This window comes from Rhinatrema bivittatum, chromosome 17 (assembly GCF_901001135.1).
Source record: "Rhinatrema bivittatum chromosome 17, aRhiBiv1.1, whole genome shotgun sequence".
Taxonomy (NCBI): Eukaryota; Metazoa; Chordata; class Amphibia; order Gymnophiona; family Rhinatrematidae; genus Rhinatrema; species Rhinatrema bivittatum.
In genome coordinates, this window is record NC_042631.1 from 15,785,091 (window position 1) to 15,905,972 (window position 120,882).

General features: G+C 41.0%; 2 protein-coding genes across 3 annotated transcripts; one reads left to right on the forward strand and one right to left on the reverse strand.

The window, feature by feature from the left end:
* Positions 1-4,843: 4,843 nt before the first annotated feature.
* EIF3M (eukaryotic translation initiation factor 3 subunit M) lies at positions 4,844-33,945 on the forward strand. 2 transcript variants are annotated; one of them, XM_029582374.1, is made up of 11 exons: positions 4,844-4,969; positions 6,362-6,494; positions 10,304-10,442; positions 10,757-10,880; positions 18,250-18,344; positions 22,848-22,931; positions 24,847-24,946; positions 27,044-27,125; positions 32,163-32,306; positions 33,206-33,266; positions 33,637-33,945. In XM_029582374.1, exons 1-11 carry the CDS (start codon positions 4,928-4,930, stop codon positions 33,755-33,757), a joined length of 1,125 nt encoding a protein of 374 aa, XP_029438234.1. In that variant the 5' UTR covers positions 4,844-4,927; the 3' UTR covers positions 33,758-33,945. The 2 variants fall into 2 exon arrangements, with proteins under 2 accessions (XP_029438234.1, XP_029438235.1); XM_029582375.1 differs by lacking the exon at positions 4,844-4,969 and adding an exon at positions 5,002-5,121.
* A 40-nt stretch (positions 33,946-33,985) lies between these two features.
* On the reverse strand, positions 33,986-102,251 carry CCDC73 (coiled-coil domain containing 73). Its single transcript, XM_029583085.1, has 18 exons — positions 102,125-102,251; positions 100,546-100,681; positions 92,413-92,484; positions 90,127-90,198; positions 89,225-89,260; positions 87,540-87,614; positions 86,086-86,124; positions 83,809-83,944; positions 82,756-82,835; positions 71,280-71,408; positions 67,738-67,797; positions 61,817-61,921; positions 59,940-60,050; positions 54,561-54,701; positions 51,326-51,539; positions 43,573-45,012; positions 38,111-38,244; positions 33,986-34,243 (listed from the first exon to the last, which is right to left on the reverse strand). Exons 1-18 carry the CDS (start codon positions 102,136-102,138, stop codon positions 33,986-33,988), a joined length of 3,252 nt encoding a protein of 1,083 aa, XP_029438945.1. The 5' UTR covers positions 102,139-102,251.
* Between the last annotated feature and the right edge of the window lie 18,631 nt (positions 102,252-120,882).

The following is a 120,882-nucleotide window of genomic DNA, read 5'->3' on the forward strand; positions in this document are numbered from 1 at the left end:
ATTTCTGGCTGTATTTTACTGTATTTTATTGGGTCTTGTTCCCACCAAGAATGTAGAACTGTGCGAGCTAGTCATTTTTAGAAAATAAATAAATATAACGGTAAAGTCCATCTACTCTGCCCAGTTTCATTCCAGTTACAACATCATAGAACCCACTTGATCTACAGCTTTATCTTTGGGGTTATGGTAATGTGGATCTGGTTTATTCTTTTGAGGGAGAATCACAAGGGGGAGATTCGTTGGAGTCAATGTAAGATAGTGCTCAGAGCGGGAAAGGGTCTTTGTCTTTTTTCTCTCTACTTAGTAGGGATGTACAGGCAATTTGTTTTGTTTTTGGTTCATTTTTTTTATTTTTTTTTCAGCATTTTTGATTTTTTTTTTTCAGCAAATAGCTTGCACTATTTGCAAACAGCGCATGCTATTTGCTAATATTGTGCAATATTTACCAAAAATTAAAAATATATGAAATTTTTTATATTTTTTATTTTTCAGTTTTTTTGAAACAAAACAAAAATGGGCTAATTCGTCCCATTTTACACTTACATTTCAAATGGAAGTGTATTGCTACTACTCAGTCCAGCAAGGCTAAGCCATTAGAGGCCAGTGAACCATTACTAAGCTCCTAGGATGTACCCAGTGGCAGCTAGGAAGTTTATGGACCACAACAGCCTTGTGGAATTCCTTGGGAAAGTGAGTAAACTGTTCTGATAGAACTATGACAGAAGAATTCTGTGTGGGGATGTGAGTACAGAGTATTGTCTTAATGATCATAAATCTCATGTTCAAATTGCCAACAAATCTTATGATGCTAAGCAAATAAAAAAACTCTTAATAAACCTCATGAGGTTTTTTTTATATAGTTAAAACATTACTAAAAAAATAAACCTGAAGTGGGCATTAGCTGTGAAGTTCTTGCAATGTATTTTCAAGATAAGGTAATGCAATTACAAACTGAGCTAAAGACTGAATGCTTGCATTGGCAGAGCTCTCCTTTAGAAGAGGCACCACCATTGTGAACCCAGTTTCAATTACAGATATACCAAAGCTAATAGGTTAGCTAAAGTCTTCTTTTTGTCAGCTAAACCCATACCCATGCTAGGTAATGCAAAGTTTTAAATCTACATCTTACCAACAACTTGGGAACATTATAAATGCCTCTCTTATTGGGGGGTTTGTTCTGGTAAATCTATAAAGGATAGTGGTTCACCCAGTGCCAAACAATCTGGCGGTTTCATTAAAGTTAGCAAATCTTACTGTTCTTAGTAAGTTTATAGGAAAATGGGGCTTATTACAGTTGTAAGATTTTTTTTTAGAAGATTATAATGTATTGGGATCCCTTTCAGTTTGGATTTCGAGCAATGCACAGCACTGAAGCATTATTGATGTCTTTAATGGACTCAGTTTGGTACGCATTAGATAGTGGTCATGCTGCTTTATCTGTGCTGTTGGCTTTCTCCTTCGCATTTGATACTTTTTGTCACAATCTTAATGGGGCAGCTTTGTGCAATTGGATTAGGCGGTATAGTTTCAGCATTGTTTGTTTTGTTTTTATCAGACAAGGTTAAGCGGGTGCAAATGGGGATAAATATTCTGCTTAGAAATCTTTGCAAACAAGTGTCCCTAAAGATGCAATGTTGTTTGTCGATTGAAAACAAAATGAACAGACCTAGTCAGTGCATTTTTATATTTCTGAATTGGTACCACAGCTGAGGAACTTAGCCAGAAATTTCTCCAGTGATATCCTTGCACAGAACCTCTCCAATTGACTTACATTCATACGAGTACCTGAAGCTTTTAAATGTTAAACCTATTTCCTGGGGAATAAAGTAGAAACATAAGTAAAAAGAAGTTTGATTTAACAGCAGATTATCACTGCTGCTTCCCACTTACAGATGCAGGCAGAAATCCCTTCACTTACTGTTTATATGTCAGCAATCAGCAGGCAAGAATTTATTTTGTACAAATCCTATCTAGGGGTTTTCTCCCAATGTATTTTGTCATCATATCACCAGTAAAGAGAAAGAACTTTTAATTTTGACAGACCTTGTTTAGAGCACATTAAATTCTCCCTTTTCTAACTTTCTGACTTCTTGTTTCCGCAGAGGCTTCTACTGATTTACTGTTATGCCTCACTTAAAAGCGCTGCCTTCTCTTTAACTCTGGAATAACAGCCTGGTCATTTCCTTTAAACTTGTCATTTTGCCTTTCAGTGTTTAATTCTCTACAAAAAAACTCTGTAGAACAGGCTGTATGTCTCAAATCAACTAAAGCAGACTCCACTGCCCCTTTCATGGAAAAAAATGTACATCAAGGGCTAAAATTCTCTTTGCAGTCCTAAGCATTTTAAACTACTCCAACAGCTATACAATAAATATTCCTAAAGTCAGCTCTGTATATTTTACAGTGCAGTAAATACTGACACTTTTACATACTGTTTCTTGATTTCAGTGATGGTCCGACAAAGTAATTCACATCCATGAGATCAAACAACTGTGAAACCTACAGACTGGGTTCAGCTTCCATCTCTATTGCTTACCTAAACAAGTCATTTAGGCTCCCTATGCATAACAAAGTTCAAAGGCTGACAGATACAGAAGGTATCTAGAACTAGTGTATTCAGCAATATCAATTAACTGGATGGTAATGGATATTGGGTGAAAAGGCAGGCAACAAACGTGAATAAAAAATAAATATTGGCAATTCCTGTTTCTTGATGGAATTCCACTTACCAGACTTTCAGTGTTCTGCCCGATTTGACTATTTTTACATTGCTGACCCGTAACAAGATGTCTTCACCAAAGAGAGCACTTGGTGATAACACGTATCTTGCCTCTAATTCCCTCTGTGCACTTCTTAAAGGGGCACTTCATTCAAAAACTATCTGAAAATGACTATTTAAAAAATTCATAACTAAGGAGTATGTGGGGATCAACAGTTGCCAATCAGAAACTGCAGCCTGTCCCCACTTCCAGCATGGTATATTTACTTCCTGTTTTTCTCAAGCATTAATAAGGGGAAGCTGACAAAGTGTAATGTGATTATTTGCTAAGGCAGGGGCCACATTGATAATTTTGCACATCACACCATCTTCGCCCCCTGCAAACAAATAATTTGTTAAAAAGGCTGCCAACTGCTTTTTTTTTTTTAAACAAAACTGTTTCAATGCTCATTTAAACCAGAAAGCTAAAGTACATAATTTGGCTTAGTGCACTGGGAAGGGGGGGGGGGGGGGGCACAGAGGGTGATTTTCTGTAGGTGAGCAGGAAGGGCACAATCAGCTTCCTGCCAGAGGCAAAAAATGTCCCCTACATAAACACTAGAAACTACAAGAAAATGGAGTTTATTACACCTATTTTATGAAATAAAAAGCCCTTTAATCTGTACACTGCTCTTTGAAAAGATATGTAGAATCAGAACATCATTTATTTTTTCCCAGCATTGTGATTTACAAAATTGACTAATATCCCTAAAAGAATGGGATATTAGTTTTATCCAGAAGAAACTGAATTAAGAGTCACTGCTCTTAAACTTACATCCCCCTCTGGAATGCCTTTTACAGTACACTTATGGCAGCAACTCTTCTTTATATTTTCTATGTCATCCTTTCCTCATTTTAATTCTGATCTGAAGAAGAGAGTATTGTCTCCCTAAAGCTGGCCAAGAAATGTATTTTTAGTCCAATAAAAGATATACATAGTTTTTATTTATGAATCTTTATTTCTGTGCATTCAAGGGGAAGAACACAGCAACAAAACTATTTTAAAGCTAAGAGAAGTCATTTTCCAAAACAGGAACACAGCAGGGCCTTATATGAAAAGGATTTTTTCCATTCTGTACTTATGGAAAATATCTTTATTGAATAAAGGCCAGTATCTACAAAATAGATACTACAAAATAATAGGATTGCTCAGCTCAAAACTATATTTCACTCATGTTTCTCAGAAAAAGGTGATAACAGCAGAAAAATAAGGAAATTATCATAACCTCAATGTTAAGAGACCAACTTAATTTCACTGTGCTATCTCAAGCACATTACTTGTTGTTAACATTTATTAACACCTGCAGAATCTGCATTAACCAATGTACGTGGTTGTGTTAATGGGTGCCAGAGCACCCCCAATACTGAATGAACTCCTTCACTGTGTCCAGGGAAGTATCATATGTGTTGAGTATGACATCCCCAATCATTTTTTTTTAAAGTTAAGTCCTGTGGATGTGATGTGTGCCCCATTTAAAATTAAGGGCATCCATCCCCCATGGGGCTGGTCCTATGGTTCAGCCATGCAGAGGGACTTGGGTTTAGGCCTTCTGTTTTCCGGGGTGACCAGGGCTGTTCATAGCTACTGTGGGAAGGGAGTCATTGCTCAATGATGAAAGCCATGGACTGCTCCTGCAACGACTGGACTCATCTGCCCTGGAAAGCTGAGAACTGCAGACACGGCAACCCAAAGGACCTTGGGGGCAGAAGCTGCAGCCAGTAACCCTACTGTCCAGACTTGTTTTTCCCCAACCCTCCTTCTCTCAGTGACTGAGCCCCTCTCCTCCCCAGCTCTCAATTTAGGGACTATGCCCGTCCTTCCCTCCTCTCAGCCTGCACCCAGGATAAAGCTGGGTTGCTCTATTAGTCACTTAAATGACTGGAAATAAATGCTAACAAAAATAAAGCTGATAACATAAGTTAGTCCAATAGAAAGGAAACATTATACTATTTTCCATTTGTTAGCCTTCATCTCCTACCCAAAGTCAAAACATTTCCCGCCCCCAAATCCCCGGCAACACAGCCCCGCTGCCCACATTTCCGTCCCTTTTAAACGCCGAGCGCGCCACGCGCACGCATGCGTCGCTTCCGGGCTAGCCGCCGACCCGGAAGTAGTGATGACGCGCTTTCTCTTCCGCTGGGCGCGTGGTCCTTCCCAGGAGCTGCAGCATGAGTGTCCCGGCTTTCATTGACGTGACGGAGGAGGACCAGGTAAAGTGGGCGCCGGTACCGGAGGAGGAGGTCTTCGCTTCATGCTCCGGGAAGCTCTTGGACGCTGCTGCTCTGTCCCTCCTGGGTACAGCATCTGCATAGCGCGACTCCAAACGGTGGCCGCCGCCGCAGCAGCTTAATATGAGCAAAATGTAAATAATACCAGGAGGTGCTGATAGCAGAACGTGCATCCTTAGCTGTGCCTTAATTGTGGGGAGTAAGAGATACAGCCTGGAATATGCACAGATGATCCTTAATCTGTGGAGGAGAGGGGTAAGGGGTAAAGTCTGAGATAAGCACAGAGGATCCTTAGCTGTGGGGGAGTGAGGGGTAAAGCCTGGGATAAGCACAGAGGATCCTTAGCTGTGGGGGAGTGAGGGGTAAAGCCTGGGATAAGCACAGAGGATCCTTAGCTGTGGGGGGTAAAGCCTGGGATAAGCACAGAGGATCCTTAATCTGTGGAGGAGAGGAGTAAGGGGTAAAGTCTGAGATAAGCACAGAGGATCCTTAGCTGTCAGGGAGTGAGGGGTAAAGCCTGGGATAAGCACAGAGGATCCTTAGCTATGGGGGAGTGAGGGGTAAAGCCTGGGATCAGCACAGAATTGATGTTCAAGTAAGCACTTGAATCACAGTCCTAAAATCCCATCCAAACAAAATATATTTTAAATGGCGAGCTTTCCTTAATTTAAAAAACCCAGTCCTAATCACTCACCTAATCTGAGGTTCCAAAGAAAATCAATAGTCTGTACCTCCAAGTCCTTAAATGAGCTGGAAAAAGAAATAATAATGCTCTCATCAGATCTGAACAGGAGGAGAGATGTATCCACACTGCCTCAGTTTTAGGGATATTTAACGCCAAACCATTTCCCCCATCCAGACATTTACTGCCTTAATAGAAGTACTTACGTAAGCTAACATATCCACTGAATCGTTGGTGTAAACCTTATTTTAAAAAAAACCCCAAATTGGACAATACATCATACAAAGGTTATAAGGAAATATTAAACTAGGAGAAAGGGCAGATCCCTGAGGAATCCGTGATGTAATCCTTGTCCAACCTGGAGCTGCCTATTAGTTAAAACTCACTCCAACCACGCAAGTGTCCTCCAACCCCTAACCCCGCCAATCTATTCAACAGTCTGTCATGATTTCCTTATCAAGTGCTGATAAAACACCAAGCAAAAGTAACACTTTGGTGGCCACTCTAATTTCAACTTCAGGTTGAGTCTGGTGACATACCTTGAAAAGTCTTCTAGATGAAGACAGACTATAAATTTATTTCTGGGTGAGAACTTTTCTTTCTGCTGTTTTTTGTTAGATTTGCTTTAGACTTGTGGCAATTCACTTTCCTGAAAAATGGACCTGCTTGTTTGATTTTGTTTCCCGTGAAAGGCTGCAGAACTTCGCGCTTACCTTAAATCTAAAGGTGCTGAGATTTCAGAAGAGAACTCTGAGGGGGGACTTCACATCGATCTGGCTCACATTATCGAAGCCTGCGATGTCTGTCTAAAGGAAGACGATAAAGGTTTGTGTGCCAGGGCCGTTCTGTTTGTAGAATGTTTACGGTTCTGAAACGTGAATCTGGCTGTCCAGATCGTGGTGCTGACCAGCCGAGTCGTGCATGGGTGCAAGCCTCCAAGCTATACTGACAGCAGAGCTACTTCAGACTGGAGTAGCTGGGAGATCTCCTACTTAATTGTGGCATGTAGTGTGTAGACTAATAGAGTGAATACAAATGTAAAAACCTGTTAATGTTTGCCCTAGCAGTGCAGATCTGTTTGGTGTTTTATAGCTTTGTTCATTTCCAAGCTTTCATATTCCACATGTCCAGAATGAAAACTCTAAGCCGATCACAACCACTCAAACATGAAGAAATGTGCAGCAAACAATTACAGTAAAGAAAGTCCAAGAAAAGGAGTGGCCACCAAACACTATTATTACACCAGGGTCAGGCCAAAAATATGCATTTCCTCAGACCTCATTCCCGCTAATGAAACGGCACTCATTCAACAATTTGACAGACGGTGCCAATGTTTTCTGTGTGATTGTGGGTTTAAACGTGATTTTTAAAAAAAATAAATATTAAAAGGTGAATTGTAAAAGCCCGATGTGCGCGTTAATTAGGGGATGTGTGACTGTGTCGGGCTCGCGCTGAGCAGACTTTAAAAGCCGCTGAGATACATACATATCTCCTGGAGCGTGTACATCTCAGGAGTTTTCAAAAAGGGGCAAGGCGAGGGCATTTCGGAGCGTGACCCTGAGATGTGCTTGTAAATACTTATGCAGTCCGGCATTGTGCCAAGGCACCCCTGCTGTGTAGCTTTACTTCTGCTATGAATGACATATAAGCTAATAAATAAATAAAATGAAGAAAACCAGGCATATCTGTGGGGTTTTAAGGGTCGGGGCTTACTGGGGGGAAATAAAGGCTATTAAACTAAGGGGTTTGGATTACTTATCTCTTAACTGGGCAAACTGGGGATGAACTAGTAATACTGGGAATACTGTTGGCGCATGCCACTTAAAAAACAAAACCCCAATTTGTGGTAGAAGCAGCATTTGCGTGCACGTGCACATGGAGCCATTCTATTTTATAATATACGCACGTGTGTGATAAAATGGCCACGTGTCTGGGTGTGGAATGATGTATAAGAACATAAGGCTTGCTGTACTGGCTCAGAGCGAGGGTCCATCAAGCCCAGTATTCTGTTTCCCACAGTGGCCAATCCAGGCCACAAGTACCTGGCAGGACCCCAAGGGGTAGATAAATTGTACTGTTTGAAAGAGTAAACAGCCCTCCACTCATGATTTTATAGACCTCTATCATATCCCCCCTCAGCCGTCTCTTCTCCAAGCTGAAGAGTCCTAACCTCTTCAGCCTTTCCTCATAGGGGAGCTGTTCCATCCCTTTATCATTTTGGATGCCCTTCTCTGTATCTTTTCTAATTTTTAAGATGTGGTGACCAGAACTGCACACGATACTCAAGATGAGGTTGCACCATGGAGCGATACAGAGACATTATGATGTTCTCTGTTTTATTCTCCGTTCCTTTCCTAATAATCCCTAGCATTCTGTTTGCTTTCTTGGTAGCTGCTGCTGTACACTGAGCAGAAGATTTTAATGTATTTTCAATGATGATACCTAGATCCTTTTCCTGAGTGGTGACCTTGCATCGTGTAACTAGAATTTGGGTTTCTCTTCCCTAAGTGTATCACTTTGCACTTGTCCACATTAAATTTCATTTGCATGCCCGGTCTCCCCAGTTTTGCAATTTCTCATAGTCATCTTGTGATTTAACAACTTTGATAATTTGGTGTCAGCAGCACATTTGCACACACATGCCAGGTTTGAAAGTTACCGTCCCTGTGTTGTGCTCCCAAATTAATCCCATTGAAGTACAGAAAAGGCTTGCACATTACACAAATGGGAGATGTGCATGCTCCTGAGAAATTGATTGCATAGCAAACTTGTCCGATAACAGAACTGCATTTCATAAATTAATCCACCATCTCCAAAACTCACTTGTGTGCTCATCTGTACCAAGTGAGGTTTCATCGCTAACATCCAGGACACAAGTTTCTTCCGGTCCCAGAGCCATCTGTCTGACTCCTCAGCCAGAACCAGGCTGGGAGCAGTAACCCCTAAGGATTGTTATCCCGGCTCAACCAGGTCATGGCCGAACCTAGGCTCTGGGAGCTAACTTCCTCTTCACATGTCCATAGCTGTCAGAGACAGACACTACTGATATTGGCCAGGACCACACCTCTTTTATAGCCCAGAGAGAGGTCGTAAAAGAGGTGCCCTCTGTCAGCTGTGGAGGAGGGAAATCCTATACGTAATGACTTGTCTAGAAGGAAAGGAACGAAAACTTTATCAAGTACATCAAAAGCAAGAAGTCTCTGAGGGAGTCAGTTGGGACCACTAAATGACCAGAGGAAAGGGATCAGGGAGGCCAGGACCAGAGCAGAAAAACTAAATGAGTTCTTTGCTTTGGGTTTACAGAGGATGTTAGGGGGACACCACACCAGTAATTATCTTTGAAGGTGATGATTCACAGAAACAAAAGCAAACAACGGTGAAACTGGAATATATAAATATAGCAATTTGACAAACTAAAGATTAACAAATCATCAGGACTGGATGGTATTCACCCTAGAGTTCTAAAAGAAAAATATGTTACTATCAAGCTATAATCTATCGATAAAATCAACCACTGTGCCTGAAGACTGGAGGGTGGTCAACGTAATGCTAAATTTTAAAAACGGCTTGGAGGTGAGCCAGTAAACTGTAGACCAGTCAGCCTGACAGCGGTACCAGGAAAAACAGTAGAAGCTATTCTTAAGAATAGAATTACTGGCCATACAGGTAGGTAAGGCTTAATGAGCAAGAGCCAATATGGATTTTGCAAAGGAAAGTGTTCCTTTACCAATCTATTCAAATTTTTTGAATGTGTAACTAAACATGTTGATTAGGGCAAACTGGACTATATGGTATATCTGGATTTTTACCAGGTATTTGATAGTTCCCGATGAGAGACTCATCGTGGGGATAGGAGGCAGTGCCCTACTGTACTTAGTAACTGATTAAAAGACAGGAAACTGAGGGCAGGACCGGTACTGTTTAACGATTTCCTAAATGATCTAGAAAATAATGAGATGGTCAGATTTACAGGTGACAAAAAAGTATTGAAAGTTGTTAAAACAAGAACAGACTGTGAAGAAATGCAGAAAGATCATGCCGGACTGGGGAGCTAGGCACCTAAGTGGCAGAGGAAATGTAAAGTGGACAAGTGCACAGTAAGGTAGGTAGGGGAAAATCATCCTAACGATAGGTACCCAATGCTGGGGGCTGTATTAGGGGTAACCCAGAGAAAGGATCTTGGAATCATTGTGGAAATCCTCAACTCGATGTGTGTGGTTGGGGAACGGTCTGGAAAGCAAACAGAATACCCTAAAAACCTCCTTATAAGTAACGTGAATCAAGGAAATGAATATAAAAATCCTCCAAAGGCCGTAGCTTTATTAATCCTATGTCACTGTTGTTATTACACCAAATAATTTTTGATACATTACCACAGACCTCATAGTCGATAAAGAAACTCAGCACCCGTTCAACAATTTGGCAAATGGTACCAAGGTTTTCTGTATAATCGTGGGTCTAACTGTCCACCATGTCAAATGGAAACAGCAGCGTTAGGAAGAAATGAATCAGTTTCTCAGGAGCATGCACATCTCCCATGTGTGTAATGTGCAAGCCTTCTCTGACCCCCCAACCCCTTCGTATTTCCTGTTAAAGACCCGCTGCTGATTTCTTTGTAAATCTGCTTTGTTCAGATGTTGAGAGTGTGATGAATAGTGTGATCTCTCTGCTTCTTATCTTGGAGCCTGATAAACAAGAAGCTCTGATAGAAAGTCTGTGTGAGAAGTTGGTCAAGTTTCGGGAGGGGGAACGTCCATCTCTCAGGTTGCAGCTGTAAGTATTTGATTTGAAATTATATATCTATGCTTCTGATATGGATTATTTAACCCGAACTATTGGGTGTCCAGTTTAGAGCTGCATGGAAATTCCTTTACGTCTGTTGCACATGTCCAGTAATGTGAGATTCTCCATTGCTATGTACATTTTCATAGTATTTATAACCTCTGTTTTCAAATTTATATATACCATTTATTTTGCTTTTGGGATAAATGCAGAATTATCGCTTATTGTTCCGTCGCTAAGTACTGATCCTAACATGTAGATGAAAAGAATTTATAACAAAGCAAGCGGCTTTTGTTTTGTTTTAGGCTAAGCAATCTTTTCCATGGAATGGACAAAAATACCCCTGTGAGGTATACAGTTTACTGTGGCCTTATTAAAGTTGCAGCCACGTGCAGCGCTATCCAGTACATTCCGACGGATCTGGACCAGGTGAGACCATTCTTAGGATCACGTTTTTTTTTTCTATTATCTTCCTTTATACTCTATATACAGTAGGGCATAATTTCCATGACTAAAGGTGTAAATATTTCAGAGAGACATCTTTTTCACTGTTTGCCTGCCAGGTGATGAACACTGAACTAAACAGAACTGTAATGGCATACGCCTGAGTCCTTGCCAAAATCCACTTTACCTATTAGTGACAGCGGACCACACTCACTGACCTTCAAGATTTCATAGAAAAACTGGGACGTAAGGGCAGGGCCTAAAACATCATTTGTAATCCTGCGAACTTAAAAAAAGGGAACACACACACAGCTATTTTTGGAAATGTTTTTTATCTCTTTTTGGCTGTAAGCCTACACCTTCACCGCTGCGTGCTAAGTTTTCTCACCTGATAGGGGAACCCTCTTCCTCAGTACTGAATGACAGATGCACAGGCTGCTCTAAATAAACTAACATGAACTTGATAGCAGGGTGGCACTTTATTTTCAGGATGGCATAGAGTCCACAGGATAAAGATCCTGCAAGAGACTAAATGCACAATTGAATCTTTATGAGTAGAAATCCCTTGTGTGTTGGGGAAGAGAATAGTGATAGGGGTATACTACCATCGATCTGGTCAAGATGGTGAGACGGACAGTGAATTGGTAAGAGAAATTATGGAATCTAACCAAAATGATAGTGCGTAATAATGGGAGATCTCATTTACCCCAGTATTGATTGGGTAAATGTAACATAGGACATGCAAGAAAGATAAAGTTCCTGGATAGAATAAATGACAGTTTTATGGAGCAATTGATTCAGGATCCGATGAGAGAGGGAGCAATTTTAGATCTAATTCTCAATGGAGCACAGGATTTGGTGAGAGAGGTAACAGTGGTGGGGCCGCTTGGCAATAGTGATCATAATATGATCAAATTTGAATTAATGACTGGAAGGGGACAGTAAATAAATCCACGGCTGTAGCACTCAACTTTCAAAAGGGAAACTTTGATAAGATGAGAAAAATAGTTAGGAAAAACTGAAAGGAACAGCAACAAAGCTAAAAAGTGTGCAAGAGGCGAGGTCATTGTAAAAAAAATATCATCCTAGAAGCAAAGTCCAGATGTATTCCACACATTGTGAAAGGAAGGCCAAACGATTGCCAACATGGTTAAAAAGTGAGGTGAAAGAGGCTATTTTAGCCAAAGATCGTTGTTCAAAAATTGGAAGAAGGGTCCATCAGAAGAAAATAAGATAAAAGCATAAGCATTTACAAATTAAATAAGAACATAACATGCCATACTGGGTCAGACCAAGGGTCCATCAAGCCCAGCATCCTGTTTTCAACAGTGGCCAATCCAGGCCATAAGAACCTGGCAAGTACCCAGAAACTAAGTCTATTCCATGTTACTGTTGCTAGTACTAGCAGTGGCTATTTTCTAAGTCGACTTAATTAATAGGTAATGGACTTCTCCAAGAACTTATCCAATCCTTTTTTAAACACAGCTATACTAACTGCACGAACCACATCCTCTGGTAACAAATTCCAGAGTTTAATTGTGCGTTGAGTAAAAAGGAACTTTCTCCAATTAGTTTTAAATGTGCCACATGATAACTTCATGGAGTGCCCCCTAGTCTTTCTATTATCCGAAAGAGTAAATAACCGATTCACATCTTCCCATTCTAGACCTCTCATGATTTTAAACACCTCTATCATATCCCCTCTCAGCCGTCTCTTCTCCAAGCTGAAAAGTCCTAACCTCTTTAGTCTTTCCTCATAGGGGAGCTGTTCCATTCCCCTTATCATTTTGGTAGCCCTTCTCTGTACCTTCTCTATCGCATTTATATCTTTTTTGAGATGGGCGACCAGAATTGTACACAGTATTCAAGGTGCGGTCTCACCATGGAGTGATACAGAGGCATTATGACATTTTCCGTTTTATTCACCATTCCCTTTCTAATAATTCCCAACATTGTTGGTTCAGTGTGCTGCAGCAGTCAAAAAAGCAAACAATTTCAATGTGTTATCCACTATGACGCCTAGATCTCTTTCTTGGGTTGTGGAACCTAATATTGTGTAACTATAGCATGGGTTATTTTTCCCTATAAGCATCATCTTGCACTTATCCACATTAAATTTCATCTGCCATTTTGATGCCCAATTTTCCAGTCTCACAAGGTCTTCCTGCAATTTATCACAAACTGCTTGTGATTTAACTACTCTGAACAATTTTGTATCATCTGCAAATTTGATTATCTCACTCGTCGTATTTCTTTAAAAATATATCCGAAGCAGAAAGGCTGTGAAGGGAGTTGGACTGTTAGGTGATCGAGGGGTTAAAGGGGCACTTAGGGAGATAAGGCCATCGTGGAAAGACTAAACAAATTCTTTGCTTCGGTGTTTACTGAAGAGGATGTTGAGGAGATACCTGTTCTGGAGAAGGTTTTCAAGGGTGACAATTCAGATGAACTGAACAAAATCATGGTGAACCTGGAAGATGTAGTAGGCCAGATTGACAAACTGAAGAGTAGTAAATCACCTGGACTGGATGGTATATACCCCAGGGTTCTGAAAGAACTCAACAATTTCAGACACATTACAATTAATTTGTAACCTATCATTACAATCATCCGTTGTACCTGAAGATTGGAAGATGGCCAATGTATCCCCAATATTTAAAAAGGGCTCCAGGGGTGATCCAGGAAACTATAGACCAGTGAGCCTGACTTCAGTGCCGGGAAAAATTGTGGAAACCAATATAAAGAATAATATCACAAATCATTTAGACAGATATGGTTTAATGGGTCACAGCCCGCATGGATTTACCCAAGGGAAGTCTTGCCTCACAATTCTCATATTTTTTTGAAGGGATGAATAAACATGTGGACAAAGGTGAACCAGTAGATGTGGTGCATTTGGATTTTCAGAAGGCGTTCGACAAAGTCCCTCATGAGAGGCTTCTAAGAAAACTAAAAAGTCATGGGATAGGAGGCAATGTCCTTTTGTGGATTACAAACTGGTTAAAAGACAGGAAACAGAGAGTAGGATTAAATGGTCAATTTTCACAGTGGAGTGCCTCAGGGATCTGTGCTTGGACCGGTGCTTTTTAATATATTTATAAATGATCTGAAAAGAGGTACGACAAGTGAGATGTTCATATCTGCTGATGACACAAAATTATACAGAGTAGTTTAAATCTCAAGTGGATTGTGATAAACTGCAGGAGTACCTTGCGAGACTGGAAGATTGGGCATCAAATGGCAGGTGAACTTTAATGTAGAAAATTGCAAGGTGATGCATATAGAGAAAAATAACTTTTGCTATAGTTTCACTATTTTAGATTCCATATTAGGAGTTACCACCCATCTAGGCATCATAGTGGACATTACATTGAAATTGCCAGCTCAGTGTGCTGTGGCGGGGCAGTCAAAAAAGCAAACAGGAATTATTAGGAAAGGAATGACGAATAAAACAATGGCTGTCATAATGCCTCTGTATCGCTCCATGGTGAGACTGCACATTGCAAACTGTGTGCAATTCTGGTCGCCACATCTCAAAAAAGATATAGTTGTACTGGAGAAAGTACAGGGAAGGGAAATCAGAATGATAAAGGGGATGGAACAGCTCCCCTATGAGGAAAGGCTGAAGAGATTAGGGCTGTTCAGCTTGGAGAAAAGACGACTAAGACGGGATATAATGTAAATCGGTTATTTATTCTCTCAGACAATGGAAGGTCTAGGGGGCACTCCATGAAGTTAGCAAGCAGCTTATTTAAAACAAATCGTAGAAACTTCTTTTTCACTCAGCGCATAGTTAAGTTCTGGAAGTCATTGCCATCGGATGTGGTTACAGCAGTTAGTGTAACTGGGTTTGGATAAGTTCCTAGAGGAGAAGTCCATAAACTGCTATTAATAATAAGGAAGAGTAGCTTGGGATGTGTTCTAATGTTTGGGTACTTGAGACGTGGATTGGCCAGTGCTGGGCACAGGATCCTTTGGTCTGACCCAGCGTGGCGTGTCTTACGTTCAAACAGTTTGTCTGTCCTTGCTAGAATAGTGCTGCCCGACATCTAAAGAGAGGACAGCAGGCAACGCACGATAATGCTGTCAAGCCCCCTTCCCCCAAAGTTGTGCAGACGTTCCCATGACAACAGATGTAATTGCCCATGAGGAGACGCGGAAATCTCGTGTACTAGGATGGGCAGAGGAGAAACAGACGCCCTGGAAGACTGTAAATCACCTCTGTTCCCAATGAGGATACTCTCGCAGACCCGAGACCTGCGATTGTGGATGGAGCAGGCCACGTAGCACCTTTTTTGGATGGCCCTGCATGGTGCAGGATCTGGTCGAGATCAGCTCATGCGTGCTGAAATGGGTTCGTGGCTGGAAAGAAATGTGACTTTGTTGGATGTGAATACAAGACAAATAAAGAGAGCTGAGGGAAAATCTTGCCAAGCACACTTTTCTGTAGCTGGGTCAGAGGTGGACTGACCTTTCATAATGACTAACTGTGTGACCGTGTTTGAATATAAACCAAATTCTGCAGAGAATATGCTTTACATATCCTTGTGATAAAAATAACTTGAAAAAAAAGTTTTTGCGTTTTTCCCCTGTACAGAATTTTATTTATTGGTTGCTTTATATTTTGTCTTTCTGGTTACACTGAAAGCAGTTCGGTGCAGTAACAGTGCTACAAAATCATGAAATGCACATCCTAACATTGCACCAGGCTGAGTACTGAAACCACTTCACATACAAATGAAACCTCTCAGCCTAAAATTCCCAGAGCCCTCCTTCCAAAAGTAAAATGACATCTAGAATACCCAGACTCCCCTTTCTTAGCAAATGCCTCAGGCTCGCCCAAACACTCCTTAGCCACCTTCACATTAGAATATTCTCTCCAAACACAATTTAAAAAGTCAGCTTTCATCTGAAAACTAGCAAATTCTCCGAGGCAGATTTCCCATGCCACAACTGTGGAGGGCTCATTTCTCAGAATTCTACCCTGGCAGAAATTCAAGTCCCCTGTGGTTGTCTGACTGCCCCTTTGTCCCTTGCTGTGCACTCGTATGCCTGTGCTAACACACAGTACAACTGCCCATCCAGTCTACCCACCTAGGTTTGTTTGTTTGAGATAAAATTATGAACGTAGGATGCTGGGCTTGATGGGCCCTTGGTCTGACCCAGTATGGCATGTTCTTATGTTCTTAACGTCAGTTTGTAAACCGTTGTGATCTACCCATGGAACGAGCCTATATAAAATGTCTAAATAAATAAAGGTTCACATTGCCAAGGATGCATTCCAGCTGCTATCTATAGAGTCTCGCCGCCTACAAGATGTCACCTTATGCAGGACAAGCTTTTGTGTCTTGCTCCTTTGTGCGCTACCATCTTGGATAGAGGAGAATACAAGGTCACCTCCAGCTTCAATCCAGCACCCACCTGTTCCCATGACTCTGTAATACTGTAAATAGTGAGCAGTACTAATGTGGCTTTATCCTGAACATCCAGCCTCCCAGATCCCCTGCAAGGCCAGCCAGCTAGGTGTTTCTGCTAGGACTTCTCTAACATTTCATGTTAACCACTTTGCCATTTTATTCTGGCAACACCAACACTCAGTGTTGAATCAGGGAATTATAGTCCTACAAACACTTAAAAGCTAATCAAAATTAAAAATACAGGAATAGTGTACCTTCAGTATAACTTGGAATGCCAAGAGGATGAGGAGGAGATTTGAATTTCTAGAATTGCCTTTCCAAATCAAGCTGGTTTACATTTTTCCAGGCATGACGAGCCCCTTCCCCAAAGAACATGACATCTAAATGGGTGCCAAAGCCACGGGAGATAGTTATTTGCCCACGGTCCCAAGGACTGGCACGGGTAGAAGCCCGGTTTGAACCAGACGCATAGCCGGTTTCTTTAACCATGACACCGTTCCTTTCCTTCAGGCTGGGGCCTGTGGTTCCGGCTCCACCGTGCAGTCCCCCAGGCCACTGCTACAGCTCTTCTGTGGGGGGCCTGAGCAGAATTTAAATATTTCTAAGGGCTACGCATACAAAATGGGTGGTAGTACTTTTAGAAATACCAATTCTTTCTTAATGCCCCGTTTTTAAATGTTCAGATTCATTGCTACAAACGTGTGCTGCTAGGCTGTGCTTTCTGCTCGCCGCCTTTAGCATATTCCAGGCCCTCTTAAACTCGGTTACTGTTTTGGCCATCAGCATCTACCCTGGGCTACACTATTGCCACCCTTCCCGGGTAAAATTTATTTCCCTCTGAGCCTCAGAGCATGAGCCCTTGTTCTGGAACTTCCTTTAATTTCTTGTGTATTATTAATGCCTGTTAAGTATTTGAATTGCTCTTTCATACCTGCCTTGTTGAGTTGGTTTCTTAAAAAGACCAGCAGTAGTGTCAAAGGTCAGGTGAAAGCTCGAGGGCAGAAAATAGATTCCTCTCTTACCTTGACATGAACTGAAGGTTGGGTGCGTAACGGGAAGAAAGCTTCGGACCTTCCTGTAACGATGTAGCCTCATCTTCCAGTTACAGTCGTGCGGATAAGAGACATTGGCCTGTACTGCGCAGATAAATTTAGTATCTCGAAACAAATTGTTCCAGTCCCACGCCAATACAGTACTTAAGATCTTTAGTGAAATATCAAAGTTCTAATAAATAGTGCAGAAAATGTTTTTCTTATTTTTTTAAATCTAGTTTATAAGTCATATAGGCACCAGGTGAGAAAAATGTTACCAGGCCTGAGAGGAGCTGCCACTGGGTTCTTAAACCCCACCCCGAGCGGAGAGAGCACAGGGGAGCCGGAGCAGTGGTCCCTGCCGCTGAGGCACATGGGGGATGCTGAGGCTGGCAAGAAAAGTAGGCAGAGGCAAAGCGATGGTTACGACTTCAACTTCACTGACCGCCTCTCTAAAGAGGCTACAAAGCAGTGTACAAAAGGAACATAAACAGAATGCAAAGCAGCAACATCAATCAATAAGCACAATTGTACAATCAATCACTCAGAGGCTACGAGTATGGGCGAGGGTAGGAAAAGGCTACAGGAAGGGAAGAAGCAAAAAAACAGGACCAATAGCTTAAAAAAAAATACCAGTGACAATTTAAGAAGAAAAGTAAAATTTATTAGAGGAGAATATTTTTTCTTGACTCCTAAAAGTGTTAGCTGCCATCTACATTTTTAAGATATTTTTCCAGCCCTGAAGAATAAATTCTGGGTGCAGCCTGTGTGGGTGACCTTATTTATATGTTGGCTTACAGTGCTCACAGCCTTCTTATTTTCAGGGAATTAATAGTTTGAAATTAGGCTGTTTTTTTTCATCCTGTTTAGGTGCGGGACCTATTTTTTTGCATTGTCTCCTTTTAGGTTCGAAAATGGATTTCTGACTGGAAGCTGAGTACGGACAAAAAACATACACTCTTGAGATTGCTCTATGAAGCGCTTGTGGACTGCAAAAAAAGGCAAGTTTATCACACCTCAGTACACTTTGGGGAAAACAGATCAGCTAAACAACAGCTTCTGCACAGCCGTTGTCGGAGGTCTCTGGATGTTGCCTTTTCTCTGAGCTGGCGTTTGCAGTTGAGTGTCGTGACGTGACTGATATTTTAGTCTCGCTTCCGATCAGGAACCTGAGTGTTCCTTCGTTGAGTTCTTAGGTAAATAATCCTCAGCCAGACAACGTGGTGGTAAGTTTTTAATAGGGGATAGTTCTCAATCTGTAAAAGTCTGATTTGTACTTTTTGCTCTGGCCATGATATAAATGCTAATCCTAAAGCTATGTAAAATAATGCCAGGTTTCTTATTTAATGGCACTTTGATGTTCTAGTGCATGGTAGTGCTATCTGTGTATTTAAAGAGGGTCTAAGGGAGTCTATCAATCACAGTTAGCACAACGTGTCTTGTATAAACAAACCTTTCTGCTGCTTGTGGCAGCCAGGAGTTTGCAGAATGCTTACTGACGTTTCCCAAAATATTTCTCAGCAGAATGTATAGGTGAAAAGAATGTGGTGTATGTTACATTGTTTATGTTCCAGTATTTGGCTCATATTAATTCTTCATACACTGAAAAATGAGGCCTGATGATTAATCGGAGTCTGTAACAAGATGCTTTGCACCCCTGGTAAGGGTTCCACCAGCACTGCAGCCCTATTTATCTGACCAGGGACCTTGGAATTTGAACTTGTAACCTCACGACTCTATCACAGCTTTCCTAGGAAAGCAAGAAGTGCCTGCCTAGCATAGCTGTTCGTTTCCCTCTCCTGTTACTTCCCTCCCTTACTCACTGTCAGAAATATTTGTTCTGTAAATATTTTGTTGAAATTTGCCTCCTTGCCCACAATTTCAGACGTCAACGAAATGTCATTTATTGACTTGGGTGCTTTATATTTTGTGGTAGAGCAGGAACGGTCTTTGCCACTGTCTCTGATATTCAGGTTCTCAGCCTAGCCCCCTGCAGCGAGCACGCCAGGCAATCCTTGACGACGGAGAGGCATCCTAATTGGCCTCGGTTAAACTCCACAAATTACTGCTATTGGGAAATGTTTCTGCCATTTTTTTTTTTTGAGTGTCTGAGCAGAAGGGTTAATGCCGGCTTATTTTCAGCTGTTGTAAATGTGGTTTGTGTTTTCAGAAAGTAGTATTCAGTCTGAAGAGGAAAATAGACATGCTCTTTACAGTGCAAGGTGGCAACAGACCTTTCCTCTTGGAAATTCATGCTTAATTGCTCAAAATCTCGTACTAGAAACAGAATTGTAAATAATCAAATGCAGTATATTCTAAGTAAAATGCATCACCCAGCTAGGTCTCACTAGGAAATAAAACAGCAGAGTCCATAAGAGTTCAGTCAATTTATACTAATTAATATGATTACAAGAACAGCTACGATCTATACATTCCCACCAAAACCATCCCAAAATCCAGTGCAACTGCTGTATCTAAGCCTCCCCAAATAGCGGTGACTATAGAAAAATGCTAAATTTGCATTTTAGTTTCTGTGAAAATGGGAATGTTTCAGAGGTGTTCCTGTATAGGGCAAGGAAAATAAGGCTCGTGACCTTCCACCTTTGACTTAAGTCGTTAGGCATGACCTTCCACTTTTGGAAAAGTCACAGCAGCAGACCTGTCTTCTTACAACCAAAGAATGTGAGTCCTCACAGACTGATGAATGTGGGGAAAAAATAATGTAAAAAAAAAAAAAAAAAGCCCCTCAATTAATCATTTGCACACACGCTTTTGGGGTTAAACCTAAACCCTCCAATGTTCTTCATTTGGATTTTTCAAGACTTAACCCCCCCTCAAATCCACTTGTGTGACACCAGAGAAGGAGCGGCACAGCCAAGGAGGGGGGAGGTCTAGGAATGGAATACAGAGGTGGATTGTGAGAGGGAGTGCGGAGCAGGGGAGATGAGGTACCTAGGGGAGGGGGAGGCAGGTGGTGGTTAAAGAGTAGAGGAAGAAGAGAGCGGAAAAGAAAAACGTATGCGAGAGAGAGAAAGAAAGAGTAGTCTAAATGCACACAAAGTTTGGAAATCAATTTTCATTTAAAACATTGAAGGTTTTTCACTAAAAATTGTCATCTATATTCCCAAATGCACTATGGCATCTATGGATAGAAACTGAATGTGTGATGGGAACAGTATAGGGTCGGGAGTATACTACGGTCGGCCTGGCCAGAATGAAGAGAGAGACAGAGAAATGAGGAAGCTAAAAAATTTGGCAACAGTAGTGTCACATCAGGAAGTAACGTTTCTAGATGAAATAAATGACTGCTTCATGGAGCAGCTGGTCTGACAAAAGGGGGAGCTATTTTAGATCAAATCCTCAGTAAAAGGCAGGATTTGGTGCAAGAAATAATAGTAGTGGGGCTGCTTGGCAATAGTGATCAAATTTGATTTAATAACCGGAGGGAGGATATTAAGGAAAATTAGTACTCTAGCGTTTAAATTTCAAACCAGAGTCTATGATAAAATGAGGAAAACAGAAAAAGCTAAAAGGTGTAGCTGCAAAGGTTAAAAGTTTACATCAGGCATGGACATTGTTTAAAAATGTTATTTTGGAAGTTCAGACCAAATATATTCCACACGTTAAAAAAAGACAGAAGGATGACCATATGACCGCTGGCATGGTTAAAAGGTGAGGTGAAAAAGGCTATTATAACCAAAAGAGCTTCTTTGAAAAAATGGAAAGAGGATCCAAATAAAATAGGAAGAAGTATAAGCATAATTTGAAATATATTTTTATGAACGTCACTTATATTTGCTTCTCCAGGGCAAGTTTCAGTAATGAAGGGAAAGTACAGCAATATAGTTTGACTAGCTAAGAAAAATCTTAAGGAATATTTGTGTGTTGTTTCTTGTTGGACTGTATTGAACTCCATTTTATGGTCTAATTAAGATTATGAGAAAGACATTGAATTTCTTGGATAACGGTTTTTTTTTTTTCTTTTGTGGTCTGGTCTTGAGATCTCCTCTGTAACTCTGCTGTTTCCTTAAGAAACTTTATGTATTTATATAAATTCATAAATAAACTTTCTCAAATATTTGTGAAGCAGGAAGCCTGTGAAGAAGTTGATTGGACCCATTAGATGATTGAGAGGTAAAAGGGGCACTTAGGGAAGACAAAGTCATAGCAAAATGATTTGCTTCAGTGTTTACAGAAGAGGTTGAGCTACCCATGCCAGAAATGGTATTTAATGGTGATGATTTGAATGTACTGAAATAAATCATGATGAAACTAGAAGATATAACAGGCAAAATTGACAAGCTAAAGAGTAGCAAATCACTTGGACCAGATGGTATATACCTAAAGTTCTGAAAACAATTTAAAAAACTAAATTGCAGACCTATTACTACTAATTTGCAACCTATCATTCAAATCATCTGTTTGGTCATCCTCTGATCTTGAGGTACAATCTTTAGAAAAGGCTTCATGGGTGATCTGAGAAACTATAGACCAGTGAGCCTGATTTCAGTACTGGGAAAAATCATAGAAATTATTTTAAAGAACAAAATCACAGAATATATAAAAAGACATGGATTTACCCAAGGGAAGTCTTGCCTCACCAATCTGCTACATTTTTTTGAAGGGGTTAATAAACATGTGGATAATGGTGATCTGGTGGATAATAGTGTATTTGGATTTTCAGAAGGCATTTGACAAAGTTCCTCATGAGAGACTCCTGAGAAAAGTAAAAAGTCATGGGATAGGAGGGAATTTTGTGTTGTCTGCAGATTTGAACACCTCACTCATACCCTTTTTCCAGATCATTTATAAATATATTAAAAAGCAACGGTCCCAGTACAAATCCCTGAGGCTGTGCCATAAAGTAAATTTAGCTGGGCACTTCATTTTTTGATTTGACTAGGTACTCTGGTGCCTCCATCGTTTGTGTTGGGCGTACAAAATAAAAATTCATAAAAACCGTATATATGAAATACACAGAACAGATAGACGCGTGTATCAAAGCCATTTCAGCATCGTCCTGAATGACTTGGTGCAGGTAACCAGGTGCAGCCACCGAGAAGGCGCACATGTCGAATAGATGGAACATCCTCCAACCCTCTCTGTGCGGATCCAAATGCACGCGTGGGATTGTGTAATCGCAGAATTGAGCTCATCACTCAACACTTTGTGAACTAGCATTGCACTCTTATACTGGCATGCACATTGTTAACATATATTGTGATATAATAGTAGCATATAACTGGATTTGTGGAACAGGAAAAGGTGATGCACGCTTCTTAAAACGTACCTGTCGGACTGCCTGCCAGGTCTGGTTCAACAACCGAAGCAGCAAAGATAAAACGCTGTGTAAAACCAAATGAATGAATATGAATGCAGTGTAGAAGCGATTTACCCTTTTCACTTAGCATCCAGATCCTTTCGGGTACAATTGCATTTGAACATGAGATGTATGCGTTCCAGTTGGCAGACATGAGCAGTGCTTATTTTGGTCTGTGTTACAGTGATGCCGCTGCAAAGGTCATGGTGGAGCTCCTGGGGAGTTACACGGAGGACAATGCATCCCAAGCCAGAGTTGATGCTCACAGGTAACATGAAGCCATTTTCATTTCATGTATTAGAATGTATTTACTGCTTAACACCAATGGCCTAAGTGATGTACAAATGAAATAAAACATTCATAATAAAAAATATATAAAAAACATAAAAAATGACATCATAAGATCTCGAGCAACCACATTACATAGGAGAGTCCATACTGAAGTTCTTAATCAAATGCATTTTTTAATAAGAAACATTTTAAAAGGAGTCGAAACTTTTTTATGCAACCTGACATTCTGAGTTCCATAGGCAAGAAATTCTGTGACTGTAAGTCTAACTGAAGGCACATCAAGCAATCCTTGCTAAGAAGATCTCGGTGGACAGGGTTCCTGTTTCAAGAACTTCTTATAAGTGTCTTAACATTTCTTAGTTCATTTTCTATTTGGTTTTATTTTGCCAGATGTTGAAATTTGAAAGGGTTTATTCTTTGTAAAATGACTTGATCAATAATTTTAAATCGGACATTTTAAAGAAATGAAGCTGAACTTGCTTGAACAATCAGGTAGCTGGAAATTTTCCTTTACTGGGGACAGATTTGAGTCTGAGTCCGTTTTGATGACTGCTCTTGGAGGAAGGCACAGTTTTGCAGAAAAGAGTTCTAATGTTGTCATCTTAGGGGAATTGAAAAGTTGGGTAGGCTGAAGTGCTACCTAAGGGTGCGTGGTACTAAATTACGCTATGCAAAACCCACTTAGTACAATGAAAATAATCTCGACAATGATTTACTAGCAATAAAATATGAGATCTATTATTATTGAATGGAAGCAAACAATTGAAAATATATATATATATATATAAGAGCGGGGGATTTATCTCCTAACTAGTTCACAAACTTAGAGCTTGCAGGTGAACATCTGCATCATCATCATTGAAACCCCACTCATATAAAACATGTTTCTTCCCACTTTGAACATTGATAAGTGCAAATAAAAACGCTTATTGACTTCTCTGCATTTTTTTTTTTTTTTTTTTAAGAGGAGAGAATCTCCACGATGTTGACAATATTAAATGCTCAGTGCTTGCTCAACACAGTCCACGTTTCGAGAAGTTTATCTTCCTCAGGGGCTACAGTTTAACCAGAGCAAAAAATGAATAACTAGAAAAATGCTGAAATCCTCGTTAAACCATCTTCCTACATCATATTTGTGGCCTGTGTTAGCAAGCACCAACATCGTGGAGATGAGTGAATCCACTGTCAAGACTAAATAGTGCTGTACGTCCTCAGAAAGACGAGTTATTCTTCTGAGCTCTGGGGATTTTTTTCTGGGTGCCCTTTGATCCAGTGGCGTGGGCAGGTCTCTCTGATGGACACCATTGAAGACAGAACAAATGTTTTGGCATTCTAAACCTCAAAATTAAAGAAAACATCTTGTAGTATGTTAATTATTTACTAGTCCTGAAGATGCATATCGCTACACCCCTTCAAGTCGTAAGAGACTCTCGGCACTTATCTGCTGAAGTCAGGTGAAACTGCCGAAGTTAGCTGCTCACTCAAGCACGGCCTGACAGAGTAAACGTTTGGTTCTAAGGAGGGAAAAGGTCATCATTGGCCCCGTAAATCCTTTGTGCACATTCAGCCGGTCACTATGGGATGTGTAGTTAAGGTTCACGGGAGTGACTGACGAAATACCACAGTGTAAAATGATTCAGTGCACAATTTAACGATGGCCGTATCCAGGGCATTATGTTAAATGTGATAAATGTCTACGAATAAGAGTTGGGTGCTGTTTCTGATTGTAGGGCGGAAAGCCATTACTATCCCTGGATCTGTCGGGTACTCGCCGGTGGTTCTGGGAATGACTCTGCCTGTCACCTCTTGTGTTCCTCCGTACGGGATGCTGGCCTTGACGGGCCTTGCTTTGACCCCACATGGCCCTTCTTATGCACTACTTCTTGTTGCAGATGTATTGTACGAGCTTTAAAGGACCCCAAGACTTTTCTCATTGACCATCTTCTTGCCTTGAAGCCAGTCAAATTTTTGGAAGGAGAACTTATCCATGATGTAAGTAGCATAGGTGGATTTCAATTTATTTTAAAACATGCAGCCCACTGTTTCTGACTTGTCACCAACTTGTAATCTTCTTATGGTAATAAATTCTGTAGTTTACCGGATTTCTGTGTGAAACATGATAGTAAAAAGTCATCTTAAATGCAATGCAGCTTTACCGTATTGTGCACCTGACTTCAGTCCAATGACTTCTCTCCCCCCATGCTTTGTTTTATAAAATTGAATTTATTTCATTCACTCCAATTATCTAATCCTCCTCACTGCAAGGAATGAAACGTAGATAAAATTTAAAAACGTCTGATTACTCTCTCCGGTGGTAGAGGGGCGGGGGGTGAGTCTCCCCTCTCCGGTGGCGGAGGGGCGGGGGGTGAGTCTCCCCTCTCCGGTGTTGGAAAGGCAGGGGGTGTCTCTCCCCTCTCCGGTGTTGGAGGGGCAGGGGGGGTCTCTCCTATCTTGGGTGATGGAGAGGCAGGGGGGGGGGTGTCTCCTCTCTCCGGTGATGGAGAGGCAGGGGGGGGGTGTCTCCTCTCTCCGGTGGTGGAGGGGCAGGGGGTGTCTCTCCCTTCTCTGGTGATGGAGAGGCAGGGGGTGTCTCTAGTGACTGTCCTTCAATGTCCCTATTTATTTATTTTATATTCTGGCTTTCAGGCACTGCAAAGTGGATTGTGTTTGGGTACTGGAGTTCTTTTGAGGTGGAAGAAAAGAAACCTTGCTTCTCTAACCTTCTCTGGGCCCGGGGGTGGTGGGGAGAGAGGACCCCAGCAGATTTGGAGGAGGGGGAGAATGGAGAAAGATGGCTGTGACTCCTTTCTATAGGGGATGGGATAGAGGAGGCCTTGCTTAGCCCCAGCTCTTCCTCCTCTGGGGCGAATTGACTTGAGTGGAGGAAGACAGTGCCAGCCTGTGGGCGGATTGAGAGGTTGGGCCCCCCTATCCTACCCAACCTCCCTCAGTGCTGTCCTCAAGTTGAGAGCCACTGCTATAAAGAAAAGTGGCAAGTTTATGTTTTATAAATAAATAAGAACGTATGTCAAAAGGAGGAAGAAATTCATCATCTACAAAGCGTAAATGGCAGCAGAGGAAGACTAATCATGCCATGCATTCTGCCCAGTTCTCCTCTGTGGTTTTCTACCCCTTTGGGTATTGTGAATAGATAAATTCCCAGACCTCATCCAGCAGCATTTCCCCTGGCTCTTTTACACTTCTGCTACTTAACATTTCTCTAGCATTAGAGACAGGCCCTGCTCCATGGATCTAGTAAAAAAAAGAAACACAAACCGTAGGCCTAGGTTCTTAATTTCAGTCCTTCATGGTCAGGAGGGAGGGTACCTGACCTGTCAAACCTCTTCCCAGCAGAACCTTTTATAATCTGTCACAAAAATGCTGGTTGGAATCCTAAAGCAGTCCACTGCCACTCTCGGCCCATTGACTTATAGTTTCCTCTCGTTGGCCCTCTAAAATTCCACGTGACTGAACAAACTCAACCCTCTTAATTTCTTCTACCTGTCTCACTTAAAACACTTCACATTTGGTCATGTGGCATTTTGTTGTTGTAAAACTGTAACATCTTTATTCAGGGTCATTGCAGCTAAGGTAACTTAACTCCAGTGGTTCAGCGCTGCTGTTGCTAGATTGTAATGTATGCTCTAATAGCACTGAAGATGAGGGAAATCCTGACAGCCAATAGGCGAGTTACTTTCTCGCCTATTACCGGTTTTGGCATGTTGAGTAGTTTATTAATGCATGCCCAACACGAGTTAGCCAAGGACCAAGGGGCTGGTGTTTCCCTTCTGCAGAGAGAGAGAATAATTCTGAGGCAAGCGGGATCAAGTGCATTGATCATGGCACCTTTGAGTCTAGAGTAGAGTAGGCCTTGATGGAGATTCTGCACATACAGCAGTGTTCAGGGAGGCTGGAGCCGTAGACGACAAGGCACAGAGATAGAAGAGGTGGGAGATGTTTATCAGGATGGGGTGAGAAGGGTGTGTTTCAGGTACAATTCATATGTTTGCTTTCTGCGTCCTATTGTTTTATGGTCTCAAGACTATTGGGAATTAAAATAATGTTTTCATTGTTCTTGTGTCTGTTTAGCTTTTGACCATTTTCGTGAGTGGTAAATTATCATCGTATGTCAAGTTTTACCAAAACAACAAGGACTTCATTGACTCCCTTGGTAAGCAGTGTAATTACGATAATTCAATTTTGTGCAACGGGCTACTCTTACTTGGCGTCTGTGTCGCACCAAGAATGACTAAAGCTCAAAAAGTAAGTGTGAATCTAGAAATAACCGATACATAGATACATGAAGGCAGAAAAAGACTGTATGGCCCATCTAGTGTGCCCACCCTCCCAGTTAATTTAGTTTTATAATTCCTGTTACTCCCTTGGAGATCCCTTGTATTTATCCCATGCTTTCTTAAATTCAGATACTGTTTTTATCTCGGCCACCTCCACTGGGAGGCTGTGCCACACATCCACCACCCTCTCTGTAAAGACATATTTCCTGAGATTATTCCCCAGTCTACTCCCTCTCACCCTCATCCCATGACTTCTCGTTCTAGAGCCTCCTTTCTCCTCTAAGTGGCCCACCTCCTGTGCATGGAATCTTTGGAGGTATTCGAATGTCTCTCTCATATCTCCCCCATCTCGCCTTCCCTCCAGGGTGTATGTGTTTCGATCTTTGTCCTCATATGCTTTAGAACGAAAACCACTGACCATTTTAGTAGCCACCCTCTGGACTGACTCCATCCTGTTTATATCCTTTTGAAGGTGCGGTCTCCAGTATTCCAAGTGAGGTCTCACCAGGGACCTATATAGGGGCAGTGTCACCTCCCTTTATCTGCTGACCCTTCCTCTCCCTGTGCAGCCAAGCAGCTTTCTGGCTTTTACCATTGCTTTATCCACCTTTTAGCCACCTTAAGATCATCAGCTACGATCACCCCCAGATCCCAATCTTGTTTTGTGCTTTGAAGAATTGTATCCCCTATCTTGAATCCCACCTTGGGTTGTTGCAGCCCCAATGCGTGACACTGCATAGTTTTAGCATTAAATCTTAGCTGCCAATCTTCAGACCTTCCCCAAGCTTCGCTAGCCCCCCCCCCCCCCCCCCCTTCTTTATGGTTTCCACATCTTCCTCTTGCAGATTTTTAATGTGTGTTAAGAACTAAAACACTTCTCAGTTTTACTTGTTTGGCTCTCGGAACAAAAGTTTGTTCGATCTAGCGAAGCAAATTGAGATTTCCAGCCTAGAGATGCAAAACGTTCACGTGAAGGCTTCGGAGATCATGGAAAGAAGGTTTCCATTTACGCCAAACTTTAAAATCTCTCCCTGGTGTGGATGGGAATATAGTGGAATAGTATGTATTCTATTTTATGCTTTGTCTGTGCAATGGCCTCCCCAAGCCAGGCCTGTCCCAGACAATTTGTCTCATGACATGAAAGCTGTGTGATGGAATGTTAATGTCAGCAACCTCTTTATTTACACACTGTGAGGAAAAAGAGAAGTAATTAACACTGCGACACTCCCCCATTGATGTGTAATTGACTGTTACAAAGGAGCAGTAGTTCATAAGCTATTGCGTGCATTAAAATTCCGTTTTCTATATGGCAGCTTTTTAGGACAGGGGTCAGTGACAATGCTGGAGGAGTTCAATGATGCAGATTTTTTTATGAGTGCATTAAGATTTTGACATAGTGGTAATGAATAAATGTTTCCATAAAATATAAGCTGTGTTTTATATCTTTGAATTGAAATATCACAGTTCACTATAGCCTGACTTCCCCTGGAAAAATAAACCCCGTTTTGTGAATCATAACTCAGTTTAGGGTAACCTTTAATCCATGCATCATTGAATTAATGGATTGTGAGAATAATTGTACTGCATCCAGGGCTGTAAGAGTCCTAGCACACCATATGTAGTAAAAGTGAAAGCGGTCATAGCTAGGGATATTCGGAGAGTTGTGTTTCACAGGGAGGAGATGGGGAGGCAGAGCACATATGTACTTCGTGACTCTTAAACGAATTGATCATATTCCCCTCCCCCACTCCCAGATCTGCTTTTCATATCCCTCTTATAATCTGGCTTGCTAATGTTTCGTCATTTAGACTGTGTAGACATCTCCATCCGATTATTTGTCCGCCTTTGTTCTTGAGAAGGGTCATTCACGTTACTGTTTCTGTACTTTTCTGATTTTCATTCCGTAAAGTGCTGGCAACTCTTCCGCTTACGACTAACCACGGAAAATGTAAAACCAAAAATCAGTAGTTTTTGTTTTTTAATTTATATTCCGCCTATTGTGACACTTCAAAGCAGATTACATTCAAGCACAGTAGGTATTCTTCTTTCCCAAGAGGACTTACAATCTAAGGGGGCCTGTGTACTGAGCATTTTTCCCATAGACACAGGATGGGAGAAAACCTTCAGTAAATAAGCCCCTACGTTTGTGCCTGAGGTAGTAGAGAGGGACGTGACTTGCCCGAGATCACAAGGAGTGTCCATGGGATTTATATTTGCATCTCAAACTTATTGATCTCATTTTCTTGATTCTTTGGAGTTCAGGATCCATAGTTACCGAATGATAAAAGGTTCATTGATGCTGTGTCCCAGCTTTCCAGTTATAATAAGGAATTAATACGTATAAAAGTTTCAAAACATGTAAACGTTGTTGTCATTTGCTGTCAGCCTGTACAGTACGGGAATTGTGAGACTGAGGAAATATCCGTAATTAAAGTTAAGCTGGCGCAGCCTTGTCGTTTCATCTTTTATCATATAATAATAATTGCCTTCACAGTCTCGAGTTCCAGAGGATAGCCGTGTTGTGGAAAGATGAGCCTGCCAGTGTTTGTTCTAAACCTGATGCCTGGCTCGGCTGAAATTAGGAGAGAAAATGAATCCTACTTTAACTTGTCAACATCTTTCCTAGGGCATCCCATTTCCATTCCTAGCTTTGATTCTCTTCTTGTAATGGTTAATGATATTTCTTGCCGATCTCTATACCAAGACGCATGGGCACCCTGAATTTGTATAATAATGTGACACAAATTCAACCTTGATGACAGTCACTCTGCTTTGGTTGATTTTAAATAGCTGCAGACTCCAAGCTCTCCTCCTTTTTGAATGGGAACAATCCACCAGAGCTCATCATTGGGTACTTCTGTTAGTTCTTATGCCAGCCTGGATCCTACGGGTACCAGCGTTCGCATGCAGGCTGAAAGTTTCTTATAACCAAAAATGAAGATGGTGCTCTCATCTTTGCTCTTGTTTTTCTTTTCTCCTAACTCCTGGGATGATTTTGCAGCTGAGCAATCCCCCTTAATGTGTTTGTTCATTATGCAAGTGTTATCATTTTCACAGTTTCCAAAGAAGGAGCAATACCTGTCAGAGTGAATGCTGACATTCATAAAGCAACCCAGCAGCTATGGCAGAGCTGGCCTCGTGCTTGTGCTAAAAGTTTTATTAGAGGAGTGGAAGATGGTTGGGAGGGCCTGTTGCACAGCTCAGGAACGAGACACTCGTATTTATGCTGGAAGAATTGTGGAGAGCAAAGGACTGCTTCTCACATGTCATGGAGCTGTCTTGTACTCCAGTGTATTGAAAGAAGTGTGTTAGATTTCTCAACTGGCCTTTTCTCTTCCTCCTGTATCTATGGCATAAGGATCTGAAAGCCTTCATTAAATTAAAGAACTTGAATTCAGCTGCATTGGAAGCAGCCACAACCACCAAGTAAAAATAAATGATTCCATAAAAACAGAGATCACTTTCTCATGGGACCAGAGATTTGGATCTGGATGCTGTCAGACTGCATGGGCTGGAACACAAGCAGCAGTAGACACTTGTTGTGCTTTTGTTTCATTCTGTGGTGAATATCCCATAGCTTTCAGGTCTTTGTCTTACTGCGTGAGCTCCCGTTATGCAGTGGTTGGCTTGCAGTTGAGCTCTGGGTTCAAATTGCTTATTGCGATTCCTTTCCCAGTCTTTTCTGTATTTGATTACAATAACATAACTACAGGTGGATATAGAAATCGTGCTTTGTTGAACTGCTGTCGTATACTTCTAGCGGCATTCATCTCAGAAATATGTAGAAAGGGAATAGCAGTTGTATAGTAATATATTTTATAAGTCTTTATTTATACATATTTTTGAAGACAAAATAATCACAGTTAATTCTGTTCTAAGGAATGTTTATCTCCTTGTTTGGAGAAAGAGAAAACAAGATGTCTTTGAACAGTCAGTAATAGACTCCTGCAGGTGACGTAATTTTATGTGTAGTAATTTATTTTATTAAGCCTGACAGTCTAGGCCAACAGTAGCATTATCTGGTCTCATCTTAGTCGCCCTAACATGTCCACATTTTAATCTGGCATTACCAGCAACCTTTTTGCTTCAGAAAGCTAATCAGCAATCTCATCTGCATTTGTTAATTAGGGTTAATGTGCACTAATTGATTTTTTGAGGCTTGTAGACTTCCATTAAGTCCAGTTAGGCATTGTTGCTGGTGTCCCTCATTCATGTGAGTTATGATCATTTCTTGTTGAATCTGTGCCAGATAAGGACCCTGCATCATAATTACTGCTAATTAACACAACGGGCTGCCTCTTAGTGATTCCTTATCTTCACTGAATGTTTGAATGTAGTAAATTCTAAACCTAAGTATTAATTCACCAATCTCAAATAGAGAATAGGGGGTTCGTGTTCTGTAAGTAGTTAAACCAGATGGAACTTGGGGTGTCAGATGCCTTCAAAACCGATCTCATCTATGGGGCTTCCACACAAATACAGCAAGCACATGCCCTACGCTTTCTGCATAGATTAGATCTTAAAAGATATTTCTTATGGTGAGGAAGTGACTTATCTGCGTAAGGCTCTGTCTGATACCTCTGAGAATGTCCCAGCACAGCACTTGCTGCTGACGATTGTTTGGTTTTGTTAAATTGATTCCTGTGAGGTTGACCAGTTTTACCAAAAGGTGCTATGCTGAAAGAGTGAATGCAGAATGTCCGTTTCTCTTTCCTGTATGTCTGACGATGAATCAAGGGGTGAATGCTTCCGCGCTGAAACTTAACATATTAGTTCAGTAAAAGGCACTGCATGTGGCTTTAAAGCAGCCACGTGCAAATATTCTGTACATTCAGTCTTTGGATGGGCTCTCGGCAAAGTAGGAAGTCTGCATTTTTGGCCCTGTCCTGTTTTAATTACTTTTTATTTCACAGGTCTGTCACATGAGCAGAATATGGCAAAAATGAGACTGCTTACCTTTATGGGTATGGCCGTGGAAAACAAAGAGATTTTATTTGATACTATCCAGCAGGAGCTTCAGATCGGGGCCGAGGATGTGGAAGCCTTTGTGATTGATGGTAATTACGTCCACTCTTTACTTTCTAATGCAATAGATTCTCTTGTTGGATTTGTTCTCATTGTTCACGGCTCACAAATGGATCCTATAAATCTGCCTAGCGTTGTTTCTGTATCTTTCACAGCTTAATAAAAATTGTTTCCATCATGTAATCCAGCAGATCCGTTATAAGATGGCTGAGAATTCGCATTGGGACAGATTCTGCTGGTCCTTCTTACCCTCAGCCTTTCCACCAGTGGACGTATGCTTTAGCTTGAAACTTGGCCTGGGTACAAAAGATTTGCAGGCACAGCAAATCAAAGCAGAATCTGCATCCTTTAAGCCGGCCCTGGTTGTGGGTTATCACCCATGTAACAGGGTATCTTAGCCATGGTTGGGAAAGAGAGAAATTCACCTCAAAGAAGTTCCCGTTGGACATTCAGTGACGTTTCTTTAAAATGACTAGAATTTTGTATTTCAAATAATGATTTGTAGGACTGCGGGATTCAAGTTAAATTTGTCATTAGGAAGGGGCATTATAGGGAGAGGAGTTCATAAAAAGACAGGAAATTGCATGAATACTTTTGGCATCGAACGATAAGCTTCGTGTGTCGGCTTCCTTCATTCTTACATCAAAGAATTTTAGCTCTACCAAACAGGTTCCTAGGCGGGGACTGTGCTTACACTGTTTCTGGAGGATGAAGATTTTACGAATGGTATAGTTGTGGGGGTTCATTACCTCTAGGCACTCTGGCAGCCTGAAGGGCTATCACTTTTGTGGTGCATCTTTCGTGCTACTTGGTGGCTGGCAATAGTCATCCCTTCCCCACAAAGCCAGACTATACCACCTCTCTGGCATGCCCAAGATACGTACGTGTCCACTCTAGTTTTTGCTGAAGAGAAATAATATTTTTGTTGCAGCTGTAAGAACAAAGATGGTCTACTGCAAAATTGATCAGACACTGAGAAAAGTGGTTGTCAGGTAAGACTGCATTTTTTTTTTTTTTTTTTTTGGAGTAGTTTACTAAGTTCAAATTATTTTGCCTAATATCTGTTTGATATTTTAACTAGAAGCAAGGTATTATTCTTGTCAGCTGCCTGTGGTTAAATAGTTGCTATTTATCATAATTTTATTAAAGCTCAGACTGAATGTGATTAGCTGCTGTAATGAAAGGATCCTGTTTTCCAGCACATTTCATTTAATGGCCTTTTCATGGCTGGAATACTAATAGCATTTCCAGTCTTGCTGTAGAGACTTGGAGAAGGAAGCTTGTGCTAATTTCAGGTGGTCCTGTTGGTTTAGAAACTCACGCTAGCTGCAACGTGCACTGAAACCCTCTCTTTCTTTTTAGCCACAGTACCCATCGCACTTTTGGAAAACAGCAGTGGCAGCAACTGTCCGATATACTTAACGGCTGGAAACAGAATCTAAACAAAGTGAAAACCAGTCTGCACAGTATTTCTGAGGCTTAACTTTTATTTTATTACTGCTTTCAGGAAACTCAAACATTCAGAACTTTCTTTTGTAATCCTAACTTACAACTGCATTAAGTTAAGCCCGGTGTTACTTTAAACTTAATTCGCATCAGTGTCTAGAATATCTGTTCCGGAATCTTACAGAACCTCTCCTAGAAATAAAATCTGAATACTAATGAATATGAGATTTTAGCTGTGTTTACTTTGACATTTTATATGTTATCTTTACAAATTCTGCTTTGCCTTCAAACTACTTTCAAGACTTTCTTCAGCCTTTCTTTTTCTGTGTTGCCTCATTCTTTGTGAATCCAGAAGCCTGTCAGCTTGATGGGTTGCAGGGGTCTGAGAATCCCCCTCCACCTTAAAGGAATCATCAGATGCGGATGAAGCTTCAGCTGGAGCTAGTTCTTGATGCGGTGCAGAATGAGCACGTGCAACAGCTTTGCAGGGACTCTTCTCTTCTTCAGAAATCTCGATGCTGAGCTAGGAATGAAAACAAAAGAAATGCAAAAGATGGTCCCAACAACTTTGTGTATTTCTTTCCCCTAATACAATTTAATTCTACCTCTATAGCATGACCAAGCCATGAAGTTAGAAGAAGCGTGGATTATACTAAACTTTTTTATGAAGCAAATACTGATGTAAAAATAATAATCTGCTCAGAAGCAGACTTCTACTGACTGTGTTTGTATTTCCTGTTCACAACATCAGTGTGATTAAAATATTCTAATTATTTCAACCTCTATGGTACATTATGCTATTCTGATGAACCATAAAATCTTACGAAAACCTCACAGAGATGAATTCTGATGCCACAGGAAGAAGCACTTAATGCCTACTTCTGTTTTGAGGCTCTGTGCCCAAAACTGAACCTCGCATTTCAAATGTGGTCTGAAGACAGATAATGATCTAGGTTTGGCTGCTATTATAGAATGGTTATTGTTAGTAAGTATTGGCCCTATTCAAAATCTATAACATCTAGACAAAAGCATTCTGCGTTAAGACACAACATACTCTGCAGTGCTAGGATCTGAAAACAGACAGCAAGCCTTAGAGTTCAAAAGTCCAAGAAGCCCCAGCATCGAGCTGCCTGAATATTTAAACTTAAGTCACATGTTGCCTCCTCCAATAAATTCATGATGTACCTCTCTAATAAAGCTGTATAAATTGTGCTCAAAAGATGTTAAAAAAAAAAAAAAAATGCAAAAGAATTGTATTCAGACAGCAACCAGCAAGGGCCGTGGCTTTCACAGTCTTAAGGGTGTAACCTGCACGGAGCAGCAGTTACTCCCCTTAACAGAAGACATGGGATTACTACCCTTAACCAATAAGCCTTGATGCTTTTGCTGCAACAACGCTCTCTGCTTTGACGAAAGGTGGGAGGAATGGCAGGAAAGAGGTCTTGGATTCAGAGACGAGTCCTGACTTTCTTTTACAGACTGGGGTACTGTTGTACAGACATAAGGGAAAAAAACACAGGAATGCTATAAGCAAGTCTGAATTTTCAAGAAGGCTCATCACCCAGTAAAATCCTTAAGGGTAACTTGCATGGCCGATACTACCATAAGAAGCTTGCTGGGCAGACTAGACCATTTGGTCCTTTTCTGCCGTCATTACTATGTTACTGCTATTACTGGCATCAGTAGAATGAGATCTACTTAGTGTCTGGGTAATTGCCAGGTACTTGCAGGCTGGATTGGCCACTGTTGGAAACAGGATGCTGGGCTTGATGGACCCTTGGTCGGACCCAGTATGGCAATTTCTTATGTTCTTAGTAGATGGTGTGGTTCAGCATTAAAAACAAGCGGTGATGGTTTATTCTATGGCAAAGGTCCTAGGTTTCAGGAAAACTAACTTTGTTATAATGGGGAAGCACCACGAGGAGTCATTAGCTGGATGGGAGCTGCTATGGGAAGTAGAACAGTGAGCTAAACTAAAAGGAGATATTGTAAGGGCCACTAACCTTTTTGTTAAGACAGTAAATAAAGAAAAAAGAGGCCATTATGGTTTTCTAAAGAAGTAGCTGAAAAGGTAAGGGAAGAAATGTTCCCATTGAAAAGCCAAGCAATTGCAGAGAGGAGAATGGATAACAATACCAAATAACAAAAGCTGAGAGAGTAATCAGGAGAGCAAAGATTTAAATAAAAAAATAAAACATAAATCGGGGGGACAGAACCTTTTTAAAGATATGACAGGAGGAAGTGCAAAGGTGGCATTATGAAGGTCGAAGGTGTAGAGGCTGACCAGGAAATAGGAATATTTAGTTTTCTATTTGGTATTCAGTGAGGAAGGGCCACAACTGGAACCACAGAAAACAAAGTGATGGGGCTGGACAGGATCCATCTCAGGGTATTAAGGAAACAGAGCAGTTCCAAAAATGTAAAAAAAAAAAAAAAAAGGAAGAATATAAACTTAAATCAAATCAAAAATAAGTTCTGGCTGATCTTTTCAATGCTTCTTTAGAGTCTACAGTAGATCCGAAGGACTGAAGATAGGCAGTTGATGGTCCTATTCACAAAAATGGAAATAAAGAGGAGGCTGGGGACCACAGCCTTATCAGCCTGACCTCGATGTTAAGTAAATTAATGGAATCACTGCTAAAACCAAGGCTAGTGCATTTTCTGGAATCTAGTGAGTTACACGATCCAAGGCAGACACATCTGATCAATTTCTTTGCCTGGGTGACCATTCTGATTTTGGCCTACAAAATCCCTCAAAGAGCTGACTTTACCTTACCTACAAGCCAGCCTACCCATTACGCTCACTGTTTCAAGCCTACCTTATGCCTCCATTCCCCAAAACTATGTGCTTCACAACCCCACGGAAAAGGATCGTTGCAGGCTCTGCCCCATACCTCAGGGCAACCCCAGATCTCCTAACATTTAGGAAATCAGTGAAAACTTGGATCTTCAAAGCAGCTTTCGGCCCTAGCCAACCCTGAATTCATTAAAACCCACCTGCAGACCCCCCGAAACCACCTCTAGCCCATAGAAGATTGCAAGTGAATTGTACCACTTCTTGAGTTCTTGCTATAGGGTCCTCCCTCCCCGCGTGTAGCAATGCTGCCATGCCTACTGGAGCATCGCCAAGCAAAAGGCCAAGCCACGGCTGCTATTGCCTTTCTGTGCTGTAGCAGAACCTTGCCTACACATTGTAACTGCACCTGATTACTGAGTTTATTATTATAACTCACTTTGAACTTTTTCTGTTGGAAAAGCATGACCTAAATAAGCAAGGATTATGGTGAGAGTTGGACCAAGGGAGATAGTTAGATGCAGAGTACTAGGATTTCAGTTTGGCCTTTGACATAGTTCTGCATAGGCAACATAACTAAACTGAGCACCCTTGCTAAGGGCCCTGAAGTGACTGACTTTGGGTAGAAATTAGTTGCGTGGGAGGCGACAGTAGTGGAAAAATGGAGTTCACTCTGAGAAAGGTGTTACTAGGGATGTGATGCAGGGACTATCAGGAAAGGCTTGTCTTTTTTGTGGTTAATACCAAACTCTGCAACTGAGGAAGGTGTGGAAAACATGAGGAGGGTTCTAGCAAAGCTTGAGGCATTGCCTAGAGTCTGGAAGCTAATATTTAATTCTAAGAAACACAAGGTCCTACCTTTGGGATACAAACACCCAAGGGAGCAGTACATTATAGGGGATGAAATTCTCCTAAGCGTAAAATGAGCAAGATCGGGAGGTGGCCAAACAGATAGATAAGGCAAAATGTCTTTTTTTTCCCATTGACTTTTTTTCTTATAATACTAAAATTCCCAGGCGAAATAAAACTACAATATAATTAGGACCTTCGTTTTCAGTTTTTATTTTAAGGGAACAATGCAAGTAAGAACTGAACTGGTGACCTAAGGTATAGCATATCAAGGACTTTAAGCTACTTTTAGAAGAACAGTGACATTTATTATATTTGTTTACCTCTCACCCAATAAGGTCAAAAGGATGAAAAAAAATACAAACTTGGTATTTAAGTTGAAAATGTAGCATGCATTTTAATAGGTTCTACCATTCATCTAGACAGCCAGATGAAAAGTAAATGTTCCATATAGAAATATAAAGTGTCATTATCTTAAATATTCTGGACAGCCCTTTTTCCTGAGGAACAAAACTAGTGCCCTTCCTTCTCCCAAAAGAAACCAGATCGCATCTGCTTGATTTATATGCTGTGACTTTTTCCTGCTGTTTTCTATCAACCTTAATTGTGAAAAATGGTGCCATGTTGCTCCTTTTATATTATTTTGGAGATCAACTCGGTCTTAAAGCAAGCAGATGTGTACAGTGCTGCATCTATCTGGAACTGGCTCACCCAAGGTCTGCTCTGCAATATTTTTAATTGACTTACATGTTCTGTGGGACAAGAAGAATCAGAAACTGTCTGTGCACTTGCATTCCACTCTTCACTGCAATCTCTCCTGGGGTCCCGATGCATACTTGAGCTATTCCAAATGTCAGCAAGTCGTCTAATACTAGGAGAATCTGATTGACAAAGAGGAAATGGTAACAACTGCAATTTATTCTCTCAGCACTCATTTCAGAGGGAATGAACTTCGGGTTGAGCTTAAGAATCCCATACTTTTGCTTCAATTCTTGAGGATTTCTGTTTATTTTTACCTCATTTGTATTTTATAGTTGAATTACACATTGAGCCTATCTTTTGAAATATCTTGTGACATTATGATCTGCCTATCTGGATTTAATGATGCCAGTATTTGATAGTCACTAAAATGTAACATTTATGAATATAATACCTCTGGGAATTAATGGTTATTTATTTATTTAATTGGTTTTTATATACCGGTGTCGGCACACACCTTCACACCAGTTAACAGTATCTCTTAAAATAAAAAACAAAGTACATAAAAAGAATAAAAAATACAAGTTTCATAAAAAGTTTTCAATTTCTATATATACACAAACCTTAGAAACCAAAAGCATCATTCTAAAATGAAAATTCGGTGCATACATATACTACCCATTAAGGAAAAAGCTATAAAATGTCAGTAAGATTAGAGGTTAAAATGCTATCTGTGTAATGTTCTTAATGTTTCACTCTACACTATTTATGATTTATATTTTTTAATCGCTTCCATCAGGTCCTTAGTGATTTGCAATAATAATAAAATGCACCATAATCATCCAAATATAATACAAATCAAACAAAATGTTGGGTAAAGCCATTCACCTCATACAAATAACCCCGACACTCAAACATTGTATCGCCAACTCCCTTTGGTTGCCTCTGAACAAACATCCTCTGCTCTAATCAATAGCTTGGATGTCTGTACGATCATGAAGCAGACCTAACGAGTTCTGTGATTCTGGGTATATTAATATCAATCCATGGTCACAGGGAATGAGTGTCTGTCTCTCTCCTATCCAGTGCCAGTGACCCTGAAATCCAGTGCTGCCTTCTGAGCCATTTTACATGGTCACATACAAGTGAAAAAGGTTATTTACTGAAAATGCTCATTTTTCCTGTAGGACTGGCCAGTGGATCCTTTTCCAGTGCATATGCCTCTTACATGTGACTGTAAAAGGTTGACATGGCATAAAAGATTTTTGCCATATGTCAATTACCTGTCAAATATGAATATCAAAAGTAAGAGGAAATCCTGTTCACTCACCTGATTACAAAAGGCTGGGAATTCTGTCTGAGTTTTTGGGGAATTTAATAGCACAATAGAAAGGAAGTTGGCACAAGAATGTGACTGGGAGTAGGTGCAGATAAGGAGCTAAAGGGAAAGCACTGTTTGAAAGTAGTTAGGACGCTGATTGGAGAGAATGATGCTAAAACACAAAAATAAAAGAATCATATTGCTAGCGATCCTGTCACAAGAAAAGAGCCTACGGATACAACGCAGCCGCCACCCGCCTGGCCCAGGCTACCCCCCTGGTTTTTGTCTGGGGCAGGTATTATCGGTGGATGGGGAGCTGGGCCGGGCGGTGGGTGGTGGTGGAGCCAGTGGCAGGCGGTAAGGCCTGAGACAGTGTAGGGCTTGGCCTCTTTCCCCTTGCTGTCTGCCTGCAAACATTCCCACCCTTAGATAGAATAATGGGCTTATGTGGGATTTACAGGGGGGGTTGAGAGGCTAAAAATTGGAGTGAGGTTTAGTTAAGCTCGTCAGGCAGGAGATTTTTGTTGCAACTTGGCCGAGAAAACCAGGGGCTTCACGCAGGTTCATAAGTTTAAGTTTTAATAAAAGTTCATTTATGATTACATTGAGCAGGGGTCAGCCTGCTTGCTTGCTTTTACAACAATAGTGGGCCCTCCGAGTACCACATAAATGAACAAAACTAATGCTAAATGATGGGGGGGGGAGTCTGGCCATCTCCTGCTTTTACGATAGGTTGGGGGTCATCTCACAACTTTTAAAATTAGAATCTCAGTGATACTCAAATGGGTGAGGAGGAGGAGGAGGAGCATTCCTGGCTGAACCATAAAATGCTACCATTACTCCATCTGTGAAGGGAAAGGCCACACTACACTTTGTTCCTGGGTGCCTCTCCATAGTATGGCGGTGATAAGCAAAAGTAATATAAAAAAGAGAGTCTGGGTGACTCATTTATAAATAAATGAAGAAAACAAGCTGTGTCCATGTTCTACCCAACTGCAAGCCTCTGAGTTATTATTCAGCAGTGTGTGGGGGACTGGAGTGGGGAGGTAGACATAGGAAGAGGGAGAGTTATGTGGCCCCCTTGGGCAGGCTGGTGTGGCTGGATGAGATTCTCTCTAAACTTGGCTAATTCTGTTCAGGCTTTTAGTTAAAAGTACACTTTTCAGGCAGCAAAATGATGATAGTTTGAGAGGGGATTTTCTGTCTGGAAATATATTTGTAACTACACTTAAAGATGACAAAGTACAATTCCTAGCTAGAATATTGCAATTCTGGTCTTCCAGTTACCTAGCTCATCTTCTCCAACCCTTGGAAAACTCTGCTGCTAGACTGTTATCTCCCATATCCTCTGTTCCGCTCTCCCTAGGACCCTCACCTTTGAATGAACCTTCATGTTCTCCCTCAGCCAGCAGGAATAGCATTAAAGATTCCTGAAAAGGCGAGGGTCCTAGACTTCAGGAAGACTGTTAAAATGGGGGGAGTACCGCAAGCGGTTGTTAGGATGGGAAAATCCAGGGGAAGTAGAAGAGCAAGGACAAAACTAAAAGGAGATATTATAAAGGCAACGGAAAGTAAATAAAGAAGAGAGAAAAAAGAAGAGACCACTATGGTTTTCTAACGAAGGGGTTGGAAATGTAAGGGAGAAAAGAAAACTACAAGAAATAACAGAAAGAGGAAGATGTGTGACAATATCTGGAAGAGCTAAGAGAAGCTGAGAAAGCAGACAGGAATGCAAAAATTCAAATGGAAGAGCAAATAGCAAATTCAGTAAAATGGGGAGGGCAAGACTTTTTTTTTTTTTAGGTATGTTAGTGATAGAAGGAAGTGCAAAAGTGTCAGTATAACACTCAGAGTTGAAGGGGAGGAAGATGAGGAGGAAAAAGTGAAATTGTTTAACAAATATTTCTGTTTTGTGTTCACTGTAAAAGGGCCCGGAGCAGGACCACACAAAATGAATACAAATACAATTGGAAGCGAGGTAAACCTTAATCGATTTTCAGGGGAAAAAAGTAGGTATGTGAGAAGCTAAGTAAACTTAGAGTAGATAAGGCGATGGGGTTGGGTGGGAGATATGTGAGAGAAGTCCTGGCCGCTCCGCTGGTGACCTTTTCAATGCTCCTTCAGAGTCGGGAGTAGTTCCAGAGGACTGGAGACAGGCGAGTGAAAGTAGAAGTTAAGATCCGAGGCAGCATGGTAGGACTAGAGGTAGATCTTGGGTGATCAGAGAGTTAGAGCAAGAGAAAGCGCTAGATGTAGTGCACTTGACCTTTAGTAATGCCTTTGTAACTGTTCCCTATAGGTGACTTATAAATACATTGAGCGCCCTTGGGATGGGACCTAGAGTGACTGACTGGATTAGAAATTGGTTAAGTGGGAGGTGACAATGGGTAGTGCTAAATGTAGCTTATTCTGAGGAGGCGGCACTACTATTGGTGTGCCTTAGGGATCGGTCCTTGGGCCAGTTCTTTTCAACATTTTTGTGAGCAACATAATATGGAAGGATTGATGGAAAAGCTTTGTCTTTTGCCGATTATACAAAAATCTGCAACAGGGTACATAAGGCTTGCCCTACTGGGTCAGACCAAGGGTCCATCAAGCCCAGTATCTTGTTTCCAACAGTGGCCAAGCTTGGTCACAAGTATTTGGCAGGGTCCCAAGGGGTAGATAGGTTCCAAGCTGCTTATCCCAAGAATAAGGAGTGATTTCTGCAACTCTACCTTAAAAATGGTTAATGGATTTTTCCTCCAGGACCTGGTCCAAATATTTTAAACACAGCTACACTAATAGCTTTCATCACATCCTCTGGCAATGAATTTCAGGGCTTAATTATGCACTGAGTAAAAACATATTTTCTCTTAGTTTTTAATGTATTACCTGGTAACTAACGTTTACTCGTTCCATTCCACTCATTATTTTATAGGCCTCTATCATATTATAGACAGCCAGGAATGCATGGAAAACATGAAGAAGAGATCTAGTAAAGCTTGAGGAATTGTCTGGGGTCTGGCAGGTAAGATTTAATGCTAAAAAATGCAGAGAGTGTATGTAGGCTGCAACAACCCATGGGAAAGGTACAGTAATTGGAAGTGAAATTCTTCTAAGCACGAAAGAAGGGTGGGATCTGGGGATGAGTGTAACTGATGATCTTAAGGTAGCCAAACATGTGGATAAAGCAATGGTAAAAGCCAGAAAGATGCTAGCTGCAAAGGGAGAGAAATGTCAGCAGAAAAAGGGAGGTGAATTTGCCCCTGTGTAGGTCCCTGAAGAGACCTCACTTGGAATACTGAGTACAATTCTGGAGACCTCACCTTCAAAAGGATATATACAGGATGGAGTCAGTCCAGAAGGTTGCTACTCAAATAGTCAGTGTTCTTTGTTGTAAAGCATATGGAGATAGACTTAAGGATCTAAACATGTACTGTATAGACTAGAGGAAAGGCAAGATAGGGGAAATATGATACAGACATGTAAATGCCTTGAAGCTTTCCATGCACAGAAGGTGAGCCACTTTCAAAAGAAAGGAGGGTCTAGAATAAGGGGGGGTCAAGGGAGACTCTAGAGTAATCTTAGAAATATTTCTTTATAGAGAGGGTAGTGGATGTATGGAACTGCCACCCCATGGAGATGGTGGAGACAAAAAGAGTATGTGAATTCAAGAAAGCTTGGAATAAACACGGGATCTCTTAAGTAATGATGGGAATTGTAAAGCTAAATTAATTGGGCAGATGGGCAGACTAGATAGGCTATATGGTCTTTTTCTGCCAGCATGTTTCTAAGAAAAATACAGATCTATGATGAAGCAAATGCATTTGTCTCACTCCCAACAACCTCTTATAATTAGCTTACATCCCAAACACATACTCTGCACCCTTCACCCATTTCAGGGCCTTCTTTCAGCCTCATTCTGTGGAACTGAGCTTCTTGTGGATGTCCAAGGTTCCTCTATTCATTGCTTAACAGTCTAAACTTAAACCTTTCTTTTTAGACTAGCATATCCCACTTCTTAAATATCTGCTTTGATCCGTGCATCTGCTATGAAATTGTTCAAGCCAAGCATATTTTAACTTTGTACTGTCTGTACACCATGGTCAAGGTATCATACAAGAACCAAAATGCATAGTTTTTCTCAAAAATTACTCCAATAATGTCTCATTTAACTATTAATTACTAAGTAAAACTTTGTTCTTACCAGACATTGTTTCTTTCGTGACTGCATTAATGACTGGATTTTGATACAAAGTGTTAGAAAAGCTTTCTTTGTTTTCTACTGGATATGTTATTTTTTCATCAAAAAGGAAGGGTGCTTTGGAAGTTGATGTATTCATGGTTTGACTTTCATCTTGATTTACTCTTGGAAAAACACTGAGATCTGAAAAAATTAAGTATACTGGAGTTTTCTCAGTTTTTTTGCCTGAAGTTTTAAGATCAAAGGCTGACCTTGCCCTTCTGTTTACTAAATCTCCAGATGGCTTCATGTCTGTCGAGTACGACTCTTCCTGCCATCCTTCAGAACCTCTTCTTTCTGGAAGTGCATTACTCAGTGACTCTCTTATGTTGTTTAGCAATGCATTTTCTCTTGCAATCTGTTCATCTTTCTTTAGACTTTGTCCTGTTTCAGACAAGAGGAGTATATCCATGCTCACTTTGTTTCTGATGGTACTGACAGTTTCAGAAGTTGCATCCTGAGATATAAATATGTTTGTTTTCTTTCCAAGTATGCTGCTAATACCAGGAGCAGGCAGAGTTGCATTATGTTCTCTCTCTTCAGCACTCCCTTGCTCGGGTGGGCTGCTCTGCACATCTTTCCAGTTTGCCCCTGTTTTGGATTCTTCATTATTCTGACCGGAACTGTTTAAAGGTAAAGAGATCTCTTGCACAGTCTTAGTGTTGATGTCTTTTTCCATTGCAATGTCAATCTTTGCAGTTACAAATGGAGCAATCTTGATGGAATCTGAAGCACTGTTGAGATTAGAGCATTCATCCATTCTATCACTGCCGTTTATTTCTTGTTGATCGGTAAAAGCCTGTTTAGATGGAAGTGACTCAGAGGGTGGAAGAACAGCTCTTTCATTTGACTTCTGTACTTGTTCTGTTTTACCCAGCTTAGTAACTAAACAAGTGAGACTACACTCCTGCAAACTAGATTTGTAACCATGTGTGTGATTAATTTTTGAAGAATTATATTCACTCTTGTTATTATCCGGAATTTCTTTGTTGGGTGGCTCATTGATAAAGACACCTATGTCATTTTGTGCGGTATCTGTCTTATCATTTATATTATTAATTACTTTACTTGTAGTAGTGCCAAATATATGCTTGCTGGAGTCTGTCTGCTGACCTGCATCTGCACTGCCGACACCTAATGCTTCAGTATCGTCTACGAGCACCTTTCCTTTTTCCGCTGGGGGTTTTGCTAACAAACAAGGACTGCACTGAGACTTGAGTTCTGCACTAGCAGTGTCTTTCTCCAAGCAAGGGGTTTTTGTTAAATCTGGGATGGCTGAGTCGCTGCACTCAGATAGAAGTGCTTCTGCTTCTGGAAGCCTGGCCACACAGAGGGCTGTGCTCTGAGGAGTCTTTGTTTGCTGCTGTTTAGTTTCTTTTACTTGATCTTTAAATGCTTGAAAATCTGCATCAGAAGAGCATTTTCTAATTAGTGATAAATTACTGCACCAAAATCATCCATATTTTTAAAACTGTAAGTTGCTCTAATTATGTAATCTCCAAAACAGTTAAATATTAAAAAAAAAGAAAATCAAATTAGAGTTTAAGAAACTCATTTTTTTTTTTAAGTTGTTGTCAAATCCTGTTGGCCACTAGACAAAATATTATGCTGAAGGTAAGAGAGAGGATGGAAGAGAGAGAGAAGACATAGACTTTGCAAAAGTTGCCCCATGTAGCATACATAGTAATGATGGCAGAAAACCACCGCTCCATGCAGGTTACCCCAGGCCTTATGTTAAAGTAGCAAATATTTACAATCAAAATGAAGCAGCTGTCAAACCCATCACAAAATTATTGTTAGCAACATTTTTACGGGGTGAGCAGCCTTCTTGATAATTCAGACAAGGCTGCTTGAACGTGCGTTGCTTTTGGATTTGGCTGTAGAAGCCGTCCTGTGCTTTCTCTAATGTCTATGTATTAGTACCCTGGACAATCACAGATGGATGGCAGAAAGAGACCAATTGGCACCTACTCTGCCCACTTATTACTGTCCATACTGCAAGTTACTACTACAGCTGCCAGCCATAGGGGCCGATGAAATAAGATCCGCACTGATTTTTCTGAGCAGATCTTTAGGGTGTGCACAGCAAAAACCAGCAGAAGCGCAGAATGTAATAATGGCTGCATATGCTAATTAGATACGCTCCTAAAATCTGCGCACACCAAACATACGCACGCTAACGGCCCTACGTACTAGTAAAACACGCACAACCATCGGCGTGTGAATGCCTGCTATTGATTCTTGGGGTGAAAGCCTTTGTTTTTCAAAAAAATGAATAAATTAGTGGTCCAGAAGTTGATGTGAAAGTTGGTAGAGCAATATCTAACCCCTTCATGATCAGACTGACCGTCAGCGAGAGTGTGAAATGCTGATCGGTGATTCTGCCTCACTGAGAAGCTGCCTTCTCTCTATCCATTCCGTCCGCCACTTGGCCAACCCACCAAAGCATCAATAAACTGATCTCCACACCTGCGCTCTCACTTATTCCTGCCCTGTTCCAGGTGCAAAAACCTGCACTAACCTGATCTCCCTGCTAGCGCGACTCCCTGCATTACCTGTAAATAGATAATCACCTCTTTTGCATGCTATTAGCATGCACTTGCGCAGAAAAACTGCAGGTTTGTAAGTGCGCTTGTATGCGCTTTTTTCCTTTGCACAAAACCCTTATTGCATACCTGTATGGAGCTTTGCACGGAAAAATGTACGTACAAACCCGTGGCAGCTTCAGCACACCTTATTACATCATTCCCATAGAGCCTTATCCAAGTCAACTTTTATCATCTTCCTCTCTTGTACTGTAGCATCTTGAGCAGATAAGCTTACAGAATTCCTCTATTCAGTTTACATCCAACACCCCTCCCTTCCTATTTCTAACCACAAAGCTCTGTAATCTAAATAGCTACAAATAAATACTAGCCTTCTAGGTCCTTATGGCCTTTTTGGATGGTATCCCACCACCACTAGCCTAGTTTCTGGAAATTTAAGTTTTATTTGCATGATTGCAAATTTAACAATTGGCAATAATCATCCTATCGCATATCATTACATTTCTATATGATGGTCAGTACCCCACTTTTATAGTTCATTGTTGATTCTACACAGTTTAAGGCCAGCTGAGTACCACTAGCTCTAGGCAGCCTACCAGTCAGACCCAGTTGATACCTCATCTTCCCCCCCCATCTTAATTTGTAGTCTGCTAGACCAACTCAGCTCCCATCCTTTTCTTTTCATCCGCGTTCTCGAGTTATAGGCTGTTGGTACCAGCCCTACTAACCCCATGGCCTATGGTGCTGTTAGGTCACGCTTCCACTATTGTTTCACTTTTTCCCCAACTAAGGATCATCTGCATTTAGCCTGAGATTTTTTGAAGTCTGTTATTTTAGCCTCCTCTACCTCCTCTGGATTAGTGCTCCAGGCATCCACTACCCTTTCCATGAAAAAATGATTTCCTGAGTTTGGAATTCCATACAGTGACCTCCTGTTCTCGATCTTCCTTTCAACTGAGAAAAGCTTACGTTTTATGCATATTATCTTACTTCATACGACTTTTGGAGCAGACCCTGCAGCAGTTTGGTAGCCCTTCTCTGGACCATTTCTACTCTGCCTCTTATCTTTCCAGAAGTGTGACCTCCAGAACTGGGCACCAATAACTTTATCTTTTATTTTTATTTAAAATTTGTATACCGCCATATACCAAAGTCTGAAGTAGTTCATAACAAAGCACATATACCATAAAATAAGATGCCACAACATATAAAAACAAATAATAAACCAATAAGACCATAAAATCAACACGGCATCATTTTGCCGCAACAACTGCCATCTGAGATATTAATGAGAAGCGTACTCAAATAAATGTCTTCAGCATTTCTTTAAAAGTTTTAGTTCAACTTATAAGATGCAACGTCATGGGTGGGGAATTGCAGAGGTCCAGGGCAGTGATTGAGAACGCCCGCTCACGCGTCTCAGCTAGGTGAGCCTGATGAACCGAGGGCACCTCCAACAACTCTCTCTCAGAGGATCGTAGAGCTCGGCAAGGGTTATAGATACATAAAAGTGCATTGACCCAGGGAAAGGAATCTAACACAAGGAGACTGTGAACAAGCAACAAAACTTTGTACATAACCCGTGAGGAAACTGGTAACCAGTGTAACTCCCGGAGCACAGGGGAAATAGCGGCTTACATTGACCAGCCTGAAATCAATCTGGCAGCAGCGTTTTGTAACATCTGCAAGGCTTTAAGAGATGATGCTGGGAGACCAACGTACAAAGCATTGCAATAATCTTGTATAATGGCATAATTATGTTCTTTTTTCCTACTAGTTATACCTCTCCGTTTGCATTCTAGCATCCCTCTGGCTCCTGCTAAAGACCTGCCATACAATTTTTCTACTTTGAAATCAGTGGATACTATCATCATCTGCATCTGGACCTCAAATTCCCTCTCAATCTCCATATCACCAACAGACCGACCAGAGAAGTATATAAAGGAACCCTTCAAGCCCCACCTACAAAAGCCACACGCCTCACCTCGACCAAAGACCAATCCTTTTCTACAGCAGGCCCAGCTATCTGGAACAATATCCCATCCGACCTTAGACTGGAACCCTGCCTCTTAACGTTTAGAAAAAAACTCAAGACCTGGCTTTTCCGCCAGGCCTACTCAGATCCCTTAGACACACATTAGACGACCGAAAATCCATTATGAACAAGGGATCTCCTGACTATCCCAAAGTTATGTATAAGAGCCTACCCTGACTCTCCAACTGTTATTTTTATCCTAAGCACTATGTTCCTCTAGACCTTTCTTTCTAGCAGTCTTGCTTCCAAGTTTACCACCCTTGTTGAATGTAACTTTGTTCTTCCTGTTTTATCTACGGTTTTGTTACAGTTCCCCCTTTTTGATGTAAACCGATCTGATATGGTCCCTACCATGAAGGTCGGTATAGAAAAGTGTTAAATAAATAAATAAATATCATCCTGGGTTTTCTTTGCCTGCTTTGTGATGAGCAAGCCCCTCTACATACACGCACATGGTACACTTCTGCCTTGAATTTCTGCACTCACATACACATAACTGAGTTTTTGGGAAAGGAAAAGAGAAGAAACTGAGAATATTATAGTGTTATCTGAAATGATAAATAACTGTTCCTTATTTACCTATTCCAGCCCACTCATGATTTATAAAGCCCAATCATATCATCTGTTTAGCCTTTCTCCATAAAGGAGCTTTATCATTTTTAGTGCCCTTCCATACCTTTTCCATGACCAGAACTACACACAGAACTTCCCCTGCCTCTTGCAGCGTTACCATAGTCTTCTCTATGCTCCACTTTCTGAGATCCCTTGTAGGTTTAAATGCTATCTTTTTGCCTTTACATTTTCAGCCTCTTCTTTTGAAAACCTTCAGCCTTTTCTCTCTTATTTTTATTTGCTTTCTTCAGATAAAGATCTGTTGCTCTTTCAATTGCTCCTCTTAGTTTATCTCAGTGTCAATTCTCTTCTCCTACATTCTCCCACCTTGCTAGCACCTCCTTAAGATACTTCCCCATTTTACCAGTGTTCGTATATTTGAAATCTAGCTCAGACTTTTGGGTGACACCCAGGGCCATTGCAAGGGTATTACGCCCTCTAGGCGAATCTTTTGCTCATGGCCCCATATGGCTGCTCTTTGCTGCCCCCTAATGGCTGGTGCCCTAGGCAACCGCCTAATTCGCCTATTGAGACTGTGCGTCTCAATAGGCGATAGGTCCTGGTGACAGCCTCTCTTCTTTGGCTTCATATAATCAAACCTTAACATCTGATGATCACTGCTGCTCAGATGGCTGCCTACCCGGACATTAGAAATGCTTTCTCTGTTCATAAGTACCATCTCCCTCATACGTTCCCTTACCATCTGTCTGAGGAATGTCCTTTGAAGGGAGTTCAGTATCTCTCTACTTCTAACCAATTCTGTACATGGGATATTCCAGTTCACATCTGGCACATTAACATTTCCCAACAACCCTTCCCCTTTTCATTCCCATCTTATGAATGTCTTTGATCACACCTCTGTCTAATTCTTCTACCTGTGTCATGGGTCTGTAGACCACACCAATACAGATGAAACTGCCATCTCCCTTTTGCAAGATAATCCTTTCTCCATGTCTCCTCCAGTTTAGTTGCTTTGATATATATATATATATATATATATATATATTAGAGATGTGAATCGGAATCGGTTCGGATTTCAGTTCTGAGTCACATCTCTAATATATATATATATATATATATATTTTTTTTTTTATTTTTTTTTTTAAATTTTTGCTTAAAAAGCTACTTCTCCCACTTCTCTGCCATTCCTATCTTAGTAAGACCATATCCCTTTCATGGAAGTCACTGAACCATATCTCTGTAATAGCAACAGTATCAAGGTCTGCCTCTGCCATTATGTTTTGTATTTACTTCTATGCACAGCCCAAAGCAATTTACAGCATAAATATAATACAATATAAAACTAAGTCCTTAGGACTTTAAACAATACTATACATATTTTACAATATAGTCATCATAAAGCCATAGATTGATTAAATCTAAAATCTCATAAATACTTTTCAATCCTCCCCTAAATAAGTTACATAGCAAATACATGTATTTATTTATTTTAAAACTTTATAGTCCGTTAATCCATGAATCTTGGCGGATCACAATACACACACATAATCAGTTAAGCCTAGAAAGCCAAAAAAACAAAAAGGCTAAATACCCGATACTCAGGCCACATCTTATTGAACAGGGAAAGCTTGGGTGAAAAAAATAGGCTTTAAGAAGCTTTCTGAACTAAAGCAAGCCACCTTCATATCTGATTCCATCCAAAATCATTTGAGCTTTAGCACCCTACTCCAACAACATGGTCATATCTTCCAGTCGCAAAAGCATAATTATATCTAACCTCTGAAGTAACATGCTTAAGCTGAAACATGCTGTGCTGACACAAGACCTTAAATTCCTACTCTCCAATAAGTAGTTGAAAAAGCAGCAGAAGCACAAAATATGTGGCGGTACAATATGAAGAAAGCAGAAATAAAAATGAAACATTTAGACAGAACCCTAGAACAGAACATTAGTGCAATTAAAACACCACTAACCAAAGCCAAAACAGAACATTCTGGAAAAATGTATATGCGGAGCATATGGAGTACAAGGAAGCAGAACAGCCACCGGGTCTATAGGAGACCATGGAAAAGGTAAACATTGTTAACAACTGTTAAACAAGCAATTATGTAAATAGAGTGACAGCTCCCCAGAAACTGGCTGCAGGATAACATCCCGTCGCAGTGACCTAGGATGCCAGATTGGTACCTATTTAGATGATTACAAAGCTTGGTGGTTAGATGCCGTTAGGGAGGAGTGCTGGGGCGTGAACTAAGTGAGGGATCTTGTATGCTTATCTGCCTGAGATGACAAGCACTCGCCTGCTATGGCTGGCAGCTGGGCCAGTTGTCTTCTCGCTGTCATGCTCTATGGTGCAAGCCAGACGTATTTTTCTTACACAGTTCCAGTTTCTGTGTATAAATAATATAGTTGAATGTCATCACACAATTGAAATCAGTTATACTTTACACTTTGTTATAATTTTCTCTATTTAGATTGTGTTGTGTTTAAAAGTTACACTTAAGTCAGTCACTATTGAAAATACAGTTTAGGATGTGTGAGACTTATTAAACACTTACTGTACCTTTAGCAACTATTTCAGTCCTGTGTTCTTTATATATGTTATGTGTCCGTTCTCTCTGGCCTTCCTTGCATTCTGAAGTGCACTTTTCCATGCTTTGTATCTCGCTGGTTTCTTCTTCTCTACAAGTCTTTACATCTCCAGCTGTGACTGCTGTACATCCGTTTTCTGGTTGCTTGCTTTCTGTTTCATTTAGCTGATCTGGTTCTAGCACGTTCTGGCAGAACATAGAAGTTGTAGTTCAAATACACTTGAGGGTGCAGAAACCATGCCAGTTCATATTCTCCACTAGATTTGCTATAGTTTGGCCAAGGCAATTCAATATTGGTCTCCTGAATCAATGGCGCTGATCAGGTTGTTGCCCTGGCAGTGGGTGGGACACCCCCCATTGCCAAACATTTTGAACAGTTATAGATAAAACCCCCTCCTGCCCCCAGGTGCATCCTAAAATCTGAGAAGGGATTTTAAGATTTCAGATGCGATTGCCTTACTGTCAAGTTGATACTCTTCTTGTTCACATTGATGTGGTTATTGTCACTATGTAACCCTGTGAGACATTTTAATTTTCTTAGAAAGAGAGCATCTAATTGCATTTCAATAAGTAAATTAAATAATTAAAACATGGTCTAAACATGTTCCTTCTCACATCCAGATCACGAGTTAGCACAGGGGTAGGCAACACCAGTCCTGGAGTTCCACAATGAATACGCATGAGATAACTTTCCTTACAATGGAGGCAGTGCATGCAATTCTCATGCATATTCTTTGTGGATATCTTGTTTGTGGCACTTCAGGACTGGAGTTTTCTACCCCTGCGTTAGTCTATCAGCATTCCACTCAATAACAAATGACAGGGATGGCCAACTCCTGTCCTCAAAAGCCACAAACAGGTTTGGTCTATAGGATATCCACAGTGAATATGCATGAGATAGATTTGCATGTACTGCCTCCATTATATGCAAATATGTCCCATGCATATTCATTGTGGATATCCTGAAAACCAGGCCCGTTTATGGCTCTTAAGGACCGGAGGCCACCCCTGGCATATGACCATGCATGAATTCTTCAATGCAGCATCAAGACAATAAGACCACTGGCAAGACAACTTTAATAATGCTTGATTCCATCATAATGCACTCTAGTTTGCTCAGATTGCAACTGAGAAACTGGATAAGCAATAAAAGAATGAAGAGTAACTTATTTTAAAAATCAAGCCTTGCTTATTTTTCTTTATCCAAGCAGATTTTGTAAGTTTAATAACACAATTCAAAACATCCATCAACATACTTGCCAATTGCCAAAGACACTCAGCTTTTGCTCTCGTGGTTCATAAATGCACTCAGAACAGGAGTTAAAACTCTTGCTGATTGTTGAATAAACAATAAATTACAAGGTTTTATTTTTGCTTACATATGTCACAAACCCTGGAGTGTATTATTACACATAACTAGAGAAGAAAAATCAAACAATTAAAATAACTGGTGCTGAAAGGTGAGTTTCGTTGACATTAGACTGGTTTGTTAATGTTCATTTGTCCAGCCCGTTTTACAAATTTAGAACTAACATCCTTTTCTGATTTTCTGGGGGAGTGCTGAGAACAGAAGCTGCATCTGCTGGAGAGTAAGCAGGACATGCTGGGAAAGTGTGCTTAACATAGGGAATGTGGAGGACTGAATTATTACTGTGTGAGTATTTGTGTGCTGGGAAGCAGACGGAGCTTGATGTAATCCGGTGTACATTTAACTCTGAGTGTATAATTGCGTACACCCAGAATTCCCCACCAGCACAGAATTTTGTTTTGGGCAGAGAATTTGGTGGGGGACCAGGAGGCAGAAGAACATCCACTATAGGAGCTGGAAGAGGAAGGAGAGCGTCACCTTCAAATCTCCATTGTGTTTGTTCATCTGCTGTCTGCTTCTTCTCCATGGTGCAGGTGCCTTCTCCCTCGGAAGCAAACTGCTGATCAGTCTGGCAACAGCCTTCCCACTCAGTGCTACCACTTCCCCTGATGCTGCCAACACCATGTTGGTACTTCTGTGCTCCTGAGCTGTCCAACTCTCACTCATCACTGGAGCCTGGGGGACAAAGCTGGGGATGGTGGTTTGATCTGGGAGGGATGGAGAGGGAGGCAGGCAGAGAGAGAGAGAGAGAGAGCTAGCTGGGGGGATTTGAGCCTGGGATAGGGGGAGTGACTGAGGTGGCAGTGGAGGGAGGCAGAGAAAAGTACTCAGGAGAGAGAACAAGGAGAGAGAGATGAAGTTGGTGATCCTTATAGATTTGTAAGGCAAGCCTTCCCTTTGCTAAGACCACGTTGTCTAACTATCTGACCAGTGATTTTGATTTTTTTTATAACTCGTCTTTATTGGGTCATTGACAGACCAGTCGATAGATTGATTTTTGCACAGAATTCCTCCAGGAGTCAAAGGTATACCCAAAGCATGGCAAGTCTGAGCAGACAGTGCGCTTTTTCATACTTTCCTACTTTTCAGATGCTACTTTTCCCTGGCTGAAGCCTTTGTGAGCTGTCAGACCGTCAGCTGTGCCTCCTTTACCCTATCCCAAAGGTTGCAGATGAAGCAAGCAGACTACGGGAAATTCCTAAAAATCCACGTAAAGGGGGTTTGTTTGGGGTGATTTGATATTTGCCTTAGAGGTCGGATCTTAACAGCTGGCTATAGCTACTGAAATTCCTTCTTTAAGGACCTGAATTTCAAAAGCATTTCCGTGCATAAATCATTTTCCACATGTAAATGAGCTTTTAGAGAACTGCCACACGGGGTGTGTGCGTAGAAGTATGCTTACTTTTACACATGCTGGAAAGAGGCATTCCCCGGGGAGGGGAGGGGCGGGGAGAGCAGAGTTAGGGCGGGCAATCATTCATGTGCATGCCTTTCATTTTCAAGAGCATGCATGTAAATGTAAGTGGACATATTTAGACTTGCTCCCAAGCAGGCATCAATGCCGAGTTCCGCGGACATGACCATGTGCTTTGTACACGAGGACTTCAGCCCTCTGCAAGCTGTTATAAAATGACCCTCCCTCTCTCTGTCCAAGTAAGGCAGATTCCGTGTAGTGGTCTCCGCTCCTGATCTCTCAGTCGTTCACATATATGACATTTCATCTGCTTTCAATGTGATGTACAGAATGCACATATTATCAAACACATGAAGAATATCCAAAAGGAAAAACACCTTGTTTTCTTTTTTAAGAATGCATCCCGTCCCATTACTAATTTTACCTGCAAAGTCACAACTTGTTGAGCAAGTTCAGCTTTCGGAGAAGATAACTTGCTGCGACTCTCATGGAGGGCAATACAGGATTCCTTAACTGATGCCAGTTCTTTTTTCATCATTACAATTTCTGCTTTGAAATTCTCTTCCTGCAGAGAGAGAACAGACTTACAAGTAAAGATATTAATAGCGCAAGGAAGCTGTTGTTGATATACTTACTACTTTTCACTAAAAATTCATGTCAAGAAATTAAAATATGAAGGTGACAGTATGATAAGCTATAGTAAACAATGGTTTTTTTAAACAGTATAGGATAACCAACTCAGTCTTCTGGCCCCAAATTTATTTAAATGGACATTTTTGAAATCTGATTACAATTAACAATTTCAGCCTTAACATTCTGAAAATCTTCTTTTAAAGGCAAAAACTTTTTGGTCTCATTTTTGATAAATCAGAAAAAAGATAATCCATGACTAAAGTAGTTGTTTCTGAATAAATTAAAAACCAATTAGTATCAGTATTGAAAAACCAACAAAATTGATCCCATTTTTGGATCTTTAATCATAAACATGGGGTGGGGGGAACTGGTGGGCTTTCCCTTATGATGTACTTTTATAATTCTCCTGGGGAAATTCTGCATAAAAATGATAAAATTCTTTATCTTTGAATACTATTTTTCTGTATTCCATTTTAAATTATTGTTCAGACATTATGGGGTAGATTTTAAGAGGCGCGCGAACAGCCTACTTTTGCTTGCGCATCAGACTCAAGCAAAAGTACGCTGGATTTTAGTAGATACGCGCGGAGCCGCGCGTATCCACTAAAATCCTGGATCGGCGCGCGCAAGACTATCGATTTTGTATAGCCTGCGCGCGCCGAGCCGCGCTGCCTCCCCCCGTTCCCTCCAAGGCCGCTCCGAAATCGGAGCGGCCTTGGAGGGAACTTTCCTTTGCCCTCCCCTCACCTTCCCCTCCCTTCCCCTACCTAACCCACCCGCCCGGCCCTGTCTACACCCCCCCCTTACCTTTGTCGGGGGATTTACGCCTCCCGGAGGGAGACGTAAATCCCCGCGCGCCAGCGGGCCTGCTGCGCGCCGGGCCGCGACCTGGGGGCGGGTACGGAGGGCGCGGCCACGCCCCCGGGCCGTAGCCACGCCCCGTACCCGCCCCCAAAACGCTGCCGACACGCCCCCGGAACGCCGCGACGACCGGGCCCGCCCCCCGACACGCCCCCGACACGCCCCCCCTCCGAGAACCCCGGGACTTACGCGAGTCCCGGGGCTCTGCGCGCGCCGGGAGGCCTATGTAAAATAGGCTTCCCGGCGCGCAGGGCCCTGCTCGCCTAAATCCGCCCGGTTTTGGGCGGATTTAGGCGAGCAGGGCTCTGAAAATCTACCCCTATATTATTATTAATTTTACCTGCAAATTCACAACTGGTTGAGCAAGTTCAGCTTTCTGAGAAGATAACTTAAAAATATTCAAAAAAGAAATTAAAACTTGGATTTTCAGGCAGGCATTTGATGAAAGTCAGTAGTCTCTTATTTTACTATCTCTTTTTCACAATTTTACTCTCATGAATTTTGTAAATTGATTTTATTATATTAGTTTATCTGTGTTTTAGGAAGGTTGTTGTTTTATTCTATATTTTATTTTTGATGATGTACTGATAATAGATGGTGATGCTATTTTAACTATGCTTAATTTTGTAGATGATAAGTTATATGTTTTAAGATTTGACATTGTATTAGTCTTTTAAAAACTGTTGTAAACTGTTATGATGGAACCCTTTCCGAATGACGGTATAATAATAATAATAATTATAATAATAATATTGTGCTATTTTGACAAATGTATGCAGAATTTTAAAATATTGCATGCATAAGTTTTAATTTTGTTGCACACAATATTTAATATTAGAACTGAAGAATATAAGAAATGCCAAGCTGGGTCAGCATCCTATCTCTGACCAGGATCCTGTCTCTGCTAGTAGGCAGCATGAGTCACAACAAGTACTCAGCAAATCCCATAAATCAGATCTATTTCCTGTTACTCATGCCCAGGGATAGCAATAGCTTTCTTTAGTCTACCTGGCTACATGTTTATTTATACCTTAAAAAAAAGAAATCTAATAGTTTTGTAAGTCAAGCCTTCCCTTTGCTAAAACCATGTCGATTCTTCCCCATCTAGCTATTAGACCAGTAATTTTGTTTGTATTTTATTTACTTTTTTTTAAATCTTGTATTCCACAAATCCACAAACTGTCCAATGCAGACCTCAACAATAGTTTCTACCATTTTGCCCAGCACCAACATCAGATTCCTGTATCACCCCAGAACCCTATTTAAAGTCTGATGTTACATTGACAACACTCAACTAACTGTGGCTGTTTTAAATGTAACAGGTTACAGGTTATTAATAGTAATAGTTCTGCAATTTCATGTCTGGGTTCTTGCAGAACTCTGGGGTGAACTCCATCCAGTCCTGTTTATACTGCACCTTCCATGTTATCACAGAGATTTGCTTTAGTTGCGCACAATCACCACCAAAGAATTCTTTTCAACATCCCCATCAGTAAAGACAGAAGCAAGGAATTCCCTCAGTTTTTCTGCTGATTTCTTGTTCTTCCTGAGCACTCCTTTCATCCCTTGGTCTAGTAACCCAACTGACTCCTTCATAGGCATTTTATTCCAAATATACCTATACTTTTATTATTAATGTATGTCTCTATGGCAAGCTTCTTCCCAAATCCTCTCTTGGCCTGTCTCACTACTGTTTGACATCTAACTTGCCAGTACTTATCCTCTTGCCTGGTTCCATTTTTTGAAAGATGCCCTTTTGGCTTTAACTGCCTCTTCCATCTTACCATGCTGGCAGTTATTTGATGTTTCTTCAATCTTTTTTGATGCATGAAATACAAGGACAGTGTATCGTCCATGGTTGTTGAGCATTTGCCTGCCTAGTCCCTCCCAAGGCAGCCTTCAGGAGAAATACGGTGTCTGTGTTGGGGGTGCATATTAACCTTTTGAATCAATATATTTTGTAGATTAGGAGCTTCTTCACAATAAAGAATGTATGACTGATTTAAACTGACCTTCATAATTATTCAAAGACAACAACGACGACGACATATATACCATGCTCTTTATTTTTCAATATAGAAATGGGGTTTGGTCCTAAAGACTGCAGCACATCATGCTTTGTATCATGTTAAGCCATTGTTAACATTTGCCTTCATTACTAACTGTTTAAAGCACATGACTGCTGACGTCTTCCCCGTTGATTTCTGTGGAGGTGAGGTGAATAAGCATTGGAGAGAGCATGCAAAGAGAGGGCTGTGGTTGGAATGTGGGTATGCATTTTGGGCTCTTTCTCCGCCTTTTTCTCTAGGAGGCTTATGTCAGACAAGGGGTAATGAGTTTCATATAGATTTATTTATTTATCTATCAGGTTTTATATACCGTCATTCGGCTTCATTATAAAGCCATCATAACGGTTTACAATAATGTAATAATGATAATGCATTCCACAGCTCAGAGCTTCCCAGCTCCAAGTGCCTCATTATGTGATGATTATTGCCCAAATTGTTGCTACTTGAGCTACTGCTCAAACTCTGAATCCCATTTTTGCATTTGCCTGACCTTCCTAAAGTGCTTTTCATCACAGCCTCCCTTCTCTCCTCAAAAGAGGAAACATTTCTCAGGATGATCCTATCTGCCATTCTAAAGGTTACAAAACAGTCTGACAAGGCAGTAGCCAGAGCCAAAGGGATGCTAGAGTCAGGGAGAGATATAATTAACCAGCAGAAAAAGAAATGCCTCTCTTCAGGACATGAGTACGGTCTCATCTGGACTATTGTGTCCAGTTCTGGAGGCCATATCGTTCAAAGGATATACACAGAATAAAGGCAGTTAAGAGCAGGGGCAGATTGGCCTATCGGGGGATCGGACATCCCCCGGTGGGCCGATCGCTCCAGTCACGTGGTCTGCCGTGTGCGGCCGTGACAGAGCCACGCTCGGCAGACCACGTGATGTGTCCTGGGCCGGCCTGGGTGGCGAATACCCGGGCCAGTCCGACATCGTGAATTCACCGCTGGTTAAGAGAAGAGCTAACAAAACTGTACCAAAGGCCCTATGAAATGAAATTTAAGGACCTAAACGTATATCTGAGAGGGCAGAGACTAGTAATATGGTAGAGACATTGAAATACCTGAAAGATGAGGTCTGCAGAGCTTGCTATCATTGTTACATCTTGTAATCCTAATGAATACTATGTTATGTCAAATTTTATATTGTTTTAGTAATGCGATAGATAAATAATTTGAAATAAATAAATGAAGGCATTAATAATGAAGAAAAGGCAAACTTTCAGTGAAAAGGAAGTGCTAGAACCAAAAATCATGATATGAGGTTAAAAAGGGGCAGACTCAGGAGTAATATTAAGAAATGTTTCTTCACAAAAAAGATGATGGATGCATGCAACACATGGAGGTAGTGGGGATAAAAACAATAATGAAATTCAAGAAAGCCTGGAATAAGCACAGGGGATTGTTAGCAGGGATTGTTAACTGGACAGAGGTTAAAGGAGCCCCATTATCCTTATCTGCCACCATTTTCTGCTTCTATGAATCCGCTTCATTGAGCACCAAAATATAATCACCTTTATCAAAACCAAAAATCCTTATGTGACTTCACACAACTGCAAATTATTACTTAATAAGAGTTCTTTGAATAGATTTGTTTTCTGAGCTATATCTGACTCCTCTCATAGCACTTTGCCAATTTGTGCTGATCATTTACAGTTTGCTTTATTTGGATTTCTTACCCATCTTTCTACATGTCCTCAAGATCGGGTATAACCAAAGCACAGAATACAACAAAAACATAAAATGACACACACAGAACCCATTAGATATAAAGTAACAGTGACTATCATCTGGAATACAAAAGGAAGTAATGGATAGAAAACAGTGAAAATTTTAGTCAAAGGATAAAACTGAAACTTGAAAAAACAGATCAAATTAGTCAGGCTAGATGGCTTTTGCAGTCTTTATCTGTTTGAATAATCTCCGTTGCACCTAATGTGCCGGCAGTGACACAGTATTATTGTTCCAAGCAGCAAACCTCTAAACTGCTCATAGCACGAGGAGTGCCCCATCTACCAGCCGATACCTAAGAAGCAACCTTTCTTACTATCTTCCAGTGCAAACTAAAAAGACATCTCTTTAAATTGGTGCATGCACAGACCGAACGCTCCCTCTCACAGTCTCATGCTATTGTTGGTTCTCGTGTTTACTACTGAAGGCCCCCAGGTAGGGTGCCTTATAGGCGCTGGAAATCAGTCTCCAGTGACTCGCCTGACAAAGTCTAACATTCAATCTAATATACCCACTTCTTTTTTCCAAGTTCCCAGTGCTTTCTTGTGCTCATTCTGAAGATTCAGGAACTTTTGCTCATTTTCTTTCGTCTTCTCCCTTTGCAGCTCATTATCTCGTTCAAGGATCTGCAATAAAATTAATTATCCAAAAAATAATCAATACCACATTAATGAATTTTGATGTGTTTTATGTTGCTTGGACCTTTGCATCTAACACGCTGGAAGTGCCATGCAGATCAGTGATAATGCACTCTGAACAATAATTTTCATAAATTAACAGAAAGCTGCTTAGAGTTTAGCTAGCAGGAAAGAGGGGGAGGTGATGGAAAAGAACTGGCTATAAAAGGGTATAAAAACACTTGCCATTATTCAGTTTCACTGCATAAGTTTTAATGTGCTGAAAAGTATTATAAACTGCAGAGCTAAGTATGAGATGTAGCATAATTCAACCCATGCCAGTGAAAGTATAGAAAAAAATATTACACCAAGCATCCTAAATATTTGGGGATTTCTTTTGCTCAGCTATGCCTAAATGTACTGTGCAAGCCTTATGATTTCTATTTGTAAAGTGACAGTATAATGTGAAGGGACCTGGGTTGATGATTCTGCCCACTCCTCTGCACCAGTCCCAGGTCCTTCTCATGCAACCCTGACTCCCAGTGGCTGGATTTAAGGCCCCCCTGCCTGGTGCATGGTCTTACATCCTTCCGCAGGGCTCATACTCTGTACCTCTCTTACAGCCCTTCCACAGTGACCCTAATCATTTTTTAATGCGCATAAAATATCTTTCATGAAGCTCATATTAGTCCCAACTTTGACAACCCTCATTGGTGGCGTGAGCTGAGACTCCCTCAGTCTCAACGGACTTACTCGATCTGCCTATAGAATCGCTCCTCACTTCATAAATAAGTTGTTTTCAAAGTTGGGATTGATATATATTTGATATGCTTTAAAAAATCGAGACAAAAAATGATTGTGGACACGATGACCTATGATTAAACATTCAGGCATTGTTGGATGGAAATTTTGATGAACACAGTCCAACTCTGTCTTCTTATGATGGACATATAATACACTATATGGAATTTTTTTTGCTAAAAATTAGGATGGATATAGTTTGTGTTTTGAATTTTGTTATTTTCACTCTTGGGGTTCCATTTTGTTTTGGTACTACTACAAATATAAGTAACGGCATGAAGAATTGTATTTATAAGCTTTTCCTTTATTTCCTTAGAACCACCTCAGAACCACAGGAAAGGTGTAAAAGTATTTGTTGGAAAAGAAATTCCTCTCCTCTTCACTCTTTAGCTGCAAATAATGTCAAATCCATTTGGATAGACATCGTTTAATGATTCTCTTTGGACATGTGGCAGCTTTCTAGCTGCCCACCATTTATATTCTGTATCTTGTGAGAGAAATGCAGTAAAAGTTTTACTTCTTTGGGTCTTAATTGATTGAGAAGAAGAGTCGAGCACAGAAGATGTCCATAATTTATATTCTTAATTTACAAAGAATGCATATGTTGCAGAAAGATATCCGCAGGCTACAAAAATACTTTGTTTAAAAAACAAACAGAACACAAGACCAACATATCTTTTTAAGATGCGTTTGTTGGGACTGAGGACAGAACCTTAATAGCCCAAAAGCTTGCAATGTAAAAATGTTATTCTTGCTAATGAAAGGTATCAACTCTAAGCAAAGCAACTTGGATATTTTTACACAAACGTTGTGCTTGTTCTAAGACTTTTCCCCCATTCTGTGTGTGCTGGTAATTCAGTCTCTCTATTTGTTCTACTTCCTTTCTGCATTCTGTCTTACAAAAATGATTCCATCTTAAAAGTTTGTCTTTTCCGAAGAAGATAAAAAAATAGACTAATTAAGAAATATCTGACCTGGTAGTCTTCTTTCAGGGCACTGAACTGTGTTTCCACTCTGACCATTGCTTGGGTCTGTCGCTGAAGCAACTCTTGCACATGTTGCAGAGAACGCATGATTTCCTTAAAAAAAAAAAAAATCCCAACCCTTAATTACCCATAGTGGAAGTTTGTTACAGTGATCATTATTATAGTGAACTTGCTTATCTAGTAAACATTTCCTTAGATTTAAGTGCAGTCCCAGGAAGCTTAATGAAGTATGAAAACATAATAAATTAATTTTGCATTATGTATTACAATCAGATGGGTGACGTAGGTTATCTTAAAAAACAGAGTAAGTGAAATTTGACTTTAAGATCTGTCTCAGATACCTAATTACAAATAGCTGCTTCCGCAAGTATTAAGTGCATTAAAACCAGAAACTTACTTATGCATTTCTATTTGATACTTGCAGTTGCAGAGAGAAAAAGAACTTTGTTGGAAGAGTTTATTAACCAAGCTTATTCAGTGTCCCTTAGCTCTGACTTTAATGTCTCCATAGACCCTGGTAGATGAGATCCTAGAAAGGAGGAGGAACATAGTGATGCATCTGACAGTTCCCAATGGGAGGTTTCTTTCTGCTCCCAGTGCTTTCACAAAACTCATCAGCCCATATGGCTCAGTCTTTTAAGGTTCTCAATTATCAATAAGGTTGCCAACTGGCTCCAGATTTTCAGGACAGGCTGATCCAGTCCTGGTTTTACCCCACTGCCTGCACGGTCTTGTAGTCTTGCCTTTCTTAGGTAAATCAATAGGGACACCAGATTTACAAGTCTGTGCAGGCAGTGGGGGTAATACCAGGACTGGATCAGCCTGTCCTGAAAATCTGGAAGCAGTTGGCAGTCCCTACTCACCAAGAGAGTTCCTTCCCCTTTTCTCCCATCCTGAGAGGGTGACCCAAAGGTGGGATTCTGAGGCCCTTGGGATGAGGGAGATGTCTTGGGGTCCAAGAGTGGACTTCTGAGATATTCTAAAGATGAGGAAAGTTAGTACCACACTTCTGGTCTGACAAAGAGGCTTCTTTAGTGTTTTGGAGAAACAGGATTTTCTTGTGGGTCATTGGAGGGCCGCCTTGCAGGGAGCAGTTCCCACAGAGCTGTTGTTTACAAGAAAGTCTCAGCATGGGAGTTTCTAAAGTGTGTCAGTAGGAGTCTGCATCCAGCTTGCAGGCACCACTGAGGAAGGCCCAGAGATGGTCCCTCGTGAGGAGCCTCTAGATCTGGGTCTTAGGACACCACAAGATGCAAAGTTGATGCTTGATAAGCAAGTACTAGTAATTCTTTTTTTTCTTGATAGGTGTTAATAACACAGTGCTTTTAATACTAAGTGTTGTTCAAAAGCAGAAGTCCAAATATTCAACATTAAACACAACTGTTAAGTCAGTCCCCCCACCCTGGCTGCGTTTTGGTGGGAGCTGCATTGGGAGAGACAGAAATGACCAGCAAAGGGGCCTTGCAAACAGTTTCTGAAATACACAATAAAGTAAGCTAGAATTCAAACAAACAGATGCCAAAAAGGCCAACAGCAGCAACCAGAAGGATAAATACAAAACAAACCTAAGCCTAAACACTTTACAGGTCATAGAGAGACTGCAGAGGAAGTAAGTGCCAAGCGGTGGATATTATGAAGAGAAAAAGCACACCAAGAGGCCAGCCAATCAAAAGCCACACCCTAAATAACGTCCTCAAGACAAGGGAAATGCAGTCAAAGTGCAAACTGAAAATAACGGTTAAAAAGTCAAACAAAGGCAAAACCATTTCATCTCCTTAAGACCCCTAAGTGAGAGGGTTCCTAATTCAAAGGTCCAATGCTGTTTATGTTGTATCAAAAAAAAACCCCAAAAACTAGAAGTACTTGGTTATTACCACCTATGTGCAACACATCTTTTGTTTTTGGACATTTAAGACTGTGGGTTGAGTCTCTCTCCACCCTCCTGCTGGTTTCCCTTACGAGTACCACCATCTGCCAGGGAGTTTAGATTTGCCAGTGGCCGTGTCTGTGCTTTTATTTTCTGTATTGATGGGCACTATTCAACGGTCTGTCTAATAGTTGGGATCTTGCCAGGTACTTGTGACATGAATTGGACACTGGGCTTGATGTACCCTTAGTCTGACCCACTATGGCGGGTTTTCCGTTCTTAATTTCAGAAGACTAGAAAGGGTCTACATGGTATCTAAGCATCCTGAATATGCACTTCCCTGTTTTATTTAATAAAACAAGCCCTTATCACTTAATATGTAGAGTCATGCAATTATTTTTCTGGACGAAAGACATATCGCATTACTTTCCATTTAAGAGTCCATGAAAAAAGCTTTACTTTTGCTGCAGAGACAGTGTTCCCAACCCTTAGGAGGAGATTCAGGGAGTCATGGCCTAAGCCCTCTGGCCAAGGATTGTTGCTGTTCACTTAGATGGGGCAAAGATTAAAAATGAGGGAATTGTGAAGGCTTACGGCACCACTGCCCCAGTACAGTCTGAGCTGATTGAGCTGAACGCCTAAAGGAAGAGGAAGAAACTGCTGTAACAAATAAAAACAAAATCACTTCCCACATTTCATCACTAGGAGTCAGCCAGAAGCAAATATCAATTAAGGCAGTTCAGCGAACAAAAATATTTGCTATTCAAACCTGGAACGGAAGCTACAGGGGAGTCTGAATAAGAATAAATAAGCCAAATAGGGGTATAAGAACATAAGAAGTTGCCATACTGGGTCAGATCAAGGGTCCATCAAGCCCAGAATCCTGCCAATCCAGGATACAAGTATCTGGTAAGTACCCAAACATTAAATAGATCCCATGCTAATAATGCCAGTAGTAAGCAGTGGCTATTCCCTAAGTCAGCTTGACTAATAGCAGTTTGTGGATTTCTCCTCCAGAAACTTGTCCAAACCTTTTTTAAACCCAGCTAAGCTAACTGCCTTAACCACATCCTCTGGCAACAAATTCCAGAGCTTAATTGTGTATTTATTGAAAAAAAAAAGCCATTCTCTAATATGTTTTAAATGTGCTACTTGCTAACTTCATGGATTGCTCCCTAGTCTATTATGTGAAAGGGTAAACAATTAATTCACATTTACCCATTGAAGTCCTCTCATGATTTTGCAGACTTCCATCCTATCCCACCTCAGCCGTCTCTTCTTCAAGCTGAACAGCACTAACCTCTGTAGTCCTTCCTCATAAGATAGTCGTTCCATACCCTTTATCATTTATCTGTACCTTCTCCAGTGCATCTAAATCTTTTTTGAAATGCTGCAACCAGAATTGTACACAGTACTCAAGGTACGGTCTCACCATGGAGCGATACAGAGGCATTATGGCATTTTCCGTTTTATTCACATTCCCTTCCTAATAATTCCTAACATTCTGTTTGCTTTTTTGACTGCCGCCGCACACTGAGCCGATGATTTCAATGTAATATCAACTTTGACGCCCAGATCTTATTCCTGGGTGGTAATTCCTAACATGAAGCCAAATAGCATGGGTTATTTTTCCCTACATGCACTTACCTTGCACTGGTCCACATTCTATTTCATCTATCATTTGGATGCCCCATCTTCCACTCTCGCAAGGTCCTCCTGCAATTTATCACAATCTGCTTGTGATTTAACTACTCTGAATAACTTTGTGTCATCTGAAATCTGATCACCTCACTCGTTGTCCCCCTTTCCAGATTATTTATAAATACTGTAAAAAGCACCGGTCCAAGTACAACTCCCTAAGGCACTCCACTGTTTACCTCTCTCCATTGAGAAAACTGACCATGTAATCTTATTCTATGTTTCCTGTCTTTTAACCAGTTTGCAATCCACAAAAGTACATTGCCTCCTATCCCATGACGTTTTAATTTTCTTAGAAGCCTCTCATGAAGGACTTTGTCAAACATCTTCTGAAAATCCAAATGCTCCACATCTACCGGTTCACCTTTATCCACATGTTTATTAACCTCTTCAAAAAAATTCGTAGATTTGTGAGGCAAGACTTGCCTTGGGTAAATCCATCCTGGCTGTGTCCCATTAAACCATGTCTATCTATGCATTCTGTGATTTTGTTCTTTAGAATAGTTTCCACGATTTTTCCTGGCATTGAAGTCAGGCTCACCGGTCTATAGCATTTTAAGCAGCATTCTGGCCCAGCCAACATCAAGCTGCAAAATACATTAACTGTCTCATTTCACTCAGCAAAAACCTCATCATCCCTTTTCATAGTAGCATAATATACTACAGCAGATAAAGACTAAAATGGCTCATCCAGTCTGCTCAGCAAGGTGTTTAGGGTTGTTAACTGCCACTGTGCAGGTTTACCTCCTTGCCTTCTGTTTCAGGGCTGTAAATGCTGCTCCATAAAGGTTACCCCCGTGCCTTCTGTGAAAGGTAGTACCTGCGCTTCTGTACAGGCTACTCCTTGTCTTCTCTTAGGGCTGTAACTGCCACACTGTGCAGGTTACTCCAGTGTTTCATTACTGTTCTCTTGTTCATCCCATGTCTTCTTGTCTTCCATTGCCACTTTTGTCTCCACCGCTTCCTCCAGGAGGATATTCCAGGCATCCACCACCTTTTCAGTGAAAATGAATTCCTGACGTTCCTGAGTCTACCCTCTTGTAGCTTCATATCATAACCCCTAGCACTACCGCTTCCTTTCCATTGGAAAAGCTTTCTTTCTTGTGCATTATTAATATCTTTCAGGTTCTTGAAAGTCTGATTCATATCTGCCATTTTTCTCCTCTTCTCTAGGGTATACATATTTAAGTCCTTCAGTTTCATCTCATTTGTCTTTTGATGCACCGTTTTGGTTATTATTATTATTATTATTTATTTATTTATTTATTTATTTTATTTAGAGATTTTTATATACCGCAGTATGTAAGAAGATACATCACCGCGGTTTACAATCAACAATAATTTAGCAACAGGCTTTACAGATAACAGACTTTACAGACAGTTTATTATTATTAAAAACATATTACCCACTAGCTGCAAAGTTTACAGCAGGTTAAACCAGCGATATTCATAATAAAATCATTACAAACCAAAATACAAAAATAAAAACATGACATTAACAGGACTGGTGCAAGCAATGAAGCAATGTGAGCACATTTGATCTAAACAATGCAGTACAGAAAGTTAATAAACTCTTTATCCTATGGGCTCAACTTCCTATCCTCTCCATGCACTTAAAAGTTGTTAATATTAAGTATCACCCAGACTAATTAACCAACTTACTCTGCCAGTTCGAAATGCTTGTTTACAAAAGTATGCCTTAAAGTGGCCCTCCCCTTTGTGCACCCCTTAGTGCAACCTGTAGTGCAAATGCCAGTTAATATCTTTGTAATTGAATATCTCTCCTTTGTTTAATATACTTCCTGTTATCCCTTTTTGCTCAATTGTTAAAAATCCTGCATTTGAGCTTTTGTAAACCGTTGTGATGGCTTTACCGAATGACGATATATAAAAACTCATTAAATTAAATAAAATAAATAAATTAAGTTGGTTCTGGAATAATTTAGGGACCTACTCTAAATTCAAACCTATCGCTATCCTTTGAGAAACGTCTCCGGAACTGAATACGATACCATATGTGAGGCATCACCAACAATCTGTACAGGGGCATCATCACCAACTTTTTCCTGTGGATTATACCTCTCTGTACAGCTAAGTATCCCTTTGGTCCTAGCCCTATAGATACATGCGAGAGAAATGGGCAAATCCAGCAGTTCCAAGAAATGGGGTCAGCAAGAAATATTTGTTACGGATATAGAATTTACCTAACTTGTAGAGTTTGGATTATCATGTTGAGAGCTGAAAGGCAACCAAAAGAAGTCTGGACTTGGATGTCTTGTGTTATTTTAATCTAACACACTGTATATATTTATTGAAAATATTACTAGATAGGTGCACTCTTTACCTGTTTTTCTCCTTTGATGTGCACATTTTCGTCACTCAGCATTTTATTTATTTCAGTCTCCTGAAGTTCAAATAACGAGAAATAAAATCTCTAGGTAGTAATGCAACAATCTCTGATACAATTGTTCTATATTCCATTTTCTAACATAAGCAAACTGTGAATGGATTTCAGAACTGTATGAAAAATCACAAAAACAAAATCTACAAACTCTATCACATTCAACATAAACTGCAATTTATAAACATAAATTAATCAGCCATCATATAGAATCACGATGCAAGGCAATAAACCACCTTTATAGCATTAGTCTCATAAAAATATAATCATCAGTCATATAATATTCACATTATTGAATAGAGATGGTACAGGGAAGCACTTTTAAATAAAAAGGAACAGTACTGGATTTTCAACTCAAGGGAGTGAATGAAGAAATCGCTTGGCACAGTATATGCTAATGTACCAGCTACAGTAGTTTTTCAATCATGAGTGAGATTTTTTGATGGACTATACAGTTTATGCTTTATTTATTCGTAGTAAATGATGCAGTATTACTGTGAATGTGACGATAAACCAATAATTATTTCTATATAGCCATGTGATTGATTACAATTTGGGGATATTATCCTATGGGAGCTTGACATGCAGTGAGAGGTGGTTGGCTGAATGGGAATGAGTAGCTTTTTTTTTTTTTTTTTTTTTTTAAGAGAGTCTTTTAGTCTTGAGACAGAGGATTTTCAAAACATGCCCGTTGTGTCGGGTTTGAGAAGATGAATATTGCGTTATTAATGTGGACATTTTCCATTCTCATCTAAGCCAGTCTATTCAGATAATATTTGCTAGACTCCTACTGGGGAATTGGACATTTATTTGTTCTAAGAGAAACGTGAACATTATATGACCGATGATTATATTTTTATGCAACCAATGCTATAAAGGTGATTTATTGCCTTAATTCATGTTTCTTCATGAAGGCCAATTAATTTATATTTATAAATTGCAGTTTATGCTCAACATGATATAGTGGGTAGATTTTTTTGTGATTTTTCATATTGTTTCTACCTATGTGGTTTGTTCTTTGGATTTTAGGGTTTTATAACAGCTAAATAACTACAAATGAGGTAGATGACTTTAAATAATGCTGAGAAAAGGCAATAGTCATTGACAGGTCTGAATAAATCATTAAAGTAATTCTTCATAGATCTTAGCAAAATTCAGACACAAGTCATCCAGCCTATCTTGTAGCTCCTTTCATTTTGATATACCTTGTATTCCTGCTTATTTTGATTTTAACCCCTCCTCTTAACTCTATTCTTGCAGATTTCAAAAAAACATTCAACAAATTGTCAAAGAAAGATGGCAGCATGACAGTGATTTCAAAACACTAACACAAGCAGACAAAGGAAATAAAATATTATTACAAACTTGTTAACTGTTTTCCAAATCGTCTTGCTGTGTACAAGAGTAATAATGTTTAGAATTGAAAACTCTACTCATAACAGATGTCTATTTGGCTTGGTAAATTCAGAACTGGACAACTGCTCCATTGCTTTGTAGACTATATTCAAAACCTTACCACTTCCTTGCTTTGAAATAAGGTTTATTTGCTACATTGCATATAAAGATTCATTCACGCAAATTCTTGTTAACCTCTTTAAGGAGAACTGTGGTTAATATTTCACGAAGAAAATATTTGTTATGGCCTGAAAAAAAGATATTTAGAGAGTGTAGTAGTAAGAGAGAGCGTGCGTATTCCTTTACTGCTACCCACATTCCACCCACAGACATGCATGCAAACGCCCATTCAGCCCAATACCTCGCACATGTTATAAAATCCAGGGTCAGCGCGTGCAGGGGTTGCACAATTGTGCAACCTGCGCGCGCCGAGCTGAGCAGCCTGCCTCCGTTCCCTCCGAGGCCGCTCCGAAATCGGAGCGGCCTCAGAGGGAACTTTCCATCCGCCTCCCCCCACCTTCCCCTCCCTTCCCCTATCTAACCCACCCCCCAGCCCTACCTAAATCCCCCTCCTAACCTTTATCGAAGAAGTATTGCCTGCCTCCGGGCAGGCGTAACTTGCGCGCGCCTGCTCTCCATCCCCCGGCAGGGCGGCTGTGCCAGAGGCCTCGGTCCCGCCCCCGGGCCAGTGCCCCGCCCCCAGCCCCGCCCATGGAACGCCCCCTTTTGCAAGCCCCTGGACTTACGCGTGTCCCGAGGCTTGCTCGGCGTGCTCAGGGGGAGGCAGGGGGAGGTTTTCGGGGGTTGCACCATATCTTACGCGCGCAACCCTTTGAAAATCTACCCCAAATAAATAAATATTTTAAAAACTCCTGGCATATTTAACTAGCTGATCACCTATCCAACTTGTATTTGCTTCCAGCACCCTTCGGACACTTCTATATTTATTACTGCTTGAGGCTTAAGCTTATGCAACTGCTGGGAAATGGACAATGGTGATCATACATAATGAAATTAATGTACTATGCGACTCTGAGCGGAGGCTGTGTAAAGGAAGTTTATTTGGTTTTCCCGAGATACTTTCTGAGACATATTTTTCAACATAGGATCTGCTTATTTTTATTTACTAAGGGCCAGATTTTATAACATGCGTGCGGGCGTAGATTTATTCGCGCAACCCAGTGCGAACAAATTTACGCCCAATTTTATACCATACGCGCGCTGCCTCGCACATGTTATAAAATCCAGGGTCAGCGCGTGCAGGGGTTGCACAATTGTGCAACCTGCGCGCGCCGAGCTGAGCAGCCTGCCTCCGTTCCCTCCGAGGCCGCTCCGAAATCGGAGCGGCCTCAGAGGGAACTTTCCATCCGCCTCCCCCCACCTTCCCCTCCCTTCCCCTATCTAACCCACCCCCCAGCCCTACCTAAATCCCCCTCCTAACCTTTATCGAAGAAGTATTGCCTGCCTCCGGGCAGGCGTAACTTGCGCGCGCCTGCTCTCCATCCCCCGGCAGGGCGGCTGTGCCAGAGGCCTCGGTCCCGCCCCCGGGCCAGTGCCCCGCCCCCAGCCCCGCCCATGGAACGCCCCCTTTTGCAAGCCCCTGGACTTACGCGTGTCCTGAGGCTTGCTCAGCGTGCTCAGGGGGAGGCAGGGGGAGGTTTTCGGGGGTTGCACGCATATCTTACGCGCGCAACCCTTTGAAAATCTACCCCAAATAAATAAATATTTTAAAAACTCCTGGTATATTTAACTAGCTGATCACCTATCCAACTTGGGCTCAAAGTGAAATACAGCTACCATACATTAAAATATAAAGTAGCACATAAAATAACAGGTCATCAAAACCATAAAACATATGTCAGATATTGAATGAACACGTGCAAACAAAATCAAATACTAAAATGACATCACTTAAAGAATACAGAATTTGGGTGAATTAAGCCTCCCCGAGTTGGGGAAAGCTTGGCCCTTTTCGGATTATATGAACTTGCAGCACTTTGTCATGAGGTATCCTTTTGAGCAATTATTTTTTCTCATAGTAAACAATGAGAACATGTTAGCTAGTAGTATGTAAGCATTCGCTTGATTACCATTTGGAGCTTTTGCTGTAGCTCTTGCAGCTTCTGTTCCTTTTCTATAAGATTGATGTTTTCTTCTCCTTCCCTCTGTTGACATGCGACCTTGGACTTTAACAAGTCTGTAGTAAGTTTCTTCAGTTCCTTCACACAGGAAAACATGAATTTGATAGTTAATTGAATGTCACCACTGCAATTCAAAACACAGACTAATCTCACAGACCAAAAGGACTTGTGTTCTTAGTAAAAAAAAAAAAAAAAAGTATGAAAACACCAGCAATTCTCAGAGGAAAGTAAAACCAAACACATAATGTTAAAGACACTTCAAACTGTCAGTCTGCTGGTTCCACCAATGCTTTTTTTCCATTTTCCTTTTTAATTGTATTTAAATGTTTTAATTTTTCATGCATCACCCTTACTGGTTATAATAACTTTAAGCATGGATGAATTTTCAAAATATTCAGTTGAGATTCTGCTAGTGGAGAAGAAATTGCCTAATTACTAGTACTGTTATAGTCAGTGCCCTTAGGCTCCCACAATTGTATAGTCATGAGGGAAACCGCATAATTAGCTTGCTGACGCATAATTGACAACCTACCACAGAATCAACATTCCTGCAAATCTCCCACCTCTTAATTCAATCTTCTGAAGAAAGCTACAGGGGTGCCTGTCTGCATTCAGTCTCAGCTCTCTCTTTCTCTGCTCCTGCTCAGCCCCTCCCCTCACAAAGGGTTTGCAGGGAAGCCTCTCCTCATGTTGTTACACCATCCTCCCTTCCTCCTGTCCTGAAGTGAACAGGAGGGAAAGGAAGGGTGAAGTCAGAGTGGAATGTTTGATTCTTCAAAAATGTGGTGAATCATAATCCTGCTACAAAGACTTGGGATGTATTTTATGGAAGGCTGCAACTGCTGGTATTCCACAACTGGAAGAGAAGGCATTAATGCCCTGTGGATCCATAAAGTCTAGAGGATGTGAAGGAAGAGAGGGAGGCTTGCGGGAAAGACCTCTACTACCTGGAGATAATACCCTTATTCAATAAACATACACACGGTTAATGCAACTCCAACATTGCTCTATGCTTCAACAGCAAGAGGAAATGTGGAAAAAAGGATTTGTATTCACGAAAAAGCAGGGAGTAGCTTGCTTGTTACGGCGGTTACTACCCAAACCAAATAAGCCTGATACTTCACTTTCAATGCATATCCAGCGTAACTCTCTGCGTCAATGGAAGGGGGGAATGAAGAAAAGATGATTTATATTCAGACAATAACAACAAGGACTGAATTACATAGTCTGGGTTAACAAATTAGCATGGGTGTAGCTTGCTTGTTACACCGGTTACTACCCCGAATCAATTAAGCATGATACTTCACTTTCAATGCATATCCAGCATAGTTCTCTGCTTCAACGGCAGGGGGAATGAAGAAAAGTGGATGTATATTCAGACAACAACCAACAAGGACTGAATTGCACAGGCTGGGTAAACAAATAAGCGTGGGAGTAGCTTGCTTATTGTGGCGGTTACTACCCCTAACCAATTAAACTAGGTACTTCACTTAGATGCAGTTCCAGCACTGCTCTCTACATTAATGGCGGGGATGGAAGGGAAATAGAACCAAAAGTTACTAAGGGCCAAGAGTAACAGATAAGTATGAGGAAAAAAAAAAGTATGAAAGCTTGCTGGGCAGACTGGATAGGCCATTTGGTCTTCTTCTGCCGTCATTTCTATGTTTTGATATTTTCAGTTCATAGAAGCCTTGATGTCTGGCACTAATACTGACAAGTTTCAAACTTGTTTTAATTCAACCTCTTTTTGTATCTGTTACTAAATGCACACACGCAGTCTGTTAATTACACAGAAAGATAAACTGTGATGTTGAGGGCATTTTCAGCATACATAAGCTCATATACGCAGAAATACAACAATATAAAAGGATGGTTGCACTGTATTTCAATTCAAAACCAAAGTGACATTTCACAGTTAAAAGCTTGGAAAATTTGTCTTTACTTGATACATAGTGGATTTTTGTACTTGGTAAATTTTGTATTTTTATATAGTTTAAATATTGTTTAAAAACAAAAGCAAATGGGTTTTAGGCCATGGCTCAGAAGTACTTGCAGTATCTGCTATTTTGTAAGAGATCTACGCGTATACATTACTGAGGCTTTTTCCCCATTTAATCCTGTAGGTTTGATCTGTTAAAAAAGAACCAAACCATTTTTGCTATTCCAATTCAGTTAAACGTTGGGGGAGCATATCTTGGTTCATGGTATCAAACTAATGTAAAATAATGAGAGCATCTTTTCCTCCATCAGCCTGTACTCTGTTCTCATTTGACACAGCAAGAAGTCACATTTCTGTGCTATGTCCTTGTCTAAATCCAGCTTGCATGGCATGGAGAGCATTACTCTTCTTTAAGAAATTGACTAATTGTAAGGAAACTACTTTTTCAACTACTTTTGAGATGAAGGGAAGGTTAGAAACCGGCCTATAATTACCAAGATCATCATTATCCAATTTTTCTTTTTCCCAAAAAAGCTTCTTTAAATATTAAAGCAATAGATCCTAGCTCCAGGCTCTTTACTATATCCTGTGAATACAAGAGAAATCCCAATTCGAAACTAATTTTGATGAAATAGGGTCTGAAGATTCCATTTCTTTAAATACTCTTATGTATAGTCACATCAGTGACTGTATTAAAGTCTAAGAAATTAGTACTAAACAATCTGGGGGAAGAATCTTGACATTCGAAATCATCAAAGTCGATTTTGATGGAAGCAGCATCTTAACCCGGCTCTGAGCTGAAATGGTAAGAGACAATCAGGCCACACCCCACCTCTGCCAGCATCTTAACCCAGCTCCCCATCTTGTCCCCAAGCAAGAGGCACCGCACCTCCCGAGGCATAACGATGCCCCGCCAAGGCACCAGGCTGCTGCTGACACAGACTGTGTTGCACTTACACCATGTCCAGAAAAAACTCTAAGGCTCGGGTATCTGCCCTCCAGCTGCTACATCAAAGTTAGCAAGTACATTCACATTCGTCAAACTAATATGCAGTAGGGATGTGAATCAGGTGCCCCATCGTTCCTGCTATCGGGTTCGTGTGGCTGCGGGAAAATATCTGTTTCCTGCGGATCGGCATTTTTTTTTAGTGAAAATTCGTTTTTTCAGATTAGTGCGCACTAACGGGAGTCAGTGCGCACTAACTCCTGTTAGCGCGCACTAACGAAAACTGTTAATTTTTGTTACTTTTTGCTATTTTTGTTAGTACGCACTAATCGGAAAAACGATTTTTGACAAATTCATGGGAAATGCGATGGTTTCTCATCATTCACGAATTTTTGACGAATTAAGAAATATCGTACGATATTATAATTTGTCAGAAAAACGGTTCACATCCCTAATATGCAGTACTATCTATGTTATATTTATCACATTTACAGGAACAGCCCGCGACTAACAGTTCAAGCTACCCTAACAATATAGGAAAACAGCCAACATGCACATACCCAAATGCTAAGTACCGAAACACAAGACTCTTGCATTTTTAAATATAATATAGCAACACATTCTGCTTTAATAACAAAACCTCCCCCAAGTGGGAAACGCTGGCCAGAGTAAAAGAGGGCGGCTGTCTGCCAGGCTGGCTCTTTTCAAGCAGCCATGGGCGTCACCTAGACGCAACCGCCGCTCCTCCCCTCTCAGAACCGCGTCGTCATTGTACTGCTGCCCCGCAGCGCCAGAAATGGTCAGAAGGAGAGAGCGGAGAAACAGAAGAGCATTGCATTGCCATCAGAGCACTGATGCAAAACGTGTATAACTCTTAAGCTTCCTTCACAGCCGCCTTATAAAAGTCAATACTAGCTTTACAATTTTGAATGTTTAAGGAAGGTTTTATTACTACTTAACACTTCTATAGCGCTACTCGATGTATGCAGCACTGCACAAACAACACCCAAGAGAGAGTCCCTTCTCAGACAAGCTTACAATCTAATCAAAACAAACACACAAGGCAAAAGAGACTTGGGGCATTTCACATTTTTGTTTCTTCCACTTACGTTCCAAGTGGTGATTTTCCCTTTTCAACATTTTTAGGCAGTTGTGGAACCAGGGAGGCCTTTTGTTCTCATAACTTAATTTCTGTGACTACTGCTTCTATTCTCAAATCCACTTGTGCATCCAGAGTTAAATCGTAAAAGTCATCAGGAAATGTAACTAGTGCCAATGCTAGGTGCTCCAAGTTTATTTTTTGGAAAGTTCCTAACAATATATCAAGATTTAATTCTTGGAAGGTCCATCAAGTATACCTTCAAGGATGCTGTGAGTAAAAATTAAAATGCAGACCATGGCACCGAGAAAGCTGAAACTGACTCATTTATCACATAACATCCACCCAGTGAGAAAATCAATTCCAGTGCATAACCTGTGTCATGTGTTTACGTATGGACATGTCATAGGAAGCCCATATCATGCATATAACGCTACAGATTCTCTAACCAAATTTCAGTAAGGCACAGTATATGAACAATATACTCCCCATTATGATCTTGGATTAACAGTGTCTTTGTTTTTAGTGATCAACCACTTAGTAGGCCTATTTTTAATTCTTTACTAAATTCCAGGCCTATCTCTTTTTATGAAAGAGGAACAATGTGTACCAAACATTGGAAATGTCTACCTTGTATAGAAAAATATCTCCAACAACCCCAAATTATTGGAATAATTGCATTAGCCATCAATAATTAATAGAACAATGATTCAACAGACTGCTGCTGATAATTCATAGGAAAACAGGACCTTAATAATAAGAAGAGAGTATGCCGCATCCTCATGCTTCCTGGAACGGCCCTTTGGTGTGACCCACCAATGAATTGCCTCTCATCATGGCCGGATAGGCACTGGCAGACGACGTGCATATAGGGGCAGGGATTTCAGCTGCCATGGAAAGCTCAATAGAGGCACCAGGAGCAGTCCCTTCCTTTATCTTTCTGTAACTATAAGAACCCTGAAGGAAAATGGACTTCCAGGAAATCAAAAACAAGAAAGTGCAGGGATCCTACAACTTCACAGAACGTGAGGACTGAGCTTTTATTGATGGTCTTCAAATGGATTCCAATAGCAGAATACATGCATCAATCAACAAATTCCTGCAATCACGTGCCTTCAAAAATATGTATCCAGGGCCTCTCGAATGGACAGTCATTTATGCTTGTTCTTCTTGATATGGGTGCAGCATCTGATACAATGAATAATTCTATACTCCTCCAGAGCCTATAGGAACTGTGAATGGAGTAGTTCTGAAATGGTTTAGCTCCTTTTTAACAAAACAGATGTACAGAATAAAATGGGGGTCATGGCTTTCCACTATAAGATGACTATCTTGTGGTGTTGTTGCCAATTCTTTTTAGTCTTTACCTTGCCTTCCCTTGTGACTCTTATTCAGAGTTCTGGCACCAGCTGCACTTTTGCATTTTTCAGCTGGTGACTTTTCTATACACAGATCAGTCTGAAAGGTTGGAAGCACTGAACAATTGTCTGGTAGCCGTAAATACTTGGTTAACTGAACACAAACTAAAACTACATCCATCAAAATCAGAAGCATTATGGATCAGTAGGACTAGCCATTCTTTAAAAAGTCCTCCTATTATTTGGAAGGCTGGGGTTGAAATTTATCCTTAAGAAACATACTTCTTTAGGAGTAAAAGTAGATGCAAAACGGACAATGCAAGACCAGGTTTCAAATATAGTCTAGTCCTGTTTTTTCGTCTCAGATTCTTACAGAGTCATCTATATCTGGGAAAAAAGATCTTGAAATGCTAACATACTCTTTTATATTGAGTAGTCTAAGACTATTGTAACGCTCTGTATCAAAAGTTACACTAACAGTGTTAATCAGCAGAAAAAGTATTTTTTCAGACAAATTTAATGGCATAATATCTCCAAATGGATTAATTTTGCGAGTATGATCTTAGTCTCTCAAATGTACTGCTAATGCCCTTCTTAATACATGCATTGTGCCAAAGAGTTTCCTTCTGGAGTTCATAGGTTGTAATGTGCACAAGCAACATGTCCAGAGGCACCTGGAAATTCTTTAAGCAGCTTTTCTTTGCATATTATTCCTCTTCCTTCCAGTTTTTAATGTGCTTTCTAAGTAAACTCTCTTGATTTAAATATAGGGTTTGCAGCAGAAAAAGAGCACTACATTATCTCCTACTTTTGTCTGCAGGGGTCCATGTAACTATATCTCTTCCTCTTTGTTAGGGTCACTATGGCATATAAATCACAGCTGGTATTGTCTGGATATTACTAAGATAAGCTATACTGAATCAGGCTAAACAGATTCCTATGAAATGATGATTGTAACACACTCAAAACAGCAAAGAATGATTAAGAGAGAAGAGCAGATTCCTGGCAAAATCTGGGACGGGACATTTCTTCAGCCTTCCATTCTCTTACAGACTTGACAATCTCTTAATCTAATTTTAAATAATTCCATGACATACTTTAGACATTCAGCATTTTATATTCTTTGAATGTGTACATGTCTAACCTCGTCATTCAAATCTATTAGTAGAGCAAACAAATAGCGTACGCTTTGATCTCATTAAATTACAACTTATAGTTCCTGGAGTCATAAATGTTCTGCCCTTTTCTGCCCCACTCCTCCCTTCCTTGTATAGGGTAAGTCTGTTTAATATCTCTTTCTCCTTGAGTGCTCTGACGGTTACTCAGAGAAACAGCAGAGGTTATGAATGCTGCTCACAGGCAGTATCAAGAATTCTTCATGATGCCAAAGTGCTGTACCCCTGTGGTAAGAGTTTTATCTAGCAACTAAATTTGGTCTGTTTAACTTTTCTCCTCAAAACTGGAATTCCAGCTTATCGTGGACCAGTGGTCCAACTGCTCTGGACAAAATCAAATAATGCTATAAAAGAACACTAAGGATAATCTGAAGGCTGAAATTCAGAAATAAACATAAATGAATAAACAAAATAATTCTTATATGAGAATATGACTAAAGCTGCCTGTTTCAAATAATGCACATTTTATAAAGAGCAGGAATGCCATGGCACATCAACAGATTAACATCAGGTCTAAAGGAATGTGGATGAAAACTTCGGAGTTGTTTTCTTTCTAATACAGTAGTTTTAGGGACTTTCATTTTCAGTTTTATTTTTCTCTGGAATTTATCAGTATTTATTATAACGAACAAAAACAGGAAAAAATTCAGTAGAAAAAAAATGGTTTTTTTTCCTTTACTGAAAGCAGCACCGCCGCCGCCCAGAGGACCTGTTCAGTTCCCAAACTGGCTTCTGCTCACGAGTTAAAAGCGCGTTTAGGAAATGCTGAATAGCAATGTTTCACAGTCCCAACAGGGGGATCCCAGCCACTACACAACAATGCCTGTGGGAAGGAAATAAGCTGTTTGCCTAGTGGGCTCTGAAAAAAGCTGCAGTTTGTGGCCGCTAAGGAAAACTGGAGTGCCAATGGCTGGGTTATAAAGACACCCGAGAAGGGAGAGTTTCTTAGAAGCAACAAATGAAGATCCATGGCATCTCTGCTTCAAACTCCATGTCATAAATACAAGTGATGAACTGGGCAAGACGATCAAGCTGAACAAAGCTAGGTCAGGTTTTAAAAAAAAGAGACACCCCCCCCTGGGGTCAATTCTCTATTTGAAAGCTATCAACCACCATCAGATGCACAGTCCAGTGTTGGGACATAGTTACAGGATGGTGAATCTCTCTGGAGCCAGTGAATATAAAGTTTTCTATAGATTTAGTACTATCAAATTAGATTGAAGGTTATGCATTAAACAGCTATTCTACAATTATTAATGGGCTGTAATATATAAAATAAAAATAACAGCAAACAGAAATAAGAAAACATCTGAACATAATGGGGGCAAGATTAATGGGGACATAGGCGTTGGAACGGGGGGGGGGGGGGGGAACGACACAGGGGCCTTGGATCCCCCAAACTTTCTACTGTAGGCCTTACTGGTAGTAGGTGGGATGGCACATTTTCTCCTTTCCACTGTCGCTTCCCCAGTGCTACCACAATCCCCTCACTTACCCTCCCTGCTTCTGGAGGATCACAGCTTTACCCTGCCTCAAGCCGCTTCCTCCTGCATGACGTCATCAGGTGCCAACAGCCGAAGAGAGGGAAGCAACCCATGTGGCAGGCCTCCAAAAACAGGTCTGGCTGGGCTGCCACAAGAAGAAGCAGCTCAGGCTGCCACGGAGCCCGTCCTGTGGTGGCTACTGCAGCTGAAAATGAGAGTACCTTCCTGCCGGCATGCATGCGTGTATGAGAGAGAGCCTGCCTGCACGTGTGTATGTGTGAGAGAGTGCCTTCCTGTCTGTGTGTGAGAGTGTGAGAGACAATGCCTGTTTGCCTGCCTGCGTGTGTGTATTTTTTAGACAGCAGAATGTGAAAAATATACAAAAATTTGAAGGCTTTTACAAGGCACTGTATGTGCACATAGAAACCTATATATTGCAAAAATAAAGAAGAAAATACAACTCTTGAGCAGGGTCTGTTGGATCTGGAAGCCAAAGTTTCTAGGGGTTATTAGTTCTACTAATAAATGTTGCTTGTGACCTCGGGCAAGTCAATTCAGCCTCCATTGCCTCAAGTACCAACTTACATTGTAAACCCTCTGAGGCAGAAATGACCTGCTCTACCTACATTTTAATGTACCACAAGCATGGACTTACTCTGGCTAGGCACGCATGCTTCAAATCGGCCAGCTATCATTCAAGGCAGAGCAAGCAACCTTCAGCCTGTAGCAGCCACCATTCCCTGCCAGGGCTTGCCAGACAGGAAACCAGGATCAAATGCAGAGCAGGAATTAGGCAGGGGACAAGAACCAAATCAGAGAGAGGAACCAGGCCAGAGCAAACGCTTAAGAAGACTGTTTGACCGGTAAAGATGTGTCAGTCTAGGGTTTCTTATATTCTTCCCTAAATTTGAGAAACACCCAATACTGGGCCAAAGGGAGCTAGCAGAGGTGTGTCTAGTCTGCTCTAATACAAAGGATAAACATACTACGATTCCCCGGGCATTGTGCATTCAGTCCTCGCTGCCTCTGGCAATGGTTTGGAAAAGTGAATAATTACATCCAAAACATCTGGAGTAAAAATAAAATCCCCGATCCAACACCCAACTACTGGAAAACGTGAAAGAAAGGAATTTACGCATGCTACAAGGTTGTCCAAATTTGGACAGTTTTTCTTTTGAAAGAGATGTGGCTGCGGATCTCGTCACCTGCGAAAACAAACTAGATTCGTTGCAGGTTCATCAACATTGTGATCATTTATTTCTCACTTTTCCAGCAATAGAGTTCAAAATGTACAACAGGCTAAGTTGGCATTTACAGTATTATAAGCATAGAACAAGGCTGCATTTACAATGTTGGACATGCAATGTATGGTAGTTGAGTAACGGTTACCGTTTACAGTCACAGTTTGTGGCTGGATCCTTGCAGGTGAGGGCTAATGATTGCATTTACAATTTATAGATCCACGGGCAACGGCTGTGATGCCATTTTATTGAACTAGCAGAAGAATTTTCCAGAACTGATGTTGTATAAGAATTGGCGATGCCACTTTTCTTCAGCTGCGTTCCACATCATCTCTGGATAATTCTTACAGTGGTCCAATAAAAAGGTACAACAACATGCAAAGAATCCAGTTTTCTTCTGAATCAGTACAGGTCCTAAAGCAAGAAAGGGGAAAGACTTCATTGACTTCTGAGCTATGAATTCTTCTGTTTGGAGAGAGTCACGCAATAATAATAAACTTCAAAAAACAATTTTATAAGAAAAGGATATGGGAAAATGGTGAACATGTTGATCCGCAAAGCTCATGAAGGTTTACATGATCTGTAGAATTGGCTATGGATGCAGAGTGGCTTTTGCCTTCCTCTGAATTACCATGTGCAGACAGCTTTTAGGCTATTAGAGGGGCAAATTCAAAGCCCACCTAACCACCAGTATCTATATAAAATGATTTACTACTGCACTTCCCAAACATTTATCCAATGCAACCTCAGAGGCCGACCAAACAAAATAACAGGCTTCCTCTCCCCTAGCAGACCTCTACACCCCCCCTTCCCCTACTCAACGGCAGTGGGGAAGTGCTGGTAATGGGGGCAGCAGTCAGTGCGCACTTACAGACGCAGGAAGCCCGTGCGGGAGGAGGGGGGTCGGTGCTATGAGTGGGGGCTGACTGCTGCTGCCACTGCCGGTTGCAAGTTGAAGTGGGGGTCTCTGCAGGGAGAGCAGCCCTGTTCCTCTAGACTTCATTTAAAGACACTACCCCCAGTTTGGGAACTACTGATCTAGAAACCAAAGACCACATACATTCAAGCAATTTAATTACAGACTGACTAGTAGTAATATAGCAACACACAGGCTCCAATAGACATTCAAATCTTAGATTTAAAGGGCCTGATTTTCAAAAGCATTTACATGCTTACAACTGGGTTTTACACATGTAAATGCTTTTGAAAATTGCTACAATTCTCAAATAGTTTTACCTGCGTTAAGTGTACTTAACACCAATAAATAGCTTTGAAAATTGCTGTAATAGTATGTTACATTTACATGTGTAACTCCTTTGAAAATCACATGAAAATCTATAGACCTCCTAAATTTCAAGTGATTGCTTATGTATGCAGAAATACAGGTTAAAAAAACAGGTTTCAAGGGATACCTTTTTATTGAATTAACTAAATGCATGTGTATTGATCTCAAGGACCTGATGAAGGGAGCTTAACTCTAGGAAACTAGTCACAAATGCAATATGTAAATACAGCAGTAGGAATTACCTATAAATTGTCTGCTGCTCTTTATTTCTACATATCTTAGGGGCTGATGTAGGCTAGGCTGAGCACACACATACTCAGGTTTGGGCCACATTTTTGTGCATTTAAACTTTACTCATGATTTACGAAGGATTTTGGCATACAGGAAATGTGCACATAAATTAATGCCCTTCCATGCAAATCCCATGTTAAGGATGGAATTAGCCATTACTCCCCAGTGCAGGGAAGTGCACTGAAGCCCTGAAGACTTAACTCATGTTTTTTAACACTGGAAATTTGGGTGAGTGGTGGAGTAAAGTTAACTCACATTTTGGGACTTGTGCCAGCACAACGGAAAGCATTGCACAATGGTAACAATTCTGGCCCAAAGAGACGCACTTTTGTTACTTAATGCCCGTCTATCAAGCCTTTTCAGTTTTAGGTTAGTGTGCTTCCTTAATGCTGGTGTAATCTGCATACTATTAGCTTACTGCACCAGGAGTGAACTCAATTTTTAGTCCGTGAATTAAAAAATGTGCGCTAAGATTTAGCTCATGGTTTGTACTCATGTTTTATTACATCAGCCCCTAAGTGCACTAACACAGCAATCACATTACTACATCCACTTGTATCTGCAAGTGAAACCGTTTGCAATTAGATTTTCCTGCTGTTAAACATACCTGCTGTAGATGATCTATTTCATGCTCCCTTTTTTTATTTACAGATGTAAGTTTCTGGTTCAGTTGTATTACTACCTGCACTGGAAAAAAATCCCCCAAAACTATGATACTCTATACAAAGCAAACAATGTCTAAAACTAACAGAAATACTGTCATTGGTGACAGAACCAAGAAATACGTCAACAACAATAGCCATTTAGGCAACATTGAAATATGTGTGTTATTAAAATAGTTTGCAATTACTGTTTTTCAGAATGAGCTCCCAACTTTGCAATTAGTAAAAAATATCTGATCTATAAGCAATCAAATTTAGAAGTAAGAAGTAGGCAATGGGATTGCTGAATTACTGTGACGTTGGACTTAGCTGCAGCACTGCAACAAACATAGAAATGTGCCCATTTTAATAAATTCTAAATTCCTGAGTATAAAGGGTCACAGTACAGTCAGTGATTTGCCTGGCACCCCTCAGTAGGTCACTTTCTGGTACAGTGTCAACATGCACATACCTGGTGAACTTTAAGATAGCCAGGTATAGTCAGCAGCGTGACCTGACTGCTGAATATGCCCTGCCGGATAGGTTTATCCAGCTTTCTAGCCAAGCCATTCAGTGGCTAAATATCTCCCCTGGGGGTATTTACCCAGGCAATTGTTTTCAGGCATCACTGAATATCAATGCTGCCCAGACGCAGTGAACCACACCCCGAGAGTGCTCCTAGCACTTACTGTTTTGTGTGGATCAATTTTGTACACGCAATGATTTGCCAGGGAATGGGAAAACTATTTAAACCTCACGGTTTGGTTGGCCTTCTCCAAAATGTTAGCCAAGAAAACTTTGAAAACTGACCTCTTGCGTATCTATTCAGACCTAAATTAGGCAAATCGTGTTATACGTTTTACGTTAAGTCAAACATTTTTATTTGAAAGTACTGTAGAAAAAAAAAAAAAAATATATATATATATATATATATATATATATACACACACACACACACAGATAGATATATGAAAAAGGTTTGGTAAATAAAGCTCAACATTCTCGGGCTATATAGTTACCATTCTGTTCTAATCTCTCATGTACTTCTTTCACCAGCCCAAACTGATGCGCTATACAGGCGTAGCACTTTTCTACTTCACTCAGTTGCTTAAGATGGTCATCTTTAGCCAGAATATGTAACTGCAACTTTTGCTCCTGTTATATGAAAGATAATATGAGATAATTACTTTACTGACAGGTGATAGTTAATTATAAGCCAATCAATTTTAAATATAAATAAAGTCCCATAGGTACTATAAATGACTCAATGTCAACAGATATTCTTTCTGTTACTCTGTGGAAAAGGTAAAGAAAAACACTTTGGAAGATCTGTGATGGGTGGTAAAAAGCCTGAGAGAGCCAGTGTATGTGTGAGCCTGAGAGAGAGGGAGCCAGCATGTGTGCGTGCGTCTGTGAGCGTGTTTGAGTTTTGAAAGAGCGTTTGTGAGTGTCTGTGTGAGCATGGGATGAACATGTGTGTATATGAGAGAGGAGAAAGTCTGAGGACCTCCCTTCCTCTCCCACTACTCCACAACAATCTTAGGATGAACTGAAGTCAAAGATTCCCAGGTATGGAGAGAGTGAGTGACTTTTTATTTTATCCTTATTGATTTAAATTAATTGGATGTTATTTGATGTGTATGCTGTTTTGAAATATTGTATGGGTTTAGAAAATTTAAAAAATATTTTATATAAGATTTTAATTATTGGACATTATTCTGTTCATCTGCTGTTTTGAAGTATTAATTTTTTTATTCATATGGTTTTACTATTATGATTGATGCTTTATATGTCTTGATTTCATTGTTTGATGTTTTCTGCTGATGTTTCTGTTTTTCCATTGGTGCACTACATTCGGAATCTGTCTTGTGGTTTCCAATTCAGTTTATATCTACATTTTTCCATTTATACTTTATGGGCTCTTTATTCTGTATTTGGTGAGGGTCTATCTGTGTTCTGCATGTGTCTAAATCAGGGTGTGAACTGATGGTTTTATAAATCTCAATCGTAACTCCTCTCGGTCATCTCTTTTCCAAGCTGACGAGCCCTAATCTGTTTAGCCTTTCCCCATAAGGGAGCTTTTCCTTCCTCGTTATCAGTTTTGTTACCCTTCTCTATACCTTTTCTATGTCCTATTTGAGATGGGGCAACCAGAACTGCGCACAAAATGTGAGCTCGAGTATCATTTTCTGAAGGATATACAATATACAATGCTAAATATACTGCTGAGATAAATCTGAATACAGAGATCAATCAATTTTGCTTTACTGATATATATACAAATTTCTTAATAGAAACAATCGCTGACATACTGACAAACATATCACTCATTTTCCAGCAGTGAGTTCACCATATGGCTATAACGTCAACATTTTTGAAAATGAAAAATATTTAACAAAGATAGAATAAAAGTGAAAATAAGGCAAAATCTATTTTCTGTTTCCTTTGGTCTTTAACTTGTATTCTTATCTCTCAGGTCAAAGGACACATCATTCAATTTCATCATATTTTGTGTAAAACCAATGTAGCGTTGAAGATGACTTTCAGTACAAATGTCATGGTACTTAAAGCTAAACCGGACTCTAGTTTCTGAGTTGCTTAATTAAAGTCACAGTTTATAACAGTCTCACAATATTATCTTTACTCTTTCCAGTTGAGCAGAAGCAATATTTCACCATTTTAAGTCAATCAAGATTAGCAGCCCTTTTGCAGCTCGCTTGTGCTTCTAAAATTGTAGTACAAAGCAAGATACAGAGAAACTCATTTTGTACAATGTTTACAAACATCCAACTTTTTTTCCTTAATCACACTGTACTGATAAGCCAGGCTACATTCCCCAAATTATACATAAAATGCTTGCATCCTTGTACTGCCAAACAAGTCAAGCATTACAAATGTAATAACAGAGCTTAATTAAATGTAAACTGTATTTATTAAAAATAGTCTCCTCTAGGTCTAATAAGAAAGGTATGACTGCATGAATAATATTGCTACTTAAGCAATCAGAGCTATAAAAAGAGACTTAGGACTTTATATACTAAGCATTTTTTCCATAGACATAAAATGTGAGAAAACTTTAAAAGCACAGGCCCCCTTAGTAGAAGCAAATTTAGGATTATAAATAATGCTATAAATAATGCTAACGGGTTTTACCAAAAATGTAGAATAAGGGGCAATTGACAGATTTTTCAGATTTGGAGCAGTGTAACACACCACTATTTGTGCTACCACTTAATGTTTACTGATGTAAAAGAGACCTGAATGATTAATATTTTACTTTAAGGTCATTTCCTTACCGTTTCGGTTAATTTCTTCTGTAAACTATACTTAGCTATCTAGAGAAGAATAAAAACAGCATGATGTACTGCTTTTTTTATACAGTTGAAATTACATGAACTGAACATACTGTATCTATGGAAGAGATAAACATGCAATGAATCGGATAGATCCATTTGTTTGCAAATTAAAGGGAAGAGGTAAAATTACATAGATCTGCTTATAAAAGGGAAGGCAGAGTAAACATATCCGCAAAGTTCTTTTCTCCTAACATGATAAAATCCCCAGTTCCGAATACAAACATTGAAAACCAAATGATGATGATGTGCTCATTTAATGAGCACGGCAAAGGTACATTTTATATCTGTATTCTTTATAGTTCCACATCATCAAAATCATTTTCACCTTAAGGCAGTACACTTCAAAAGGCACGTAAGTGGGCTTTTGAAAATTGCTACGATATATGCTATTTTTATGCATGTAAACCCTTTTGAAAATCACCGCCTATATGTTTAGTAATAAACCTTGGGTCTGACTACCTTTGACATGTGTCTTTGTGAGATTATGTAATTTAGCACATAACGCTGGAATTCCATGCTTTTGTTTCTCCAATATAAACATCAGTGAGATCAGCGCAAGAACCTGGACTATAACTGGTGAATTTTGTACCGCTGACACCATAAGTATTGTACGATGGCTTCTCTATAGGTCATAATATCATTTAGTGCAAAAATGCCATTATCTTATCCAGGAAAGGGCAGAGGAGGAACCTTTACTACTCCATTCTGTCCATGCATTATGTGCAGCAGACCGTGAAGTATGCTATAGATCACCTGTGCTATAACACGGGTTGAACAAGGCCAAACAAACCTCTACAGCACAGAAGACAGTTATCTGGAGGAATTTAGTTTTATTTCAAAATACAAAATTTTGCAGAGTACAACAGCAAAAATTAGTCGTATGAAAATCCTAATACAAATGAGGGACATAAAGCATTATAAAGAGCCGCCGGTCTGGGCTAAAAACACAATGTTAATACTGTCCTGTTTCCTTAAAAACTTGCACAGCACAAGAAAGAGGTCGCTTTAAAAAAAAAAAATGGGTTCATAAAGATATCCCAAGCCATTCCTAAACACACGGGTGACATTCAAAACCTCTTCAGAGGTAATAATTACCTTTCTTCCACGGACAGTAACTGCCCCAGATCATTTATACATCATTTCCCATCCACAGGGAATAATTCCCGATGCTCCCCAACCACAGCTCACGTTAGCAGCTGCGCTCAGCATAGGCCACAGCTAACGAGCAAAATTGTACGCAAAGCACCTCAGCGCACACAACTCACATCACAGGCAGGGGAGGAAGGCGACAGAATCCGGAAATCAGAAGTATTATTGAGACACTGTATCAACCTCCTTCTATAAAATATGCCCTCCTTTCACAAAGCAGATCACACTTCTTTCTGTAAATGCACCTGAAACGTTTTCAAGTCTTCCTTCAGACCAGTGATCTCGTTGTCTTTTGTTTCTGCAGCGAGCTGAAATTTTTCCTTCAAAAACAAAAAAGATTTGTGTTTTAAAATAAAAATAAAAGAAACAATGTAAGATTAAAAAAACAAAACAAAAAACACTGAAAAGGGGACACCAGACTGGTTACTGCAATCATAATACTCTGACAGACACCCACAAAACACTGGCAGAGGGAAGGATCATTTGTAAGGCCCCCCCGTTTCTGTCTGATCCCCAGCATTCGTTGCTCCCCTCTTTTAGCCTGGGCAGTGGGCACAGCCGTTTGCTGGATCTGACGACCTGGGTGGGCTGAGTCACCCATTCCTTGCCTTCGATCTGCAGTGCAGGTAGGAGGCCAATGCAACAGCCTCCTTACATCTCATGCACCCCTCTGGGCACTGAAAGACAAACCCCAGCCCCATACAGATTCATAAAAAGAGAAAGCACTAAAAAGCCCATAGGTGCGGAAGGCATTACTGATGCCACAATCTCTCAAATCTGGGTCCCTATGTACTAAGCAGTTTCCCATAGTCCCAAAGGACAATGTGCAAGAAATCTTGTGCTAAAAAAGTTTTATTGTGCAATTCAGTAAAGTTTTTGTATGCATATTAAAAGGGGCCTCAACAAATGCAAAACTATTTACTATTGGTGCGGTAAAACCTGACAGCTAGTATTTATTTATTTCTACAAGACATTTTCCACACATCTCCAAAATTCTGTTCAGCGAGGATTACAATGTTAAAAGATCCATAATTTAAAACGTACATTACATGCACATATAAACAAATAACATATTTCCTAAAAATGCTTCTAAAGTCGACGTTAACACAAAGCACTTCAGGGCTGATAAAACCCAGGTGCCTTTAACCTGAATCGGGAAGAGGCTTTGCGGGGCTGGAGTCAGGGCAGGGAAAGCAGTTACACGCATACTTTCAGCTTTCTAAAGTGTGCACATAAAAGGACCCGAGCAAGGGCTGATTTCCTGCGCCATACGGTATGCGTGGACCAGAACAAGTGAAAATCTGTGCATAGAAGGCTCCCGCAGACTTTAACCCTAGGGGGGCTGTTTGAAAATGACCCTCTGACTGTCTGCGTTACTTATGGCCCAGAATCCTCCTTTAACTTGGGACTCATGAGCTTGGCGATTCCTTCTTCCCCAGAGAAAAAAGTGAGGAGAAAGTGGCCCCCCTTATGAACCCCAACAGCACTGAGCATCCACCCTCCCTCCCCCCAGTATAGTAGCCCCCCCCTTCAAAAAAAGGCATCCCTCTCCAGAAGAAGCACTACCTCCCCTCCCGGAACACAGTAGGACCGCGCCTCGCTTTAGAATCAACCCCCAAAAAGCAACTCCCTTGCCCCCCCGACGCTGGCAGACAGCAGGAAAATCCCCATTCCCCCACCCTCCTCAGCACATAGCAAGCATCCCCCCCCCCCCCCCCCGTGCAGAAACATCTCCCGCTCCAGGGTGCACAGCAGAAAACCCCGCCAAAAGGCTTCCTCTCCTAAAAGCACTGCCCCCAGAACAGATCCAAAAATGGGAGAAAACCTTTAAACAAAGGCCCTCTGCAGTAGGTAAATAACGTTTAGCAACTTAGAGCTCTTATCAGATATTGGATTTGTTTTATGAAACATCAAATTATCTAGGCAGTACCTTTTCTTCTTCCAGGACACACATCTTTGCCTGCAACTGCATAATAAGGGGGAAAAGAAAAAAGTTAAATATAACCAGCACGTTGCTTCATAACATTACCTGGGTAAATCAGGAATGGAAAATGTGCTTTATCTTCTTAAAAGAATGGTCAGCATTAAATAGCCAGTTATACATCATACAGAAGAAGACAGCTTTTGCTAATAATTACAAATCATTCTATGACATTTCTGCCCAAAAAAATTTCAAAACTCATTAGGCCCATTTCAAACTTTTTGTCCACTCTTTCCTCATATCTGTATATGGAGGAGATGCACTGGCAGTCTAACTGGCTTATTTGAACTCTTCCTGTCCACCTGGAGGAGGCCTGGGGGGGTCTGTATGAGCCAAAGAGGAAGAGAAGAATGCCTGGCCATCACTAATGCGATGTAAACCTGCTGGGGACAACTAGAGAAGGAGGGATGAGAGGTCCGGTAAAAGAGGAGCTGGTGTTGGTTTAAGTGAGAGAATTTATATGCTCACGTACACAAAGTGAGGAAGATTACTGGGTGGACCAAGTGGTCCTTCGCTGCCATCACGTCTGTTACTTTAATGCAACACACTGATCATTAAGATGTCCATGGGTGATATTTCAAAATCAAAAAGGGGAATGTGTATGATCTGAGAATCTCAATAGCTTCTATTTACCCCCTTAGGGGAAATAGAAGCTATTTCCCCTAAGGGGGTAAATACCCTAATACTGTGTAACTATGCATTCACTCGCATTTCTTGATCACGCTTCCACACTGAATTCAGCCCAGCACTACTGTAGAAAGGTTAATGTCACTCTCGTCAGGTGTGACGCCCTATAAAAACTCACATTCTTCATGCATTTTAGGCAAAAGGCAATTATCTGATATTTCTACCTGTTTTTTAAAAGCTGCCATGGCTTCTTTGTGTTCTTTGGTCAGTGTTTCCGACTGATGTGACAATGTTTTCTGTTAAATGAAAAGAATTCAAATTTGAGCCCAAGTCATCAAGTAATCACCAAAGCTGTAGCCAAGTTCCACTTCCAGACATGGCTTCTGATCCTGAACTACAGCCGAGCCAGAATTCATAATCCTCACACCACAGCAACACCTAGGTTAGGGGTGCACTGGATTCCGCAGGCAGCCACAGCCCGCAGGCCATCACTGGGTTATAAAGGAGAGGGGGAGAGGAATTTAAAATGGGGAGAGCTCTTGCAAAGCTATGAATGACGTCTTACGCCGCTGCAGCCCCAGCAGGGACCAGTTCCAGTTAAGCTGGAAACCCAGCAGCGTAGAAAGAAGCTGCGGAGCCAACTCATCTCCAAAAGGTGCCAATACATTTACAACTTCTATTTAAAGTAAGCAAAGCTTAATTTAATGATCACAATAAGCAGACTTAGTTAATGCAATGTTTGGCCTTTCTAGGAAATATCTTCATAATTTGTAGATGGTGGAAAACTTCACTGCCCAAATTGTTGCAGGCTGTGGTATTCATGAAGACATGACCCCAGTTTTAGCTGGCCTGCCAGTAGCGTATAGGGCTCAGTTCAAAGTCTGCTGTTTAGCCTTTACATTGTTGCTGGTGCAGGAGCTACATACCCTCAGGAATTGGCTCACATGGTACTGCCTAGTAGGGAATACAGGTCTTCTAGTCATACCATCTATAAGGAAGCTAACATCTTGCTGAAATAATTACATTTACAGCTTTGTATACTATAGTTTTCAGGAAAACTTGGACCAAATGGATATCACCAATTCCATTACTCCAACAAATATACATAGCAACACAATATATACGAGAAAAAATATACATAGACACCAAACATTAAATCAACTCCTAGGAACACAGCATTATAAATAAGAAGTAGAACTTTTAGAAGTATAGCTCCAATTGCCTGGAATAACCTTTCTGTGGAAGCTCAGCTGGAAAGAGACTATTTGGTTTGCAAGAAGCTAATAAAAATGTTTCTATTTCAGGAGGCTTTTAATTTAGAAGGAGGGAGGTTATGATTAAAATGAACTGCTGGAATAAATGTCACTACTATTTAAATGTGATGTTATTGATTGTTTCATTCTTTGTTTGATGTTTTGTATATTATTTCATTGTTTTGATAGTTGTGTCGTGTTTAGATTATGGTTAATGCTTATATTTTGTTTATTGTTTAATAGTTTAAATTCTGTATTTGTTAATTTAGGGGGTAATTTTCAAAAGGATTTACACATGTAAATGTAACTACTATTATAGCAATTTTCAAAAGCCATTTACATGTGTAAAGTGCACTCAAGCAAGTAAATCCTATGGACAATTCAATGGCATATATATAAGAATGATTTTTTTAATATTTCCTTTCTCAGTTCTTTCCCAACATTGAAACTTTATTCATGCTACAGAAATGTTCTCCATACTACTGCACTAAAGTTTATCCTGAATCACTCATTAATGTCACTGTCTTATAGTATCACATTACAGTTATTTCCCTTAAAAATCTTAGCTCTCTCACCTCTTTGAATGAATTGTGACGTAAAGAAAGATACGTTTTAGCCTTAGATCAAAAAGAATATTTTATTTTTATCATCACAAAAATGTCTTGATTCAGACATTCAGCACACTTAAACTTGAATAAATTGCCTGATACCCTATAGGGACCATAATATTTCCTGTGAACATTTATTTATTTATTTAACATGTTTTGTATACCGTCATTCGGTTTTGCCATCACAACGGTTTACATACTTAAAGAGGTCTATATTCAGACACAGTCCGGCTAGCAAAGTTAGCCAACTAACTCTGAATAGCAGAATTAGCCCGTTAACTTAGCCAGTTAACATAACGCCTCCTAGTTATGCCCCCGGAATATCCCTAACTTATCCAGCTAAGTTCTAGCCTCCTAAGCTACCTAGAATTTAGCTGGATATCTACCCAAATATTAATTTAGACAGCTAACTTCTGACTTAGCCAGCTATATGCTTTGGAATATGGACCACCCTATTAACATCTAACAAGGATATTCATGATATTTCACTTTTGCAGTGCTACGTTTGCATCGAATTTAAATTCAAATAAGAAACCACTTCCTCTCCTTTACACAGGTACTGCAGCACAGGTGATGTTTTAGGAATCTCACAATCGGTCATTTATGAAATGAATATGAGTTTAAATACTTAGGGAAAAATTGTACATACATTTTGCCACTCCAGTTCTTGTTTCTCTAGCAAAATCTTGCTGATTTGTCCCTCATACTGAATTTTAGCACCCTAAATAAAAAAAAAAAAAGAATACATATCAAATTAAAATAGATTAAATTGATTTGTAATTAATTTAAAATATTTGTGTTTTTAATTTACTCAGAAATGCATGTATACTAGCCCCACAAATAGCAAATGAAATGGGTAGTGTATATATATATACTACTACAAGAATAACCCACTAACTCTCAAGGCTCCCACTGTTACACCCCACAAATAACAGGGCACAACGCTCATTAATGTTGCCTCCGCTAGCACCTACCAATACTGCTTACACTTCAGATCAGCAGGAAAAAAGGAGTGGGGAGAACAGAGTGCCATGTCTCATACACTTACATTTATTTTTCATGCAGACCACTTCCCTGTCCTGAAGGCTAGTGAGTGCACCACTACTAGCTCCTGAATAGTTTTTTAAATATATTTTTGTCCACATTTCTTGACTGTCAGAAAGGAACGGAGAGGGGGGTGGGTGGATGCATGGAATGCCCTCCTTGAGTAGGTGGTGATAACAAGGACTTCAAGAAAGCATGGGATAAACACAGGTGGCAAGAGAACGGTAAGGAAGGAACTGCGCAGCCTTCACTGAGTTCGGCAGCAGTGATCTGGCAGCACTGTGCTTCCTGAATGGCACGGGGTAACCTGCACTGAGTGGCAGCTGCAACTCAAGGGCAGACAATGGGATGGGAGGTTCAGTTCTGTTTGGGAATTTAATCTACTTTGGGTGAATGGGCATAAAATCGCTGCTGGGCAGACTGAATGGGCTTTTTGGTCTTTATCTGTCATCATTTATGATGTCACTATTATTGAGGGAAAAGTGGACTATAGGTAGGGCACAGACCTCTGACTAATGTACGACAGTTCGTAGTAAACTTAAGGCTAAAGAAGGGTTCACATACAGCTTTGTAATGGCTCTTTTATACCAAAATTCATTGCCCAACCAAGCAAAAATCTTTTGCAACTCAGGCTAGTTTACATATCATAAATTATCAGAACTGGACTGACCATTACTCCTAAGCCTACCAGCAAAATATCCAACACTTCAACATTTTTCATTAGATTAAGGCAAGACTGAATGCAGTTCATTGTAAGGCTTCAACTGCATAGATTGTGTTGTTTCTGGTTGCCACTTTTGCAGCTTTCACAGTAGCATCACAGTATAAGTACTAAATAGAAGTCCTTACATATTTATTTATTTATGTTTTTTATATACCGATCTTCTTACATTATATGCAAATCAAATCGGTTTACAGAGAACAGTTGAAAAACTTGCTTGGGGCAATTACATATAACAAAGAAACTTTTTTAAATATCAGGTTAAATAGAACAGTTGAAAAACTTGCTTGGGGGCAATTACATATAACGAGGAACTTTTTAAATAACAGTTAAATAGAAGAAAAATATATATGACAAAAAAACAATGTCTTAAATGTCTAAAAGTCTTAATGTTTTAAATAGAGCTTTTTAAATAGCAGTTAAATAGAAGAAAAAAAATAAAAAATAAATGACCAAAAAACAATGTCTAAAAAAAATAAATTCTAAACAGTATTGAATGTGTAAAAGGTGAATTAGAAAGCATTGTTCCATAAATCTGGAAGAAATACAATTTAAAATACCGAGCCTGTTTTTTCTCGTTTGCCTTGAATGAACATTAACACTTGAAGCAGTTGCAGTCTCATCACGCAAAAGAAACTACCAGACCCCAAACTGAAGAACAAATTTCTACAGAATGTTCCTGAGCCAGCAAGTCTTCACCACCCAAACAAAAATTGACCCTACCACAACCCAACAGGGTCCCCTTAGCCAGCCTTGTGGCCCAACACCCACTGCGATCACAGCCTCCCATACCAATCTTGGGAGGCCTTTGCTCACCAGTGCAGGTTTCCCCCAAATAAGGAATACCGGCTCGAGCCCCCCACTTACAACTTTCAAACAAGCTAGAACGATAGAAGCCACTTCTATCGGGGGGCACGGAGGGATAACCTCACAGACAACGACTCGCACACCACCCCCAGCTTTACAAGCACCGAGAGGGCTACCTGAAAAGGAGGGGCCGCCACTCTTTCCAGCACCATGTCACCTGCAGACGGAGGGAGCCACTGGCCCAAGGTCATGTTAAGTCCAGCGGCCCGGACGTGCCAGGCTGCCTCTTCCAGAACGACGACAGTTAAGCATCATACATTTGCAATCGTTATTGCTCCAATTATACAATTTATTGTAATAGGATTCACTTTCTTGTTTTGGAAAGTGAAATTCTATACTCCAGACTTTTGCAATTGTTCTTAACCTGAAAACTGTATTATCTAATTATTTAATGTCCCTCTTTGGACTTTGATAAAAAAAAATATTGAACTTCACTAACAATACAATCTGGAACAATTTAAGTGTTTATTTTTACGAGATGCCTTAGGACTACAAGAAATAGTGGTTTTCTTTTTTTTACAGAAACACTATCATAACAATAAAGACGAGTCATTTGATGGTTTACTTATTCGTTCTAACCTTTAGAAAGTGTCAAGCCTTTTTTAAAGTGTTTGCTTGAGGCTGTAGTTTTACAAGCCGGGCTGCAGATTGGTCAAGCCCCCTCGATTCTTGACCCTGAACTGATTTAGGAACAGACTACAGCTGGCTTATGTCCAAGCAGACAAAACTGCTGCTAGGTACTTGGACTATCTTTTTTGAAACTCATAATCCACCTCCTACGTACAAAATTGCACAATCCCATTTCTCATGTTGCTCAGTCAAACAGGCCTCATGCTTGCAGGCTCTTTCTTAATCTAATTAAAAACCACAGCATAAGCTACATAGCAAAACTATTTTAAGATGACTCATTAGACAGGCACTTCAAGGCAACTTGTATTTTTTAATTCCTGATTCATTATGTTTGGTTTCTCAGCAAATTAAAGGATCCTTTTGCCTTAACTCAAAATATTATCTAACATGAAATGCTCCTTACAAGCATAGAGAACTACAATACAGTGCTATATGTCCCCAGCAAGAGAAAATAACTTTTACACCACAAATTACTTTCATTGAAATGTTGGGCATGCTGTGCCTTTTAAACCCAACCTAGGCCTATCCAATATATGCGTCAAACTGTTTTAATCCTGTCTCCGAAGAGGAAAGTTTGCTAATAGTTGGCACTACAAATGCATCTTTGTGTCTATAATCCTTGTGATTCAGCCATTATGAGAGCATTAAAGAATAATATTAGCACTTGTCTAGCCAGATTAGTAACACTTCTCTGTCTGCCCTTATTAATGTAGCAAGTATGTTCTCCAATGGAAAATAAAATCTTGACAGTAACGATCTTGCCAATTTTCATCCCATTTCCTCTATCCCTTTTGTGGCAAAGTTAGTCGAGTCTGCCATCCATGCTCAACTTCAAGATTTCTTAGATGACAATGGAAGTCTCGATAACTATTAGTTTGGCTTTTGGCCGAAATTTAGCACAGAAATCCTTGTGTTATCCAGTCTGGATATTATCCAACAAGGCTTCGACTCTGGCCGCAAATGTCTGCTGTCTTTTCTTGACATCTCTGCTGCCTCTGACAGGATATTGTTTGCCAGACTGGCCTCAGTTGGTATTTTGGGGACAGTACTGAGCTTGTTCCACTCATATTTATCTGGAAAAAACTCAAAAGGAAAGATGCGGCCCCCCAGGGGTATCTCAAGGCTCCATCCTTTTGACAGCTTTATTTAATAGGTACATTAGCCCAATTAGTAAATTGTTATCTAGATTAGGCCTTCATTATAGGCTGCATGCTGATGATATTCAGTTCTTTTTTTCTCAATTACATCTACTATCCAGAGCGATCAGCTGCAATCTATCTGTCTGCTATTAAGCAATGGTTAACCTGTAAGAAATTGGCATTAAACATTTCAAAGACTGAAATTCTATTATCTCAATTTCCAGTCTCGCCTGTTTCTACTGGTTTACATTTTGAAAACTGTTATGTCCCTGTTGCCAACCAAGTAAGAAACTTGGGAGTCATGTTTGATTCCGATCTGTCCTTTCACAACCAGAAAAAAAATCATTGATTCGAAGTTCATATTTTAAACTTTATGTTCCTCAAAAACTGAACTTATTTAGATCCACCCAAATTGTGGATCATCATGCAGTCGTTAGTTATTTCAAGTTGTGATTATTGTAATTCCATTTACCTTGGGTTACCTGCTTCAAGTAACAAATCATTACAAATGATACAAAATTTGGCAGCACAATTTCACACCGGCATTACCCATAGGGATCATAAAACACCAGCAGTGACATTTCTCCACTGGTTTCCAGTCCAGAGGAGGATAAAATCTACAAGGTTTTGAGCAATGACACTATCATGTATCAGTTCATTGAGAAGAATCTGTAAACCAGCGAGATATTTAAGATCTTCTGGACAATATTTATTAGACATTCGGACAGTTCAAGTAATGCATTTATCTGAGTCCCAAGAAGGAATATTTGCATCTGAAAGGAAGAAGTGATGTCACTGGTGGAGATGGAAGTTAAACGCAGAGTTCCTCTCCTCGCCTAGCAAATCTTGAGTCATCTAAGCCTCTAGAGTCAATTCTCCTCCTTTTCCAGTGAGACTGTTAATTTGTACCGACAGCACGATGCCTGACAAACGAAAATCAGTTGATTTTCATCAGTTTTCCTATCATAAAGGCGGCGCTGTTGTGGATGGAGAGGGCCACGATGGCAACAGCCCGGAAGGCCTAGGGGAAGAATTGAGCCCCAATGACGCACCAACTATTCCTTTGGCAGACCTCCCTTCCCATGCAGAATTTAGAAAATGGTTTGGCAGTCTACGAAAAGATTTAAAAGACTATAAAAAAAGAGATACTGGGGATGATGGAAGAAATCAAGGAGGAAATAGCCACTCTGGGACATTGGGTTGATGATACCCGCAAGGAATATCAGGTGGAAGCTTCCAAAAATCTTCAAGAAGTATGTTCTGATCTACAAGATGAGCCTCTTTCTATAAAAGAAAAAAACTGGCCAATTTGGAGAATCGCGCACGGAGAGGAAACCGTTTTAGGGGTTTCTGGTAATCATCGGCTCTGATTGTGCGCTTTTGCATATATCTCCTTGTTTCTTCCACAGAGGATAGAGAGAATGGTTTCCCTGACATCAAATTGGATAGAGCTCATCCAGCATTAGGTGCTTCTTATAACAATCGTTTTAGGGACATCATTGTCATGATTTTTCCATTAAAGAAAAGGTGGCCACAGCTGCTAAAAAAACAACCTACCTGGCTATGGAAAGACCAAGAAATAGCAATCTATGCTGATCTTTCACAAGCCACTTTATAGAATAGGCAAGAACTGCGGAATGTTACGGCTTTCCTGCAAAAAGAAAACATTAAGTATAGATGGCCACATCCTTTTGGCTTATTCATTTCCATCAATGGAGTGACTTCTAAAGTTCGCACCATTGCCGATGCTATCCCCATCCTTCAGAGTCGTGGCCTTGCTGGATCTTCACAGGCACCAAAGACAACTAAAGTTTCCAGCTCAAGGACCATACTTCCAACCTGGCAGCGTGCAGGCAAATGCAATAGTAGACTTAGGCAGCATTCCGGAGGATCCTTGGCTACTGCGGACATAACTTGATCTCTTTTTATAAGCTGGAACTTTTATTATCCACTCTAAATTTGCCTTCATTTTTGCTCCAAGGTTTATCATAACATGTAGTATTGTTCTTGTTGTTTGGATGGCTCTGTGCTCCATGTGATGTTATTATCTTATTACATTATCTTTTTGTTATTCCACTGGTGCCCAAATTTCCTCTGCTGGAGAAAGTGGAGGTGGTCTGCATGGAGGTTTCAGCAAATCTGTTTTATGGGGGGATGTTTTTTATGAGGAGGGGGGCTTCTTTCCGCTCTTATGATAGGGCACTATTTCTCTTTTTCTATCCCTTGGCAAAACAATTCACACCAAAGGTATTTGATTTCATACGTGCTTTGCTCCTTTTTCCCACAAACTATGGGCATGGTCTATTTTTTCTTACTCTCTTATTTGGGGGTTACACTGATGTTACCTTTTGCTCAGGGCTTTAATATGATGTTTCCAGGGTTTTATTGACTTTATTCTCTTGTTCCTATTATGATACATATCTTCTTTTCACATAACCCCTGATAATGCAACAGGGCTGAATTCCCCATGTAAGAGAAATTTGCTTTTTCAGTGAATGGAACATTCCAGGCAGACATTATATTTGTCCAAGAAACTAATTTAAAGAGCAGGTATGAGTGCCTGCTTCGTTCTTCTAGATTCTCTTATTCTTTTTTTTTTTACTCCCAGCTGTAAAGAAGCCAAGTATATGGGTGTCAGCATCATGTCCTCCAAGGATTTTATTTTTGATTACAAATCAATAGAACAGCGCAAATCCTCCTCATCTAGAACAATGAGGAAATCTTTCCAGAACACATCAGCTAGTACCATAAATAATCCATATGATGTGGTATTATGCAAATATTTATATAAGCCTGACAATGATCCTTTGTGTTTCAAATAAGGTTGTATTAAGTCTGTAAAAGCCATTGATGTTGTTGATAATTTCTCAGATTTGAACACTGTATGTATATATCGCACTTCAAAATAAATAAATCTATCTTTATTTTCAAGGCCTAAGCTTTCTTTGCATTATAAAAGTTTGAATTTCATCTCCTCCTTTCACTAGAAAAGCTGAAATGTTCTTGTGCCCCTGACACACTAAAGTCTGATAAATAGATCTCTCCAGTAAGAGACAAGCGGAATCTCGTTCTTATAAATTTCCAAGCACATCTCATTGACTCCATCAAACTGTATGAACTCAAGGTATATGGGAGGGCATCTGAAGACAAATAGGTGAAGCCAACTGTCGTTCAAAAAGAAAACCAGTATAGGTATTGGTATCTAATAGCCAATCTCCAAGGGCCCGCATTAAACATGCCACATTATAATATTTAATATTAGGAAAATGTAAACCTCCTTCATCCCTGGGTAGCATCAGCTTATGTAGAGCAATCCGCACCTTCTTATCTTTGTAGATGAATTGACTACATATGCCTTGAAGGTGTCTGGTGTCTTTCTATAACCATTTTAATTAATGCCACCCTCCCCTGCAATGGTATTGGGAGCACAGCCCTGCTGATAAATTTATTCTGAAAGACTTTTAGCTTAAGAGGGATAATAGAACGATACCACAGTATACGGTCTTTATGAATATATAAATCCAAATATTTAATAGTATTAGCATTCTATTTCAAAGGAAAAGTAGGCCAATCATCTTGCAGAGTATCTAGAGCATCCAATGCTTCTGACTTCCTAAGGTTAAGGGGTTGATTTTAAGACCCACACGTGCGTGTCCATGTGCACGCGGTTCCATGCACGCGCACACGGATGTGCTGATTTTATACCATGCGCGCACATATTATAAAATCCAATGCACATGTCTGGGCAGCTGGCGACTTACGCATGGAGGGGGTGATTTTATAACCTACGCATAGCGACACAATCAGCCGGTCCCCAGTTCCCTCCCAATCCTCTCCAATTAAGAAGCGGACTGGGAGGGAAGTTCCCTAACCCCGACGCTACCCTTCCTACCTTTTCCCCTCTCCTCCCCAACCCCTAACCTAACCTTACCTAGCCCCTAATTTTTTTTTTTATTTTAATACTTAATGCTCCTCCGGAGCAGAAGTATTTTTTGCACGCTGGCCAGCTGGCAGTCTCGCGCTTTCCCGGGACAGTGGCTAATGGTGCTGTCCCGGCCCACACCCCACCACGCCCTCCAGGCCATCCCTTTCAGCAGTCCTGGCACTTCAGCACGTAACCCCAGAAATTTACGCACATGGCCCTTTTAAAATCGGGCCATAAGTTTATAATTTTTGCCTTTCTTTAGTTCTTATTATTTTAATTGTTCTGTATATTACTTTGGCAAAGCATGAAAATTTGTCATGTCAATAAAGTTATCTTAATCTGATCAGGTTACAACTGCTAGCCCCAAAAAACTGAAAATGCTCAATTCTGTGTATATTCATAATCACTCAAAAAAATGTCAAAGAGAAACAATAGCTTTATGAAATCCAAACTTACCCTATTCATACGGAGTTCTTCCACGACTTCTAGTAAACTTGTTTTAAATTCTAGCAGTTGTATGGAAAGCAATGCATCTGAAGAACACTGGAAAGCACAAGAGGGTGCTTCTGTCTTTATGAGGTCTTCTTCCATTCTAAAATATTTATACAAAGAAAGAATACTTTTTATTCCTGTGACTTATTCTATGACCTTTTAGATCTGGCATCAAAATACATAAAAAGTACAAAGTTCTAGTGTTGAAGAGAATGAAACTCTGGAATTCCCTGCCTGAGACATTATGCATGTTACCAGATAGAAATGTAAATGTGAACTATAAACATGGCTACTGAAAAATGCATAGGAATTAACTTAAAAACATTAGAATATACAGTGCCACAAAGACAAGAAGGACAAAAAATAATAATCAAATCATAAAGAATAAATCAAACGAGAGAATGTAAGATTCTCAAAACAGCCCATTGACTAAGGGCAAGGGGCTGGAGTCTGACCTTCTGCTGCTGACTCTGGGTGCAGGAGGCAGTACATACCCCACCCCCCCCAGGGCTCTTACATGGCTCAGTCCAGCTCCAACTACACCTTGTCTGTGCTGTGACCCACTAATTTCCATAAGACAGAATCTGTAAGGTTATGAACAATCACCATGTAAGAAGGGATGAGCTGATTTTACCCCAATCTTTTATTTTATGTAATCCACAAGGTGCCTGTCTTTAGGAAAAAGTAGACTATCAAAGGCTTATAAACTAACAAAAGTGTAAGTTATAATGTAGTAGGTTATACATTCTGGGCAGTTTAAGTAGAAAAAAAGGGTCAACAAACAAGTTATAGGTGACACGTTTTAAATTGGACTAATACAAAGATATCACCTACAAATTATTTGCTGATCTTTATTTCTACATATTCAGGTGGGCTGCTATGGCAATCACAATATTGTACACTAGATGAAAAACCTATGTATTTAAAGACTCAGGAAGCTTGATCTGAACTGAGGCATGAATGATGTCATGATTTAAACTCCTATGTTGTTTTTAAGTGCTGATCCTAGTTTTCTATCACAAAGCGCACCACATGACCAAGCAGTCCACTTTGAATCGTTGATTTATAGTCTTTTCAGCAGATGTCATCTTATGCTCAAAGCAGTCTCTCCATACTCCCAATAATCAAGCTATAACTGCACTACGAAAACTCCCCCCCCCCCTCAAAATGTAATTATTATTATTTCCAAATGCATGAGCATATTTTCAAATGTCGAGGTCAACGGACCTTTTGTAATTCTAAAAAAAACTAAAATATTATTGAATTACAGCATGCACCCACTTGTTTTAAGTAGCATTCAGCAAGAAAAAAAAACAGCTTCACCAATAGGATCTAAGCTCTGAGAGGTTCAGTGTAAGTTTAGGATGCTGCTTAGTTGGGGGGGAAAGAGGGAGGCCTCCTTAATACTTGCACCTGGAGTATTTACCCGTCCCCAACCCCAAAGTACTCCTATACTTCAACGCCTCCGGACTCAACGAGTCAAACGCGCATGCTCAGGCTTCCCGTTCCCATGGCAACCGCAGGCCGCCAGCCCGTCACTTACACCGCCGTGTTCATTCCGTCACCCCGGGCCCCACCGCCCTGCTCTCACAGCTTTTTTTCAGCGTCCCCTCAGTCCTTCACTCTAACGTTGTTTCAACACAAAAATCTCGTTTCTTTTCTACAGTCTCTAAAAGAAGCAGCAGTCCCCAGCAGGGCGCATGCGTTTTATTATTACTATTATTCACCTCGAGACCGGAAGTGGCCAGGACGTTCTAGCTGGAAAACAGCCCGAGACAGCTTCATGTTGGTACGCATGCGCGAAGTGTGCTCCATACTTCCTCCTTTTCACGGTGTCTGTCAGACCTTAATGTGGAAGGGAGGAGATAAATGATGTCTCAGTGTGGGCGACAGCGCGGTGCTTAGTAGCAAGGATGCTAGAGACACGTGTTGTTATCTTTTAAATTCTAATCCATCCAAGTCTGATAAATAAAAGTCTAATTTGTGGAGAAAACATTGTCTTTTACTGTACTTAGGATCGTGGAGTGAGGAAAGGAAGGGAACCGGAAGTGCCCTGTAGCAGACAGGTTTTTGCCCTCTTGCCTCTAGTCCCAAGTCCAGTACACAATCTGCTTATCCCAAATTCCCAATGAATCCACCTGACAGACCAGCACTCAACTTGCTCAGGTGCCAGACACTCTCACTTTTTATGTGCCCTGTCTGGGAAGGGAATAGTATTTCTTGACCAATCCTGTGTAGCTTTGTATTTTTAATTTGATTGGTTCATGTATGAAGCATTCATGGAAAATAAAATGGCTGCATTTGTGTCACTAGGCAGGTATACAAGACCTGATATAGACCAGTGTGGCATCCCTGAAGCAGATGTTCATCAAAACACGGGCCGTGTCGGCTTGATAAGGACATTATTGTTTGATAAGTAATCATATATCTGGTGTCATATGCAACCATCTTAATTGCTACAAAACACTATAATAAAAGATTATAGAGAGAATCATGATTATAACAGAAATGTTTCATCAGGGTACGTGGCTCTATATTACCGCTGCTGGTGACCTGAAGCAATTCACCAGCAGCAGTAAACTATTGGGCAGACTGGATGGACTATTTGGTCTTTTTCTGCTGTCAATACTATGTTATTAGATTAATTTGAGACCAACATATAAGGCACTCCTAGAAGGCACATAGTTGCGGGTCCAAAAATCTTAGCAGCATCTCTCCTGCAAAAGCTCAGTTTGTCTGGCCACTGATCCTGATCCTGATCCTGCCTTGTAATCCAATTCCAGCACTCCTGCTCCATGCCTGTCTCATGACGCCTGTCCAGCCCCTGGGCTTCACCATCACACCTTGCACCTAGCTTCTTCAGGTACACATCTGTTGCCAGGGTGACCCCTGATAGCTGAGCCCTGATAACCCTGACAGTTTGGACCAGCCCAAGTCTGAAGCTAGGATGAAGTGGAGCCCATTGTCAGGATTTCTGACAGTATGAAAAACTATGAAGGCATATCAAGGGTTTCATTCTCAGTGCCATATCTTTTTGCAAAAAATTGTCTTATCCAGCCAACCATTCCCAGAACCACATATGCTGCCTTCCAAAAAAGACTGACAGTTCAAGGAAAGAATATTGTAAATTCTTTTCTAATGCCTTTGGGATGTTCTGAGAATAAGATCTGTGTGAAATGCAGCCAAAAATGGCTGCGTAACTAGACTGTCATGATAGTTTCCTATGGAGGGATGAGGAATACAGAGCCATGGTCATGCACATCTTGGAGCATGGGATATACTTAATGTTTTGGATACTTGCCAGGTACTTGTAGCCTGGATTGGCCACAGTTGGAAACAGGATGCTGGGCTTGATTGACCCTTGGTCTTACCCAGTATAGCAACTTCTTATGTTCTTATGTTCATGCTTGCAGTCAGCTTTACAGAATGGGCTCTCACCCCACAGTATCAAGTTCCAGAAACTCTGCTCAAGGCTATGCCAGCAAATGCCAAGGCTTTGTTCCAGGTGGCACCAGAAAGTTTGGTGACACCATTCCAGGCGGTGCCAGCTACTCCAGTAACCTTGCACCAAGTGGCGCCAACTACTCCAGCCAATCTGTTCCAGACAACTGCAGCTTTTCCTGAGACTTACTCTGGGCCCTGAGGACCCATAGAGGCAGCTTCCAAACCGTCTAATGGTACTCAAGGTGGGGTTCCTTGAGTTCATGAAATAATTCTGTCTCTTGTTCCAGAAATGTTCTCATGACTACCCCAATGATGAGGCTAAAGTATCTCTCTAATTAGCTTTCTATCTGGAAAAGCTTTAAGCTAGGCTTGCCCTTTGCTAGAACATGGCAGCACCCTCCTTGAAGACTACCCTGGATTTGTGGGGGCTTTGACTCATGCCTTTGGGGGGGGGGGCGCCTGATCTGGAAAAATTTCTGTCCATGCAGCCATCTTCTTCTGTTGTCTTGTCTAAGCCCGCCCAGAAGAGGCTCTTCTGCTACTACTCTGGCTGCACCTCCAGTTCCAGAGCCAGCTTCATTTTCTGCCTCATATGAACTTGCACCTAAACAAGGCGCTCATCTGTACCTAGCCTGCAATAAAGGGCCAGTTCTTGTCTTTCCTTAAAATCTCACATTGGAACCTAGACCCTTCAAATCCTCAGAATTGATGTTCAGAATGAGCACTCTTCAGTTCCCATTCTCCAGGGAAAAACTGGATCCTCGAATCCAAGACCCATCCCTATAATCAAAAAAGAGAATTGACTGCTGTTTCTATGGCTTCTGAGGTAATACAGGAGCCTGCACTTATAGAAGGTTTACTACAGCTCCTGCTCCCAGGTGAGGAGCCACCTGGGGTTCCTGTAGTCCCTGAATCCTTGTTTATATCTGACTCTCTTGAAAAGGACAGATCACACACTAGTGAATTCAGTGCCTGCTGACTGTACAGCTCCAGTTCCTGCATCCATAAATCCAGATTCAGCTGCCTCTACAGCTTCAGCTCCAGTTTGTGCATCCATGAATCCAGCTCTGGCTATCACTATAGCTTCAGCTCTAGTGCCCTTCTCCCTATTGGTGATATCAGCATCAGCTATCTCTACTGCTCCAATTGCCCCAGAGACTGCAACTGCCCTTGGTCTCACTCCAGCTCCAGACCTGAAGGCCAAGATCTGTTCCTGATTCTACCCTGGCAAACCTGGCCCCATGCTAATTATAATGCTAAATTAATTGGACAGATGGGGCAGACCAGATGGGCCATATGGTCTTTTTCTTCCATCATGTTTCTGTTTCTATGGACTGTACTTTTCTAGGGTCTGGGACCCTGGAGGTCTTTGGGGAGGTCCAGAGTCCACCCATCATAGGTCGGGGGCATTCTGTCAAGACTGACGAGATTTGAACCCTTGGCCATAGGTGTTGCAGGCTGAGAACTGGAGTAGTCAGGAAATGGGGATTTATTGCATATTTGTCTAATCAGGGATTCATTGTATGATTGTTTAATCTCTCTGACTCCAGTTGGGATTCATTGCAATATTGTGAGTTGGGGAACATTTGAAAACAGCTTTCAATTTGAGAAAGAATATAGGAATTCATTGCATGATTGTGAATTTGTGAATATTTAAAAACCATTTCCTGGGAAAGGCTGGACTGGAAGGCAAGGCAAAGCTGGATGTCGATGGACTGGAGGGCAAGTCGAGGCTGGACTGAAAGGCGAGGGAGGACTGAAAGACAAGGCACAGGAACATTGGCAACACACACTGCAGCATATGCAGGAGACCCATTGCTGAGGCGTCTTCTGCTCCTCTGAGGGAGCCTTATATAGGGAGCAGGCGATGATGTCTTCAGGGAGCAGGCGAGGCAACTTTCCTGTCATGGGTCCTTTATAATGCAGAGCGTCAGGCACGCCCACGCCTAGGAGGAGGGGCCCGGAGCAGAGAAGCATGGTGTGCTGCATCGCACTTGGTGGTACTGGAGAGAGTGAGGTGTCCGGGGCCGCAGGAGTATGCTGGCAGTGTCGGGGTGAGTCCGGCGGCTCGCAGGGCCTTCCCATGAGCGACAATTCTTAACCCCAAGCATACCCAAAATCAGTACTGGCTGACACCACTTCCACTGGTAGTCCGTTTCAGGCTTGAATTGCACCCAGATCCACTACAAACCGAAAACTGATTCACAAAATTTCTAATTTTTCATTCTATTTGTAGCTCTATTACAACGAAACTGCTTCTAGAGATGTACTGCTCTTTCAGTATCAAAAGCAAACATTTCACTACAGAAGCTTGATGAAATAGTGTCAAAAATGATGCAGTATGGGGCCTCAGTATGTTCAGTGAGCTTGCTGTTTTAGGGCTTTTTTTCCGTCCTGTGCCTATGGAAAAATCTTTAGAGGGCTCTCTGAAAATTATCCACCCTCAATGCAGTTGGAAGACTGCATTGTCCCACAGCTTGCAAACCTTTAACCCCATTGAGAAGAGGTGATCCCGGGGCTGAGGTAGGATGGGAGAAGGAAAGTCTGCCTCTAGATGACATTTTCAATCTAAGAATCAAAAAAACAAAAAGGCTTAACAAAAGACATCCACCAGTAAGCATAATGTACCCATTCATTTGTCATAAATTAATTGTCAAAATCTTTAGAACTTACAAAAACAAAATATCAAAGGAAAAAATCCAAGAATCATTCATACAACAAAATGTTAGATTTAATAATCATAAATTTAGAAAAACATAAACAGGAAGACAGCAATCTAGGGCCAAACGCTGTAAAATATACAATCAGGGCCTTCGCGTCCCAGTAGGTGAAGTAAGTAGTCGCCAAGGGCACCAGCCATTAGGGGGCAGCAAAGAGCAGCCATGAGGGGCCGCCGGCGGAGCCCATCCCACTCACGGCCGAGAGGAGAAGAGACTCAGCGGGCTGCAAGCAGTAATCCTGCTCGCAGCCGAGAAAAGCAGACCCTCGGCAGGCCACTAGCGGCACTTCTATTTATGTGAGCATGAGTGAGAGGGATTGTGTGTAAGGGAGAGAGAGGGAGGGAGTCTGTGTAAGGGTGCGAGTGTGAGTGAGACAAGGAGTGTGTGTGTAAGAGAGGTGGCCTGTCTGAGTGAATGAGGGCCTGGACCGGGGGGGGGGGGGGGGGGGAGTGGAGTGCAAGGCAGAAGGTTCCTAGTCTAGAGCGCCTAATACCCTTGCACCGGCCCTGTATACAATCTACTCTCTATATCAACAAACCTACATATAAATAAACAGATTTATTTATTTATTTATTTTTGGTTTTTTATATACCGATCTTCTTGCATTGGATGCAAATCAAACCGGTTTACAGTGAAACAATTCAACTTGCCTAAGAGCATTACATGGAACAAAGAACATGGAACAAATAAGAGATAGAAACCCATTCTCTTAAATCAAGCACTCACAAGCCCAAAAATCTCACACTTTTTTTTTATAGATCAGATTCATGATTCCTGGCAGGGTGGAGATAATTTTTTTTCCCTTACCCAGTCAGAACAACAATGGATGTTATTTCTTGACACATGAACCCTATTGGTTTAAATAAATATAGAACAGGACCAATGCATTTAATGAGAAACATTGTGCAGGCAGGGCTCATCTCTTTTTTAAATTATATCTTAAATCACACATCTGTTAGACAGATGTAAAATACGCTGTTAGATGTTGTTCTTCTGATTTAAATATGTTTTATTCATAAAGTTTGGATCCTGTATGTTATGATGATATCCTGATTGTCACTGGATGATTTTTGAACTTTCATCCTATGATTGGGCTAAATGGCTTTTCACTCATTGGTCACTATAAATTGCATAATCTGGATGTGTAAAAGACTTAAAGAGATACATAGCGTTGTTCTCTGTCCCAAGGTTGGAACACATTTAATTTTTTCCAATGGGGTCTACAATGACTGGGCAGCTATGGAGCCTTTCCACCAAGGTAGATCTTTGTTTTGGTGCTGACATGTGGCACATGTTGGAAGCAGCGGAGGCATTGGGAGCTATAGAGTTAGAAAGGAGCTGAGCTGAATATTTGAAAAGTGGAGCCAGACAATGTTAGGACTCATGGCAAGATAAATTACATCCATTCTTTCGGAATTTATGTGTTGACTCAAGGAGTGGACTGATGAGGATGATTTTGTTTTCATATTTAGAAATAACAAAAATAACAGATTAATATCATAGGTTTTAAGTGGCTTTAAGAAGATTTGAAGGAGCTATGATTATAAGCATGATTCCCCCATGTTATAAGTGCCCCTATTATCAATTTATAGATGACTCGCTTCCTTTTGTATTTAAAATCTATGCACAGACAGCAGGTGCAACATACTTCATGGGCAATTTTTAACTTGAAAGTCCTTGCCTACTTTTCCTGCCGGAAAAAGATCCTCACAGACTTTGTACTCATTCAGGAAGTTTGAAAATTGCCTCCTTTGTGATTGAGACCCATCATGGCTGTCTGAGATTGTACAATCACGGGAAATAACCAGTGTCTGTAAAGCAAGCTGAAACATGCATCACTTTTAACTATTTATTAAAAATTACATCTTAATTACTCTACATTGGACAGCAAGTCAGCCTATAAAGTGAATAGGGATTAGAGCAATAACATAGATGGGACAAATTACACTGTCATTTCACTTAAATTATTGAAGTTCTTTAATTTGACCTGTAGATAGTCTCATCTTCTCATCATGCCGGACTTTTAAGTGGGAGGTCTTCATTCATTCATGATGATTCTTTAATGGAAGCAAGGCTTTCTCCATTTAACCCACAGCGTTATCAATCATGTGCAGGGATAAATGAGCCCGTTAGATTTTGCCAGTATCACAAATGACACTGCGACCTGAGGCCAACATCTTTATTTGCTTCTCCAGTGATTCACTTCAGCAGATATTAACCAATTTTATAATCCATGAAAGGCAAAATTAAAGGACACCATCCATAAAACAGAATAATTCCTATCAGCAACAAAGTGATGTCTGTATTATCTTATAAATTATATGGCTATACAGTGTGGTAATGTAATGAAGTAAAGGTGGTAATAATCCAGTGCCTGGAGCAAACACTAATATGCATTTAATCACAAGGCATGATGCTATTTGTCACTACACTTGAATGCATGTGTACATAAAACACATGAGTCATGTCTTTACTGTTATACTATAACTGCACCAATTTCACATTATCACTTTAGCACAGTAGCAATTGGTAAGTTCTGACAATAGCTAAAATATTCAGTGCAACAAGTACATTTTTAACAACAAAGATTAAAAGCAAACAATTTTAGAGTCCAAGATTTTTACTGGTCTTAAGGATTGTCTAAGAAATATTTTATGGTTTTACTATCTATATGCTAAGAAAGAATTTGCCCTGTTTGTGCAGATGTAATCTTCAGGCACTTCCCATTTCCCTAGACTTATGGTTGAGATGTTTTCTGAAAAGTCAAATGCTATAGTTTTGTTGAAAAATCAAATGTTTTGTAAAACGATGACATTTATTAAAAAGAATAAAAAACAGAAGGCAAAAAAAGTTGACTGTTACAGCTGCCACTGGCCGGCACATTCAGCATTAGCATGGCCAGTGACGTCCAGGCTCAGGAAGACACAAACTTGGCACAGATCTGGGGATCTCCTTTCCTGGGTTCAGAAGAAGATCCCCTCCCCCATTCCCAGGAGGTAAGGAAGCCCTGTCCATGTGAAAAGGATGAGGAGTGATGAATTGCTGTGGGAATGGAGAGCCTTTCGCTTAGCCCAGGAGGAGAGAAAGTTGCCAGGGCATATTTTGCAGGTTGCTGTTTGCATTACTCTATAATCTTCAAGGACCTACGAAACCTAACTTTGAATTAAACTATAATTCCTTACTACATTTTCAAGATTTTATAGTATTGCTTGTTACATTTTTGGAGCTCAGTAGTAACCACAAGAGAATATGGATATGATAAAGCTTGCAAAGAAGAGATGTGCAGGGGTCTGAATAATTTTCTTAGGACTCACTCATTGGAGATGAAATGCCCCCAATAATGCAGGAGTACATTCTGACTGCATTTCTTCCCTGGTGAGTGCATATCCACCATGACATGCCTAGGCAGCTCTCTCTCTCACCTCCTCCCAGGTGCAGTCTCCTCTCCTCTCTCCTGCTCCCCATTACCCTTTTTCTTCTCTTCCCATCCTTGCCTGCTGCAGCGCTCTCTGTCCTTCTGGGTCTGAAGCTAGACCAAAAGACATGGCCTCCTCCTACCCAGACTCCAGGCTGGGATGGAAAATGCAGCCTTCTTCTCTTGCCAGGGGCCTGTGACAAAGGCCAAAGATGCGGCTTCCTCCTCTGCATGTCCCAGACTGAGCCCAAAGAACCAAGATCAAGGTCAAAAACATGGTCTCCTTCTTGCCAGGACCCTTAAGGCCGAAGATCCAGCTTCCTCTTTCTTCCATTTCTCCAAATTGGGCCAGAAAAAAACAGCTTCCTCCTTCTGGAGACCCCAGTTTTGACTGCAAATGTTGAAACCTTGTTTGCAAAAAAAAAAAAAATCCATTCACTCCAGGCAAACTGGCAAGGTTATTTTTCAAATGCTATAGCTGTAGATTGGTGAGTACTAGCTGAGGATCAACTAGAAGTAGGAGGATACTGGAATTCTTGCACAGATATTTCCCATGCAAATAGTTGAGGAGTCAACTCATGGTTACATAACCCGAGACTTGCTACTGACAAGTGGAGAACCCTGTCAATGAGGTTATGGTGAGAAAGTGTAGAAATGGGACTGGGGAAGCTGGGCAGAAAGTAAGAGAAAGGGGTTGGATGCCAGGAGGGGATGAGTGACAGTAAAGAGTTAGAGATGTTGAGGAAATGAAAGTCAGAGGAAGGCAGATGAATAAAGGGGGTGGAAATGAGGGACCAAAGAATGGGTGAAAGAGAGAGAGAGCGAGAGAGAGAGAGACACTAGAAAGCTGGGAAAGGGGAGAGAAAGGGGGAGTATGGGAGATGGAAAGCTGCTAGGTAGGTAGGTGACAGGTGAAAAGAAGGAGACGATGGACTAGAGGGTGAGACAGGAGAAGGAGGAGTGAAATGTAGCTCTGAGTGGATAGAGAGGCAAATGGAGAAAAAGATGAAAGGGAAAAATCAATGTCAGATATAACCAGGAAGGAAAAAAGACAGGAGGAGAGAAAGGAAATGGAAATCCTGGAAAAGAAAAGAACTTAGGAGACGAGCAACATCAGAAAACTGAAACAAAGACACCAGGACCAATCCAATTAGAAAACAAATGCCCGGACCACATAGGTAGAAAAGAAAACATCTTATTTTCAACTTTTAGAGACTGGAATATGTCATATTTATTTAAAAACTCTTCTTTGTAGGTTACAAGTAATAAGTTCTATTTTGATGCGTCCTTATCAATCAACTGGATTTCTCCTTCTCTTTATCTTTATAAAAAGCTTGTTTAAAGAGCCAGGTTTGGGAAATACACAGTTCTTCTATTACAGGAGGAAACCTGTTTCTTTTTCTCTTTCTCCGGTGTTGCACAACTCACAGAGTTCAGCTTCTTGGGGTTTCCAGTTCACCTTTTGTCTGCATGGCTCCCATTCTAACTTGTGCTCCTTTAGTCTGGATTAGGTGCGGGTCTGTCCATGTTCTGTGTGTGACTCCTATGTGGGGATCAGCAAGCTGCTTTGTTTCTTTCCCCAATACGTGGCAAATTGGTTTTCTGGGCCTGGTGTAATATCTGCAGTGCTAACTTTTGAAAGGTAGGGTTGTTGCTGTTTGAGTTCTGGGAGTTAGTGCTGTTATGGTGTGGCAAGTTTGCTGTATAGGTTCTGAGGGTTTTTGGTTTTTTTGTTTTGTTTTTTTTTACAGAGTTTTGTTTGACTTCACAAAGTGGCAGTAGATGGTGTTTGTAGTGTTCTTACTGAGGTGTCAGAAGAATTTGAATATATTTTGTTTTGACTGGTGAGCTGTAAGGGTCAACATCTAGGTTCACGGAGGGAATTTCTGTGGATGTGGAGTGTGTTTTGAACTGGAGGTGCAGATTTTACATTGAGATTCTGTCCCATCCTCTACAGACTCCAGACTTTGCTCACATAGATAAAGGGGATGGAACAGCTCCCCTATGAGGAAAGACTAAAGAGGTTAGGACTTTTCAGCTTGGAGAAGAGACGGCTGAGGGGGGGTATGATAGAGGTGTTTAAAATCATGAGAGGTCTAGAACGGGTAGATGTGAATCGGTTATTTACTCTTTCGGATAGTAGAAAGACTAGGGGACACTCCATGAAGTTAGCATGGGGCACATTTAAAACTAATCGGAGAAAGTTCTTTTTTACTCAACGCACAATTAAACTCTGGAATTTGTTGCCAGAGGATCTGGTTAGTGCAGTTAGTATAGCTGTGTTTAAAAAAGGATTGCATAAGTTTTTGGAGGAGAAGTCCATTACCTGCTATTAAGTTCAAGTAGAGAATAGCCACTGCCATTAGCAATGGTAACATGGAATAGACTTAGTTTTTGGGTACTTGCCAGGTTCTTATGGCCTGGATTGGCCACTGTTGGAAACAGGATGCTGGGCTTGATGGACCCTTGGTCTGACCCAGTATGGCAGGTTCTTATGTTCTTATAGAAGCATTGGTTGAATAAGGCTATAAAATAATTCAATGGTGGTTTTACTGGGAGGTTGAAACTGGCTAGGGTTTTAAAAATTGCACCGAAGGACCTTAGTACTTTTTCTTATTGTGTCTTTTATAACCAATTTAAAGGCAGGGAGCTATGCTGTGATGAGTGGAAATATTACTTTGATTTACTCCCTCCATAGAAATATTTTATTTGTTAATTTAAAATATTTCTATGCTGCCCAATAATCATAGCTGTGAGTGGCTTACAAAACCTTTTTTTTTATTAAAATCGGACAAATAATCATAAGGTAACAAAAATAAAAAAAAAAACAGAAATATACAAAAGTTTGGATTAATCTCCATAAACTCCCTGTAACTCAAACAGCATCAATAAATTCCAGCTGGAATAGGAAGGTCTTCAGCATCTTCCTAAAAAACCTAGCATGCACGCTGCCCTCACCCCCCGTTGTCCCCTCAAGTACTTCGGACTAGGAATGCTACTGTGGGCTGAGGAGCGCGGCTGGCGGACATCCCCAGGTCCTGCCGGTCAAAGAGATGAAGTCATTAGGGACCAGAGCATCAGGAGTCAGGGCCACCACCCACCCCTGCCCAGCTGGCACCATGAGCCGGTTCCACACTCTCATGCAGCACGAGATGAGTAAAGGGAAGTGCGGGTCTGCAGGTTCTGGGTATGCTTGCAGGACCAGCACAAGCAAACGCCACTCAGTTGGACCTGAGGGAGGACAGGCACCGGGACCAGATGCTGAGGGACGAGAGTTACCAGGGGCAGACGCTAAGGGAGAGAGGCAGATACCGAGGAAGGAGACAGGAACACACCTGGGAAAGCTTTGAGTTATCCTGAGATTAAACGCAGAAACATGGAACACAATGCTGCAGATAAAGAGCAGGCGGCACACCCACATCTCCAACATTACTTCTCCATTAAGCATAACCCTGGATAAAGCACAGAGAGTGTAATATTCTACATACTGCCGCTCGTGGTGGGGTAAGTGTGACGGCTTTAGCGGTATTACACTGGCTCCCTGTTTCTTTTAGAATGAAATGTAAAACTGTGTGATCTGGGGCCCCCATTCAGGCCCAGTGTTTGCAGCATGTTCTGATGTTCCTTAGAAACCTCGCAGCAGGCCTTCTCATGAACGACTAGTCGCCACCAGGTCCTTTTCAGGTTATGACCCCATCCTCTGGAACTTTTTTTAGTAGAGATATTCATATCATGCCTGATCTAGTGAAATTCAGAAAAGTGGTTAAAACTGCCTTTTTTTATCCTAGCTTTTCCTTCATCTGAGTCGCTTTTTGGGTCTAGTTTTTGTAGATATCTGGTCCAGTTTATATTTTATGCTGTTAATTTTGTGTTATATAATTTGATTAGAACTGTTTGTGCTGTTTTGGAGGGCAATTTTCAAAAGCCATTTACCCAGGAAAACTGGTAGTCAGAAAAATGTCCACGCTTTCTGGGATAAAGATCTGCCCAGGAATCACAGCACGCGTATCTTTACCTGCAGGAAAGAGAAGGCAGGCTTGGGAAAGAGTTAGGTCAGGGGAGACAGGAACCGGTGTAATTTTACATTTTCAAATCTCAGGGCAATTTTCAAATACAGAGTCTTTCCCTTTGAAAAGTGGTGCAAAGTCAGTGGGAAAAGAACCTATGGACTTTGCACCTGGCTGCAGGGTTTTGAAATTTTCACCCATAATGATTTTGTTTATTGAACTTGTTTTGTTATATTGTTATTTTTGTAACATTGCTTATAAAAGTAATTATTTGTTGTATATTTATGTGTACATTTTGTACATTTATATTTTTACTTATTTATGCATTGGTAATTATTGTATGCTTACACTTTTGTATCTATTTACACGTGCACTCTAATTTGTATTCCTGTTTTTATTTTTTTTTTACTATTCGTTGCTGTAATTTGCTATGAGCTATTATTGCAATAGAAAACTATAATTATTTATTTCATTTCTAATGTGCCTGAAGTTTTTTTCCCATCATGAGCTGATGGGGTTTGCTTTCTATCTGACTTCTCATAAATCCTAGAAATGTTAACATTTCAGTTTTAGGGGTCTCAACCCTATTCAGTTGGCACAGCAGAGATATTACTCGCATGTTTCATCAGCAGTGGCTCCTGGAAGGAAGAGATCTCACTGGACATACAGCATAATTCTCCTAGGAGCATAGATGAATGCCAGTCTATCATGAATGCAAGGTTAGAATCTTCCATGATGTCACAGGAAGTGCCCCCAGAGAAGATGTGATCTTGTGTCCTCCTGCCGGGAGTTAGAACTGCGACCTCTAGAGCAGGTCTTCCCAACCCTTTTCTGGGGATCCCACAGCTAGTCAGGTTTTCTGGGGATCCACAATGAATATGCATAACCCGGGTCTCCAGTGCTTGCAAATTTAGTTCATGCATATTCATTATAGATAGTGTCCTGCGTGGTTTAAAGCCACAGTCAGGTCCCAGGCAGCAGAGGAGGAGGAGGAGGAGGACCTGGCTTGACATGGCTGCTGCTGCGACCAATCAGTGTAGGAGGGTGGAATTGGCAAGGGGTTAAATGTCCCAGCCTCTGCCTCCCTGCCCCCCCCCCCCCCAGTCCCCGCTAGTGATTCTGCAGGAACCAGGTAATTCTGCAGCCCTTCCCAAAGCTGAGGAATTGTGGGCGAGCAGGGGCCCTGCACTTGCCTGCATTTTATCCCCTATGATAGATGTGTTTAGGGCGCTGGTAAGTAAGTTGCCTCAGTTATGACTTTCACATACTGCTAATGAAGTTATCAGACTGTAGGAAGGAAAAAGTAATGCAAACCCATATAAGACTGATAGTGAAACAAAAATCCCTCATTTTCATTAACAGCAGAAGTCTTATTGTCTTCCACTAAAAAAAAGTTTCCCTAAATGTTTAAAAATATCTAACTTGCATAGCTTTCAAATAATACATTAGAAACATTGAAGAAAATCATGACACTAGCTTTCTCTGTTCAAATGCAGATGCTAATTTCTTTTGCTAAAATCTATACTGCCACCTAGTAGACAATAAATGAATATCTTTAAGTGTACCCACACTTTTTCCCAAGTGAGCATGGAAAAATCTCTAGTCAACTGTTTAATTCATTTTATAGCAATATATTTTTATTGAATTCATACAAATTTTGTATGTACCATTTGAAGAAAGCAACATTAACTTGTCTAGGAAGATTCTACCACCGTATTGTACAAGTGGACGGTATTATATTAAGCTCTGGAATTTGTTGCCAGAGGATGTGGTTAGTGCAGTTAGTGTAGCTGGGTTCAAAAAAGGTTTGGATAAGTTCTTGGAGGAGAAGTCCATTAACTGCTATTAATTTCATCAGTAGCATGGGATCTTCTTAGTGTTTGGGTACTTGCCAGGTTCTTGTGGCCTGGTTTGGCCTCTGTTGGAAACAGGATGCTGGGCTTGATGGACCCTTGGTCTGACCCAGCATGGCAATTTCTTATGTTCTTATGGTATTAAGCACATCTGTCATACTTGGTGTACAGGTATTAGAACTAACATTGACACAGCTACATAGACCAATTAAATAGTGATTTATACATATATTATATACAGTATACAAACATAAGAGTATAAATGAACATAAATTATACAAAGAGTAAATAACATTGGTGCAGCTGATTCCTTATCCTCCCGCTAGACTATTCCCCTATGTGGGATTTTCCTGCTCACTAGATAGAGACAGAGGACCAACCTAGGGGTGATGTAGGCTGGGCCTTTGCCAGTACCCTTCTATTAGAGCATTCGTCTCAATAACGAAAAGAAAAAACCCATATCACAGAAGTAAAGAGAGAATTGAAAACACTGTCCTGATAGCCGTCAGGAAGAGAAGGAGCAGTACTGGGTATGCACAACATAGATTATACCTACCACCCTACCCTCCACCTTTCATGGTGGCTCTCAAGTATTCATGATCCCAGCAAGGGGGAGAGAGATGGCAATATATGCTGGCAATTTGGGTTCCTGGGAGGGTCCTGGACTGCTCTAACAGAACTTAAAGTTATCCATCCAAATGGCAAGATTTTGCCTATTCAGCGAGAAAAACAAAGAGAGAGGTGGGTGAACTACACAAATAAATAGAAAAACAACAAGAGTAGTATACAAAAAGGTAATAAAAGCATAATAAATTATATAAAAAAATATGTAAGATAAAATATTTCAAATTTAATATCAGTAAAAGCATAAATACAATAAAATTCAAGCAAAAATTAACAGTGATATTTTTGGAAATTTATTTTTTATATAGTTTATTATCCTTTTATTATCTTTTTGTTGTGTACTTCTCTTATTCTTTTCCTTTGTATAATTCAGCCCCTTATCCAGCTAGATGTCAGCCAAGTCATTATCCAGCTAAAATCTAGCTGAATAAAAAAAATAGGTATTCTGGAGGCATTTCAGAAAGGAGTTAAGTTATCCAGCTAACTTAGGCCTGGATTTATCAGAATGCACTAAATACTGCATGCGATAGAAAAAGGGGTGTGTTTTATGGTAATAGGCAGAGCTAAGTTACCACAAATTGAGATAACTTTTTCGCACTTTGAGATAAGTGCCAGAAGTGTGGTATTTCCTACAAACAACCACTGGGGGGACCACGTTTACTATCAAAGCCACTAAGGAGGGGGAGGGGGAGGGGGAGGGGGAGGGGGAGAGAGAGAGAGAGACACTAATACCTAAACCTCACCTCGAGTTACTAGGTCGGCCTCCCATAGAGATATAAATATCTATCTAGTGTTGGCGCATTATGGTTAGGTGCTCTCTCTCTCTCATTATCAGTGCTTTTTGCATTGTGATAAGCCCTTAACGCATGCAAAAATGCCTTATAGCATTTTGATAAATGACCCCCTTAGCTGATTCTAAACTATACCTGGCTAATCCCTAGATTCATCAAAATGCTATAAATTTCACATGAATAACACTCACAATAAAAAGGAGGCATGTTTAGGGTAATTTGTAAGTTACCGACATTTATAGAGAGAGAGCCTCTTTATAAGGCTCTCACATTCGTCATTTATATCGCTATAGGAGGGTCATCTAGTAATCTGAGGTGAGGTTTGAACAGCCGATCTTTAAACTGAACTGGGGGCTGGGGAGTCAGAGGACCTGGCAGGCAGGAGAAGTGCGGGGCCCCTCTCTTTAGCACAGCAGGGCCAAAGATGCTTCCGCCCTAAAGGCCAACCCCCAAAAGCTGGCCCTGCCTTTAATAGTCTAGTCCACCTGTGATGGGTTAGCAAGGGGGGATCATCTCCTGTAACCCCCCCCCCCCCAAAAAAATCTTCTGATCCCTGCGGGGGCCTCCATGAGTGGAGGGGGAGCTTCCTCCCCCCAAGATATAATCCTAGGGGGGCTCCCCACCCTCAAAAATGTTCATGATCCCAGGGAATCCCGCACCCTAAAAATGTCATTGGGTGGCAGAAGTGGGGGGGGGGGGGGTGAGGCAGAGTTTAAGGCTCACCTCCCTGTCTTCAGACAAGGGCAGAGTTGGCTTTTAAAAACATTTTTTTTTTCACGGCGCCAGGGCCGATGGTTCCTCTGGGGGTGGCAGGAGCAGCAACCGTTCTTTGGCCTCTGAGCACAGCCCCGGGGGCTGTATCGGGACGAGGGGAGGCGGCTTGTTTTCAGCCACGGTGTGAGCAATGGTGCCACACCCCCCCCCCCCCCCCCAAATGGATGGCGCTCTGTGCAGTCACACAAGTTGCATGCTCCCTAAGTCACTCCCTAAGTCACTCCCGATCTGAAACAGAGAACTAAAGAGACCTTATAGTCACTTTTATATATTTGGTATTGCAGGTCAGATACTGCTCACGTCTCCAGACTTTCGGCTCGATCCAGTAAGGCCGCGGTAAAAACAGTGCGGCAGTGTCAGGCGCACCCTTCCTCCCCGCACGCACAGTTCTCTTCACTAACTCCCCGATACTCTCCTCTAATCGCATGCAAATGCATGCCGCGGCTGTGAAGCGCGGCTGTGAAGCGTGGCTGTGAAGTGACAGGCACCGCGCAACCCATTTTACTGTATAGGCGCTGTAACAGCGCCTATACAGTAACCTGGGTGCGCTGGTACCTGTCATTTCAAATGACATTTGAAATGACAGGCACCAGGAAGTGTAAAAAAGTTTAAAAAGTGTAAAAAACAAAAAACCTGTGTGTTATATAAAAAAATAAAACAATTTTAAATACCTGTCGGAGGGCCGTGGGTCCAGGCGGCCGGTGGGCGGCGGGCAGCCATCAGCGGCATCCGGTAGTCCCTTCTCCCTTCCTCCCTCCCTCCCCTGCCTGGATGAGCGCCAAAATCGCACGGGCGGGTCGGCAGCGGGGGGGGGGGGGGCGGCAGCAGGATCCGGGAGCGGCGGGTAGGCAGCAGCGGGGTCCGGGGGGGCAGGGGCAGCGGCAGCAGCGGGGGGGCGGCAGCAGGATCCGGGAGCGGCGGGTAGGCAGCAGCGGGGTCCGGGGGTGGCAGCGAGATCCGGGGAGCCAGCAGCGGCAGCATGTTCGATCGCGCAGGCAGGTAGGTGGCAAAGTAAAGATGGCCGCCTGCACGGGAAAATCGTGCAATTGGCCGCTGAAGACGTGACGTCACACCCCGTGACGCCAAACGTCGTGACGTCACGTTTTCAGCGGCCAATTGCACGATTTTCCCGTGCAGGCGGCCATCTTTACTTTGCCACCTACCTGCCTGCGCGATCGAACATGCTGCCGCTGCTGGCTCCCCGGATCTCGCTGCCACCCCCGGCCCCCGCTGCCGCTGCCCCCCCCGGACCCCGCTGCTGCCTACCCGCCGCTCCCGGATCCTGCTGCCGCCCCCCCGCTGCTGCCCCCCCCCCTGCTGCCGCTGCCCCTGCCCCCCCGGACCCCGCGGCTGCCTACCCGCCGCTCCCGGATCCTGCTGCCGCGCCCCCCCCCCCCCCCGCTGCCGACCCGCCCGTGCGATTTTGGCGCTCATCCAGGCAGGGGAGGGAGGGAGGAAGGGAGAAGGGACTACCGGATGCCGCTGATGGCTGCCCGCCGCCCACCGGCCGCCTGGACCCACGGCCCTCCGACAGGTATTTAAAATTGTTTTATTTTTTTATATAACACACAGGTTTTTTGTTTTTTACACTTTTTACACTTACCATAGCAGGCCCGAGCCTTGCTACTTTTTCGTTTGTTTTTTTTTGCCCTGGTCCCGTCCGGTCTCCTGCAGCCCCGTCCGCTCCGGACGGGGCTGCAGGAGACCGGACGGGACCAGGGCGGGTAAGCAATGTTTTTATCCTACACTACACTACACTAACTCCTACTAGGGGGAGGCGGTAAACTAGCAGGTTAAGGCCGCGGCAGAACAGCGGGTTAGGGAGGAGATAATATCAGCGCCCGTTACAGTATCGCAGGGGAATAGCTAATTCCTTCATTATACAGCTTTTTCGTTCATTTACATGCCGGGTGCGGAAAGGGTTATGCGTCTGTTTTCAGAAGCGATACGGACGCGTGAAACTGGAGACTGTATCGCCGAACTGCCTTGCGCGCCCGAATTGTGCGCTACGAGCACGTTACAGACGGGCAATCCTCGAGCGGACGATACTGGATCGAGCTGCTTATTAGAAAAGGTCTTGTGTGCCTGGTTTGGAAATAAATTGCACTCCGTAGCCGTGACTGCTTACTCTGTTGTGGGTTTTACCGTGTAACCTGTACACACGTAGGTTGTTACTAAACCTGAAATGATGATCACAGCAGAGGAATGAAAAAGCAGTGCCTCAGGTCTGTTGGTAAATCATTGCAATGGCAACACAGTAGCTTCAGTTTCTACAACTACTGCAGGCAGTGTTTACATTAAATAGGAAAGAAAGATGGCAACTCAGAGACAGGGGGTCTTACATTTGTTACAGAACTTGGTGCCCTAAGAATTATTGCTCAGTGGTGCAAAGGTGTTTAGTAAAACGTCACTCGCTATCAAATGCTATTGTAATCCATTAAAAATATAGGCAGGAAAAGAGAAGGAAACGTAGTATTTTCCCCAAAACTTTTATTAAAACCCGCAAAAGGTACTGAAATATTCAGTCCAAGGCAGCAGTAACTAACTTATATTCAGTATAAAATAACTTTATAGTCTTCTGTCCATCTAGTTTTGGAAGCAAAAGAAGCTATAGAATACAAGATACTAGCCAGAATAATTTGGTTAGAGTTATCCAGTTTAATTATTTTCTAC

Bases quoted from the DNA above. Each gene is read 5' to 3' on its own strand.
- EIF3M (XM_029582374.1), top strand. From the start codon at position 4,928: ATGAGTGTCCCGGCTTTCATTGACGTGACGGAGGAGGACCAG. The intron at 18,345-22,847 runs GCAAGTTTATCA...TCTGTGTTACAG, and splicing joins CTTGTGGACTGCAAAAAAAG to TGATGCCGCTGCAAAGGTCA. The intron at 24,947-27,043 runs GTAAGTAGCATA...GTGTCTGTTTAG, and splicing joins AAGGAGAACTTATCCATGAT to CTTTTGACCATTTTCGTGAG.
- CCDC73 (XM_029583085.1), bottom strand. The intron at 86,125-87,539 runs GTGCATTTACAG...ATTCTTCTCTAG, and splicing joins AAGACTTGAAAACGTTTCAG to ATAGCTAAGTATAGTTTACA. The intron at 34,244-38,110 runs GTAAGTCAATTA...TTTCATTCCTAG, and splicing joins CTTCTTGTCCCACAGAACAT to CTCAGCATCGAGATTTCTGA.